Here is a 144179-nt window from a genome sequence, read left to right as displayed (position 1 = left end):
ACAGCCAGAGATAAGATGTCAGTGGGGAATTTCAGAGCTCTCTGTGAGAGGAGCTGGTTTTAAGAAAACAACCTACTGAAGAAAGCTAGGAAGGATGCTTCAGAGGGCCTCAGCTTTGGGGCTGCCTGCCAGCACGCATCAGTAGTAAAAATGATTACTCAACTACCAAAAACAAATCCAGAAGGACTTAAAATCAGATTGAACTAGGACAATTTACAAGTGGAATCAACAGAACATGACAGGCTGGTTTGGTAAACACAGATACCAAGCGCAGAAAACTCCCTCAAAGGAACACGAGGAATTAATTTCTTTTTAGGAAAATAAAGGAGTAAATCTTCCATAACCAGTAAATTCAGAGCAGGGCTTGCCAAAGGAAACATGTAGATTTCATGTGTCTCAGAAGTTAAACATGAAATACATTTTTTGCGAGCCTCATTCTACTTGTCTTCTTAGTTAAGAGTAACTCATTTAGGAATCACTAGAAATATTGTGATAATCATTCATAAACTATATAAATATTGAATCATTATGTTTCACCATGAAATTAATAAAATGTTATATGTCAATGCTACCTCAATTTTTAAAAAAAGGAGAAGAATTATCAGGGAAAATTAGTAAAAGAGAACATATTTACTTTACCTACCTTACCAGAAGATAGTATAATAAGAATTTAAATGAGTAATGGAAATTTTAACAAATAACCTTTAAAAAAATGTGATGTATTTTATTACAGAACCTTCTTTATAATCTCTTTATGCATTTATACATAGATGATAGGTAGATGTAAATAGATGACATAGATATATCATTATACAAATAGTACAGAGTTGCATTATAATTGGTCACATAATCAGGGACTGACAACAATCTGAAAAATAGCAAATATTTCCCATTTTCCAATTGTAGCCTTGCAGACATTAGAAGCCTGGTTACTAGGTGCATGTGGACAGAAAGAACCTGGGGAAGAATTACTTCCTGTAGCCTTAGGATGTAAGCCAAAGGATAATGTTTATGCTAACAAGGGGGGTGGGAATTCTATGGGGACTATAACCAAGATGAAAATGCATACATTGTGCAACAATGAAAAATGATGTAAAAATATATACAATGAAATAAATAAATTAATTAAAAAAACACAGATGGGCAAAGCAAGGATGGAAAGGAGGGACTATTCATTTGTTTTTACGCAGCATTTCTTGTTGTTCTTTTGTGTCTCTGCTATTTTGTCAAGATTGTCTCATTAGAACATGGTATCTGCTTTGTCAGATGGGTAACTAATTACTGTGGAGTTGTAGATGTGTATGAGGGACATTTTATTTGACTACCTGGATGATATGCTGTAGGGTAAAGAAAATGTCAGGCTTTTCTGCCCTCCCGCCATCAGGATAGATGATGGATTCTTGTCCTGAATGCATGCCTGATGGTTAGCACCTGGTGTAGGGTGTGGGCATAGGTAGATGGGATTCACCTGGGCTAAGACTGTGCTTTTTAAGGGCGGCGTCACTGGGACGCCAGCAGAAGCTGAGAAAGAAGCTGAAGAGAAGCAAAGAAGCAGAAGCAGAGAATGCCAGAGAGCCCAGAGAGAGTGAGGATTGGCTTAGGGATGGGAGGACTGCCAGCCTCCCAGCACCCCTACCTGCCATATGCCTGGTGAACCCCAATAAAAACCTGAAAAAACCCACTAAGGACTATGACTCCTCCTTTACCCAGTCTGCATGGGATCAAAGAACCTGCACTTGTCCAGTCCTGCCCCTTACATATGCCTCCATGTATATTTATTAAAACAAGAAAGAAATAAAATTACCAATTATCCAATTATTTTGGATATTTAGGTTTCTTTCAGTTGAAATAGCTGCAGGCGATTTATCACTAATGCTTATATAGAAATATTTCCTGATGGCAAATTGACACTCTCTTCCCTCAGGTAGTACAATCTGTAACCTCCTTGGGTCCTTGTGGCACTCATGAGTACTTTCTGTAGTTTAATCTGTAACCTCCTTGAATATTTGTAGTGATCATAAGTACTCTCAAGGACTTTTACAATTGAGCGTCTCAGAGCTTAAACTTAATTAGCTTTGTGGCAAATCCCCCTTTGGACAAAGGCCAGCTAGAGAAGACTTTACAAGACATGGCAAGAAAGTTGGACCTCATCTTGCTAAAATGGGAAAAACATTGGAGGGTTTTAACCAGTGATAGAGCAAAAGTATGTAACATACATGTTTAATCTTGGATGGGGAATGGTAATAAAGGAAAAACTGGATGCAGTAAGACCAATGAGGAGGCTTTGTATTTGTCTGGTACAGAACTCTGAGGTGGTCCCAAGATTTCTAGCCCTTGAAATCCATACACTGTATAATTCTTCGCTTTTTATATGTGATGGGACATTACTCCTCTGATTAGATTACCGATAAATTCACTCAAAGATAACTGATTTAAATATTTAATTTGAGTTAGTTATAAGAGAGTATGTCCAGGAGGGCCTACACTAATCAGGTGAGCCCTTCCAAAGGTTCAGACCCTTTCTAAAGTCAGAGAGATTAGCAGTGTGAGAGAGCCTACTGAGAGGCCATCTTACTGAAAGCTGAGACTCATCTCTAATTGATAAGAGTGATCTCTAGTTAATGCCAGAAAGAAAATGGGGATAATCAGTCCTGCAACCTCAGGAATTTGCCAGCAAGTTGAATAAATGTAGAAGAGAATTTCCATTAAGCTTTCACTGAAAACCTAGTTCTGGTTGGTTGTTATTTCAATCTGAAGAGACCCTGAGCAAGTGTATCTAATCACATTATGTCTGAACTTCTGACCTATACAAATGGAGATAAGGAATTTTATTGCTTAAAAGTGCTAAATTTGTAGCAATTTGTATGCATCAATAGAAATACTAATAGACACAGACAAGGAGTAATGAATAATGATGACATTGAGTAGGATAGTACCAGCGGCAATAGGGAGGAAGCAAACACAAAACACAATCAACAGAATTTGCTAGTGGACTGGATGAGGATGGTGAGAAAAAAGAAATCAACCAGAATAACTTTTTAAAACTGCAACAGTGTGAAAGTCCTGCCTTTTACTGAGGTGGCAAAGATGGAGAAAAGACTATGTTTCAGGCAGGAAGGAGTCATATATTTCATTCATTTCAGCACAAGTCTTTAACTTTTTATTTTTAAATACTTATAAACTCACAGGAGGTTGCGAAAGTAATTCCACATGTGTCATTTTGGAAAGTTAAATTTGAGGTACTTATATGACTCCTAAGTGCAGATATCAAATAGTAACTAGAATAGATGGAAGCTTAGGGAGAGGTCAGTACCACAGATATAAATATGATATTAACATGGATGGTAATTAAAGCAGCGGGTGATTTCCTCCCCTCAAATTCTTGATGTTGATTGCTCCAGGACTGTCAGTGGTCTTTTCCCTTCTTTAGTTTTATTTTTTCCCTAAAACATCTCTTTCTGCTCAAAATATAAAAGGGAAAAAAAATCGAGTCAGAAGGAAGAGCCAGCAGAGGAATCTGAGAAGATTGTTCCCTGAAGTTGGCGGGAAACCAACAAAGGGAGGAAAACTTTGTTTTGAAACTTCCTGCAAATCCCTGTACTTGCTCAACTCTTGTATTCAAATGTACATATTTACTTGAGGACCACAACAGAGTGGAGGAAGGATTGGGACAAGTCTCCAGAGATTTATTTAAGTCTCTAAAATTTCTGTGAATGACAAATTGGGGTTAAAATACCATATTCTGATGATTTAAGTGTAAATGAGCAGAAACATACGGATCATATTTCCTTCAATTGCCTATGAGTTTAACAATTAAGCACAAAAGGGTGCTTGGGGCAAAAGGCTTCCTGGGGCTTTATTAAATCCAAAATATGGGAGCAGTGGTTCAAGAATCAGCAAGGGAAGCAAGTGGCCTGGGTTGCCTAAGAAACTGAATCTGGAATTTATTCTCTCCCTCGCTCCATCTTTCCAGGTTTCTTTCTCTGTCTCTCTCTCCATCACTGTTTTTGTCTGCCTCTCCTGGTCTTCCTCCCCCACCCATCTCTTCATTCAGGCTGCCATCTGGGTGCTCAGGCACATCTTGAAAGCACATTTCCCAGCTGGCTAAAAACAAGAGCCAACGTCCTCCTTGTTTGTAAAATTCCACCAATGATTTCCAATTTGAGGGGAGAAAAAAAAATCAGTAGCAGGTGTTGCGCTCTTCAGAGAGAGTGTTGTTTATTATGGCTATTCTTGAAAGAAATATTGGGACTCGTGCTGCAGTGGATAATATATTGCTTCAGATAATTTTGCATTATGGCCTTTTCTTTATTTCTTTCTTCAGCCTTCCTACTTTTACCTTGGCCCCCAATTTGCTCTTTGCTAGACAAGCTTGACAAGCTTGATACAAAGGAATTGGAAGCCATTTTCCATTGGTTGCTAAGCCTGGCTAAGGAGTGTGTGCACAACTTCTGATGACAGAGATTATATAATAGCCATGGAGTTGAGAGTTGGCATGGGCACGATGGTTGGCTTTGTTCCCAGGGTTTTTTTTTTTTTTTAGATTTATTGTATTTATTTATGCATACAAGAACTGGGGTACAGGCCAGAGGTGTAGGTGTGAGAGGATTCACCAGAGACACAGTGGGGAGCAGAACAGGCAGATCTATTGAAATAGACTGCTGAGGGGAATAGCAGGCGAGACAGAAGAGGTCTGCTGAGCCATGTGGGTTAGCTCCCTGACTGGGGATCCAACTCAGACTGTAATGGCTGGTGATGGTTTCATAGCATTGAGACTTTAACCCCTGCCCCACCAGGGAGGCCCATTCTCAGGGTTTTTGAAGAAGCAGTAGTTGGGATCTAGCCTGAGAGGGTAGACTGAACAGAAGCCAAAGCCAAAGCCAAAACCAAATTGCTTTATTTTTGATTACTGAATTCATTTGAAAGTAAAAGGATCAGAGAAATACTGCAAGCAATTAGGGAAAACCACACCGGCTGGGAAGTTTGAGTAGGTAAGGGGAAACCCAAGCATTGGTTTAATCTTGGGCTCATGAGAATAACATTACTAGGAGACTGAGTCCAGAGTGCTTGACCTGACCCAAGAGAAAAGTAAGTGTTTTTTGTTTTGTTTTGTTTTGTTTTGTGTTTTGGTTCTTTTTTAAGTATATGGTTTAATGAATTTCAGTCTTTGTATACAATTATACAGCTATCACTGTTATCAATACATAGTCTAGGATCATGTATCAAAAAATTTCCTCCTGTCCCATTCAACCAACACCAATCCTGATTCCCTGTGACAAAGAACCACCTTTATCAGAGGATTTTGCTTTTTTTAATATTTATATATAAATGGGTTTATAGAGTATATATTGCTGTTTTGTCTGAATCTCTTCACTCAGCGTAGTTATTTTGAGATTCTTCATATGGTAACAAACATTAAAAGATGTTTTGGTCAACAATAGACTACATATATGACATTGGTCCCAGTAGGTTAGACCATATAGCCTAGGGGTTTGGTGGGCTGTGCCATCTAGGTTTGCATAATTCTAGAAGGTTTGCACAACAAAATCATGTAACAATGCATTTCTCAGAATGTGTCCTGTTGTTTAAGAAATGTATGGCTGTGTTGTGTTCCTTTTTATTGATGTATTGTATTCCATGGAATGGATACATATCCTTTATCAGTTAGTGGATAATTGGGTTGTTTTTATTTTGGGCTATATAAATGCTACTACTATAAACATTCTTTTAAAAGTCTTCATGTGGGCATGTGATTTCAGTTCTTTTCAATAAATACCTAGGAAGAAAAATTGTTTACTTTATATATCTATATATGTATACATTATATATATATATCATCCTTTAATGGGTTTTTGGGTTGTTTTAGATATTGTAGACTGCTAGAGGATTGGATACAGTGATTCTGTTTATCTTTTTGAGAAACCACCAAACTGTTCCACAGTGACTAATATATAAAACATTATCACCAGCAACACATGAGGTTTCTCATTTTTCTACATCCTTACCAACACTATTTTCCATTCTTTTATAATAGCCATTCTGATGGGTTGAAATTATCAATATTTTCAATAGTTTAGAAATACCCTTTGTAAATAGTTAAACTCATAATAAAAATTATGGATGTCAACTTAATGCATAGCTCTCAAAATAATTTTGCAAATATACAAAACAAAATTTCAGGATATCAGATATATATATATAGTATATACATATACAACATCTTGTAACCCTGACCCCGTCTGCTTCTGGTGAAACTTTACTAGAATGAAGAACTCCATTGTGGGTTTATATGGGAGAAATGCTTGATAAAGAGAGCAAGCCGTGGGAGCTAGGCAGAATGTGGCCAAAGTAGAGTTTGCTGAGGCCTCTGCTTGATTGTTCACATGACCATCCTCCTCTTGGTGCCAAACTTAATGCCAACTCAGAACCTGTAGACAGAGCAGGCTGAAATGAATACTGAGTACCAAGCTCATAAATTGTCAATTGCTCTGTTATAGATGGGAAACCTGTTCTAGAGAGGATAATTTCCAACCCCGGTTGTCCACATGCATATTTTCTCCTCTCATGGATATTGGAGGACCTGGAACTACTTTGCTGCAAAGATGTTGGAGCCTCTCTTATTTTTTGGAACAATCTTAAGGGCTTGTGCAATATGATCTGTTTCTATGCAGTGTTCTATTTTATTATTTTTTAGGGGCTTCTCACACCTTATTGATTTTGCTTTAATCATCACCATCCGTGTTCCATGTGGGTGTTGGAGTCAGTCTCTGCGGTTGTCCATTTCTCAGCAGCCAGGCTTCTAGAAGTACAGCAGATACTTCTGAGGCCTCGGTGCTTGCTCTGCAGTGACTTGATGCAGTTTTGGCAGGGAGGTATAATTCTGCAGGATCCACTGGGTCTGGTCTGACTGCTTTTGTGCTGGCTCCTATTTAGTCTGTAAAAACAGATGAAATTTGTTGGTCCTTCTCACTCTATTTTACCTACTTAAATTGGCATTGTATGGCAGGTTTTCCCTTAAATCACATGAAACAGTCTTTTCCACCTGTGTGTCTGCAGCAACTGGTGGGATAGAAGGTGTGCCCAGAGGGTATTGAGATTGGGGGGCAAGAAGGTGGTCTGGTTGGGACGGGAAGTTGAGATGTTACTCCTTTGATAGATATAGTTTGCAAATATTTGATCCCAGCCTAGAGCTTTTTTATTCTCTTTTCAAGGAGCTTTCATAGAGACATTTTGAATCTGATGCTGTACAATTTATCATTTTTTCTTTTTATGGACCATGCTTTGATGGTCAAATATATCTTTACCTAACCTTTGATTCTGAATATTTTCTGCTATGCTTTTCCCATTAAAACTTGGCAGTTTTATATATCTGTATATGATCCATTTGGGGTTAATTTTTGGGTAAGGTGTGAGGTTTAGGATGAAGTTGTTTTTCAATCTGTGGGTGTCCAATGGTCCAAGCACCATCTGTGCCACTGTTGACAAGTGCATTTCCCTCCATTGCATTGCTGTGCATGTTTGTCAAAATCAGTGGGACCTATAAATGTAGGTCTATTTTTGGGTTCTCTCTTATGTTTTACTGATATGCATATATATATTCTTTTGCCAATATTACACTATCTTAATTATTGAACTATGGAATAAATTTTAATATCAGGAGTGTGATTTCTCATACTTCATTTTTCTCAAGATCGTTTTGGTTTCCTAAGGTCAGTGACTTTCCATACAAATTTTTATATAAACTTGTCTGTGTCTACAAAAAAATTGCTTGGTTTTTGATCAGAATGACATTAGACCCATGTATCAATTTGAGAAAACTGAGCTCTTTGCTATATTCCCATATACTTTATTCCAAGACACTGTATCTTCAAATTCACAAACTGTTGGAATCTCTAACTAGTTTATCCTTCCCTTTTTAACTTTCTGGGTTCTTTTTTGGTTGCCTTATGAATTAGTTTCCAAGGTTTATAATTGTACTTACCAGGATGAATGGAGAGAAATAAATCTATAGCCTCTTGTTTGGACTGGAAGTCCTTAATTTATGTTATAGATGGAATGCCAAAAAAATTGAATAATTTGTCTAACTTTCTTCAGGAGGTGAATTGCTGGTGGAAGCATATGCACTACCAAATTATTAGTTGACAATTGCTTTAAGAAAATGAGCTGAGGATCCAGTTGTTGGAAAATACAGCACTCTTCTGGAGTTTGCTTTTAAGCAGTCCTTGACCTACAACTAGAACTGGACTGACACATAGTAGGTCAATGAATACTTGTTTGTTGAATGAATGCAATAGTGGATAAAGATGAAAGACTCCCCCAACTTCATTTGATAATTCAGATGGTTAAGTAAGGACTCCATCTTGCATCAACTCTGGTCTTAGGCCAGTGACTGAAAGTTGCCCTACTGTGGGAAGATAGTCAAACTCCCCATTGCTTTCTACATCTACATAGCTTGTACCTATGAAGCATACGTGAGTTTATTAATGTTACAAAGACACACGTTTTATGCACCTTGGACACCTGACATCGGTAGTTTTACACAAGCTCTTGCTCTTTAGTTAAATATTAAGCCTCAGCAGGATATTAGAAGAAACTTGTCAGGGCTGGAGGTGTGAATCCTGCCTTCACCTGAATCCTGCCCACTATTTCCAGCACCAAGGCCTCCTGTGTGTAAGTGGCCCTTAATAACATTTAAGTGTGATTAATGGATCTGCCAATGTCATTCTTTGGACTCAAATTACCTTCTCATTTTGGGGGAAACATGTTCATTCCCACAGTCACACAGTTTGGAATAATTATGACATTTATTTTTGCTGGATTTGCCTAGTAATGAATTTTCCTGAACATGGAGGAAACTTCTATCAGTCTATAATTTACAAAGCAAGAAGAAAATCTGAATGTGTCTTGTCATTGAACAGCAAATGAAAACTGGTCAGATCCAGAAACACTCAGAGTTCACACAGAAGAGACAGAGGAACATCTGTGGTGGGTGGATTGTTCCAGCATAGGGGTTTGAGCCAAACTCTCAATTTAATTACCAGTAACTTCAGTATGCCCTGATTTTTCAGTTGTTCAGTCTCCCTTGGCCAGTGGAACACCTGACATTGTGGTAAAACAAAAAGGCCAAGATGGTGTATTATCTGAATCAGAGGACAGTGTACAAACATCCCCTCTCCAGAGAGCACTCTGGCGCAAGTCGAGGATGTCCAGTCAATCTCTAAGTTCTTAAGCTTCTCTCAGTAGCCCCAGGTAATGCCTCTTCCCAGAGAAGTTGCTGCTCGAGTTGTTCTTAGCCCCTTCCCAAGGCACCTCCTCTTCCCACCCCAACTGTACCTCCTCTGAGTAAGGATCAGACCAGCCCCAGACCTGTCCCAGGCCTTGCAGAGCATGCCCTCCTTCGCCCCGGGAGTCGCTTCTGCCCTGGGAGACAGCTGGGTTGTCCCCGGGCACGCACTCCCGGTCCCGGGTCCTGATTGTGGTTCCTGACAGCAGCCCCTAGCCGGAGGCTCCGTCTCGGCATTCCGCGGCTGATGAGCTCCAGCATGCGAAATCAGAGGGTGATGGCACAGGCCTCTGTCTGCAGACTTCAAACACTACGAGCAGATGAGGCCTGGTGTTGGTTAAGGGCTATTTGCAGTTGCGACTCTGTGTTTCAGCTGCACTTTTTTATGTTTCACATTAGCCACCCTGCCCCGCCTCCCTCACACAGGCTCTGGCAATGGATCGTGCAGGCAGAGGCTGTGTCGGGGCCTCGTGGGAGATGGAGGCTCGCTGCTGGTGCTTGGCACTTGTGGAGGGTTTCGTGTGCGAGGAGACTACGGCGACTCCTCCTTGGGGAGCTGTTTGGCCGTTTGTTTCTGCCAAGCACCCTCCATCCTGACCCCTTGTGACAGTAGCACATTTGGTGAATCCCCTGTATCTACCTGGGGAGTAGGTGTTATTTGCACAGAAATGGAGTTCATCCAGAAACCTCACCTGTGAACAGAGCTGGACCAGAAACATCCTTCTCAGGGGTCAGCCACCCTTCACATGAATGCCATTCCCAGGGCCCCACCTAGCTAGGAAAGATGGACTGTTGCAAGGAGGGCTCCCCCAAAAGGTAGACTGAGTCTGGAAGTCTCAGTGCCCAGAATCAGCCTCAGTGGTTGGAGGGAGTGTGACTGTTGAAAGCTATGGCCCTACACAGCTGTTCCCAGATCTCACTGTAGTATCTTCTAGAATTTGTGCTTTAAAGGACTTTACTAACCTGCAGTGTTCTCAAGAAGAGATATAATTTGGGGAAGTAATTCTGATTTGGGTTATCAAAGGGATGATGAGAAAGAGGTAACTATAGCAGAAATGTGGATCATTTTGCTGAAAAAAAAAAGCAATATTACTGAGTTTTTCCATCTTAAAATTTGTTTTAAAATTCAGGATCTCTAGAGTCAAATGGAAAATGTTGCATCAGTGACAACATAGAGTACTTCAAAGGCTTTTAGATGAGAGGCTGCGCTGAGCTACATCCACAAAAATACCAGTCACGGCCCCATAGGGGCAGAAGGGCAACATCAAGGGAGCCCCTTACTATGACCTCATGTGCAGAGGTGGGGTTCTTTGTGGTACTGGTAGGTACTGGAGGGAGGAAGAGCACCTCAGAGGAGAGGAGAAACTTCCTCAGCCAAGCATTCAGCATCCTTAGGATAAACTCACTAAAAGCTTATCTCCTAGAGGATGGTGTCTAGAAATCTGACTAAACAGTCACCATTGAGTAGCTTGTGTCTGTTCTGCTATAAAGGGCATCAGGTCTCAACCATCAAACCCATCTGCCTTTTCAGGGGATTGTGGGTTTGAAAGATGCGTGTGTATTAATGCAGATTTTCAGGACAGTGAATTCACCTTAGAGATGAGAAATCTTTAAAGGTTAAGCAATTTGCTTAAGGTGACTGGCTGGAGGGGCAGAGCCCAGATCACTGTCTAGTTTCCATTCTCTTTCTACCTACCTTTCAAAAAGTGCACACAAGTCACTCCCAGATGTGTGACTGAGCACATCTTTACCTTATTAAAGATATAAATACAAACTCTTGGTACTGAGCATGCAGGGGAAAGTTTAGAAATGCTGATATCTGCTTCCTGGGCATCTTACAACCCAAACCTGGCACTTCCCCTGCTGTGCAACTTAGATCTATGTCCAACTCCAAGGTCTCTGTAAGATGTAAGTATTTTTGAAGTCTCCTACTTTGTCACTGAAGTGCAGCTAAGTTTTCCATCTGACTCCATAAGATATCCTGATTTTTTTATATAATGGAAAAATTCCTTGAGAAATAGTGAGTTTTCTTTTTGGCAAAATCACCCACTGGGGATTTGATTTTAAGATAAGTAGCTATTTACATTTACATTAGAGAGGAGAGCGTTGTGATCCCTTGCTCTTGGAAGTAATAGAAATGACCCTTGGGAATCCTGTGTGTTGCTGGAAATGGCCAAGTTGGGAGGACAGGGTTGTTCATCCAAGTTGTCTTGGGGCAGCAAGTTCCACCTAGCTTCCTCCTCTGTACTGACAGCGGCAATTGGGATAACCATCCCTACAGAGCACAGATGTCAGTTCCTACTCTGTTCTTCCACCAACCTGCTATGGGGACAAGGATGCCCCCTGTGACTACCCAGACTCATGACTCCTGTAGCATGAACAGTAGAAGTCAAGGACCTCAACTTATCAGCAAAATGTGGTCCCACTCTCAGCTCTGTTGATTTCTAATCCAGTCCTGGCTGCACACAATTTTATAGCCCTTGAAGATTTAAGACAAAGTCCACAGATACACCAGCTAAATCTAAGAAATGTTCTGGCCTCCAAAGCCATTTCTAAGGATTAGCTGTTAAATTAAGACATGCTTCTTCATTAGAAACAAACACAGCAGTTGGAAGGAGTCCTTGATTTGAACACAGGTATGACATTCATTAGAGATTGTGGTCTTTCTTGTCTTTCTGCCTGTATTTAAATCTAAGCCAATCTGTTCCTCTTTACATTTCTAAATCAGAGGGTATATGATAGATTTCTCATAAGGCTCCATTTAACCAATGAATTGTTCTCTGGCTTATTGACATTGTAAAGTTTTTTTTTTTTTTTTTTTAACTTAACATGCACTTATTTGAAAAACAAATCTTGAAATTTTTGCCATTAGGCTCGCTGCCTATAAAACCGTCTGTTTGCAGAGTCCCTCTCAGGGGTACCTGCAGGTGCCAAAGTCTCGGCAGCTGCAGCAGTTACACTGATGAATTTAGGGAATGGAATGGACTTCAGACCAAGATGACCAATGAGATACACTTTACAACTCAAGCCAAAGCTTATGTTAAAAATTAAAAGGCCTTTATAGATGGCTTTTGTTTCCCCCTTGAGTCTTCTAAATCAGGAAGACAGCTTGCAGAAGCCCACGCAGTGGGTATTTCTTGCATGGTCTGGCTCCCTGGAAAACCAGAGAGCCAACACATTTGTCCCAGTTGGGTTGGGAAGGAGGAAGGGAGAATGGGAGAGGGTGGTTAGGAGCACTGCAATGAAGCTCAGACTCCTGCAAAAAAAAGGGAGATGGCTTTTCCAAGTGGATTATGGTAGCTGTTAATGTCACCTGCATTTCCAAGCTTTTCGTTGATATGTTCTGCTAAGATGCAGCTCTGACACATGAATCAGCTAATGAGGTTATCTAGACCTCCTGTTGTTCTAAGTAGACCAAATAAACACATTAGAAAATCAATTCCCTTGTGGTGTAGAGTCTAATTTAAAGTCTAAGTCTAAAAGGACAGAAGCTATCATGAAATAGAGGTGTACTCCCAGGGCTAGGGGGATCCCTTGCTCGTGGAAATTATGAGAAAGTTTCTCCACTGCACTGCTGGCACTAGTAGGCATCCATGCAATTCTTCTCTATTTTCTGGTTATGACTATGGTTAAAAGGAGAATGACATGCAAACTTAAAGCATTTTATTCTGATTAGGGGACTCAAATAAGGTCTCTTTCATTTCAAATATTTTGGTTCTCTTAGATAACCTTATTGAAAAATAAATAACCTTAATGAGAAGTAAATCCACACATTTATCATGAGGCCTGAAAAGCACAACTCATTCTTAATGTTCTAGCATTATCCTTCCAAAATTCTTCCCAGCATTTTATAAACCACTAGCCCTCAGTGCAGGATGTGCAGAGCTGAAGCTGCTACAGCATGCTGAGTACCTGGAACATTCTCCCCATAGCCACCTTACTGGGGAATGTCAACAAGGGAAGCATGTCCCTTTCAGAAGCACATCTGTTGAAAACCCTATACAAAGTCTTTGAAGATTTGCATACTTACTAGGAGCAGTAAAACAGAGAAAAGTAGAAATGTTAGAGAAGCTCTATGTGGCTAAACTCCCAGGAACAAGCAAGTCTGGACCTTGAGCATAAATTTGTTTTGAGAAAGACTTTGAAGTTTGTTTCAATCTGTGAAATTCTAGTAACGGTCTAAATTTGCTCCTTAACATCTGGTGGAGATAATTGCAACAACAAATGTTGTGGATATGTCTATTTGTTCATTTATTCATTCAGTGATTCAAGACAGTTTTATTGGAAGTCTCTTGTTTAAAAAGTGTTTTTAGCTCTTTGAGGAATAGACAGATAAGATTGTCTGTTTTGTCAAAGACATCATTTCATATTTGGAAGTTGGGGCTCCTTAAATACATCATGGTAATATAGAGTACACTGAAATAAACATTACAAGCTATATCAGATCTAGAGATGAAAAGATAGACGATGACATATTCTGGGGAACTAGTCTAATGGGTGACTTTATAAAAGTGTTTTTCAATGGCTGAAGAATTTGTTGTAGTTCTGTTGCCGAAATGGTCACAAGGTGTTGAAAGGGATTCCAGGCAAAGTCACAACCTGTATAAAAACAGCATCATGGAGAAAATGCAAGGCAGATTGGAGAACAGTGAGGAATTCAATTTTATTATATCACAGGATCATAGTAGCAGAGTAGTAAGTAATGAAATTGTACTGCTAATTTGGTGCCAATATTATAGAAGGTATTGGATGCCACACAAAACAGTTTAGGCTTATTCAGTTTCTCAGCCAAGTATAGGCAGAAACACTTTAAAGACTGTACAAGAACAGGTTGAAAATAGTGAATACCTATCTTAAAAATAACTTCTTAGTCCAAGGACAACTTCTACACTTTCATGTACCTGGTCAATCATTCAATTAGGTTGGTGCTTAGCTATGTTACCTGTTTCCAGAACATTCACGTATGCAGCATGGTGATCCTCTAGCTCTCCCTTCCTTCCACCCCTTCCCTTCATAATCCTCCACCCACCATCACAAGTCATGCTCTAGTCATCGCGCACCCTCTAGCGACTCTCTCATACTCTCATCTCCTGCAAAGCCATGGATGTGCACAAGAGTAACTTGTCCAAGGTTACAGAGCTACTAACAGGTAGAGCCAATAGATTAGAAAACAAGGATCCTTCCTTCAATTATCCAAGTAATTGATATACCCAGTTGTCCCATAATCTGTTTCCTAAATTCAATCCTTTATTATTTTACTCATTTATTTACTAATTTTAGCAAATATTTACTGAGCTCTTATTATGTTCCAGCATTTAGTTAAATGCTGAAATATAATAATGACCTACATAAGCTTAGTTTTGACTCATGTGAATATTACAGACCATTTTGCAAGACAGGAAAGTAAGAGTGCTTTCTATCAGTCTGAACTGCTGAGGACCCAGAGTCCTCTAGGGCAAGTATTTCAGTCCACTCTGATTTTCTTCTTTTCCTACTAAATACTCACATAGATTTAGCTCACTGAAATTTCCCAAGTTTTTGACTCCTTCCCATAAAATTGGATGATGATAGCCTTTCTGGAAATATCAATTAACCATCTAAAATATCAAAGTGATAGTAACAGAATAGAAGAAGCATTAAATGTGCTTATTTGGATATTTAAGACCGACAAAAGTAGATTTAAAGATGATGACTTGAGAAATAAGCTATGCATAGCTGAGTTCATTAGTCAGTGTAAAATTCTCCCTAGGGTGTTTTTGTAGACCTGACTAAGAGATAAGCCAGTTGAGTATAATACTTGAGGCAACATTAAAGACTTTAGAGAATCTAGAGTGTGTGTTCTGAAGTAGAATTGGACATCCTGAGGAAAAAAATCTAATAAATTTAATAAATAATGTATTTTTGAAAATAAGCCAAGCCCTAACTTTTATACTAACCAGTGTCAATGATTTTATTTGATTTATTAATCAATGAGGCAACTGATAAGTTGTTAAAAGTTCACACAAAGGAGAATCAAAAGATCAGATGCATAGCTAGGCAATCAAGGATGCTGAAATGAATTTGGATTATATATAAAATTGGCTGTGACATAGGACATGTGTCAAAATTGGCTATGACGTAGGACATATGACAATTTCACATCCACAGAACAAAACTCACTTGCATTTCTATGAATAATTTGCATTAATATCAATTTTCTAAAATGTACAGAGTTGAAAAATGCATCGAAGACAGTGAAAAGTACAGCCCTTATAGAGTTAGGTGCACTGCAAAAGCACACCAGATAATAACTAGTTTTCCATTGAAAAGGTGCTCAGGAATCTTTTTGGTTCATTTAAACATCTTTCACAAATTTTCTTAGCAAAGTCTTACTGCCTTCTCTGATTAGAGAAAAGCTCAGAGTTTCAGTTACATCTGGTGATGGCTCCTTGTTTGTGTTGGGTGACTCAAGTACAATCCAAAGAGGAGGAACTTCAGCCATGCCCCCAAGAAAAGGCATTTAAATTTGCAAATGAATGGTTATAAACTAGTGCAATTGTCTAGCCAGCAACTAAATGCAGTTGAGTTGAAAGTAATGTTCTTTGTTCGATTGATAGCTCCAGCCACAAGAAGCCAGAAATAGAACTCCTCTTAACACAGAATTAACAAGTAACTTTTAGAAATTGAAAAGAGTGCTTGAAACATTATTGTCCAGACAGTGAAAATGATAAGAATTAGAAGACATGGTTGGGGAAAGAAGAACAAATAAAGTAAGAAGCATTGTAGTCTCAAGTACGACACTGCACTGTGGTAGAAGTTTGGTGAGGGATAATTGTGCGCTACAATATTGAGAGCAATTTGTCCACATGTGGTGTGCGGGAACAGAATCAAGGAGACTGCATTGGTACAGAGGACTAATTGACTGTAGGCACATGTGACAAACAGATTTCTGAGTCTGACATATAATAAACTAAATATGTAGCTTATTATTACATAATTACATTATTATTATACAGCAGAACGAGCAAAATGCTACTATGGTTCACAAATAAGGCTATTATATGTAGGTAATGATAAACACCTACATCTCTATAGCACTTTTTACTTTCCCATGAATTTTTGCATTTATCACCCCTAGGTTTAGTGGAATACCTGCAGTCCATATCTGATAATTGGTAGAGTTGAGGTTGAAACGCAGGTCTGTGAGATTGTAAATCCACTATATGTCACTCACTCTAGACACACGTTGCCATTAAAAACTATTATGGCTAATTTGGACTTTTCAGGTTTAGAAGAAGTATCCGAGAGACTGTGAAAAGAAATGTCTACAGGAGTGAAGTCAAGAGCTGACTTTGTCAGACAATATTAGTTTGTATAAAGTGTACAATTTAAAATGAAGATTGCCTACAATCTTTTAATATTTAATCCTTCAATATTTAATATTTAATCTTTCAATAGTTAAGAATATTCAGGATGTTCTAAAATTGCACTGAAGTAGGCAAAGGAGGTTGAAATAAAGTTGGGATGGGATGGGATGATTTCGTGTAAAGTTTTATTATACAATTTTTGAAATAAATTGGGTATTCTTCTAGGTTAGTAGCCAGGAGGTGAGTTTTAAATAGATCCTAATGTGTATGCTATTTCATAAAATAAGAAAACAAAATACTCTTTATAATAGACTGTGCTTATATGAATCCTATGAAAGCATGTAATAAGCATTCTTGACTCTTTAGGCATCCATTTTTAGGAATTTATGATTCCTTAAGCAACACACGACTTTCAGTGGAATTGCAGTTAGACACAAAGGAGATTCTAATGATTCCCCCAGGGCTAGCTTTGAGCATTACATTGGCCTTCAATCATCATTCATTCTGAGCCAGCAGTATCTGAATTGGGGAGATATTGCCATTTTCCCACAAATTGCCTGAGATGAAAATCCAATACAATTAAAAAGGATAAAGTCCAGGAAAACCATGATGTCAAATATCCCAAGCTGTCAGAGATTCCTTCGATTTTCTCTAACTCCTTTTGTTTGATCCTTGTCCCAGCTAGTCTCTGGGCTTGTTCAAACCTCTCTCATCTCTTCACCTCTCTATCAACACTGACTTCCAGTCCAGCTCCTCTCCTCAGATCTTCTACATACCATTTTGGGGATGAGGGCTCCCAGATGTGCTCCACTGAAATTCCAGACCTCCAGCTAGCACTGCGGGGTGAGTTTTCTATAGAACCCCATCCCCCCATGGCACATTATTAAACAAAACACAACATCATCTGAGGAAAAACTTGCATCTGGATTAGTTTATTGAAGCCCATTGGTAATACCAAGGATGATGAGAACTTAATTGAGCAAGGGGATCACTGAAGCAACTAAAGAGGCTGCTCTATTGAGAATTCCTATTTCTACCTTTCCCAAAGGGGCGGGGTGGGATGGAGGATGGTTCCTGGCAATATTTGAATAGCTCTTTTTTGCTTACCTCTAGTCATCAAAGCTTTAGAAATATCAAAGTCAAAACTCAGAGTCTAACCTTGAAAAGGGGATATTATAAAAATATTATATTAAAAATAATATTTCCATGACCTGTTTTCATATTTTCATTAGAAGGAAATTAAAATATCACTTTGTCTTGGGCTTCCCGTTGTGGCACAGGCAGTTGAGTGCAGTGCTGTGAAACTGTCCACAGCCTCTGCAGCGCAGGTTCGACCCCGGCCGGCCGGCCAGGGTCCCACATGGCACAGCAGACCTCTCCTGTCATGCCCGCTGCTCCTCTCAGCAGTGTATTTCATCAGTCTGCCTGTTCTGTTCCCACTCTGTCTCTGGTGAATCCTCTCGCCCTCCCACACATCTGGTCTGTACCCCTTTTCTTGCATAAATAAGTAAAATCTTAAAAAAAAATTACTTTGTCCAATTTGACATAAGGCGTGTGGCCACCTGGTAACAACCGATCTAAGGACTCCAGCAAAAATATCTCCTTTACTGGCCCCAACATGAGGCAAACGCTCGCCTTCCAGGGTGGGCTTCGCTGGGGTGATTATGGCCCAGCCAGAATTAGCTGGGAACTTCATTTCTTTTGAGAATTTGGCTCTTCGTGGAGGCAGGGGGATTGGTCAGAAGATCTCACATTCTTCTTCCCCTCCCAGTGCCTCATTGCCTGCTCCTTTCAGGGTCACCGGTTCCTGCTTTTTCTCCAGCACTCCCTGCTTCCCCTAGTGACTGATTAAGGTTCTGGCATTTTGCCTTCTGAAATTTCTGAGAGCTTGTCATGGCTTGAAGCAGCAGTAACTATTTTATTTCATTTTCTAAATCATTTATGAGGACAATGGGATGGTTTTCATTTGACTCATGCACAACCTTATTATTTCCCATTAGATTTTTTTTTTCCACTGCCTTGTTTGGCAAAATCCCTGATTTGCCCTTGGCTAATTCAAAGAACTAGCAAAGGAGATGTTTTCAGGTGTCCTTAATCTCAAGGTTAATAACAAATTATGTAGTTATTAAATATACTTGTCTTACTGCCAAGGGAAAAATAAATAAAGATGTTTACTTCAATGAACATAGCTTTATATTCCTAGTCTTTTCTAAATCTTATGTGGATCTGTGCAGCATTAGCGAATTAAAGAAAATCTTCAACAGTGACTAAAAGCCTCCATCCCTAAAATTATTCTCATCCCACTGCTTAACCACTGCTCCTTTGGGCCAGGGCTCTGGGGAGAAGCACACCTAGCAGAGGATTTATAGATGGACAATAACTGAAAACCATTTGATAGAAGTAGTCAAGCTACCCTCGGGTAAAATAAATTATTTGGGGAAAAATGCTTATAATCCAGAGACTTATATTTATCAGTATTATTGGCCATTGGCTACAACTTTTTGCTTTCTGTGTTTCTTTTTACTGTACATCTTGCTCCAAGCTTCAGAGATCCATGTTCTTGGGCAGACCCTGCACATGGACTGATCCTGCCCACTCTCCAAGTCTCCCTATTGCTGTTTAGCTAACCCCCTTCTTGGTTTAGTTCCAAGATCTTTAGTTCCAAGTACCTATCTGTATGAGAGGTACTTCAAGATAGCCTGGAGGAAATTAATAACCAGGGAAAACTTTCTGCAGAGCTGTCCAGTTCCCTTTCTAGAGCTCCAGTTCTAGTAATGGCAGAGTCCTATGGTCTGGTGGGAGTATTGATTTACATAATCATCCTGGAAAACATGTTACCAATATGCATCTATAGTCCTATTGCTTTCATGTATTTTGAGCTGAAAATCCTAACTTTGGGAATTTATCCTAAGAAAACAATCTGAAATACAGCAAGAGTTCACAGCAGGCTTGCAAGAGACAAGGGGTCTCAATGTATATAAATTTAGGGGTTTCCTTGGTTGTTTTAATTGCCAAGAGAGGTGCCACTTGATAATGGAAAAGTCCAGACATTTGCTATTTGTATTTTCTTCTATATTTCACTGAGATTTCATTTTAAACATATCCTTTCCAAGACAATCTTTCATCCCCAGAGAGATGATGTGTATAGTTTCTAGAGTCAGAATGCCTGTTTTCAAAACTAGTCTCAACACTCAGCAATCTTGAGCACTTGGGTGAAGTTCCTTAACATTCATCATCTCAGTTTCCTCATCAAAAATTGGGATAATAATTGTCAAAAGAATTTTGTTATTATTGTCCGTAGAACAACTTTGAAACTTCCTGTTTTAAATATGAGAATTGGCATATTGGTAATCCACATAAAATGTTTAAGATGTTGTATAGAGAAAAAAAAACCTCATAAATTCAGTCTTTTATCATTAAAAGTTTATTGTTATGTTAGTTATAAAAATATGATATTATCCTATTCAGCATTAGTCTACTTGGTTATTTCTTTCTTTCACTCATTTACAATTTCCACAGAGTAGGATCTTATCTGTCTTATTAATAACTTGTTGAAACAGCTGGATAAACAGTGGGTGCTCCTAATTATTTAACAACAGAATAATCACAGGCATATCTGATAAGGCTCAATCTTCTTCCCATTGTTGTGACTCCATGGGGAATATGCTAGTGACAAGAATGTCTCTTAGCAGAAGGATATCTCCAAAAGGATATGCAATGACAAGGGTCTGGTGAGGATAGGTGGGAGGAAGGGCTGGCAATCATTAGTGTAGTGAGTATGGAACAGAATCTGGAGCTGCAGTGAAAAGCTAGAGCATCAGTGGGCCAAAAAGGCAAGAGCAGGTCATGTGGTTTTAATGCAGAAGATGGGGAACAGTCTGGGTGAGTTGTGGGAGCAGGATGACTGTATGAGAGGCAGACTCTGCAGCATCCACAGCAAGGTTATAGCCAGATCTGACGGCTCTATTGCAAGGGCTGAGTTCTTTCCTGGAAGTATGGCTAGGACTTTGGTTATAGAAATTGATTAAGGAGTAACTAAATTTGAAAGAGTAGGAAAAAAATAGCCCCAGAACAATAACCCCTAGATCCATAAATAGTACTATTTCCATTAAAATTTCCCTAATCACTCCAACTATATGCATGTATGTGTATGTATTATCTGTCTCTCTGTCTATCAATCTCTCTCTCTCTCATCTATAGCACTTAATTTTCACTGACTTGTGATTTGAATAATATTTATGATCAGTACTTTTATTTTTATTATTTTTATTATTTTTTAAGATTTATTTATTTATTTATACAAAGACTGGGTACAGTCAGAAGTGCAGAAGGGTGAGAGAATTCACCAGGACCAGAGCAGGGAACAGAACAGGCTGACCAACGTAGTACACTGCTGAGAGGAGCAGCGGGCGGCAGGAGAGGTCTGCACACCATGTGGACCCTCGCCCGGTGTGTGGGATCAAACTGGTGCTGCAGAGGCTGCAGGTAGCTTCGCAACCCAGGGCTCAACCCCTGGGCCACTGGGGAGGCCCCATGTTCAGTACTCTTATGAACTACTAGGTTGTAAACTAATTTTCTTCCAGAAGTATGATTTTTCCTAATTTTGCAAGATCAGTTCCATGAAAGAAAATGTAGACTGATTAAATCATGCTTCAAATGCCATTTATAAAATGCCTTTGAATAATTGCAAGATGATATATTCCTGACACCCTTTTAATTCCAAATTGTAACTTCCCTGAATGGTGCTCAATTTGAACTCTTTCAGTCACCACCAGTTCCACTGTTTTGTTTTGTTTTTTTGTTTTTTTTGTCCTGAATTCTTAAGCTATGTTTGTTATCTTGAGCTGAGGATTTTCTTATGTACATTGCTGTTGTCTAAAATAATAAATTCTTAGGAAACAAACATTTGTCCCTCAGGCCTTTGAGTTAGAACAGTCACACTAAGCCTTCATTTTGCAATATACTAGAGGTACTTTTAGTGATAGCCATTTCTCTGCAAACTTAGTAACAAAATTCTCAAAAAATAATTTTCCAGTTATTCTTAACTTATAAGTACTGTGTGTCAGAAATTACTCTCTGGTGCTGTTAGAACAATACAAACATTTGTCATAATTCCCCAAAGGTGAGAAATGGATTAATAAGAACATGACAGAGAGAAGTGTCATTTACCCACGTGTTTGAAAATGATTGAAGTAATGAACTTCAGCAATGGAATAGGTTAAATTTTTTCTTTGAGGAATACTACTGCTTCCTATGTCTGTCTGGAAGAAGTTGGTTAGACCAGAAGTTGGATTATGACTTCATTGTTGGTGACTCACATGGAAGGCACCCATTCTGTCCAAACCCCTTGTTCCAATAAGATTTCTACTTCCAAACACTTGGCAATGATGAGAGCCAAATGCAGGCACATAACAGTGTGCTGGGCAGCACAGTATTTCTGCTGCCTTTTTAACAAAAGTTGCTTTAGACAAATTTTGACTTTGATCAAGAATGGCACTGAGTTTTAGGGGAAAAAAATTGGAGTTGTGAAATCAAGAATTTTCAAGTGAATAAATCATGTGTTCCATGACAGCAGCAAAATACCATCATCTTATGGGATTCTAATGTAGAGTGATGTTTTTTCTCTCAGAGGCAGGATTAGGCATAGAATTACTAACCCCCAGCTTTGCCTAGTACACTGTTATTCCTTGTCCCATTCTGATTAAAAAGATAGTCAATTGGCCTTGGGGTCATGTAGAGGTCAATTCAACTATCAGATGTCTACTTTGATAACAGCAATCTCAAGGACACTGAGTCTTAGGGGATGTGTTGTAATCTACAGAGAACTTCCATGTACTTCATCTTGTGTGATCCTTATCCCTTGTGAAGGATGAGACTGATACTGTTAATATGTCCAGGTCTAGCTCAGTGTGTGCTGCCTACATCTCTAGTGGTTAATATGTATTTATAAAATTTAAGTGGTTGAATCCACATTTTTCATATTAGGAGGGACTGTTTAATGTTACATTTTCCCCAGAGCTGTTCAAACTGCTAGGACTTTAGTCCACAGCTTATGCACGATGTCCAGTGATCTTGCCATTTGCACCTGTCAAAGCTCTTCTCACCTGCCTCTTGCTCCCACTTGATCCTGATACTTCTGTAAAGAGTCAGTTTTAGGTGCACAGGCATGTAGAATGGAAGAATTCTGAAATAGGCTTTAATGTAATTAGCTACATACTAAAGAGACAAAGACGAGGGATTGGGAGGAAGCAGAAAGATGATAAAGGCTTTGGGTGTGGATCAGAATGGTATTTAAAATAAATATAATTAAAGCTATCCTGCAATCAGTAAACAGCAATATAATTAGAAATTTTTTTCCTATTTACTTCCTTTAACATGCAATGAGGGGAAATGAAAAAAAAAAGCCAAGGACTCAATCAAACAGATGGTTCTCGAGTTATGCTTTTCCCCTTGATGTTGTTTACAAGAAGAGACTTGTTTAACAAAACGTGACTCACAGATTCCGTGAGACCAGTGGTTTTCTGTGAAAAAGAGAGAGAAAAACAGCAGGAAGCGAACTCAGATCATACACTTTTATTATGTGCATTATTATGCCTCATTAATTAACCCAACCACTGTCCTGGTGACGTCCTGGGTTCACTTCACAGGAAAAAATTCATCTGGATTGCCAAGAGAAATAGACAATGACAGGAAGATCGAATTATGCCTACATTGCATTCTATTGGGGCACCAGGCCAGATCTATGTCAGATTCATAAGACTGGAATATCCCCACCAAAAACAGCCCTGAAGAACCGACGTCACAAGCCACTTGATGTCTACACAGAGGATGTATTGATCTTGCCTGAGCTTCCTTTCTCAGAATCGAATAATAGGCCAAGAGAGAGGGCTTTAGAGTGTCATACTCTGGATCCTTTGTTATGATCAGTAATGCACAATATGGCAGGGAAAACACTCCCACCCCATGAGCACCTGTCCTCCATCCTGGCTGACAGCTGTCACAGCCCTGATGAGATAGCTTGGACATTTACAGTGAGCAATGGAACTCCTAGTGCAGGTTTTCCACATGGAACTCTTGGTTCTGTCCATGATCTTGAGGGAAGATGCCCACACCAGATTTTCAGGACTCACCATCTGGGTGTTTCTGATGTCCCCAGCACCAGAGTCAGGGCACACTAGTGTGAATGAGAACAATTGTCGCAATGCTTTCAAGTTGAGTGACATTGAGAAGTGGTGCAGGGCTCAGAAAGGAAGTGCACCATGTACTTTATAATCACCAAAGAGTCAAAAGTTAAAGAGCTTAGGGTACACCTTGGGAAGAAAGTTGCTCCCTCACTCTCGTTCTAAGGCATTCCTCCTTGATCATCAGAAGTGTCCAAACCAATGCCCTTTTCCACATTACTTCCCTTTCAAGCAGAAAATCCCCAAATCAGAGTGTTTTCAGGTGTACATATTGATTAAACATTTTTGATATCTTTACTTTGGAAAGCAAAGGTTTTAATTCCCTCCTTGTGATCATTCATGCAATCATTCTTACACACTTGGTTCCCTCATTTGTGCTACTTGAGATTCCAAGAAATATCCCACAACACTAACCTGAATTTGGGCCCTGGTCTTTGATGACCTGGGAAAAGAATGTCATCAATTTCTTTTTTTTTTTTTTTTTTACTCTTTTCTGCTCTAATCTTTATTATTTATTTTATTCTGCTGTACTTGGGTTTGCTTTGCTCTTTTTTTCTGGTTCATTTTGAATTGAGAAACAAGGCCATTGATATGAGACACTTCTCCAGTAATAAAGATGGTAAGTGCTATGCACCCGGCCTCTAAGGACTGCTTTGTTGCCATCTCCTTACATTTTGATATGTTGTTCTTTCATTTTCCTTCAGTTCAACCTGTTTTCTATTTCTCTCCTTGATTTGACATATAGGTTATTTTGATTCTGCTTTGTAATTTCTAAATCTATGGAGATTTCTATGTAATTTCTAAATCTATCTACATTCTTTCTGTTATTTATTTATACTTTAATTCTACCATAGTGGAATTCCACCTTTGTATGATTTAGGTTGTTTAAATTTATTGAGACTTGTTTTATGGCACAAAATATGGTCTCTTCTAGTATATGTTCATTGTGCAATGAAAATTTTTATTCTGTCAGTGATGGGTAAAGTGTTCTATGAATATCAGTCAGGTCAACTTGATTAATGGTATAGTTTAAGTTTACTATATCCTTCCTAATTTTCTATTTGTGCCATAAATTTCTGAGAAAGGGCTCTTAGAATACCTTACTGTGATTGTGGATTGAGCTATTCATTCAATTTTACTGTCTATGGAATTTTGCTTCATGAATTTTGAGCACTGTGTACACACACATTTCAGGGTTGTTGTGTTTTCTTGATGAATTATTTGCATATTCATTACATGAAACTTCTCCCATTGAGCTGAAAACTATAGGACATCCAAATTCCCGCAGACTCTGAAATTAGTGATGCTAAGTAGAGCTTATTAATTCAATGATTTGAGAGAACCAATGATACACAAATATATATAATATGTGTTAATTCAGTGATATAAATGAATCAATGATGCATAAATGAAACACAAATATATAATATATTGTATATAATGATTTTGTGATATATAAATCAGACTATTAGTTATGTATTATATAGAATATAAAATATCTAAAAACCCAGCCCTAATGTGTCTAATGTACAGTTCTCTGGGTTTGTCTTTTGAGAATCTTTGATATCTTCTAAGATTTCTTGTTGAATAGAGTTGTGTCCTGCTGGGTGGCTGGATTAGGGAAAGTTATTTACAAGGCTGCTGTAAGGTACTAGGAGAAAGGGATGCTCCAATTTCACAGCATCCCTTGTTAAGCACACTTGTAAAAGCCATTATGGCGCATGTCACATGCTTGCGGGAAGAGTCAGTCAGAGAGATGATGAAGATGCTGTCTGGAGTGAGGGACCGCCAAAAAACATCTGTCACCAATATTTCTACTTCTCATGGCATCTGCAGCTTTCCTGCTCTCTGTGTATATTTTCTGCAGACTTAGCTTCACTTTTTTTCTTCACTGCCTTAAAATACAGACATTCTGCAATGGGATTAGGGCATGTCTAAGTGTGCTGCTGTATGATCTAAATCACTGACCCTGCCATATCAGTCCACATTCTAACAAAGGCAATGAAGCCACAGCTCTTCTTATAAGACTTCCCAAGCTCCACCCTCATCTTCATTTCTGGAATATTCTCCACCCTCCTGCTTCATTTATAATCTTATATAAAACTTCTTTCACAATTACATCTTTGGCACTTAAATTATTTGAAATCAATGAAAAACTAATAGATATGGAATCACATATAACTGATTTTCAGTAGACAAAAGATGCCTTTTATGTGATCAGCTTCATTTAAGAAACTATGGGTATATCATTCTGCTTTTTAAGACTCGAAGAATGACAACATAGACAAGAGAAAAAAAAGCAATTCAAAGGTCTTGCAAATGTTTTCTGTGAAAATAAAAATATGTTTCATTTGGAGTCAAACTTTACTTTTTCTCTTAAGGTAACCTTAAATTTCAATAAATCTCCTGTGCTGAACTCTCCAGTTATGAGTCCTACTTGAAAACTGTCATGAGGTGGGTTTCCTTGAGGCAGCACGCCAAAGGCAAGTGGATAGATCAAAATATTTGACCTCGATCCTTTTGCTTTGCATCTGAGGTTTGTCCCTCTGTGGTATTTGCATCTTAACACCTGGATGTGTTCTATTCACCCGTGAGTTTCTTAAAAAAGTCAGACAGATCATATGTGCAGAGTTGTGTTAATATCTGTCTCAGACCTAACTGTATGCAGTCCCTCCACTGTGATACAGCTCAGGCTGTGCCAGTCACAGCAACTTCCTTCTACCTAGGGAGTAGGAACCCTTCCAACCAAGACTAAGACAAGTAAGAAGATCTAGGGAATTTTAAATTCCTTGGAATGTTGACTCACATTTGATTTCTTCTCTGGATTCTAGGTCTCAAGAAGATCTAATTCATAAACTTTAATTTCTACCTGGATTTGAATATGGTTGATAAATGATAGTTGCACTTTAGTTCTTTTAGTTTTGAATGTTCATGGACATTAGGTTGAAGGAAATTTAATCACTGAACATTAATGTCTGACTAGGAAGGTTATAATGGGAGCATTTCATGTATAAATTGGAGTTTGGGGATTTCTAGCATTCTATTAAGCATTTTAATACTTGGATATGTTAATGGTTTCATTTGATTTCATTGCCAAGTCTCTGCTATGCTATGGCATATATACATAATGGGATACTGTTCAGCTATCAAAAAAGATAAATTCATGTCTTTTGAATAAATTATTTTTAAATCTCCCCAAAGAAAACTACTAGATAACTCTAGGTATCTAGTTTCAGGTTAAAGTTGAGGCTTCACAGTATATTGTCAATTACTATCTAGTCATATTTTATACTTGACACATGGATTGTGTGCAAATTTTCTTTAAAAGCAACATCGCTGGAGTCCCATATACCTCCTAGAATATACATGACTTAATTTCCTCGGAAAGGTGACCTGCTGATTTTGACTAATGGCCCAGCTAATGAACATAACAAGGGGACTATTAACCTAAACTTCTTCATTTCCCACTAGAGAAGAAAACTCTCCTTTTGCAGTTTGATGCTTTCCCTTAGGTCAGAAAGGTGGTTTAGTGGAATATAATTGTTCTTACGGGCAACTCTGCCTGGTCTCTGCTTCTCTATGGGCAGTAACAGTGCTGGCAGGCACCCAAAAATGTCATGTCACAATCATTTTTGTTTTATGTTACTTTGTCATCAGTGGTTAATATTTCCTGGTGAATCAGAAAAGGATCACATCTTGATGCACAGGCTTCCTTCTCCTATTGAGAGCCTTTGCAATTTGTCATGACTTGTGGGTCATTACAGTAGCATGTCTTTTAATCATCACTGGCCTGGGAACAGTTTAGATGGGCATTTCTAAGAAAAACCCACCACTCTTTCCTAAGTCAGGTTCCTTTCAGCAGAACTACATAATGTTAGGCTTTGTTCTGTTTCCTGCTTTGGGCCAATAATGGAGCTTTAGTGTCCCTTGCTTGTTTTTAAGAAGGATGACATATTTCCTGTGGTTATTTCTATAAGTAGACAGCTGTGGAAACATCAGAATAATGAACCAAACAACTTCTGAGCATCTAAGGCAGCTCTTAAATATCCACCATCCTTATGTTCTTTGCTCTGAGCAACTTCTGCTGACATAACCCAGGGAATCAAGTCACATTTCTCATTCAAAGTCTTTGCACCTTGCATCAACCATGACCTTTCTCCCTTCTCAGTCTATGTGGTAAGGGAGCTCTTTGATATAGTTTACATTGATGGTGATTATCTGGGTCCAGTAAACCATTCGAGGTGCAAAGATTTTATCACAATGTAATATACATCGATCAGATACATTTCAGACATACTATTATATTACTTAGTATAGTTGGGTAAAACTATAAATCATGTCTTCCAATTAATTTTCTGCCTTAATTCTCAGTGAAAGTAGCTCTTCTGCATATTTGGGAAGCAAAGACTATATGTTTAATATTTTATTTGTGCAAGTACAAAGGTATATATTTCTAATAACTTATTTTAGTTTTTAGAATAAATTGGGCCTGTCCAAATATATTACATTTCCTTTTGTTTGGTCTTTATATTGTAAAATAAAATATGGACACAGAAAACCTTACTGAGCAAACGATGTACTTGGTGAATCATAAGATAAATACCCTTGTTATCATTACCCAGGTCAAGAAATCCAAAGTGCTGCTTCTCATGTCCCCCAGTTCACACCTGCTCCCCCACACACATTTAACCATGAGCTGTACTTTTATTGCAAATGCTTTCTAGACCTTCTCCATGGTTTTACCTTCCATGTGAGCATCTTTAGAAACTATAGTTCGGGCTTGCCATTTAAAGAAAATTGACATGCCTTTTAGACTTTCAAGCCCCAGCCAGGTTTTCTCTTCATACTTCACTTTTATTTACAAATTATCTATGCTGGATACAACTTATTGATGTTGATTAAAGGGCATTTGCCCTGGGTATTTCTCCTGTGGTCTGAATTTTGCTGATTGCCAATGCAAGGCTCAGTTTAAAATATTCCTCTTTCCTTGGTATTTGCTACAAACAATATCTTTTCAGGTAAATCCTGATCAGATTCAGTTTCTATTCATTTGACAGGATAACAGGTGGTGGTAGGTCTTAAAATGGAGACATTTAATGTACTGTTGTCTCTCTCATAATTCTAGACACCATTATTCTCGTTGAGTAGATAGATCCCTTAATATTTGGGGCATTCTAAATTTACCATATATTACATGAGAAGCTCTTATGAGAGAAAATTTCCCTCTTTTATTATTTGATTACCTACTGGAATAATCTGTCCTGAAAAGACAGAGTAGATGCTGTTTCTGATCCTTTAATTACAAGTTTTCAGGCAATACATTGGTTCCCTATAATATTTTGAAATGAGATATGAGATATTAGTTTTATGTGTTTTTTATTTATATAAGAACCGGGGTACAGGCCAGATGTGTGGGAGGGTAAGAGGATTCACCAGAGACAGAGTGGGAACAGAAAAGGCAGACTGATGAAATACACTGCTGAGGGGAGCAGCGGGCAAGACAGGAGAGGTGTGCTTGCCATGTGGGTTGCTCCGAGGCCAGCAGGGATCGACAGGCACTGCAGAGGCTGTGGACAACTTCACAGCGCTGAGCTCAACCGCCTGCACCACCAAGGAGGCCCTAGTTTTATGTTTTAATATCTATATAAACTCATGGGTTTAAATCTCTGTAACAGGGTATAAGCCACTGTTATCATTATCTTTTTTTTATAATTTTTTTTATAGAGGCATTATTTATTTGTTTGTTTGTTTGTTTGTTTGTTTTGTTTATACATGCACTGGGTATAGTCATAAGTGCAGGAGGGTGAGAGAATTCACCAGAGCCAGAGCGGGGAGCAGAGCAGGCAGAAGGACCGAAGTACACTGCTGAGGGGAGCAGTGGGCGGCAGGAGAGGTCTGCGTGCCATGTGGGACCCTCCTCCGTGGCCGGGGAGCAGCCGGGGATGGAACCGGCGCCGCAGAGGCCAAGGGCAGCTTCGCAACCCAGCGCTCAACCGCTGCGCCACCAGGGAGGCCCTCATTATCTTTTTTTAAGATTTTTAAAATTTATTTATGCATACAAGATCTGGGGTACAGGCCAAGCGTGCAGGAGGTGAGAGGATTCACCAGAGACAGAGTGGGGAGCAGAACAGGTGGATTTATTGAGCGGAAGCAATGGGTGAGACAGGAGAAGTCTGCTGCGCCATACATGGATTAGCTCTCTGTCCGGGGATAGGACTCATGCCGCAGTGGCTGGTGGTAGCTTGAAAGTGCTGAGACTTTAACCCCTGCACCACCAGTTAGGCCCAGTTATCATTATCTTTTTTGAAGCACAAAGTGGTAGATCTTTGGACAGTGGGAACTTTTTCAGGTTGACTTCTTAATCCTTTTATAGTAGTCTAATCATCTAGCACAATAATTTTATAAATTTCCCATCTCCTAAAAACTATGGATTCTTATAGAAGGAAAATGTATTTGGGGATTACAATATGATAAATAATGTATTGCCACTTCTTTGGGCATTGCTTCTAAGCTTCTTTATTAACTGAGTCAGGAAATAAATTCACATGCACACACACCAGGAATTCATACTGAATAATACTTCTAACTCAAAAGCAGAACTATCTGGTTTTTTTTTTTTCACCTAATAGCTTCTATGTTATATCTGCAACTCCTTTCATCTTCTCTAAGGGTCACAACTTTCAAAAACAAAAAAACAGTTAGTAAATATTTTATCTTGCAGGTCACGTGGCTTCAATTCTGATGTTGTGACAAAAACAGCTATCGGCAATGTGTAAAGTGATAGGTGTGGCTCTAGTCCAATAAAATGCCATTTACAAAAATAGAAGTGGTAGGTATATGAGCCAGGGTTTGACAACTCCAATGTTGCCTCGGAAAACCTGGTTCCTAAAGATATAGGTGACATAGAGGATTGAATAACTGCTCAGTTATATATCAAATCACACAAATTCAACAGCCAGAATAATCATAGTAAGACTACTCCACCAAATACTTGCTAACAACAGTTAAAATTGGTGTTTTGGTATCACTATGCATTCTTACTCACCTTTTTAATAGTTGTACTCTATCTGCATTATCTTCTAAATATGGTCAGTGTGCTATACTCCTCTCTTTCTCTCAACCTTTATTTAGTCTCAGTACTACAAGTAACTGTACATTCTATTGCCTTGTCCAGCACTTCTGTGTCTCTAAGTCTTTCTATTGTCTGAGCTCATTGTTTAGTAAGTTCTTTAGGAAGGGTCTATAAGGAATAATATTTCCTGTGTTCACTGAGATTGACAGTAATTTCTCTGTGTCCCTTACACTTTTGATCACATTTCCTTCTTTTCAGTATTTTGAACATGTTACTCTACTTTCTTCTCTCATAAAGAAATGCTGTCAAATAATCTGTTGACAAACTACTTTGCTTCCCTTATAAAGTGTGTGTTCTATTTGCCTACGTGCCTATTTCAGATTAGGAAGGAAGCTTACACTGATATCACAATCAACATGAAGGAAGTTTATTAGAGAATGTTTCCCAGTTGGGGAAAGGGAAGAAAGCAAGATTGGGTAAAGGGAGAAGTTACACTATAGTGCAGTCACTAAAAAGTTTTACCCAGTCCTGTAGGAGATGTGAATTTGAGTTGTCTCAAGGTTAGAAGATGAAACTGTGCCTTTAATCCCTGAGCTGACCAGTGCTCTGAGATGTGGGTGCCACAGATGTTCATTAGGTGTGAACTTAGGCACGGTAGATTTCTCAGTCAAGTAAATTACTGAAGAACTAATTACAAATGACATCTGTCAAATAATGACTTCCTAGAAGCTAGTCATTTGTTAGATAAAAAAAAATTAAGGTCAGTAATTTTTCTAGAAAATTTCTTGATGTTGACCATTCTGGTTCAGCGCCTTCAGGGATGTAGCATGCTTTTCATAATGTCAAGCTAGTCTTTATTTCAGAACTTTTTCTTAAATTATAATTTTTAGCATTTGTTTTATTCTCTTACTTTGGTTTCTAGTATTACTAACTCCTCCTATTATACCTATATTGGATATTTTTTTGCCTTTCTTATTCTTTTTCACCATCTCCTCCTTAAGGCATTATCCAGTGAATTTATTAGCTCTTGTGTTTTATTTAATTCTCATTTCTGAAAATATTTTATCTTCTAATTTTAATGGTTTCCTGAGTTCAGTCATTAAATTTTTAGTTTTTCTAAATATAATTTGTGTTTTCTAAATTTTGATTTATGTTTATCTTTCTTCTACTTGAGATAGAAGTTTATAGCTTATTCTTTTTTAGTGCATATCTTTCTAGTAGATTTTCATTTTTACTTAGTATCTTTTTTTCTTGTAATAACTTTTTTTCTTGTAATAACTTTTTTCTTGTAATAACTTTCTTGTAATAAGCTCACATTTTTTCTGTGCTCATTTTTATGTGAAATTAGTTTTTCCTTTTTTAGATAGACATTTGGTTCAGGGAAGTTATTTTCGCTTCACAGCATTCTCTTCTCTACTGTTCTATAATGTTCAAAAATACATTTGCTTGCTCTCTGAGCTTTCCTGGCTCTTCAGTTTCCCCACTTTTATCTGGACCTTCAATTACTTTATCTCCTTATCAATTTTTATACCATCCCCAGAAGTTTCTTTATAATATGTGCATCGATCTGTAATGGACCTTTTGTAGGTCAGTTTTGAGAATTTATTGGGGATTTTCTATTCCAACTCCCTTGTTGTTACTTATACTCCCTATTCATTGTTACATTGAGAAAAATATTTAGCAGTTCCAGCTGCTAACTTAAAACCTGGCCCATGACACTTTCCACAGCTCTGTAGCAGCTGTTTCTAATTTCTTCTGTGCTCTGGTATTACAGGCTCCTCAAACACGAAAACCAAGCAGGTCTTATAGATGTCTACTGTATATACATCCTTTTGTTGTTTCAACATTGTGGGTATAGCTTATATGTAGTTTTGGTTTTAGATAGTGTTCATGTGATTTTGATCTTTCTGTTTATTCTGTATTTCTCTACATAAGGCTTTAGAAAAATTAGAAAACAATGCAGCTGATACCACAGCCTCCTTCCAGAATCATTTTAATTGGCTTATTAAAGTCATGGGTAAATCACATGCTTAATAAAATGTGAGTGAAGCAAAGATACAAGAAAAGGTTGATGGTAGGAAATACATTTTACATTTCACTAAAATAAAAGAACCAGATCTTCAATTTCTACCCAGAAGACACTTTTATAAGTGTCTCATTTCCTGGGTCAAGTTTGATCTCTGACAAATATCATAAGAACTGTTTTAGTCATGAATAAACTGCTGACTTTGCTATTGTACCCACCTGGATTCAACTTGCACTATACATGAACTATTTTTGTGAACTTGGGTAAAGTTAGTTAAATTATGTGAGACTCATCTAAAATCCAGATCAGATAATATTTATCCCATGAATCCAGTTTTTTCAGGATCATCTTCTTAGTCTCTCTTGTTCTTCTACTTCTCATTCCCACCTAACCACCAATATATACCACAAATTCCAATTGATATTATTCAATTAATAGTTCTGAATTTCATACGTGTTTCTCCATCTCCACCCATACAACTATAGCCACTTGAATGAAACCAGTACCTTCTATTGCTTAGACCAGTTCAATACATTCCTAAATTACCTCCAGTATCTTCAATGTTCTCCCTCACATCCACTCCTTAAATTCACGGTAAAAATAATATCAAAACATAATTTATCAACCTCCTGCTTAAGCAACACTGATTGTATGAAGTCTTTGATTAAAACTATTCCTAGTCTTGTTGCTTGTAAGAGTTAGCAAAGTTTGTTTTGAACTAAAAGGCCTGACCTCTGCCTACCACTCTATCTTTCTCACATTTACCATCTCTTCCTCTATTTCTCATCACAGAGACTACACAAGCTGTATCCCTTTTTTCTCAAATGCTATTCTCTCTCTTTATTACCAGATTAGCTCCTAAGGGTCTTTCATGTCTCAATGTGAGCACCATTTTCTCAAGAACATGTTCCCTGTTCTCCTGAGTAAAGCAGATCTCAAATAGTATCATGTGCATCTCCTTCAGAAAGTTTAGCACTTGTTTATGAAGTCTTTATTAATGCCTCTTTACTGCAATAGAGCTTAAACTACATGAAGGCATGGAGCATTTGTATTTATCCTTGCATCTCAGCACAGTACTTACACATACTATTCAGAAATTTTTTTATTTAATTAATAGAAGAGTAAGTAAATGTTTTTGAGATTGTTGTGAAGATAGAAATGTTTGAACAGGCCCGAACCATTTTGTTTTAGGCAGTAATTAGAATATGTAAAGTAAATCTCAGTAGTTACCAAATTGCTGGTGGTGATGGGATGAATTGCTTCCTTCCAACCTCACTAGAAGTTACAATGAAAGCAGATAAGAGATTACATTTACTACAAACAGGTGAACAAACAACAGTTCAGTCCACATGACAAAACCTCACAACCCACTGCTTCTTGGTGATCTGAGGAAACTGCTTAAAAGGAATCCTTAAGACAAAACCAACAGCATCCCTGACTTGAAATTCTTTAGCTATATATGATATTTAGGGAGAAATTTCTTTTAGGTTATAATGAAGGACTCGACAAGATTTCAGAATTCTCTGAATTGAATTATCTAAAGCCAGAGTGGTTCCTTAGAGCAAAACTATCAAAGTCAGAGCAGTTTTGACATCCCTGACATAATTCTTCGACTTGGATTATCACTTTTGTAAAAGCCTGGAATTCTAAGATAAAGAGTGTGATAAAGAATAAAGCAGTTCCTGTGTATGTGGGGCTCCTGTAGGAATGAGGCAAATAAGTAGAAAGGAACTTCCTTTATTTAAAAAAAAATTCAAAGTCATTGTTCCCCAGCCCTATATAGCGTCTGCAAACAATCCAGATAATTATGATTTATAATGAATATTCCCGGAGCACCTGAAGGCTGAGGTTTCTTGGGTCCACAATGAATGAGTCATTATAACTTGTTTGTGTAATTCTGAGAGGAAAACAACAAGATCCTATCTCTCTCACACCCTGATGATAAGGTGACACACAGTTAATCAAATAAAGGGCACTGAAATTACTCAAAGAGGTCAATTTTCAAAGGAATCATTGAGAAGTGTCCTCATGTTTCCAGAAAAACAAACTTCAGGAAAAGGATATAATAATCATTCAAATTAGATTAGTTGTCCAAAACTGGGAGAGTTTGCTTTCCTTGGGGACATCTGGTAAGTCTGGGGACATTTCTGGTTGTCAGCACTGGGTAAGGTCCTACTGGCATCTAGTTAGTTGGGGCTAGAAAGTCAGAGAAAGGATCCCCCTGGGGACAGGGCATCCCTACAACAAAGAGTCAATTATCCAGGACAAAATGTCAGTAGAGTGCAATGAGGACACTCTGGGCTAGACCTTGAGAAGGAACTCTTAGAGTTTGGAAGGACTTGAAGCTTCTAGGAAACACGGAATCATTCTGGGCTGCCAGAGGTAGTTTTATAGTCAAACTAACCCAAGTTCTTTCAGTTCCACTGCACTCATCTCAATCACATAATCTAGTTAGCTCTCATCTATGATACAAGGATAAGTATGAAAATAAATGAAAGGTGAATCCTAAAGTGCTTAAGACTTTAAAGTGAAGATGGACTGTGGCTTGTTGTTTTAAGACAGGTATTTTTGGTCTCATGCATTATCTGTAATCTTCCCTAATTTGTTGTTGTGCCTCTCCTCTACTGTCCTTCTCTTTCCTTACCTCCCTAATACTGTTCCCCATCTCATAGAAACAGTTCAGGAGGGAACCTTATATATATTCATGCAAAACTATATATATAGAGATAAATATGTATACATTATACATATTCATATATAGATTTTTTTGTTATTGTTTTATAAGAATGGTTTTATATTTTGTATAATTTGTTCCAACTTGCTTTTCTCTCTCAAAAATATTTCAAATATCTTCAAGGCAACTCTTACAGCTCTCTTTATTCTTTTAATGGAGTATAAACGCTATGGCATTCAGACATCCATTGGCTGAAGGACATTTTATTTTATTTTTCCATGATAAAGGATTCTAAAATAATATCTTTCTGCAAATATCAATATATCTGGTGTTTTTATTTTTATGGGATAGATTCTTAGAAGTGTGATTGCACATTTGAGAAGCTTGGCTATTCCAAGGAAATCCAAGGGTAAGACAAACCTCAGTTAAAACTAGAAATTTAGTCATGCTCAGCGAAATAAGCCAAAAAGAAAAAGAAAAATACCGGATGGTCTCACTCATAGCAGGAATCTAGAAAACTTAAATAAGGGACCAGGAAAATGAATATAAGAAAGTGAAAATCAAAATCAACAAAAAACTATGAACCAGAGACACTTTTTGGGGGGTGGGGGGCGGGAGGGGAAGGATTGGGGTCAGAATGGGGCGTTTGCAATTGTATGGGGGAATATAAAAATAAAATTTAATATTTAAAAAAAAAAAAAAAATAAAAAAAAAATTAAAAAAAAAAAACTAGAAATTTAAAATCTATACATGTTTTTGTAAATATCAAAACAAATTTTTAATTATAACTTAAAAATTTTAAGTTTTAAAGTAAAATTTTAAGTTAAATAAAAAAAGTTATGTGGAAATATATAAACATTGTCAACAAATGATTACTGTGGGAAAATATAGTGCAGGAGGTAGACAAAAGAATAATTATTATGCTATCCAAATTGCTTTTATAAATTGCCAAAAAAATTGGCATAAGAACTGTATAGGCAACACATTAAAAACCATATTTAAATGACCATTAAACACATACAAATACATTCAAATTCTACAGAAGTCAAGTAACTACAAATTAAAGTAGGAATGTGCTATTGCTTTGTATCCACCAGGTTGGCAACACTTAAAAAAGACCACAACACCTACTGCTGGCAGAGATGTAAGGAAAAGGATTTTTCCAGAAGTCTTAGTAACAATGCACAATTTTAAGTCAATTGGAAAGTACCTTGGCTTCATTGTTTTGGGCACAAAGGTAACTGTTACAGAAATTTAGTGAAGGGAAAAGGAGAACAGTGGTTTCTATTTCTCTCATCCTTCTTCCTAATTACTGTTGAACAACCTACACACCTGCCAGAATAATCCAAAGGTTTTAAGGTATGAGCAGAGCACCATAGAAACTAATAATAGGGCTTCCCAACAAAGACTGTCTCAGCATCGCTGAGATTTATGGCTTGAGTACACACCACGCCTCTTAAAAGCAGCAGAAGGTGAATTTCTATGTGTGAGTGGGTCTTGGCTTGGATCCATAGCATAGGCTCCCATCCTTAAAGCAGGTAGGCAGCCTCCCCTGGACAGAGACAAGGGTACAGTGGATACCATCATGCCCCAGGGCAGCAATTCTGCACATCCTTCCTTTGCCCTTGACCCTGTAGAGATACAAGCTCTGTCACTTCTGCTTGGGGTCATATTTAACTTGAAGATGTTGAAAGTAGGACTTTATGAGTCTTCAAATCACGGGAAGCATTTGGCTAAAGATCTGGGTTTTGAGGTCATTAGACTTAGAATGAGTTTGTTGACATATCATATTCAGCCAAGAATAAACCTTATCTTGTGCAGCCAAGTCATAAGACCCTTTGGTACACTCACTAATAATTGAGAGCCTGGTAATCAGTACCACATTTCACGAGTAGAGTCTCATACCAGAGATAGCTCTCCATCAGCTTGCACATGCTCCATTCTTATATATAATCTCTGTTGCAGGTACATACTGAGTTTGCCACGCTCTTGTAGATACCAGATGTGCTGCTGCAGATAATGTTCAGATGTTCCATGCCATTATATAGGGTGGTAATTGTTTTCCACCACAAAACATGAACTTCAAATGGAATTGGTATTTAATCAGGCAGATAGTTTCATTGCATTATAAGAATAAAGATTGTTAAAAATCCATTCTTTCAGGTGAAGAAGTACTTGGTAGAAGAGTTTCAATATTTAAGAACAAATATTACTTTCATGTTAAACAACAGAAAAAACAATTCTGACCTTAAATCAAACAAATAAAATCTGACTCCAGAAAAGGTCAGCTAGTCCCTACTGCAAAGCTGCCATTTTAAACTCACCGTGAGACCATGAGGCCCCTGTTAAAGACAGAGATTGAACACAGATGCATCACAAGTATGTGACAGAACTGTGAAATGCAAACCTGTTGATATTTTAAGGAGTTCTCTGGGAAATTAAAAATCTATAGCTAGACTTCTATCAAAATGAGAATAGATATCAATTAAAATGATACCAAAAAAAATCTTAAAATGCAAAACACATTGTACATTAAAAATAGCAAAAATGCATATTTGAGTCTAACCTCAGGGGTTTAAAAACACAATGAATATCTTCATGAACTAAGAAGAAGGTAGTCCAGGCTAAGATTTCCTTATGCTGCTCTGAAATAAGATAAAAATATCAATTATTTATTGATGTTAATAAGTTATCTCTATATATATTAAATTGTGAAAGCAAGCAGTAAAAAAGTCAGAATGTTTACCTCTAAAAAAATAAGAATAAAGAAAAACAAGCCTTTCCAAAATAAGTAAGAAAAGGATAAAAAAGAAACAGAAAAACTAGAACATTAGGGTGAGACAGAACTACATCTGTGTATATACAATTATCATAATAAATGCAAATTATGTTTTTCTATTCAAAGACAAAGATTGTAAAAGTCAGTTTAGCTTTTTGTTTCTGAAATTTTACCATTTGTGCCAACGTGAATGTACCTAGAGGGGATCATGCTTAGTGAAGGAAGTCAGGTGGAGAAAGACAAATACCATATCACTGCACTCATATGTGAAAGATAAAGAAGCAAAATGCAGAAACAAAAGAAAAGCAAACTCTTAGATTATAGGAACAAAATAATGGTGAGCTGAAGGGAAAAGGAAGGGTTGGGTAGCTGGGGGAAGCAAATTGGTTGTCTGGTGGATGGAAACTAGATTTTGGTGAAGATCACAGTGAAGTATCGCAGACATCAAATTATAAAAGCGGGTGCCAGAGACCTGTATAATGTTTTAAGTCAATGTTACCTGAATTAAAAAAAATAAAAATCAAAAAGGAATTACAATAAAATATGTATCTTTTTAATCCAGATACCTGATATTTACAATGGACACCACTAAAATAGAATACAGAAAGGATTCAAGTAAATTAATGGGAAAAAGATAAGTTTTTTCTAATTAGAAGAAATCTTATGTAAATTTATTATGTTAGAAAGATAAGTTTTTAATGAAAAAATATTATTAAACAGTTGTTTTAGCTTTTATTTTAGCTTTCACTCACCAGGGAAATAAAATAAATATAATCTGGCAATTTCCTAGTATGCAGGTGCAAAATATACAAATAAAAAGTGGCAGATATATAGAGATAAATTGCAAATTTTACCCTCATAGTAGTGTGAAGTAAGTTATTTTCCAGTTTTTGTATTATTTACAAAATTTTACATTTAATAAAATATCAAGTACATATAATAAATTCCAAAGAATGAGTGTCATACGCTTTCTCTTCACAATACAATTAAGATAGAAATAATAGTGAACAAATAGTAAACCATAGCTTTTCAACTTAAAAACATCTTAACCTTTAAAAATCCACAAAAATATAAAGCTGAAACAATTTGAACAATATAATAACACAGTATTAGGTTATAGCCCAAGTTTAAAATAAATAACCACAAGTTAATACTAATACAAATAAATTATTAAATACATAAACTGAGGAAAAGAGATAAATCTCTTATGTTGAAAAATACCAAATAATTTATGCAGATATGCCCCTACCCCCACTGTAAGATGGCACATAACCCTATAAATAACCCTGGTCAATGCTTTTAATAGCACAGTGTGGAATAGGGCAAAAGAGTAACTTCACATGTAGAAACCTGGCAAATGCTATTTTAAGCAAGTGATCAAGGTAAACACTCTAAATAAGTTATGTCACTAGCATGTACCTTTGATGTGATGTGTTGAATATGTTACTTTATCATCTGTCAAAAACTCAGAACCCCAGTTGAACCATGTGAAAACATCAGACAAATCCAAATTGACAAACATTCTACAAAACACTGGAATCATACTCTTTAAAATTGTCAAAGTGATCAAAACAAGGAAAGTCTGACAAATCATGAAAACATAGGAAGCCTAAGGAACTATAACAATTCAATATAATGTGAAATCATGGGGCAGGAAAATGTAGATTTAAAACTAAGGAAATATGAAAAAGTATGTTGGCAAATGACATCATATTGATAATGGTTCATAGGTTTTCATGATCTTTGCAACTTTTCTGTAAACTGAAAAACATTCTAAAATAAAATGTATATTTTTAAAACTCTATAAACTTGTAATAAAATAAAAATTGTATAAAATTCACAACATTCTTAGTGAAAATTAGGTAGCATTTGGAACAAAATGATTATGAAAATTCTACATTTCAAAATTTATGGAATTTAGCTAAAGCAGTAATTAAAGAAAAGTGTAAAGTCTTAAATATTTGTACTAGAATAGAAGGAAGTTCGGAACTTTACTAGCTGAGTATCTAACTTGAGAGGTTAGGCAAAGGTCAGCATAATAAACTGTGGTAAAGTAAAGAAGGAAATAACAAAGGTAAGAACAGTAATTATTGAAATAGAAAACAATGATATCAGAAAGGAAAAGCATAGACAAAAACTAATTCTTTGAAAAGACATAAGAATTCCCAAGATTGAGCTGGAAAAACAGGGAGAGACTTAAATAAACAATAATAGAAATAAAAAGAAGACATAGCTAATGACACAGCAAAGATTTTTTGAAAGGTAAAATATAATGAAAAGCTTATGCCAATATACTTAAAAATCTAAATAAAATGGATGGATTTCCTGAACAATATAAATTATAATAACTGAGTCAAGAAGACAGAAAGCAGAAGTGGTTTTATAAAATAAAGATTCAAATTTTTAAGCAACAGACAACTCCATACACCAAATCTTCTAAAGAATAGAGGAGGGAGCTACTTCTCCCAACTAATTTTAGAGGCTCATATAACCAGCATAAAAAAACAAATAAAAAATAGGGATGTCTTGACAAGGGAATCAGACAAGCCATCATTCTTAAACATTTATGCAAAATATCTATGAAAAATTAGCAAATTGAATTCTTTATTGTAGAAAACAATAATAGATGATTACTAAGTTGTGTATATTCCAGGAATACAAGATTGATTCAATTTTAGAAAAATCTATTAATGTAATTCACCACATGAGCAAATTAGACAGAAAACATCATATAATTGCTTCAATGTATAAGGAGCACGCAAGAATGCTTAACACCAATTTCTTTATATTAAAAAAAATTCCTTAGTAAACCAGGAGTAGAGTATTTCTGCAACCTAAAATAAAAAAGCTCTTAGAAAAATATTAAAGAAATCATTACCCAAAGAGTAAAACACATAAGGAATTTAGGAACTTGACATATCTTCCCACTATCACCAGTTCCATTCAACATGAGACTAGAGGCTCTGTCCAAATACAATGAGTCAAAAAAAAAAAGTCAAAAAAGCAAAAACAGTTACAACAGATGTAACTGTTGGAAGAAAAACTCTTACTACTTTCAGATGAGGTCATATTCTACATTGAAATCCCAGAAGAATCTGCAGACACTTAGTTTTAGACTTGGAAGAGAGTTTTGGAAATTTTCTATATAATACCAGCTACAATTAGAAAATAGAATGCTGAGATGGTATTTATAATATCAATTAGATATAAAACACCCATGAATAATGATAAAATATATGTAAGACCTTCATAAAATATATATTGAATGACTCTAAATGCCCGGTTGAATCAAGATATATTTTATATCCATGGTTAACAATAGTTAAATTCATAACTACATCAATTCTCCATAAACTTGACTGATCTAATGTTAGTCTTATTAAATCCCTGACAGAATTTTTCACAGAACTTGACAAACATCCTAAAATTTGAGAATGCAAAGAGCCAAGAATAATCAAGGCGGGGTGGGTGGTGGAGAGTCCAGTGAACTATGGGGGAGGGCTCCAGGTATTTGGGTGGTGGGAGCAATGTGGTAACAGATCTGAAATGGTGTGAACCTGTTCCCCTAAATCATATACAGTCTTGTAGATACTGTTAATTAAGAAAAGTCAAGAGGCAGAAGGCAGAGAAAGGTCATTTTCATTCAGATATCAAGGTATTTATATAAAGATTATAGAAGGATTTTGTGATGATACTGAACCACTTTGAAAGGGACACACACACACACACACGCTCAACAGATGTCCCAGATACAGACCCACATGTACTTGGAAACTTACCTAAGGCACATGTGATATTGCACCTAGATGAATAGTGATTGATGCTGTAAAGTTGGCTTTCAGTATGGAAAACATTAAAGTAATACCTGCTTCACATCATGCAAAAACTAAATTTCAGCCTCCCTGGTGGCGCAGGTGGTTGAGCGCAGCACTATGAAGCTGTCCGCAGCCTCTGCAGTGCCGGTTCAATCCCTGCTGGCCACGAAGCAACACACATGGTGCGGCAGACCTCTCCTGTCTCGCCTGCTGCTCACCTCAGCAGTGTATTTCAGTCAGTCTGCTTGTTCTGTTCCCGCTCTGTCTCTGGTGAATCCTCTCACCCTCCCGCACATCTGGCCTGTACCCTTGTTCTTGTATAAATAAATAAATCTTTAAAAAAAACCCTAAATTTCAATCATGAAGGATGTACATGTGAAAACTGAGATTTTAAACAAGATATAAACAATATATAAGAAACAAGATATAAGAAGGTCCTTATGATGTTGAATGGGAGTATCTTAAGACCAAACACACATACAAAACCATAAGGGAAAATGCTGCTATTTTGATAATAACACTGTGATAACATTTGAATATCTTGACATAAAAACATCTAGTATCAAAATATTTCATGAAAAATCTAAAGAAGCCAAACCAGAAAGAGAGAAAATATATATGTGACACATGTAGCCATGCCTGGGGATTGAGAAAGTGTAAATAATTTTTGAAAATCAATTATAAACACACACATCGGTGGGAAAATTGGCAAAAGTCACTAGTAGGCATTTCACAGATGAGGAAAGAGAAAGAGGCATCCATAGCATGTATGGCTGCAGCTTCTTGAGGGAAGAGAGGGTCTACACAATTTGGGTTTCCTTCCACTGCCTGGCGGAGTGTCAGACGCGGCCTCTGTGACTAGGTGTTAGGTGGGTGACTTAGGAAATGGATGACAAGTTCATAGGAAAGGACTTCAAGCAATAGCAAATTTTGGGGAAAACTGAACTCTAACACAGTTTTCAGAGTGAGGCAAAAGGGGTAAGATGGGCTTCCTCTCCCTTCTCATTGAAGCTGTTTTAGTTGATTCTACTCTGCAATGCATCTCTTCCGGCCCTGAGTGTTCTGCCTCAGGACACTCCCAACTTGTCATCCTACCTTTGGTCTACCTTTCAAAGTGCCCCCGAAGCCCCTCCAGAAGGTGGACTGGAAGACTTCTTATTTTCAGTTACATCACTCCCCTGCCAAAAACCTTTCATTGTCAGCACTTAGAATTATTCTGGAATGCCAGGGCACACCACAGGGACTGGGCAATAGAAGTCTGTGCTTCTCGCTTCCTGCGATAACTTCCTAGCAAGCTCCTTGGCCTCTTGGAGACTCAGTTTAGACATTTTGTTTTGTGGCCTAATGTTGACTCCACTTTCTTTCGGTGTCAGGACGCTGAGGGCACTAAGGTTTCTGACAGAGCCCAGGCTGCAGGCAGGTGGCTTGGGTGTTTTCAGTTAAGAACCTGGTCAGTGTGGTCATGTCATTTTTTTTTAAGGTTTATTTATTGGGCCTCTCCTGGTGGCACAGCAGTTGAGCGCTGGCCTGCGAAGCTGCCGGTGGCCTCTGCAGCGCCAGTTCGATCCCCAGCCACTGGGGAAGGTCCCACATGGCGCGACAGACCTCTCCTGCCGCCTGCTGCTCCTCTCAGCAGTGTACTTCAGTCCTTCTGCCTGTTCTGCTCCCCGCTCTGGCTCTGGTGAATTCTCTCACCCTCCCGCGCTTCCTACTGTACCCAGTGCTTGTACACTTTTTTTTTTTTTAAAAAGATTTATTTATTTATGCATACACGAGCTGGGGTGCCAGCCATAGGTGCAGGGGGCAGGAGAGGGAGTTGGTGAGAGGTTTCAGCAGAGATAGAGTGGGGAACAGAACAGGCAGTTCTACTGAAATACACTGCTGAGGGGTGCAGTGTGTGAGACAGGACAGGTCTGCTGTACCATGTGGGTCAGCTCCCTGGTCAGGGATAGAACTCATGATGCAGTGGCTGCCAATAGCTTCATAGTGCTGACACTTAACCCCTCGCGTTACCAAGGAGGCATGTGGTCATGTCATTGTAAAGCCATCATAAAGCGTCTTTCTCATCACTCTGGCTTGGCTGCAGTGCTTGCGTTAGGACTTGACATGGGACCAAGTTAGGGCTCCATGTCGACACTATTATTTAAGCTCTGGGAAACTAGCTTCTCCAGCTGGGTGTTTGATAATGTGCCTGTAAGGTGAAAGAGGCCTAACACCAGGAACCTGAGGAAGGACCAACCTAAAACAAACTGAGAAATAGATCCAGAGGATATGGTCTGGTTATCGAATTCAAGGTAGGTTTGAAGTCTAACTGCAGGTTTGTTCTCTCTCTGCTTAAGCCTTTTAAGATGGTTGTTCTGTCACTTACCACCTGAAGAGTCCTGAGTCATGGATCATAGTTGTTTCTTCAGCTGCAAATCATCTTCTAAATGTAACTAATACAAGATAGGTTTCTATGATCCTTACTGGTAACAAGATTTATCAAAACATTTTTTCGATTTACCCTGTCTTCATCCTTATTACTTCCCCCAGTGGTGTCCCAACAGGACCATTCTAGGTTTCTTTCCCAAGCATGTATCTCCACCTTGTCAGTATTTTCAAGGTCATGTTCATTTCTCCCTAAAATGCGTTCTCCCACTTCATGGCTGACCAAAAGCTGGTTACACTCTAAAGCCAAACACTCCCTGGTGTATGATAGTCAGAGTCCACTCTGAGAGCCGCTGAAAGTGTGGTTGTGTCATCATAAAGCCATAATGTCCTTCCTGTGAGTGGATGACCCATTTGCTAATCCCACTAGATGGGGCCATGCAAGGGTGCGGCCCCGTCTGATTGTTACACGCCTGTGGCTAAATCCTGGCTGACAGGCGGTGATCGCAAGGTGGATGAACATCAAATGGAGCAAAAGTTTACAGCTGGCCAATTGGAATCCACAAATAAATGAAAGAGTATGGAGAACTTCTTGACCCTGAATTTATCTCGTACAGACTTTACTGGAGTCCTTCCTGCTTGAGCAGACTTCTTATTTTCAGTTTTACAAAACAGCATGGTTCCTTTTCAATTCCTAGTAACTGGCCCAGATTTGACACCTTCAAATAAAAGCATTTTTTCCCCTCCATCATTGTATCTTGCCTGTTGAAACTCTTTTTATTCATTTGACTTTTTGACTACTGCTTTAACATGTGCTCTGGGATTTTATATATATATATATATATATATATATATATGTTAGAATAATATTTATTTATTTTTTATAAGGGCAACATCGGTTTACAACACTGTATATGATTCAGAAATATAGGAACCCTCTGGGATTTTTAAGAATGGTTTACAGAAGAAACAGAGATGCATTCTCTCCATTTCAGTCTAACCAAGGGTCCATCTAGGCATTTAGAAGCTTCCCTTCTGGTTTTCTAGTTCTTTTATTTCATCATCAACGTGGATGCTGTGCTTTGAGAGAAAGGTTTCAGTTGTAGAACTTGCTTCCTGTTAATTCTTTCATTCCAGGACATTTTGGAAACAGATGTAAATATTTAAATATTATAATAAAAGTAAAATAATTATATCCAGACAACTGAAGCCAAGTGAGAATAATTTTATAAAGTGAATTTCTATTCCCTTTACAGAGAATGGGCCTCTCTACTTGCCTTTCTGCTGCATCTATTAGGTTAATTAAATAATACTGGAGCAATCTTTTGCATGGTGACTTAATGTAAACATCTAGATCACTGAGCTCCATCTCCATTCTAATAACTCATTTCACACATCTGAGTAGCAATGATCTGTAAACATAGCATCGAAAGAATGCTATATGACAGACAAAACAGAAATGTGGTCTATGACACAAATACCAGCAGCCTAAAGTATCTGATACAATACAGAAGCATATTTAGAAAACAGATTGTAGAATTATTTTTACTGGAATAATAGCTTTTTGAGAGAGTGGACTGATTCTTGGTCATTTTAATTTTATCCTCTGCCTGATGTCCACAGTAAGTAGTAAATAAACATTGGTTAAGTTGATGAACAGAAGAAATGGCATTAAGGAATACAGACTTTGGCAATAAACTGAACTTTAACAAACACACCTCTAAATACTTGAGAAATAGGAAATAACAGACGAACTTTGGGGGAAGCAAAGGGATTTGTTCCTACAGCAAATAACTTAATGTATACAGTTGCTGGAGAAAGTAATTTTTTAAAGCCCTAGATAAATAAAAAATAATAAATAAATTCAAACAAAAATTAACCACAAAATAGGAAGTCTTCAAGTTTAGCACAGTGCTTGGAAATACACCACATTTAGCACTTTCCCTCCCCAGAACCCTCCACGATGGCTGTCGGACAGCACGGTTTCTTCTCATAAAGTATCATCTGTAGTAGGTGAAGACATCTCAGAGATTTTCGTATTTGGGCAAGCAAGCATAAAAAGGGGAATTTCTAAACTCTCTTTTGGGAAACAAATATATAGATATAGGTATATAGGTATATAGGTATAGACTTAGACTTAGATATAGATATAGCTGTAGATATAGAAAGCTAGGGGGAGGGCAGGGAGATATAAAGAGACATCCATGAAGCTGTTCAGTCTGATGATGTGTCTTTGCAGACCACAAGATCAGCATTTTTCCTCAGGGTTGACTTGAAAACATCAATTGTGCATTCTAGACTTTGCTAGAGTTATAAATTAGGCAATTATTATAATGTCACTTCCAATTCTGGGAAGAAAGGAATCAAATCTCCTTCTTGCACTTCCTGGTACAGATATTTTCCAACTGTATCAGGGCCAGGGATTGAAATTGGAGCGCAAACTAAGGTAGAAACTGAGCCATCAAGTGAAACGATTGAGTACAGAAGCCAGCTCAGAATATAATGTGGCTATTTTTACCAAAAGAAATGTTCCTGAGAACATAAACCTGCTTGCATGTTAAAAGCCTTGAATTTTACAAACACCAGATGATGAGATTTTGGAAGAGGACAAATGATTTTCTTTTTCCCAAATCTGTTGGCCCTTTACTGACCCAGTTAGTTCTCGCAAACAACATTTGAAGATGAACACAGGTCCAATTGATTACTCCTACTGAGATGAGGAATTGCAAATTATTTAGTTTGGCTTTGAGATCTCACTCTACATTTGCACATTTATACCCACGTGAACCAACATTTAGAAAATTGCTTTGGTTTTAAAAATAATCTGGCAGTCAAATTTTATGGGGTTAACACGAGCAAGACTGCTTGTGTGAAGACAGACACCTGGTGGCCATTATGTAGAACTGCATCCCAGGAAAAAATCCTTTGCGGCTTCCCCCGCCCGGCTTTGCCCCTCCTGCTTTCTGGGTACTGACTGCTGTTGACGGTGGACATTCTGCAGCTGTATGAAAGTGAGTCTCAAGTTCAAGTCAAGAGATTTCCAGAACAGTTACATCAACTCCATGAAAGCTCCGGGTCACAAGGTCTCTAAATTATTTAGAAAGCCGACCGATCTAGCCTGCTAACCATTTTTGAAAGCTACTAAAATCTCTTCACCAAGAAACTGAACAGGAGTCTCAGTGTTTGGGAATAAGGTTTAATCTCCACCTAAAAACTTCTGGACTTCCTCTGTCAGGATAATGAGCTTCTGTTTTCTTTGGGGAAGAAAAAAGAAGTGTCGATTCTTTTAGTACAAAACTTTAAGTACAAAAACAAGCAGTCATTCTGAGCTTGTTGCTCTGGCCTTACCCCTGAACCAGCCCTGCCTCATGTCTAACTGCTTTTCCCCAAATTGATTTCTGCAAAACAAAAACATATAATTGAATAGAATAGAAAGTCAAATCCCTCCTTTTTGCTGTTCCCAGCTCCTGGGTTTTGTTCTTTTGAAATTTTCAGTCCAGAGAAGCTTCTGGAGCTGATAGAAAGTAGTTCCTGAACTATCTCAGGGCTGACTTGGTTTCCCATAGAGAATGAAATCAACCCTGGCCCCTCACTGGACAGCAGTAAATGGGAAGGAAGGACGTGCATCAGAAGGATGCTTTCTCCACCAGCTGGACTAAAGTATCTGATAAAGCGATTCACAATTAAGATAGAGATGCCCCTATTTCCCCTCAGGCCACCCCAGAAGTGGGCACCTCTGTCTGATATCCAATATAATGTTTAACTCCAGGCACTGCTGTACCAGAAATGGCAGATTTGCCCGGGACTGTGTGCCCAGCACTGCCCCGAGCCGTGTCTCTCCTTCTGTCCCTCTGCCAAGTGTTTCAAGCCAGTCCTGACACACACACATCATCCTATCCCTGACAGGTAGGGGGCCGAGGTCTCTGTGTTTGAGCCTAACCAAGGTCAGTCATCTTGCTTGGTGTGCATACATGCATTAGAATGTGGAAACAAAGGCCTTCTCTGATATTCAGAGTCTGGTTAGTATCATTACTTATCCTTCAAGGAAAAGTGGGAAAGGCATCAGAAATCCTCCTTTGTTACAAGAGAAAACATGTCCATGTAGGTTGATTAAAGCATCATGTCCCCTCCTCCCATCCTTAGTCACATTAGTGAGAACTTTCCACAAGGAGCAGGACCTGCCTGGAGAAGACAGTTCTCGTCACTGCTATAAGAACTACCTCAAACCAGGAGGTCTTTAAATTTCAGATATATAGCCCTCTCCCCGAAACCTATATGAGAAAATATGTCTTGGAATTCTTATTTTCTCAGATGGCACATTTGTAGTTCTGCCCATATATTGACTATAGGTAATACCTCAGTCTGCATCTGGAGTAGGGCGTCATAATTACCACATGAAGAATCTGTAATGGGTGGCCACATTAAAAGAAATAGATGAAAACTATAATTATTCTCACGATAGTTCAGATGTGGTGTGTAACCAAATCTGACATGCATGATTAAAAAAAACATGCTTATCAAATGATTTTGAATTTTAAATTGTGTAAGACAGCTCTTCACAGAGCGCAGTCCTACCCAGAGGCACCTCACTCTCTAGAATAAAATGGAACAAACTGCAAATAAAGGATTTGCTTATCAGGTAACTCTTTTCCTTTGGTCATCAAAAGTCAAGACTACCACATAGCACTATAAAATTTTTAGAACTGAATTTTTGGAGACAATTTTTATGATTCAGGTTTGGGTAAAGCATTAGGGAAAAAAAAAACAAAATTATGGCCCATAAAAGGAAAAATAGGTCTTGATCAGAATAAAATACTTTGCTCTGAAAAATCCCTATCAAAAAACCTGAAAAACTAAAGCCATAGACTGTGAGAAGATATTTCAAGTCACATATTCAATCAAGGACTTTGTTTCTTATATACAAAGAATTCTAATAACTCACTCACAAGGAATCAAATAACCCCATTGAAGTAGGGTAAGGGCTTGAATAAATACTTCTCGGAAGAAAATATGAAGATGGCAAATAAATATATGAAAAAAAAGATGTCCAATACCACAAGCCATTAGAAGAACATAAATTTAGCTATGAGAAGATAAAATGAGTAAAAACACTGACGATGCCAAGTGTTGGCAAGAATGGAGAAAATTAAACTCATGTACATTGCTGATGGGATTGGAAAATAGTAGAGCCATGTTAGGAGAAAGGTTGGCCGTTTCTTATAAGGTTAATTATACACTTAGCATATGACCCAGGAATCCTGCCCCAGGATATTTACACAAAGTCATTGAAAACTTAAGCTGTCATGAAAATTGGTACACAAATGTTTATAAGCAGCCTGATTTGTAATGAATCCTAACTGGGAACAGCTCAGATGTCCTTCAGGCAGAGAGAGGATAAACTAAATGTGGCACACCATTTGATGCATCACTACTCAGCAATGAAAAGAATGGACTGCTGGTGCAGATCACCTAGGATGAACCACAGACAAGGCCTGAGGAGAAGACAGAAGTCTGGACGACATGGGGGGAGCGAGAGGGAGGTTTTTTTGGTGGGTAATACGGCAGTTATGATGGTGGTGATGGTAATACACATCTAGAAATGTTATAATTCAGAGAACTCTACACCAAAGGAAGAAAGAGAATGTTAGCATAGGATCATTTCAAAATTATAGACCTGAAGGAAAACAGGTGTCTTCACCTGTGACTTCTGTGCCCTGTCTGTGTTTCCAGTCTCATCTTAACTTGTGGCATCCTCCCTCCTTCTACTAGCTCTGCCCGCATGGCTCCATGGCACAAAGGTGAGCCACAAGAGAACCTGAAACTTGGGGTTCGAAACCTGATCGGGGAAGCGGGGAAAGAGCAGTGAAGAGGTGTAAGGTATTTATGCTGCACAATTTCAAGGAGCTGGTTAAGAGCAAAGAGTATTTTACCTAATTTAACCTAGAAGAATATTTCTCCATGCAGACAGTTTTCTTACATACATAAATTTATTTTTTTTGGGGGGTAATTTTGAGGACTCCCTTGCTTTGGCCCCAACACCATTAGATGAGAAAATTCCATGAGTGAGTAGAAATGATATGTGCTAGATTGTAAGTGTATTGAAATGTGACCTCTGTCTAATTCCACTCATATGCTCCCATGGCCTGTATTCTGACATATAGTAGTCCCATCACTCAGGAATTAATAATTAAATAAATGTATGAAAGATGACATCATTAATCGATTTCTATCAACAGCAACCTTTACAATGTTCTTTTTTTACTCAGTGAGCTTATTCATCACTAGAGCTGCTCATCAGCCTTTGAAATTAAAGGGGCATTTTTGTTAACATCTGTGGAATTCCTCGTCATGCTGTTTGGGTGGCATTTCCAAGGGGACAATCCCTAAAAGTGAGTCAGAATGATTCGTCATGTCCTAGGGCATCGGTTTTTGAAACCAAAGGCCATTGCATAGTCTCTTAACATCTACAGGAAATAAATACCAGGATTGTGAATGCGGATCCTTCTAGAAGACCACTAATCCTGCTGTGATAAGTGACTGGGCAGTTTTTCAAGTGGGTGTTTGCAGTGCCATGGAAACAGACAAAGTTGGTGTTTTCCACTGTTCTAAATCCAGAGTCCTCGTCTAGATATAAATATGCCCCACGTTCTGAGTCGGGTTTCCTAAACTGAGCCCCGCCTTGGTATCCTCAGCTGTGAGATAAAGCTCACTCACCACCCTGCCGAGGTGAATGCATGATGATGAACATCCTCACTTCTAAGTAGTCATTGTTTTCATTCCCTTCTGGGCAAAATTGAAGTTCAAAGTCAGTTCCATCAGGGTTCAGCTCCTGCCATCAGTCAGCCCATTGCTGTTTAGAAGTGAGCTTCCTAAAGTAAGTGCTAAGTATTTTCAGCAAGGAGACCCAGCTGTGAAAATACTGTTAACATTTGTACAGTTGTTTTATATGTGGATTTATTTTACTTGCACTTATTTCTGTGCAATTCTTTGGAGAGACGTTCCTCTTCCCCTGCCTTCCTTCCCCATGGCTGACTCTTGCAGCCCCTTATGGGTCTTTTGAGAAATGACAGTCTCTCTCTAATTCTTAGGGGTCACAAATGTTCTGCATCACAGCACACCCTTGACTAATTAGCATTAATAAGCGATGTTGGGAGAAAGAGCCCAGGAGAAAAAGCAGTAGGCTTGTTTTTGCCAAATTGGAGTTGACCCAACTAGCAAAATTTTCCAGTGTACTTTCAGATTCTCCTGCCTGCGGTGTGTCCCGCTGCCCAAACAGACATTTCTGACACGGGGTTGTGGACGCTCCACCAGGTACAAGACCCTGCGTGCTTCTTGTTCCAGGAGGGATGGGGACTCTGTTATCTAATAAACTCTTAACTGTCCACTGTGTGCAGACACTATGAGGGACAGGGCCTTCCCCATCCTGTGATCTTAAGGTGTTTAAGCAGAGATACAGCAAACACATTGAATTCCTCATTAGTGACTGTGCATTCTGCTTGTGTGCAAGGCATTGGGTGAGGTTTGGGTGGTAAAGTGGTGCGGAAGGAACAGGACCTCAAACAAGCAGGGGAACAAAGTAGGGCAGGGCAGGTGGGCTGAACTGCACAAGAGTGTGGGGGGCAGAAAGCACAAGGCCAGTTGGAAAGCTCCAAGGAAAACATCACAAACCACAGAGAGAGTGGCAAGACTCCTGGCCTCCATTTCCTCAGATGCAAAGTAAAGATCACAGCTGCACCCTGCAGGGCCGGAGGAGGTGATCCAGGACTCTGCAGAGCCCACCTGGCATGGCAGACAGGCAGCCAACCTTTGTTTTTGGTGGTCGTCAGCTCATAGGGCGCCAGCAATCTGAGAAGGGAAAAGCTTGGGCAATAAGGCTGCAAAGGCGACGTGGAGCTGCAGATAAAGTGTCTTGAATGTTGACCTTTACCTGATGATGCTGAAGCCATTCTCAGGACAAGAAGAAATGGCTTAGGATCAGGGAGACTAGACTGGGCCTAACAGCCTGAAGTGGCAGCATTTGTTCTGCTAAGTGAACATGCTGGAATATTTTTATTCTCCTGGAAAAAAATTCAGATATATCAGGGAACTTTTGGCTTGGACATATGTGATTGCTATTTTCTATGCTTTGGCAATTCCCAAGTTTGATCAGATATTTATGCAAGTGCTATATGTTTGGTGAGAAAGTAGGAAAGTGATGTGGTCTCCCCCCCCAGTACCCACTCATGGGTATTAATGAAGGCACATCCTGGACCCCCAAATGCCAGCCTGTCGGCACCTTGGTCTTCTGCCTGCTCCCTGACTGCAAGAGACCAGCCGTTTTCAGGACCCTCCAGACCTGGTAGAAAGGGTTGAAGGCCATGGCTTTGGAAACAAGCTGCCTCCAAGTCTTTTTGGACATTTATTCAAACATTTAAGCACATTTGGAGGACAGCAATTTAAATATGTAAACAGAAGAAATTACTCATAAAGGCATAACTTTAAAAATGTGTCACTGTTAAAATACTTGTGTTTAAAGATTACTTCATGTCCTGAGTAAATGCTCATGAGTGAACTAAGCAAGATAAAAAATGTTGTGGTTTTGTGAAAAATTAAATTTACGTATGCATATACATAATTCATATGTAATTATAATTTACATATAGTTACACATAAATAATGTGTATTATTTATGTATATAAACAATGAAAGAACACACATAAGTTTTTAAATGGTTGTCTGCAAATGAAAAATTCGTTTGAACTGAGAGATTGCTGACAGCTGACAAGTAGGTGTGACGTGTAGCCATATTTAGTTCCCCCAGCATTCCCCTTCTTCTTGGTGCCTCTTTGTTCTGTTAGGACCCACCTCCTTGTGTGCTGGGTTGCTAGCCTGAGCACGGAGGTATTCCTGGGTGAAATTTGGTGAGTTAGAAACCATAATTTCTTTTTTTAAAAGATTTATTTATTTATGCATACAAGAGCTGGGATATAGGCCAGAGGTGAGGAGGTGAGAGGATTCACCAAAGTCAGAGTGGGGAGCAGAACAGGTGGATCTACAGAAATACACTGCTGAGGGGAGCAGCAGGAGAGACAGGAGAGGTCCGCTGTGCCATGTAGGTTAGCTCCCTGGCCGGGGATCAAACTCATGCTGCTCTGTGTCTTTAACCCCTGCACCACCAGGGAGGCCCAGAAAATTTTTCTTAAAGAAAAATTTTTAGATAAGTCAGTCCCTTTGCCTCTGTTACCAGTGGAATAGAAGAATGACATCACATTTCCTAAGGTCCCCTTAGGAAGCCCCAGCTGATAGGTGTGGGTATGACCAACCCCACCAAAGAGTTTGTGCCCCAATATCCTGGGCTTCCTGGCCTTAGCCACCTATGTGAGAACCAGGGTAAATGACTGACATGCATCCTGGTCAGTAATGCAATTATTATTCAATACATGCAATTTTGGAGTTTACAGAATCACTGAAGATATGAATTCAGGGCCCCCTGGGTGGTGCAGGTGTTGAGCACAGCACTGTGAAGCTGTCCACGGCCTCTGCAGCACAAGTTCAATTCCCAGCCAGCCAGCCAGGGAGATACCCACATGGCGCAGCAGACCTCTCCTATCTCGCCCACTGCTCCCCTCAGCAGTGTTTTCTGTCCGTCTACCTGTTCTGCTCCCCATTCTGTTTCTGGTGAATCCTCTCACTCTCCCATACCTCTGGCCTTACCCCAGTTCTTGTATAAATAAATAAATCTTAAAAAAGATAGGAATTCACATATCCAAGCAGCTGTGGTATGGCACATTGAATATCACTTATTGATATTTAATACAAACTCCTCATGTTACAAATGGGGAAAGTGATGACTGAAGAAGTGAAGGAGTCAAGTAAGAATTGGTTCATGAAAAACTGGATGGAATATCTGGGCTCATGCAGTGTTCCCTGGGGCCAGGCCCTGCCCACCTGTGCAGGGTCCTTCATGAAATGCCCCCTACACTGGAGGGCAGTGGCATTGCTGCTGCCAGAGTTGGCCCACTACCCATAGAGATATACAGAAGCTGTGGCATTAACTTTAGCCCTCACCTTGGAGTCAAGCTCAACAGCTTAGAGACCTTGACCAATATCTGTATTGATGAGTGATTATATGGACGTCCATGACTTTTGATGACTTGCTCAATGCTATTCAGCATCTAGATCTAAAACTTCAGCCTCCTTGTGCTATGTCCAGTGTTTTTTCATCCCGTCATGCTCCATTCTTGGGTAAACTTGCATATCCATGTGTGGGAAAGACATGTGATATTATTCCATAAATCCCACCAACACCAACAGTCAATTCTATAGGCAGAAGTCACAATATACACTAAGAACTCCCTGAGACAGGGTTCCTTTTTTAATGTTCCTTTTAATATTTTTTTATTTAATAATTTTTTCAATGAGAACATGTTCATTGCATTTGTAAGCAGTGGGATGGCAAGAACCCTGTCTTGTTCACTTTAATATTGCCAAAAATTAGCTCACTTGTGTCACATAAAAGGTACTCCAAACTATTAAAAGAATTAGCAAGTGAATGAGTAGTTAGCTTATAATCAGAAGGAAAAGATATACAATGAGCTAATAAAATAAAAAACTTATAATAAGTATTCAGTTAAACTTGGAGTCAAATTTTTCACTTGGGAATTTTATCCAACCAAACTCTAAATATTGTCATTTTCACCAAGTAATAAACACCACCTAATCCCCACTCTAGCAAGTGCTGGCAGTGTCTTTATCCCTATCCCTAAGGCAAGTCAGTCCATGGATCATGCTGTCTCTCCATGTGCGTTCTCTTCAACAACCTTGAATGTTATCATAGTAGGTGGCAAGGAATGACTGAAATGCTGAAATGTTGGTGTTCCCACCAGGAAAATAAATGCATGGCCTTAAGATATTTCTTGGAAAAAAGAAAAAGTCTTATTCTTTGGAATGAGTGTTCATCTATAGTTTTCAAACAGGAATCTCAGAAGTTTTTGATTACATAATTTCCTCCCTAGAAGACCCCAAGTTCATAAGAAAAATAAGGTTTACCACTGAGGTTGATGTGTCAATGAAGTCCGTCTTGAACTCTTGAGTATAATGGAAACCTCTCCTGAACACATAAAATTCTTGGCTTCCAAGAATAGTCTTGTAGAAGGATCACCACATTTGTTTCCAACTCATTAATTCTATTCAGAACTTGAAATCCCAAATCAGCTTTAAAATATTGGGTCCAAGGAAAATTGACATGGCTCACATTTTTTTTTAAATTAAAGACCAAGTTTTACTCCTTTTATAGTTGACACGAGCATTGTGGTGCTGTCTTATGAGCAGTGAAGAATTCCAGAGTACATCCATGGTTCACTTTATAAAAGCCTTCTAGCTGGTAGCACCAGATCTGGATGGAGGTGCAAAGACAGGAAACACCACACTGCCACCTGATTGAGCTGCCCACCACTTAGATGGGGGCTGGTAGGGGGCAGATGCAGGGGGTACTAAATATCAAAGCTGTGCAAAGTATTATGTTGGTAACATAAGACCCAAGAATAAAAGGCTAGGCTTGTGACTCTTGCTTATTCTCACCGTGAAAGGGAGAACTACAAAAGTTCTGGGGACAGCAAGAATCCTCCTCCTCCCCTTGAAAAATGTCCAAAGGACAAGCACTGACATAGATGGTGATCAATGAACATTAGCCAGTGGTGCCCATGCCTGGAACAACAAACACACACACAAAATCCTGAGAAACCAGAACTCGAGGATCGCTACAGTTTTCTCTGTCTATTCTTTCATTCACATAGTTTTTCAGGTTGATAGTCAAAATTTTTAATTCAAGTATCTCCTAGCCATTAGGGAAAAATAAATGGGGGGGGGGGGGAGAATCCAAATAAATTCACATAAGAAACAGGCATATTATCATACGCATTTCAGATGACAAAATGAATCTGAGATTTCAAGTTTTGGGTAGAGGGTCATATTTTACCCATTGGCATGTCCTCCTACCCCTCATAGACATAGAGGAGCTCAGGACTTAGAGGTCATGAAATTACTGATGTCAAAACAGGAGTTGGAAGAGGAAGGAAGCCTCATGCCTTAAGTTCCCAAGGTACAACAGAAGGTGCTAAAAATGCCAAAGCAAATATGGAAAAGAGTACCCATGGGGGCCTCCCTGGTGGCCTAAGGGCTAAGCCTCAGCTCTATCACAGCTACAGCCTGAGTTCAATCCCAGCCAGGGAGCTACCTGCATGGAACAGTAGACCTCTCCTGTCTCACCCGCTGCTCCCTTCAGCAGTGTAAGTAAATCCTCCTGTTCTGCTCCCCACTCTTCCTCTGGGGAGTCCTCTCACCTCCCACACCTCTGACCTGCACCCCAGTTCTTCTACTAAAAAAATATTTAAAAAAAAAGAATACCTGTAGGATGATTATGCTGATTCTCAATGTTATGTGGGTGGAGTCAATGGGAATGAACAGATATGAAGAGCCTTCTGACTGAATTACCCTGAAGAAGGCTGGGCCTGGTAGAAATCATATGGATCTGTGGGGTCAGGCAGATTGTTTGGTTTGCCTTTCACTGTGATAAATCGTTACCTCTTTCTGGCATTTAGTTTTCACTTTCATGAAGTAAAAGAGTTAAACTCAGTTGCTGCTAAAGTAAGTCTTGATGAGTCAAGTGTTCTAAGAAAGGGATTCTTCATTAAATTTCCCCCAGAATTTGATCCCAAGATTAGAATTTTCATCTACAGAATTTATTTGGAAGAACCTGGGAACTGTGGTCTGGAAATAGAGAAGTGAGATGAGGAAGTCAAGTAAGTCCAGAAAGTGTGAGTTTTCAAGAAATTTATCCCTGGTGTTAGGGCACAACCAAGGGATACCTAGCAACCCCCAAACTAGCACACTATAAAGGGATTCTGTCATCCTTCTGCACAAAGGCAAACTCTTAGTGTGAAAGATCTTTAATAGAATTGGAAAATCTATAATAGAATTGTTGTGCACAAAGAGAGAGAGGAAGAAAGGGTATTACTAATAAGAGTTACCCCAAACTACCCATTCCTCATAGGCAAATGTCCAACCAAATATGACCTATTGAGGTTTCAAAGCTTGTCACAAGTCTAAGGCACCTTGTAATAGAAAAACACAAGAAATGGATAGAAGGAGCCAGGCAAATCTGGTGGTATAAAAGCAAAAAATATATGAAAAGTACAAAGCAAGATAATGACTGTCATTGTCTCTGCCCAGAACAGCCTCCCCATCTGTCTCTCACTGACTTGCTTCTCCAAATTGTCTCTACGTGCCCATCTTTAACGCCTCTCCTCTAAGTGCCCCCAAGTCCTTGGATGCAAGCCAAAGCTGGGGAAGCAAATGGCCCTTTCAGAGTCCAGCTGCCTTCCTTGTTAAGAGCTTCCCTGGCCGCTTAGCTCCACCCCCTTTTCCCAGTTGCACGCTAGGACCTGTAGTCCAAAGCCAACTGCATGGAAGTCTGGGTGGGGAACATGCCGCCTGTTCCTTGTGCTGCAGTACTCCACTCTCTTTTGTGGAGCTGCCTCTGTAACACTGGGAGCAGTTTGGAGTGAATGCTACCCGGAAACGCAGAAGTAAAGAGAAAAAGTGGTTTTCAAACTGTTTGACCTCTATACACCTTTCCCATCATAGTAATTACTGAGACCCCAAGAAGCTATCATGTTTTATGAGTTACATCTAAAAATAGTTCTGTTAGAAATAAAAAAAAAGTTAGAAAAAATTTAAATATTTATTAAACTTAAAAATAAGAGTAGACACATTACATGTTAAATAAATTGCAAATATGATATGAAAAGCTTTGTATCCTCCCTACAAAAATAATGTGAGAGGGATAGCATTTATACTGCATGATTTTTATGAATTTCTTCAATACCTGGCTTAGTAAAAGAGAATAATTTGATTCTCACATATGCATCTGCATTCAATCTGTGGTTCTATGTTTTAAGTGAAGTAAAACTGGTTCTCACCAGTAATGTCTTTGAAAAAGGAAAGGGTATTGTAATTATTCATGTCGCTGTATGTATCCTCAGATACTTATGTATTTCCTTCTTTGATATTACACTAAAACTTGACAGTTGACACACCTTAAAAGTTAGTTTCTGTGGGAAATTTCAAATTAGATCCGTGAACTTTTCCTACTCTATTTTATTAAAATTCTTTTTTTTTTATTCTGCACTTTGAGCAAATCTTTTGCCCCTGTTTGATTTTGTTCATGAGGTCATATGGAGATTAATGATTCATTCAGGCAGATATCCCAAATGCTGACATAATTCACTGCACAACCAAAAATTCACATTCATTATTATCACTTCTTGTCTCATCAGAGCAGCAATTAAACATTGGGAATTCATCAAAATCACAGTGGTAGATGTAAGTGTTCAAAAATTCTAATTTTCGCTTGAAAGCTCAAATTTTATTATTAACATCAAATACTGTCAGTGGACCCTTTAAAGTGACAGCATCGGGGCCTCCCCGGTGGGGCAGCAGGTTGAGCGCTGCGCTGTGAAGCGGTCTGCAGCCTCTGCAGTGCCAGTTCGATTCCTGGCCAGCCAGGGAGAAACCCACATAGTGCGGCAGACCTCTCCTGCCTTGCCCGCTGCTCCCCTCAGCAGTGTCTTCGGTCCATCTACTTGTTCTACATCCCGCTCTGTCTCTGGGAAATTCTCTCACCCTCCCGTGCTCTGGTCTGTACCCCAGCTCTTGAATAAATAAAAACAAATCTCTAAAAAAATATAAAATAAAGTGACAGCATCATTTCATTCATTTTTTGAAAAAACATTAGCCACATATCCAAGTCTGAAGCGCAGTCTCTTCTTTCACTCAAATAATTGAAAACATTCTTTTCGTTGAAAAACGCATCATACTTGAGTCAAGAGCAGAAGTGCTTTTATGTACTTTCCATTTTATCACATATAATATTAAAATGATTTTCACTCAAGGGTAAGTAGTTCATAAACTGTAATAGCTTTTTATTGCTTCTCCCAGGACATTCTTAAGTAGAACTAACTTTTCCTCCATCAGCACGAGTTGGTAAAGGATATGATGATGATGAGTATAACTAGTGTAACTAGCACAGCAGGTGCCACACATCTGATTGATGCTAAGGCCCATTTCTCATCTTTGGTTTGTACTGTCAACCCACATGTTGACACAGCAAAAAAAGCAAGCAACACTTTAACATGGTTATGCCAGTCTTTTTAAGATCCCCAGCTATCCAGAGACCGTATTTTGAGCATGCATGAGACTCCTTCCAGTGGAAAGACGAGCAGTTGGGAATTCATCAGATGAGGCAGGATGAGACTGCTCTAGAGAGGGACATGGCTTCCACAGCACTACTTCTCACGACATGCACACTGATAGAGCAGACTCAACAGAAGAAGCTTCAGGAGGAGACATAGCGGAAGTTGAAAGACAAGAGGAATAACCTTAAATAAAAGAGACAAGGGAAAATAGGTGAGTGCCAAGAGAGTCTGTTAAAGCCACAGAAATGGGTAGGGCAGGTGAGGGGTACCATAGTCCCTGCTCTACTTCCCTTCTTGGGGAGAGCAGATCCCCTCTCATTTATTTTCTAGATTGAGTTTCCAAGCAATAGATGGTTAGAAGAAAGCACTTCACTACTAAATAAAAACAAGGAGTTACAAATATTGATTGAGATGATCTCTGGACGCCCTTCAGAGGCTAGTGTCTTCTGACTGTAGTGTTAATTACCAAGAGAGTCCTAATGTGGCATCCTTATTGTATATACAAAAGAAGGCAAGATGGAGAAAGGAACCTTGTTAGTTATATGGTAGCCTATTTCAGGCTTATGTTGAGATTCTATAGCAGGTGCTGAAATACTCCTTTACAGATTTCTTTCTCTTCTTCCTCTCTATCCTCCCTTGATTCTCATTCACTTTGCAGCTCAGCAGTGGAGTCATTTGAGCATAAAATCACTGGGAATAGTCTAAAGCCATCACCTGGTATACCTCTTGACCCTCCAGACAGGAGATCTTTGGCTGGCATCTTGGATGGAGAAGCCTGAAAGGTGACAAACTTGATTGTTTTTGGTGGTCTTTCCATAGAAATCATATCTCTAAGAAGAGTCTCAGTCTCCCAGAGACCGAAGGGTTATACTTCAGGGTAAATATGAATTGGGAGTCCTCCTACTCTTTGGTGAATTTCAGCCCAGATCACATGGGAATTCCCCAAGCCCTCAATCTATAAGGTTTGTTTAAAGTGTACCAGAACTAATAGTGCCATCAGGTACCCTGAGCCAGGTGCCAATTCTCTGGGAAGGAAAACACCTTTTCCCAGGGCTCAAAGTTTGGAGAAAAAGAGAAATCATTGACTTAAGGGGTTCCTACATCCATTGCTTTCCTTTGCAAACCTGCTCAAAGTAACCTGCTCAAGTAACCTAACTTAAACTGGCTAAACATTAAGAGCCATTTATTGACTCTTACAAATGGTGCAAAAAATGTTTCAGGTGAAATTTGACCTAGTGTTTTGTTTCTGTCATGAAGGACACAGTGATGTTGCTGTTTCTTCATGTTTCTATGGAGTCAGCAGCATCCTAAGGTTACAAAGGAAGGTTAATTCTCTTTGTGCAGACAAGATGACTGCTCAGCAAGCTGGGCTCTTTACATCCTTGTTCATATTCCAGAGAAGAAAAAACATCTCTTTTCTCAACTATCAGACCAAAGCCCTTGGCTTCATTTAGGTCATGAACTAACCTAAGTCTCATGCCCAATCTTGCACTAATTACTCAGACCAGCCAGAGCATATGGCTCTGGAAATAGGGTCAATTCCATACCAACTACATGGCCAGTGTATACTGGAGAGAACAGACAAGGGAGTCCAGTAAGCACATTAATCTATTTGTTCCACAAGCTCAAGGACCAAAGTAAGTTCCCATCTCAAAAACACGGCTCCTCCAGAGAAGAAGCCCCCTTGGTACATTCACCTCCTCCTCAGATTATACAATTAAGGAAATTAGGTTTTTTAGACAACTCTCCAACCCACTGAATTACTCCAAAATCTGTTCTGCCAAAAAATCCAAGACAATAGGAGCTCCCTGGTGGTGCAAGGGGTTAAGCACCACACTATGAAGCAATCTGAGGCCTCTGCAGCATGAGTTTAATCCCTGGCCAGGGAGCTACCCACATGGCGCAGCAGACCTCTCCTATCTCACCCGCTACTCCTCTCAGCAGTGTATTTCAGTCAATCTGCCTGTTCTGCTCCCCACTCTGTCTCTGGTGGGTCCTCTCACCCCCCGCATCTCTGGCCTATACCCCATCTCTTGTATGCATAAATAAATAAACCTTTAAAAAAAATCCAAGACAATAGCTAACAGCAGGAGGAGCCAGATAACCCAGTTTGGTTTGCAGACATTTAGGGACTGGCACCTTGTTTTTGGCAGAATAAATAAAGCCAATGTGTTGACAAAGGTTAAGAGCGACATAGTCAGAATCCCACTACTACTCCTCCCACATGTTTATGAATGATCTCTTTTAAAGTCAATGCTAATATACAGCAACAAATAAGTGATCTAAATGATACACATACTTCTGTTCTTTGTCACCTTGGTTATATAGCTACTACTCAGGGATGAAGAGGACTTTTGATTTGACTGAAATATTCTCACATTTCTGGCAGATAGGGGATGAAAAGATTGATTATAATCACAGAAAATGATGTCAAAGTTGCACTTCTTGAACATCTGAAATTGAATGTCAGACCCACTGGGTGGTCCTCTCCCCTGCCTTTTATTAATTGCAGTGAAAAATATAACATGATATCTGCCTTCTTAGAATTTTATAGGATAGTAAATAAAATGCTTTAATATATGCACATTATTGTACAGTAGATGTGTAGAACTTACTTATCTTTGCATGACTGAAATTCTACATCCTTGAATAGTAACTTCTCATTTCTCCCTCTCTCCAGCCCTTGACAACCTCCCTTCTTTTCTGCTTTGATTAGTTTGACACTCTTACGTGCCACCTAAGGAGAATCATGCAGTGTTTGTCCTTCTGTGATTGACACTCAGTATAATGCCCTCAGTGTTCACCCATGCTATAGCTTCTGACAGGATTGCTTCTTTTTATGCTTAAATAGTATTCCATAATAAATATATACCACATTGTCATATCCATTCATCTTCTAATGGTCAGTTAGGTTGTTTCCACCTCTTGGCTGCACTGATGCAATGAACAGGGGTGCAAATATCTCTTAGAAATCCTGATTTTAATGTTTTTGGATGATTATACAGAAGTGAGAATCAGGTGGTAGTTCTTTTTCATTTTTGAGTAAACTCCACATCAGTGCTGATCAGGTGGTAGTTCTTTTTCATTTTTGAGGAAACTCCACATTGTCTTCCATAGTAACTGCACCATTTTACATTCCACAAACAGTGCATAAATGTTTCAATTTCTCCATATCCTCATCAACACTTGTTATTTTATTTTTTATATTTGTCTGTTAGTTTATAATGGTAACCCTAACAGGGAGTGATATGATATCTTATTTGTATTTGATTTGCATTTCCCTGATCATTTATAATGCTGAACTTCTTTTTCATATACTGGTTGCCCAATTGTATGCTTTGGGGAAAAAGTCTCTTCAAGCCCTTTGTGCTTTTTTAAAATTGAGTTATTTGTGTTTTTTGCTATTCAGTTATAGAAGCTCCTTATATATTTTGGATATTAAGCCTTATCATATACATGATTTGTAAATATTTCTCCCCATTCCATCAGTTGCCTTTTCACTCTCTTAATTGTTTCCTTTGGGCCTCCCCTCGTGGCTCAGGAGGTTAAGCACCCCACTCTGAAGCTGTCCGCAGCCTCTGCAGCATGGCTTCGATCCCAGTCAGCCAGCGAGGGTCCCACATGGCACAGCAGACCTCTCCTGTCATGTCCACTGCTTCCCTCAGCAGTGTATTTCATCAGTCTGCCTGCTCTGCTCCCCGCTCTGTCTCTGGTGAATCCTTTCACCCTCCCATGCATCTGGCCTGGACCCCGGTTCTTGTATAAAATAAATAAATAAATCTTAAAAAAAAAAGGAAACAGAGGTTTCAAAATATGTCATTAAAAAAAAATTGTTTCCTTTGTTGTTCAGAAGGCTTTCAGTTTGATGTAGTCCTACTTGTCTATTTGCCTTTTTAGCTGTTTTTTGATATTATCCCAAAAAGCATTGCCAAAACCAATGTTATGATGCTTTTCCACTATGTTTACTTTAGGAGATTTTTAGGTCTTATGTTTATGTCTCTAACTGATTTTAACTCACTTATTGTATATGGTATAAAATAGGATTCTGATTTCATTCTTTGCCATGTGGATACCCAGTTTTCCCAAAAGAATTTGCTCAAATTCTTTACCACTGTGCGTTCTTGGCCCTCTTGTCAAGATCAGCTGACCATATAGGTGTGGGCTTATTGCTGAACTCTTTTTTCTCTTCCATTGGGCTACATGTCTATGACAATAGCTTTAAGTCAGTATCATACAAATTTAATTATTGTAGTTTTGTAATATATTAGAAATGTATCAGATATTGTAAGATCTCAAGATTTCTTTTTTTCCCCTCATGATTGTTTTGACTCTTTGGTGTCTTTTATGGTTCCATATGAATTTTAGAATTGTTTTTTTTTTTTCTGTTTATAAAAAAGACGCCATTGGGATTTTGGTAAGAGTTACATTGAATGTGAATGTGTAATCAATTCTAGGTAGTATAGGCATTTTAACAATATTAAATCTTCCAATCAATGAAGACAGGATCACTTTCTTTTGCTTGAGTATTCTTGACTTTCTTTCAGCATTATTTTGTGGTTTTAAATGTATAAGTCTTTTGCCTTCTTGATTAAGTTTTTTCCCAACTATTTTAATCTTTTTTGCACTATTTTAAATGGGATTGTTTTCAGATGATTTGTCCTGTTTTCATAGAATGTGTTCCTCAGTGCCAGAAAGGCCAGAACTCCAGTGTCCTTCTTGGAACTCTGCTTGAAGTGACTTGAAGATTCAATCCTCTCCCAATGGGAACACTGACTAATCTTGACTTTTGTGTTCCTCGGATGCTCTCCCTAGTTAGAAAGTTCTCCCAGATGCCTGAGCTCATTATTATTATTATTTTTTGTGGGACCCTTCCCTGCGGCCAGGAACGAACCAGCGCTGCAGAGGCTGCAGGCAGCCTCGCAGCCCAAATCTCAACCGCTGCCTCACCAGGGGAGGCCCTGAGCTCATTATTATGAAAGGAAAACCAATCACTGTTGTCTATGTCAAGGGGACAGGATTTCAGGGTCTTAAAAGGTGACTCCTACATGTTTTCAAGACTTAATCATTGCTTTATTCTCTTATATTGTAGAAACTTTATTCTGGGATTCCATAGGATGTGTTTTCTTCTAAATTGTGGCTTTAAAGCAAACAGACAAAACTGTCACAGTTTGGGCAGCTCCTGTGCTTTGTCCTTTGTGGTCCTTTGCATTCAAAGTGACACAATGGACCTCGCTCCTCCCCTGAAAGACTACACCGGAAGTTATTTTTTTCTGACTTGTCATAGGAGCTGACTCTTGGAAGGGGACCAGAAGCTGTCTAACTTGATCCTTCAGTCCTGCTGGCCTCTGGGCTACTCAGTATGGATGAGATTGCCTTTCCATAGGTAGACAGGCCAGGAAACTCTGCGTCATCAGAAGTAAAAGCTGAGGGGGCCTGTGGGATGTGGCAAGTGTCTGTGAACCTGTCAGCTGCCTGGAAAGAGTGATCAGAGCTCCAGGTAGTAACTCTGAGGGCTGGGAGTGTTGGCATGTTGGGGGCGGTCAGTACTCTGCCAGGGAAGGCTGTGCAGAAAGTCCTGGCAGTGCACAGGCTGCAGCACAGCCCTGGGCCTCAGGCTCGGACAGTACTGCTCCTTCTACTGCATAACCTAAGTGCTGGGCCAGCAAGACCCTGCCTGCACCAAACTTGATTATGTTTGCCTTTATTAATTAAAAGCACACATAATGGGGCCTCCCCTGGTGGCGCAGCGGTTGAGCACTGGGCTGGGAAGCTGCCCGCAGCCTCTGCAGTGCCGGTTCGATCCCCGGCTGCTCCCCAGCCACCAGAGGAGGGTCCCACATGGCGTGCAGACCTCTTCTGCCGCCCGCTGCTCCCCTCAGCAGTGTACTTCGGTCCTTCTGCCTGCTCTGCTCCCTGCTCTGGCTCTGGTGAATTCTCTCACCCTCCCATGCTTCTGACTGTAACCAGTGCATGTATAAATAAATAAATGAATAAATCTTAAAAAAAACAAAAATTTAAAAAAAAAAAAAGCACACATAATGACAAAAAAAAGACACTGACTTCTTTTCAAAAAATAACATCTAAACTTTACACAAATTTAAAAATATAATTAAATTAATAATAATTATAAGGATAATAATAAAGTAGTTGCAGACCCATTATTCAAAGTCCTGTCATTAAATGAGCACTTCTGATATGTTGGTATAACATCTGCATAGCCTTTCTTTTTCTTTTACATTGTGTATATATGTGGCATCATAAAATTGCTTTATAACCAATTGCAAATAAAAATTGCTTTCTTTTGTCATGTAATACTATCCCGTAAACATTTACCCATCATTAGTCTTCTATTATCAAGATATTAGCACATTGCATTTCATTACTCAATAAAATGAGTTTTGTTTCCTTCTCAAATGATTTGAGCTCTCTGAGCTTCTTTTTTCTCATGTATAATAAGCACACTCATTGCAGGTGTTCTGGAGATTGCTGAAAATCGACAACAGAGCACCTGCCAGAGCATCCCGTAAGGACAGGCAGCTTCTGGGTATTACATCGTTCACTTCTGCCACTATTAGAGATTACTTAAATATTCTCTAATATTGCATTTTCAAATTATTAGCTGTTTTATGAGTACAAGTCGATGCTTATTTTGTAAAGCTAAATAACTCCCTGTAAACTTATAAGACCAAAGACTGAATTAGAAAATTCCAGAGCACTTTTTCTGTGCTGGTCTGGTCGCTTCTGTGGGTGAGGCCCCATGTGAAGTGCTGGATTTGCATTTGCTGCAGAGACCACTGGCCACACAGGCCCATAGCAAGGGGTTTATGGAGAATATAAATGGATGCAGAAAAGTATTGGCTGGTGGAGTTATCTCTTCATTTTAAAAAGACAGTACAAGGGACCAACCAAAATTGCACATTCTCTGATGTCATGGGAGACTTGCCTCTGTGTTGAACTCGAAGAAATGTTGACAGAAAAAGGTGAAAATACTTCTTTGACTTGCTCACACTAGCGTAAGCATCTGAGCATTGTGCCACTCCATCAAACACAAACTCTGTTCCACGCACTCCATTTCTGCACAGATGTAAAATGAAGTGAGAGGGGAGAGGCCAGCATAGGTCCCTTGAGCCATGAAGGATTCCATAGCATAGTTATGAGACAGACCTCCGATAGTTTCCATGGGTGAACAGATATGAAGGTAATTAGATAGTTCTTTTCTTTAAACTTTACCATTTAGCAAACTGATAGGAGAATGGCAGGAATAACAAAAATGCTGTCACTGGGGCTCTATCGTTGTTGAGAACAGGAAGGAGTCCTGTACATCCACGAGGGGACAGGAGGTGTCACTGGAGTTGGTGCTCAGATGATGAATGGAATTTGAATTTGGGCTGATGAACACAGTGCACTTGTGATGAATGAGAATATGAAAAGTCACTCAAGGGTGTTATGTATGGAAAGAAGTAAAGAATTCATTTCAGCATGGCCAAAGTAGACGGTGTGGACAACAGATTATAAACTGCCCGTCACTGAACTCTCTCCAGGGAATAACTCCTGGGCAACAGTCTCGATGCAGTATCACCCTTGGACATACAGCAGCTCTGCAGTATCTCATGTCACGTTCATTCAAAGGTGGAGACCATGGAAACCCACTGAAGATATTAGGCATGAAAACCCTGCTCATTTGGAACTGTGCCCCCAGAAGATTAATTTAACATCTGTGTACAAGATGGGGTGTAATGGAAGAATAATGGAAAGGGGGATCCTCTCCCTTTTGCCATTGAGCCAATGGTTCACACGACAACTGATGGAAATCTGACTTATAAGACCATAATGCAGGAGAGAGGATGGAGGTACATGTGTTGCAGAGGTCAGATCTGCAGGACCAGTGAGGCAGTTGCATGTGCAAGGTCAAGAACAATGATGATGCTTCACGTGGCTGTGGGCATGAACGCACCATTGCTGGGAGGGACCTTGAGAAGACAGATGATGGATTTGGTTTGGAACAAACTAGTTTTGTAGAACAGCCAGTGGTAGATGTCCAACACATGATGGGAAATGGGAGGCTAGAACTCAGGAGACAGAAATTTGGGAGCAAAGATGAAATAAGAGCTAATAATAGGCCAATAGCTGGACACATTTCACAAAACTGGCCACTTTGTAAAGCTTCATCACAGAGACATAAGAGGACAACTAATGAACCTGCCAAATTCTGAAATTCCAGGGTTATTTAAAATGTATTATCATTTAGTTAAAAGCTCAAAATTATGCCTGGCAAAGTTTAATTAAGCAAGAGTAGCTGTTTAAGATATTCATTTTACTTTGGGGAGAAACTTATTTTAGAGCCGTGTGCCGTGTGTGTGTGTGTGTGTGTGTGTGTGTGTGTGTGTGTGTGTGTGGTTTTCCTTAACCACAAAATAGAGTAAAAGCAATTTTCATGATATGTCCTTCAAAATTGGAGAGCTGGTAGCATTTTTTTGAAATCCCGAAAGTAAATGACTTCCTTCCAAATTTAAAGCATAAATCATAATTGTACTTTCTTTCTGGGGCTTCTGCCTTTTGTCAAATTAACAGCTTTAGAAGGAAACACATATTTTCAGTTGACCTGCAGTTGGACCTAACATTTCTCCCCTAAATTGTTCTCAGACATTGTAGCTGTGGAAGAGAGAGGATACACTTTCAGAATCTGCTGTGTGTGGCCCGGATACCGTTCTCTGCCCCCAAGAAGCTAATCACTCTCCCTCTCAGGGGCAGCTTTGGGCTAATGAAGTCTTAGCTCCAGGTTTTCCCTCTTCCTAATGAGTGCTAATAAAATGCATTTAACTCCATTAATGCAACAAAAACTCAGCATTATTTCATTGTAACTACTTAATAAGAACCTTGTTTAATATCAAATTACAGCCTGCCCAGCCAAAGCTTTATAAGGGGGGAAGTGAGGCTGAGACAAGGGAATATCAAGTGCTATAATTTAGACATTCCTCCTTAATATGCCTGCAGTCTTATGTGATTGCTTAATTCGTTTAGCCCAGCTAGTCTGATCCTTCTGCCAACTGTTTTGTAAAATTTACTGCAATGCTAGGCAACCAATCCCACCACACAAGCCAGAAATATAGTATTGCTTTTCCTGGGACCAAGCTATTAACAGTTGTTTGGGGAGAGGCAACAGGCAATGGAGCGGATACTGTTACAGAGAGGAAGAAGTTTGGGATGGGCCTCATTGTTCAAATGAGTTACAGCAAATACAGTTTTTATTCATCCCTTTTCCCCCTTAATTGTCTATGATATTATTTCAGAAGTAACTCATCCTGATTTCAGATGTGTCTTCCATGGGAAGTGATGTCTACTCCTCACTGATAAGGCTGTGAACTTCTGGGTCCTGAGAGGCAGCCCTTCTCTTAAATAACTGTCCATTCCAAATGCCTTTGAAAGCTTTCCATTTAAATAAAAGCACCATTTTGTAATTGAGTGATCATTGCTTGACCTAATTTTATTTATTTTTAAAGTTTTAATGAAAAATAATTTTTTATTAAAATTTGGAGAGAACATTTTTGCTCTTTCATAGGTCCACATGCTCCATCACCTCCCACCAAACCACCCATGCCCATACCCCCTCTGTCTCCTTCCCCAGCAATGATGTAGTTGGAGACAACTCCAATGGCAAGGGAAACAAAAGCAAACATTTTATTTTTTTCTAAAGATTTATTTATTTATGCATACAAAAACTGGGGTACAGACCAGAGGTGTGGGGGTTGAGAGGGTTCACCAGAGACAGAGTGGAAAACAGAACAGGTAGATCTACTGGCATACACTGCTGAGGGGAGCAGCGGGCGAGGCAGAAACAGTCTGCTGCGCCATGTGGGTAGCTTCCTGGCCAGCTGGAATCAAACTCATGTTGCAGAGGCTGCGGATAACTTCACGGTGCTGTGCTTAACCCCTTGCACCACCAGGGAGGCCCAAACCAAACATTTTAAAATGGGATGCCAAATTATAAAATATTTACACCTCAAATAAAACCATCACAGAAACAAAAAGGTAACCTATAGAACTGGAAGAAATATTCACCCTTCACATATCTAACAAAGGGCTAATCTCTAAAATATGCAAAGTTCATATATAATCCAACAAAAAAGAAACAACCCAATCAAAATATGGACTTAATTTTAGTTTCATGTTATTGGATAGTCCATAAAGTGAAACAAATCTATGGTCTTATTATCTAAAATTATAGACAAGAACCTTCTTTTTCACTCTCCCCATCAGATTCAAGGACCTAGAAATCTTCCTGCTCCTCCTATCACGCAAGAGAGATCACATTTGGAGACATTTTCATCTATGTTGATTCTGAATGTATAGGCTGCTATTTATTTTGGTAGCCTGCTTGTTAAACCCATAAGAGCACTTCTCTTGGATTTTGAAGAAATTAACAGTTGTGACTTGTCCATGGATTTATGAGGGAAAAGGAGTTTGGGGTTGGCAGAAGGAAAGGACTTCCTGCTAACTTTTTATATTTATTCACAAAAAGTCATTGTTATCTCTAAGCATGAAAATAGTTTATAAATCCCTTAAGAAAATGCCAGCTTAAAAAGGAAAGATCTCAGTTATCACTGAGTCCTTACAACCAGTCATCAGATAAGAGAATTGATGAAAACAGCAGGAGACATTGAAGATTCACCTTGTAGAGATCATGGAAGAATTATAAAAGACTGGAAAGCTGCCATTGCTGAATTTCTAATAAATGGCTTGAGTCAAAATTTGGTTATAATATACTAAACTGTGTAAGTACTGAGCTTGCCCTCGACCCTTGTTCCTCCTTGATAGTGGTGGGGCAGAAGGGATGGGCAGATCCTGGGCCCATGCCCCAGAATAGAACAAAATGGGAAGCTACTGCCAGCTATTCTTGCATTCCATGTTATCCTCACACGTCAGTAGGATAAATGGGTGTTTCCATTTAAACAAGATGTATGCCTTTGTTAAAGAAATGAATCTGGAGAAGACAAACATGGCAAGTTTTGGTATCCTCTAGCAATAAATTGAGGTTTTTCTATCTGTCTAAACCCAAGTTTCTGATCAGACTATAAAATATATTTCAAAGAATGATGGATGACTCTTGATGAGCAAAAGAATTAAGCCAATAGTGAAAGAACGAATATGTAGGCTTTGTTTTATAATAGGGAATATTAATATGAAAACATGTGCTATATAGTCCCTTTTTTTGGAAACTCTGTGGTTGTTGAATGTGTATTTATTTATAAACAATGCTAAATTTCTTCACCTAATTTTCTTTCTAAGAGAGAGAAATATTTCTAAGTAGCTTTGTAGTTCAGACTGCATTTGTACAGAGGCTAAGGGAAAATGAGCCTTATGCAAGCTTCTAAGCAAGCAAATCAAATACTCAGTTTCAATGCAAGCAAATAATACCTAAAGGATACCCTTTATAGTCTTTTAAAAATAAAGACTGAGCTTTTGTCCAAACTAAGTCATTGCAGAGAGGGCTGCGATTAACTGGTTTATTAGCAGAGATTTCTCTCCCTGAGACATGCTCCTATTGGACGCCTGTAAAGGTGAGAAGAAGATTCAGTTACTTTCAGGGAAGAGCTAAAAAAAGGAGGAGGTTTATTACATCCCTAATGGGCCAAGGCCTCTAAAGTTATCTAAGCCTCTGCACTCCTGAAATAAAATATAGCTTACTAGAGCAGCCTCGCAGGGGATTTGATAGGCTGCTTGCTTTCATCTGCTTCAGACACGCTGGAAGTGCTGCTTTTAGAGACTGGCGACTCTGGTAAGAATGAAGAAACAGAGGTCACGAAATGTGCTTCAGTTCTAAACTTTTAAGGGACTAGAAGAGGAAGTTGCTGTGCCTCGAAAGTGAAGGGAATCCTGTAGACTTATTTTAATTCTTGTTTCTTTGAGCCCTCACTCATTGTCTTATATTTGTGCAAAGTCACCACCCCAATTCCTATAAAAAACCTGGGGGTCATCCTAGTCTCTTTCTTCTCATTCAACCCTCACTGCCAATCAGCCATTGGGTCTGGAATATTCTTCTTCCTCAATTTCCCTCAAATCCATCTTTCCCCACCCCTTTTAAAGAAAGCTTTACTATTGATGAAAATAAAAGAATGCAAATGCTGTCAGACCAAAAAAAAAAAAAGAAAGAAAGAAAGAAAACTTTACTGAGGTTACTTCTTAAACCATGAAATCTATCATTTTAAGTGTACAGTTTGATGAGTTTAGGAAAATTACACTTTTGTGTGATCATCAACACAATCCAGATTTAAAGCACTTCCCTAAATCCCAAAGGTTCCCTTGGGCTGGTTCCCCACTCTGAGTCTGGCAACCACAGGTCTTGGGTCTTGTAATTTTATATAAATGGAATCATGCAAAGTGTGGTCTTTGCATCTGTCATCTTTCACTGAGCATAAAGTTCAGGAGACGGGCCCCTGTTTAAGCCTCCTCCCTTTCTTCCTTTTCACCCTGGCATAATGTCCCACTGCATGGGTGCTGTGTCTTCATATTGTGTATCCACATTTCACTTGATAGATATTTTTGTACATATGATATTATTATGAATATTTATGTGCATGCCTTGTGAAATGGTTTTCCTTTCTCTTGGTAGAGAGCTACAAGTAGAATTACTGGGTATATGGTAAAGGTATGTTTAACCTTTTTTCTTTGAGGTAACATTGGTTTACAACCTTGTATGTGATTTAGGGGATTAGGTTCACACTCAAATGTATGTTTCCACATCACACCCACTTCAGAAGTACCAGTAACCCTCCACCACAGCCCATTGGATAAGTTCCCTCTTCCTCCCACCCCCAAGCTGCACCCTCTTCCTCTCCGGTAACCTTAGTTTTGTTATCAGAAACCAAGAATCCGTTTTTGTTTTGTTTCTTTATATTGCACACATGCACGCAATCATCTTTTTAATAAACCACTAAATCATTTTTAAAGTGGCTGGTCCTTTTCACATTCCCACCAGCAATGTTTGAGTTTCCAGTTTCTCCACATCCTGCCCAACAGTTGGTGTTGTCAAATTTTTAAATTTCAACCAATGGGGTGAGTCTGAAGTGTGGTACCTCGTTGTATTCTACTTATTTGTATTTCCCCAGAGAGAGGGGTGTTGAGCCACCCCTCTCCCTATTTTGATTTCCATTCTCTTAGTTCAGAATTTCAGGTCTCCCTCCCATGCCCCTCAGATTACTAAACTAATGGGTTATGTGGTCTACACAGTTTTTCTTATTGGAAACAACTCCTCTTTGCCCTTGAACATAATTCAAATGTTCAACTCCTACCCTGTCACCCACAATGTCCTGGGAACCTTGGAACCAGGTCTGGCTGAATGGAAAACAGTATTTCCAGAACAAAAAAGTGATTGGTGTTAAGATTGGGGTTACATTTCCTTTGATGGGAACCTTTCTTCAGAAACCTGGGAATTACAACTAGCCAGATAGTCTCACCTTATTAGTTCCAAGTACTCAAAACCAAGTTGCCTCAAGACCTTTGAGGTTGTATGTGGATGTACATGTGTGCACATAACATGTTCTAGAGACTCCTTGACCATGAAGCTGCACAAACATGTTCATTTCTACTCACCAATCTCAAAAATTGACTTCATTTTACTGTTTCGACCTCCTCAGATCTCCCCTCTAATATCTTGCCCCAATGTTAAGTAGAAGCTCAGCTTGGAGGGACAAGGGTGACTGGTTCCAACAAAATGCTCAGCTTTGCTTTTGACATTCTTCTAATTGTATTGGAAAAGTCAGACTGCTGAAACATGCAGGTCTTGAGTAAACAGGGTTTGAAATGGGTCTACACCTGTTTCCAGCCTTGTGACTGTAGACAAGCTTCGTGACTTCTCTACCCCTTAGTTTTGGCATCAGTAAAATGGAGTTAGTAATAATTATCCCTTCATGTATTTATTATGATAATTAAATATAGCATACCTTTTGCAAAGTGCTCATAACAGTTCCTAGCACATAATAACTGCTCAATAAGTGGCAACCACGTATTTATCTGCACAGGCACACATAGGAGGTGCTGTTAATGTCTACATGGTGACAGGTAGAAAGAACATGCTCAGAAACTTCTGTAAATTCCTTGTCCTACTGGGAATTGACTTTCAGTTTGTAATTCTGAAAGAAGAAAGCTATTGCTGAGAAATGCAACGGTTCAGATGATCAAATAGTTTCTGATGTTGATCATCATTCTCTAAAATTCCTTTTCAGCCCGCGCTGGGCCCCGGCGCCGCTCACGGGCTGGGCTGTCCGGCCGCCCCTCGCGGGCACTGGGGGCGGAGCGGACCCGCCCCGAGGCCGCCCTGCCCGGAGCTCAGGCGGGGTGCGCTTCAGTCGGGAAGCCGGGTAAGAGTTGGAATCTCTGAGAGAATACCCACTGGCTGCCTTTCCCAGCATTCAAGGCCGCACCATGCTCATCCTTCGAAGTGGTCTGACTAAGGCCCTGGCCGCGCGGACACACGCGCCTCAGGTATGCTCATCTTTTGCTACAGGCCCCAGGCAGTATGATGGAACATTCTATGAATTTCGTACCTATTGCCTTAAACCCTCAAAGATGAATGAATTCCTGAAAAATTTTACAGAACATATTCATCTTCGTACAGCTCACTCTGAATTGATTGGATACTGGAGTGTAGACTTTGGAGGCAGAATGAACAAAGTGTTCGGTATTTGGAAGTATGATAATTTTGCACATCGAACTGAAGTTCGCAAAGCCTTGGCCAAGGATAAGAAATGGCAGGAACAATTTCTCATTCCAAATTTGCCTTTGATGGATAAACAAGAGAGTGAGATTACTTATCTGGTACCATGGTGCAAACTGCAAAAACCTCCAAAAGAAGGAGTCTATGAATTGGTTATTTTTCAGATGAAACCAGGTGGGCCAGCTCTGTGGGGTGAAGCATTTCAAAAGGCAGTTAATGCTCATGTAAGTCTAGGCTATTCAAAACTAGTTGGAGTTTTCCACACAGACTATGGAGCACTCAATCGAGTTCATGTGCTTTGGTGGAACGAGACTGCAGATAGTCGTGCAGCTGGCAGACACCGGGCACACGAGGATCCCAGAGTGGTGGCCGCCGTTCGGGAAAGTGTCAATTACCTAGTGTCTCAGCAGAATATGCTTCTGATTCCTACATCATTTTCACCATTGAAATAGTTTTCCACTGAAATCTGAAGCATTTCATTAACTGCCATAAGATGTGCCTGCTAATGGTGTTAAAAATCTCCCAAGAGAGTCTCTCTTTTATGTGAAGGAGGTGATAAGTTAATTTGCAGCATCTTGGAATTTTTAAAGCCACTTCTGTCCTTTGCCACTACCACCTCAGGAAATTGTTCTGTTCATTTTCCTCAGGGCATTAAGTATCTATTATACATTAGGAATAGTTGCCACAATTTCATTATTATGATTTTACATTTGTTTCAGAATAGCTCTTATTCTCTGTTTTGACAATATAGCATTTTTCTTTGCTTTGTAGCATTTTCTTATATTCAAATGAAAATTTTACAGTTCTGTGCCTGACAGTTTTTTAAAATTATTTATGTATAAAACCTGTCTTTTCATCATGTCTCTTTAATTAAGACTTAAAAATATTTTGTCCTGTAAGGTTGTTTTTGGATATTACATTGAATTCATAAAAATACTAGATCAAATATCTAATATGGGACAGTACCATCATCAGTATTATCTGTATTAGTTATGTTTTTCAAAATTAGATTATTAGTCACTCTAAGTTGGAAAATAATATAACTAGATCTCAGTGTTTAAAAAAAACTTCTGGAGACTCATTTTATATGCAGACATGGTTGATTTGTGGTTAATTCTGTTCATTTTGGATTACTAACAAAGATACTTTGGACACCTAATTGTTTAAAGAGATCTTTGTGGTTATGGGAATGCTTGTCCTAATAAAAGCCCACAATGTCCAAAAAAAAAAAAAAAAAAAAAAATAAAATTCCTTTTCACCCTCTTCTTTCCTAACTTTCTTTCTCCCTTCATTCTCTCACACACATGCGCACGCGCACACACACACACACACACTACTCTGGACAAGGGGTTAAGGTGCAATATTTAATAACCTTCTTACTTTTCAAGGCCTTTGACTCTAGTAGGGACATTTTATATATATATATATATATATATATATATATACACATACATAACTGAAGCAAAACATTGGATTACAAATGCTAAAATAGTGCCACACACAAAATATTCTAGAAATTCAGAGAAAAAGAATCCATTTTGGTGCGATGATAACAGGCTTAATAGAGGTAAAAATTTGAGTAGAACATTGAAAAAAAAAAGGGTGGGAGGATGTGCAAATTGAAACAATATCAGAGGTCAGGGAAATTATCAGAAATGTTGAATGGACCCATTTTTCTGAGGGAAGAGGAGTGTAGGTCGGGAGAATAGTAGATAAGTAGAAAGAATTTCCTATCATGCTAGACTTGAATATTATGATATTTATCTTCTATATCAAGCTGGAGATACTGACAAACTACTAGCAAAATATGTGCTTTATAGCCATTTTTCTAGAAGCATGTATAATTCCACAAGATTTTGTCTCTGGTTCATTTTGTGGCCCTAATTACCTGATCATCTAATTATGAAAGCATTTAATTACCCTATAATTGGTGTCTTTATATGGCCCGTTGTAAGAAGGTAAAATCTGCAGGTTGGATTTCAACATGCAAACTTCCACCTGAGTGGAGAGCTCTCACTTAGGACTCAAGCCAATCACACATAATTACAATGATTTATTGGGGGAAAAATCCACAATTCAATAATATAAACATACAATTCAGTTGGCAATGAAAGAAGGAGGTTATGAACCACTAGGTGAGGTTCCAGAGACCAGCAAGCAGGGAGGGCATGTGTGTGGGTCTGGAGTTTCCCTTGCTGAGTCAGCTCATGGGGAGAGGGGGCTGCTTTTCTGGGCAAAGCCTCTGGGCACTGTTGCCAAAATATGGACAAAGCTTTGGAGATGCCATGAGCATGAAGTCCAAAGTGTCTCCTGTTGGTTTAATTTTGCTCTTATATTTACACTGCATTCAGAGGTGAGTAGCAAAACCACCTATTTAATTTTTGGTCTTAGTATCTTAGCATGACTAGGTTTTTATCTACCCTTGATTCATGTGTCTGTTTACCAGTATCCTCATAAACAGTTGGCCACTGTCACATCAGATAGTTAAGTCATTTTAAACTGTGAAGTCACTCCATTTCTATTACATCCATCTCTTAATAAGTCATGATTAATATAAAGCAAGTGCATGTAATAGATGGAACTAACCTATTATCACATCTTCTGTCACCATGATCAACTGGTAAGTTTCTCAACTAATATCATAATCAAAGAGAAGCTACCAATCCCCTTGTAAGACTAAGAGTTGTTTGAGAAGATATCCTCTCTCCAATCTTTGTAAATGGATGCATCATTGTCAACGTTAATTAAATGATTTCTAAGGAATTTAAGACTTGAGGGGGGAAAAAGCAAGTTGTATCCCTATTTAGAGGCAGACCCCTTGACAAGTTCAAGGGCTTTTCTCCAGCAATTTTGCCCTCTATCTCCTCCAGTTGTGCTGGATCAACCCCATGGGCATTCAAAGAAGTTGTTAATTCCCCATCTTAAAGTTGTTCCTTCTTGATTCATCCAGCTCCCCTAGTGCAGAAAAAAACATTCTAAGAATTGCTGTCTACACTGACTGCCCTGATGTCTTTTGCTTAGTAATTAAGTATTCATCCCACCTTTCACAAAAAGTGTCTTGTTAAGGTCACCAATAAATTCCTTATTTCCACATTCAGCAGTCAGTCATCCTGGTCTTGTCTAATCTGACCTTTTGGCACCATTTGAGTTATTTGATTACTTCCACCTTTTAAAAGACACACTTTACGCTTTCTTCCTATCTGCTTCTAAACATTTCTCAGTCTTCTTGGCTAATTTATCATCTTTCCCTTTGCCTTTTCATGGTGCAGTATTTTGAGGTCAATTATGGGATCATTTCTCTTTTTTATTAATCTTCTTTCACTCCTTTGGTGATTTCATTCAGTCTTAAGGTATAAATACTATCTGCATATTGATTACTCTTAAATTTATATCACAAATCCAGATTTTCACTCCTTCACTCCAGGTTGCAATATTCAAGGATCTATACACCATCTCCACTGGGTTACCCAATTGACATCTCAAACTGAAGGTGTCTGTACTGAATTCCAGATCTTTTCTCTATTCTTGCCCTTCCTGCAGCCTTCCTCACTCAGTATCTCTGGAGAAAAGTCATGGCATTATCCTTCACGTGTTTCTTTCTTTCTTTTTTTCTTTTTTTTTTTTTGCCCTGCTCCTATTTGTCAAAAGTTACTGATGATCATACATTCAGAATAAAACAAAATCCCACCATTTCTTACAACCTCCTCTCTGACTAGCTAGTTCTGAATTGTCACACCTCTCCTGGATGATTGCAATAGCCTCCCTCGCTGATTCTATTCTCATCCACCAGCAACCCAATCTCTCTAAACTAATCAACATCTCTCACAAGACAAGATAGATCATATTACTCTTCTACTTAACACATTCCATTGGCTTCCAGTTTCATTCAGAGTAAAAATTAAATCCTTGAGTTAGACTAAAATTGCCCCATGGGCTCTAGCGATTGCTACCTTTTTGATGTCATATTTACCATGCTTCTGACTCCCACATTCCATCCCAGCAATGTGGGCCTCTTCCCTATTTATGAACCCTCAGCCCTTCCCACTGACTCTAGATAACCACACTACTAACTCTCATATCCTTCAAGTGTTTGCTCAAATATCATCCTACTAAGCAGGCTCACCTTGAGTCTCCTCTTTTTTTTTTAAGATATTTTTTAAATTTATTTATACAAGAACTGGGGCACAGGACAGAAGCATGAGGGGGTGATGAGAAAATTCATCAGAGACAGAGCAGGGAGCAGAACAGGCAGATTGAGTGAAATACATGACTGAGGGGAGCAGTGGGCGAGGCAGGAGAGGTCTGCCACACCATGTGGGTATCTCCCTGGCCAGTTGGGAGTCAAACCCACACTGCAGAGGCTATGGACAACTTCACAGCACAGCACTCAATCTGCTGCACTACCGGGGAGACCCCCTGAGTCTCCTCTTTAAAATTCAACCTGTGTGCCAGCACTCCTTATCCTATTGTAATTCTTTATTTTATTATCAAATTTGTCTTTACATTTTAACATATTGTACAGCTTGCTTACTTTTTTCCATTTAATGGTTACTGTCCATCCTTTCTGAGAAGACTATCAACTGTGCGGGGCAATAATTTTTTCAGAGGTGGAGGCGTAGAAGTCTTTGCTATTTCTGTTATATTTCAGGAATCTGCTACAGGGTAGGTACTCAACATGTTGATTGAAAGCATTTATCAACCAGATCTTGAACTAGCTCACTTTTTTTTTAAGCTATGTCATTATTTCCTTAGCAGACTGCACCAAGAATGGCTGACATTATGTTTCTTTGTAGTATAAGTTGAAGTGGCCAACTGTCGAGAGATTTTGTGTGCTTTCTGACAAATCCACTGTCTTTATCCCTGTGCTCTTGTCTTCTCTTCAACTGTGGAAGAGCCGCCTCAGGTGGCAGTGACAAGTGCCCGGGAGTTCAACAGATAGTGTAGGAGTGATCTTTTCATTGATTAATAAATGGATGGAGAAGATTGATAAAATCATAAAAAAATGGTAAAGTGAGAACATGCCCTTTCTCCAATCCCTTCTTCAAATCCAATATGTGCAATTCAAACTGAGCATCTATGGCCCTTAATAAAATAATATCTTAATTTTCTTGGTAAGGATGAAATTGAAGCAACTCTCCTACCTGTACAAAAATAGCAAGAATGTGGACTGACAAATACCTGTTTCCCAAATACTTTTCTCTGCTAGAACTGGAGCATACCTTTCAAATCAATGGGAACATACTTCCCTATTATGCAAGAAAATTAATGACCTGACTTCTTGCTGTCCCTTCTCCTGCAGGGCAGTGGGGAAGTCATTTTTCCCTGATTGATTAGGACAGAGACATTTTAAGGGCACCTCACTGCTGATCCTGAAGCATAATCATTCAACCTTTTATCTGGGAAAAGAAATCTAATCATTTTAGATGATGGCAAAAAAAAAAAAAAAAAAACAACAAATAGGACATGACCTAGTACCATCAAACCTCACACTGAGGAGGTACATTTGGTACATTTCTTTACTTCTAGTATAATAAGTAACCTCATTTTCAGTAATACAACAAACAGAGGTTTTACTGAGGCACATGAATAGGCCTGCAGATGAGGGAGGCGGGAACTTCTCTGTGTTACACGCAGCTGGCGGGAAGGGGCCTAGCAGATGGGACCATCTGACAAAGGTGAAGCCCCATATTCCCACTCATTCATCAGCTGTTTTCTGTTTTAAATTCTACATACAAGAGAGATTGTCAAGTATTTGTCTTTCTGTGTCTGAATAATAGCTTCCTGTCCTGCATGTTCATTTACATTATCACAAATGTTGGGATTATCTTTTTTTTAAAGATTTATTTATTTATGCATACAAGAACTGGGGTGTAGGAAAGAGGTGCAGGGGTGAGAGGATTCACCAGAGACAGAGCAGGAAACAGAACAGGCAAGCTGACTGAAATACACTGAGGGGAGCAGTGGGCGAGGCAGGAAGAGGTCTGCTGTGCCATGTGGGTAGCTCCTTGGTCTGCCAGGGGATCAAACTCACACTGCAGAGGCTGTGGATAGCTTCACAGTGCTGTGCTTAACTCATTGCACCACGTAGAAGGCCCTGGAATTTTCTTCTTTTGAAGGCTAATTAACGTGCAATTGTACCTCCATGTATATTTTCTTCATACCTTTTCAAAAGAAGCCTGAAATAACATGATTTTTTTGTCTTTCCAAGCATAGTCTTTCAGTCATAGTGTTAGGCAAAATTGAGGAGGCAAATTTGTAAAGGCTGGTCCCTCAAGACAACAGCCATGAAGGTCCTCATGTAAAAAAGGGAGTATAACTTTTAGTCAGGCCATGAGCACATGAGAGGCAATGACATTCATCTGCTGGAGAATGGGAAGGGGAATTTCCTAAAGTTACTTTTCAAAGAGCTCTCCTTTCTTGACATCATATCTCTAAGTCAGGCAACTCACTTTTGTTGCCTTCAAAACTGCTCTATGCAGGTGTAAATCTAAGGAGACTTTATTCCTAACCGAAACACTCCCCCCATCACACTAAACACACTCCTGAAAATCTCTGTGGAGCTCCCTTCCTGCCTCTCTCTTGGCTTCATCTTCCCAAACGATGCAGCCCAAAGTCCACTGCTCAAGACTTGAGGAATTAGCACCAGATCTTATAGACTTTTTTCGATTTGTTGAAGATCATCAAACTTTAAGCAGTTTGTCATACTAGCGTTACGTAGTAGTTACAAAGATGAGCTTTCCTCACTCTTGGACTTGGGCTGGAGTGTGGATTCCTCCATTTTTGATCTTTGTGACCCATCAAAGGAAATAACTTCCCTAAATTACTTTCAACATCTGTAAAAGTGGGGTTAGAACAATAGTACCTTGGGTGGGATGGATGAACATTAAATAAGACCCACTGTATAAAGTCAATCAACAGAAAAGATAATTTCAGAGAGTAGTGAATGCTATAAAAAAAAATAAAACCCAGTAGTCATGTAGAAGGAATATTACTTTGATTGGTCATGAACAATCTATGGAAGAGACTTTTGGACTGAACCACTTTTTTGCATAATTTTAGGTGCAGGTTGCTAAAGAGTATAGCCCTAAAAAAAAAAAAAGATGTATATTATACTCTGGAGATTTTCTATGAAAAGAGGGGGAAGAAGTTAGAAGCTGCAGAACAAACAAAGTCAAAAGAAGAGTCTAAGCGAACAAGGGAAAAGTTGATGTCAACACTAAGGGGTCAGACCAGGTCCTCATGCTGAACTCACAAGGGGGCATAAGTGTGGTGGGGTTTCACAGAATGATATCAGAGCATTAGCCTTCCTTACTGCCCTTTCCTCATGTTCTACTCCTGAGAACACCATTTTGCATACAGTTAATGTTCAGGAATTATTTGCTGAATGGCTATAGCTCAGTACCCCAATTACTATGACTGCACTAATGTTTTTAGAGAGGAAAAAAAATTATTGGTACTTCCAAGTGTTAGGGTTAAATTAACAATTTTTCTAGCAGTCATGTGACTTTGAGTTAATCACTTAACTTCTTGGGATCTCAATTTTTCCATCTGGGAAATGCAAATGAGAAACAGCGCCTGAGTGGATAGCCATTGGGACCAGAAGAGAGACTTGCGAAAACCCTTAGTAAAGGCAAACCTTGCTGGGGGTACCATATTCAGAAGGGGAAAGATGAAAAGTACTGAATAAGGAGGAAGTACAAGGAAAGCTCCCTGCACTGGGCCACCATTTTCAGCATTGCTTCAGTTATGGAACAGGTGCAGGCATGGTGGGAGGGGTGGGAGAGAGAACAAACACATTAGCAATGCCATGGTGGTTTCCTGTCTTCACCTGTGTGGTAATAAATCAATGCAAAGTTTGTCATTTTAATTAGTCTTCTTTTAGTCAAGGAAGTCAAGGCTGGGAGGTGCTGATAGGAAGCTGAAAAATTACCTGAGGAAAAGTGTCCAGGATGAGTCTTCAAGCCTGGACTTCACAATCTTGAGGGTCGCTGGGAACAGAGGGGGTATGAAGAGACCTCCATCTCAAAAAAGGAGGACTGTGTTAGGTGTAAGATTCAGGAAGGAGGTGAGGAGAAGATGAGATGGTTTGTTTCCCGCCAGCCCTCATTCAGCCCTAAATGAGATGTGTCTATCTGGTCAAGGGATTATGATAAGTGAAATAAGTCAGAAGGCGAGAACAAACACCAGATGATTTCACTCAGGTGAAATACAAAGAAACAAAAAGGAACAGACAAAACTAAATCAAAACAACTGTAGAAATCTGACTGCAGAACTGAGGCTACCAGCGTGGGGAGGGTGGAAGTGGCAAGGACATGGAGGTATAAAGGAAGGAGCAGGTCCAGTGGACTGTGGTGGAGGAAGACTGTGAATGCCTTGGTGGTGGGTGTGTTGTGGAAACATATATCGGAAGGGGTGATCCTACAGTGTTGGATCCTGCAGTGTTGTAAACCAATGTTTCCTCAGTAAAAAATCAATGTTACTGACAAAATAGAAGATACAAAAGTAATATAGGGCCTCCCTGGTGGCACAGCAGATTGAGCACAGCGCTGTGAAGCTGTCTGCAGCCTCTGCAGCATGGGTTTGATTCCTGGCTGGCCAGGGAGTTACCCAGATGGAGCAGCAGACCTCTCCTGTCTCACCCGCTGCTCCCCTCAGCAGTGTTTTCGGTCGTCTGCCTGTTCTGCTCCCCACTCTGTCTCTGGTGGATTCTTTCACCCTCCTGCATCTCTGGCCTGTACCCCAGTTCTTGTATAAATAAATAAATCTTTTTAAAAAAGTAATATAATGAGGATGCAAAAATAAAATATACAAAAACCTGGGGGCCTCTGCCTTCAAACTTGAGATAAAGAAAAACTAAGCAAAAGTAGTCAAAGATATGTTTTAAAGTTTGGCGAAGAGAATGCTGGCAGCTGGATTCCCTGACTTGAATCTCGCTCACTGTCACAAGGATGCCCGTTTCCGGGAGGTCTTGGGGAAGGTGGAAGGTCTTTGCAAAGAGTGGGTTGCATAAGCAGGCTTGCTGGCTGTTGAGGGCGCTCTTTGTTATCAAATGCTGACTGATAAGGGGAAAAATGATTCTGACTTTCCAAAGTCCTGGCTGACCTTTTTGAACTGGCTCTTTCTTCCTTCAGCAGTGTCCGGAATGACCATTCACTTTTTCCTTATAATCAGATCTCATACAACAGGACAATGTCCAGGTATCTCCTGGAATATCTTAGTTCTTCTATAATGGGAATCCCTCAACCTCCCTGTTCCCTGTATACAATGAAAACAAAATGCTTCACAGAACTTTAGAGGAAATGATATATTCCAAACTACAGTGCAGAATAGACCGATAGAAATTTGCTATTATTACTATTCTCATTATATCTGTGCTAATAAAGGGCTATTTCTTTGTGTTTTGTGAAATTTCCAAATTTGAAAATTCAGCAACTCTAATTTGTTCTCCTGCTCTTCGGGAAGCAATTGCCCATGCTTTCCTTAAAATGTCAGTCTGTCTTCCAAAAAAAATCTGAGACACATTTGAACAACTCAGTTATTTTAGACTTTGTCAAGTTGAGGAGATATCTTTAACCTCTACCCTTCGGTACTAGTTCTGCCTTCTAGAACCTCTGTCCTTTTCACAAAATGGTGGCTTTTACATATTTTGATAGATCTCCTCCTCCTAAGATGAGGAGCTTGAGTGTGCTTAAACATTCCTCCAGTGACATGGTCTTAGATTTCCTCATCATCCTAACTGGACAGGTCTAAATATTTCTTTTATTATTATTATTGAGGTATAATTAATATAATGTTATCTTAGTTTCAGGGGGACAACCTAAGGATTCAATAACATGCTTGATGAGAAATAATCCCCACAGTAGGGTTAGTTAGCATCCATCCCCATATATAGTTACGCTTTTTTTTTCTGTAGTGATGAGCACTTTTACCTGTTTCTTTAGTGTGCTCCTTGGGCTGAATAGCAGGACCTGGTGTGATCAAGTGTCCCAATACCACCTGATGTTCACACCACCAGGCTTGCTTACTTTCTCCAAGCCCTTATCTTGCTTTTTAGCTCAAATGCAATGCCTTTTTTGCTTTTTTTTTTTTTTTAAGCCACCTGTATTCATTCTAAAATTTCTTTTTTTAAGTCTTCTCTGGATGTTTTCATCCAGGTCCATTCATTGCTGTCATTCCTGTCTTCAGACACTTGGGACAGTGAGGGTTATGGAGGACAAGGGTTGGATGGTGAGCAGGAAAAGCGGGTGCATTTGACCTCAAGGCAAGAAGACAGGGGAGCTGATGATGGCCTTCTAGAAATGGAGCTAAATTTGTTCTATATCCCCAAAGAGAAAAACTAAGACAAGTTAAGGCCACTGCCTGAGGGAAGTTTCAGGGCTCAGGCACCTAGGCAACCTTTGTGACCTTGGTGACTTGGTCACATGCTAAGGATTTGGAATAGAAGACATTGGGTTCAAGTCCTGACTGCAGCTTCCAGGCCCAATAATTTCAGTCAATTTTCTGCTCTCTTCAGAGCCTCAGCCTTTCTATCTAAAAATGAAATGGATATTACCAACCTTTTTAGTTACTCTTCAGTACCCTAAGGGCACAAACAGCAGGAGACATTCAACTGGCCAGGACTCTTTCCTCCAGTCTTGTCTCTACGAGAGCTTAGTGTTTCTGCCTTTTAGTTTACAAGAAAGGTGTTGTGTGATAGATTAAATTCTTCAGAAATATGCTTTCCTTCCCCATCACCCCTGGGGAAGAGCGTCATCCTCTGCTCCTTCCCTGGCAAACATGGTCACGTGAGCTGTTCTGGTCAAGGGGGATGCACAGACACGAAGCAGCAGAACTGCAAGGTCTGTGCTTGAGCTCACATTTGGGAACCTGTGCCATTGCCAAGAGAAGAAGAGCCCAGGCAGATAGTTCATTCCAGAGGTGAAGTTTCCTGGGAACAGCTCTGAAGCACCTCAGCATAGATACCCTCAGGCCCTCACCCCCACTGAGCCCAGGTGCTGCAGATTCAAGAGTGACCTTATTGAGACCACAAGTCCGCCCGCCAACCAGCACTCCTGGAGCTAAGCACATGCAGTGTTGTTTGTTCTCGAGGTGCTCGTGACTGTTTTACATGTAGTAGCATCATGGCTGGAGGTAGCTGAAATCGCCAGGAGACTAAGAAATTGACAGCTGACAGAATGTCATCTTCCCTTTCCTCTGAATGATGTGGCGTGGGTGGGGGGCAATATTTTCATTTGTTCAATAATGATTTAAGAGGGCATTATCTACCAGGTGTCTGAGGAGAGTTTTCTGTTTTCCAGGGACTCTCAGCAGCAGACGCCCATTGAGGCAGTGTAGCGCCACACAGGAGGCGACCCCTTTGTCTGACAGCTGTCCTGTACTTGACCGGGTTTATACCTCCTTCTGGCTCATCTCTGGACACCTCTCTAAATTCTGTACTCTGGACATCACTTCATTCCCCTGGCTCCCAGGGGTGGCCCACCTGAGCATCCTGGACAACCCCTGCCATAGTAGGTGAGGAGGTAGAGTTTTATTAGGTGCAAAATTCTTCCCCTTCTGAGAAAATGCCCCAAACTCTTCTTCCTTTCTTTTTGCATACTTGTTAGGCAGTTTTCCCAGAGGAATCTGCATGCTGGGGCCTTTGGCATGTGGAGGCCAGGCGGCTTGCTTACATTGAGCTAGTGAGGCTCACTTTCCCTTAGCCTCAGGAGGGGGCTGCCAGCGGTTTTACACGAGACCATCTCTCCTGTCTCTCAAGTCTGGGGCTGCAACTGCACAGAAGAGGGTGCTCTTGTGTAAACTTGAGGCCGCAGGCTTCCTGGGACGAGGTGAGTTTCCTTGTTCCTCACTGAACAGATGATTCATTGCTTATGATTGGGCGAATGCAGTCTGCATTAGTGCATGCATACTCTGCAACAGATTTTTAAAATGCACATCGTAAAATGTCAGGAAACTCATTTGCGCTGAGGACTTACAGCCAGCACCTCTGCTGTTCTGAGAGGACGCAGCCCACTTTCATCTGCATCTTCCCCTTTGACCCCGTCTGCCAGGCCATCTAAATGAAAATTATCAAGAATAAGGGCAAAAATAGTGTGCTCCTTTCATTAAAAAAATAAAAATCTTTCACCATTTGAGAAATAACTACTTATCCATTAATTATTTGGTTACACATACATTTGTTGAGGTCCAGTTATTCAGCTTTTTAATGCTTTTAGGGAAGAAAATTCAAGCTGCTTCCCAACCAATGAGACTGATGCAATCTGGTCTCTGCTGCTGTCTCTGATATAATCTCATGCTAACTGCCTGCTTTTTGACTCATTTCAGCCTCAGGCACTTGCTGTCATATTCCATTTTATTGGAATTATCTTTTTCTGGATCTTATTATGTCAGTGTTTTCCTCATTTTTCAGAGCTCAGCACAACTGTCATATTCTCAGAGAGACTTTCTCTAAGTCCATACAAAAGTCAAGGTTTTCCAGAGAAACAGAACCAGTATGATAACAGACAGATGATTTATAGATAGATAGAAAGATAGATAGATAGATAGATAGATAGATAGATAGATAGATAGAGACGGAGATGTATTTACAGCTAATAAATGTGCTCACAGAGATGAAACACTGATCTTTAGATGAAGTCATAATATTTCTGCTCTTAGGAACATGGAGCAGAATGTTCTATTCATTAGATCCCATTTGGCATACATTATTATAAACCATTATTAATATCCCATAGATATAAATGTATTGTAAAGAATCAGCTTATGCTATTACGGAGGCTGAAAAGACCCAAAATCTGCAACCACAAAAATAGTCAATTTATAGAAATCTCAGTGCCCAAGGACACAGAAGTGGATTAAGAAGATGTGGTGTCTGTGCACAAAATGGAATACATTCAGCTATAAAAAATGAAATCTTGCCAGTTGCAAAACCATAGATGGAACTGGAGGGGATTATGCTAAGTGAAATAGGTTAGAAGGAGAAAGATAAATACCAGATGATTTCACACTTATGTGAACTATAAAGAAAGAAAACAGGGCCTCCCTGGTGGTACAAAGGGTTAAGTCTCAGCACTGTGAAGCAATCCACAGCCACTGCAGCACAAGTTTGATCCCAAGCCAGGGAGGTGACCCACATGGCACAGCAGACCTCTCCAGTCTCGCCTGCTGCTCCCCTCAGCAGTGTACTTCAGTCAGTCTGCCTGTTCTGCTCCCCACTCTGGTAAATCCTCTCACCACCACCACTGCCCCCACACCTCTGGCCTGTACCCCAATTCTTGGATTCATAAATAAAATAAATCTTTAAAAAAAAGAAACAAAGGAACAGACAAAACTTAACTAAAACAAACTCTAAGGAGTGAATAGGAGTAGAGAGTGTCTCACTGGACTGTGGTAGAGGATGATGGTGCTTTGGCAGTGGTTGTGTATGGTAACACACATCTTAAGAGCTCCTAAATCATATACAGTATTGTAAACTTGACGTGAACTCAATTAAACCCAAGTATCGTCAGGAGCTTCAGATGACTGGCAAATTCTGGGAATTGAGGCCCAACCCGCTTTCCCCTAATTCTCACTGTATCTGTATCTACACCTTCATCATATGCAACAGGATCCAATCCACTTTTTACCTGAGAGTCATCCATGTCACTGAATAATGTTTTCTCACAACGGACAAATCCAGAGGAAATCTGAAAAAAATTTCTACTCATCGAGACAAGTGTGTGACCTGCTAGGTGCTCAGGCTGTGGCCCTGGCTGGAAAGCCTGGAAACCAGCACAGGACTAAATGAAGGATCAAGAGAGGAGCAGGAGTGAAAGCTTTGGGAATCTGGATTTTGATTGCCATGTGTTAGCTGGGTGACCTTGAACAAGTTAACTAACTGCTCTGTCCTCAGTTTCCTAATTTGTAAATTGAAATCAAAATACCAACTGCTAGTGTTGCTGAAAGAATTCAGCCAGACTAAGTGTGTGACTTGTGGTAGGTGAGTGACAGGTTGTAGCTATTCTTGCTCTGGTAGAGATGGCGAAGGGTAAGATTTCATCAGCTCTTGCTCTTATTAAAATGCTACCAGGTATCTGGTCTCTGGCAACTCAAGCAAAAGGACAGCACTTCCTTGAGTAGGTATAGGAAAGAGAAATAATAATTTTCACTGATTCCTCATCACCTCTCCCTCCCAGTCCTGCAACCCCAGTACTTTAGCCATTTTTTATAAACCTCCTTCTTGGTGTCAGCTTCCTTGGGAGATTCTTCATGGACCCCTTGGGCTGGCCAGTTTTCTTCTTAATTCCAAAATGATAAGCATATTCCTATCATTACCTTTCTGGATTAGCTGTAACTGATTTTTGTAGGAGAAACTTTTGGGAGGGATTGTGATTTAGTCATCTTTATATTTCTATTTTTGACAGTGTCTAGGATATTGTAATCACCCAACAATGTTTAATTTAATGAGTCAAAGAAAGAGACAGAGAGGGCCTCCCCGGTGGCACAGCGGATTGAGCACGCTGAGAAGCTGTCCGCAGCCTCTGCAGCACTGGTCTGACTCCCAGCCGTCCAGGGAGATTCCCACATGGCATGGCAAACCTCTCCTGTCGCGCCCACTACTCCCCTCAGCAGTGTACTTTGGTCCTTCTGACTGTTCTGCTCCCTGCTCTGTCTCTGATGAATCCTCTCATCCCATACCCCGCCCCTGGCCCTCCCCTCTGCCTTCCAGGCCTCTGGCCTATACCCCAGTGCTTGTTAAATAAACAAATCTTAAAAAAAAAAGAGAGAGAGAGAGAGACAAAGAGACAAAGAGAGGGGGATGGGGGCGGAGGGAGAAAAGGCTGAAGAGAGAAAGAGAGCAAGAAATCCCCAATTGTTTCTATTCAACAGGTTTATTCTTTTCTGGAACAAAATAATTTCTACCCCTGATGCCTGTGCACTAGCCCATTGTCTTAAGGTTGATTTTATCTATTAAAGGTTGAAGTCTGTTGATTTGAGAACTAATCTACTGTATCTGCATTTAAAAACTCCATCTCAGAGATATTTTCTGGCTTTGGACACTGGCTATCCAACCCCTGTCCCTGTTCTTACAGCCTGATTGATTTTCAGCATATCCATGTAATTTCTGAATGCAATGCCCGGATAAACCCATTCGCACACTTGACATAAAAACATTGTATTTGCTCCTACAACTGGCTCAGTGAACAAGGACAAGAAATTGAGTTATTTACTCGATGACTAAGGCCTTGATTACTAAATTGGAATTTGCCTCTGTACCCTGAGGTAGTAGAACAAAGAAATCTAATAGATTAAATGAGACTGCTGTGTGTCTCTCGTTGCCTCTGCCCGAGCACCGTGCACAGGATAATCATGTCCGAAGAGGAAATCTGGCCATGAAATAAAAATACAGACATCATTCATAGAAATCTAGTAAGCGGCCAGGTGCTGGGCTCACCAACACTTTGGGTCTTAGCACATGTATTTTTTCCAATCTAGAAATTTTCGATCACAAACGTTCACACTCCCTTGGGTTTATTCGGTTCTGTAATTATTGTGCAAAAAAATCTATCATCTGACATCACTGCAGGGTGTGTTTTTCCTGTGTGAACACCAGGTAGTTGGGGGTTCATGAAATGCTGTAACACGTTGGAAGGTAAAGCAGCACGCCCACCGCTAGAACGCCGTCAGGAACTACACAGCTCTGGGACGTGGCCAACGGGCAGTGGCATGCCAAGTCCTGCCACTTCCATCCTTGGAGAGCCTGAAGCATGGGGGCAAGGGGAAAATCCATTTTCCCTCCCCCTCATCTGTCTTATGTGTACTCTTGTCTCTGCTAGGACATGCCAGGCAACACAAAGGCATTAGCATGTGTGCAATGGTGTTTGACCACCATTTATTAACTATCAATAATCAGGTGGCTAAGCCTCCATTTGTGTGGTTATTTTGCAGGATTCTGGAAAGCCCAAATAACGTGACCCATATTTTCAAAAGATTTATTTATGCCTACAAGAGCCTGGGTACGGGCCAGAGGTGCAGGGCGTGAGAGGATTCACCAGAGACAGAGTGGGTTACAGAACAGGTGGATTGACTGAAATCACTGCTGAGGGGAGCAGTGGGTGAGACAGGAGAGGTCTGCTGTGCCATGTGGGTAGCTCCCTAGCTGGGGATCAAACTTGTGCTGCAATGTCTGCAGATAGATTCATAGTGCTGGGACTTAATCCCTTGTGCCACCAGGGAGGCCCCACATGGCGCATTTTACCAGTATCTTCTGTCTCATTCGCCAATCTTAGGCTGCTTCAGGGAACATTGCCTGACTCTGTGTTCCTTCAGTTTTGACACAATGGAGCTTATTCTCAATCTTCCTCTAGTTCTCTAATCTGTACACTTTATTTTAGAAAAATAAGAATTGATGAACCACACTGACAAAACACAAAGCAGTGTGTGTGGTGTTTTGCCTTCTTGCGTGGCCCTGTTTTCTGAGAACTTCTTTCTGTACAAGATCTCTTGCTGAGCCTCCAAGTGGACATTCATTTCTTCTGGAAAGGAGGGTAATAGCAAGTAGACTCCTTTATTAGTTGATTTTCTTTAAAAGAATGAGTTTTCATGGAACATCTTCTATGCATCAGCAGACAAAGTACATAGATTCTGATTTTCTAAACTGTAAACAAACAGAGCCTCTTGGGCTGCGCCCTCTCCTGAGCTCGTTCTGGCTGCCGCTTCTGTGTCACTCAGGGGCCCAGCACAGTGAGGGCTCGGCCTAGCTCAGGCTCACGACCACACCAGCAGGCCCCTGAGGGCAAGGGAACCAGGCATTATTTGGGGTTAATAGCATGTCCTTTTGCTGTTCTGAAGTTGCTGCTGTCCCTCTGTTCGTGGTCCCAGGTGCACAGCACAGGCCCTTCAGAGCCCAACAAATGACCAGCCTCAATTTCTGTTGCCTTTTTTTGAAGCTTGGAAAACCTTTTCTTTCTCTTTTTTTTCCAGTTGAGGTAACATTTTTTCACAATGTTATGTGTTTCAGAAGTGTAGGATCTCCCCCCTTCAGATGCTGTTACCACACCACAACTACCACTTGGAGACCTGTAGTTTCTCTACCACAGACCACTGTGTCCCCCACTTTCCCCTTACCCTCCCAGCTTACCCTCTACAGTCAGAATCCACGGTCTGTTGCTGGTCTGGCTTTATCTGACCCTTTGTTTCATTTCTCTGTACTCCCCATATGAGTCACTGTCACCCCACCTCCCCTGCAGACCCCCTGGTAGCCTCGTCACATCTGTGCTTGAGAAACAACGATGTATTTCTCATTTTCTTTCAGTCAGGCTTGGGAAGATCTCATTTCATTCTCTGTCTAATTTCTACCCTAAAAGCAAAGCAAACTGAAAATACAGACCACAAACCCGCCAGTAAGAGACAGCCCAGGACTCAGCCTTTTCCTCTACTCAATCCAGTTGATTAAAAAACTGTTTTTAGGCTTTCTCTTAATTCTTTTCATGCTACAAAAGTCATTTATGCTATGTTGACTGTTGCAGCAAATTAACAATATAATCATAGCGTAGCCTTCTGTGTTAACTTTCCTGAATCTCATGCCAATGTGCACATATACCCACAGTCTGAGATAAAACATTTCCTTTAAAAAAATATTTGGGGGCTTCTCCTGGTAGTGCAGGCAGTTGAGCGCAGTGCTGTGAAGCTGTTGCAGCCTCTGCAGCACTGGTTCGATCCGGCTGGCTGGCGAGGGTCCCACATGGCAAAGCAGACCTCTCCTGTCTCGCCTGCTGCTCCCCTCAGCAGTGTATTTCGTCAGTCTGCGTGTTCTGTTCTCTGCTCTGTCTCTGGTGAATCCTTTCACCCTCCCGTGCATCTGGCCTGTACCCTGGTTCTTGTAAAAATAAATAAGTAAATCTTTGAAAAAAAATTGGGGCCACAGATTTCTTTCCAAAAGAAACAGTGAGGTGCTAAATATTTCTTATTTAATTTAAATTAGAGAAGTTATAGAAATAAAAAAGTATCAAATACCTACTATGTGCTCCAAAACACCTTAACTCAGAATTTATTTAATTCTTCAAACCACCCTGGAGAGTAGATATTAGTGGGCATCGTCATTTTCAGATGAAGATACAGAAGCTAAGGGAATGGTAAGAGATTTGGCTAGATCCCCATGGCTAGATTCCCATGGCTAGTCAAGGGTAAGGCTGGGATTTGACATCTGCCCATTCTAACTTAAGTCCTTTTCCATGTTCATTTTGTCAAAGATGGAAAAAAAAGAAGGGAAATAAACCTAGTTGCTGTGGGAAATAAAAGAATGAATAAATGCTCCATTGGATTTTATGCTTTTGCAGTGATTGATAAGTAGGGGCAGTTCTTTATTGAGGGGGATGGAAACCACAAGCATTTAGTGGATAAAACGTGGGCAGTTTCAGCACCATCATCCCACACGATAAATAACTGCTCAATCAAAACTGTACCCCTTTGAGAAATATACTATAGGCTTATAATTTCAAGAAAAATATCCAAATGCAAACAATTTATTATACTACAAAACAAAATAAAATAAATGCTAAATAAAAATACTGTCTATTTTTAATATATTGTGGGAACCTAAAGGAAGCAGAGACTTAACCATCTTCACATATGGCTTCCAAGGTGACTCTGGTGCTTGGTTGACATCCAACCAGGACAAAAGGAGAGAATAAGAGAGCATGCTGGGGAATTGTGTGAACCCCCTAGAAGGACCTACAGAGCCATTGCTCACGCACCATTGGCCAGAACACAGTCAAACAGCCACAATTGACTGAGCCAGGCTGGGGAATAGATTTCATCTCTGTGCTCAGTAGGACAAGGGTTTGATGAAGATCAAGCTCAACTCTCACAGAGGGATCAGAATCATTAACAAGAAAGAGTGGTATCTTCTCTTCCAAGTCTCCTTCAAATCTTAGACTCTTGTACTATACAAATGGCATCCCTATCCATGCACCTTCCCAATCCAGAAACCTGAAAACTGCTCCTTTGAATGCTGCATCCTAGCACGTCCAAACATTTGCTATCAGCCATTTTACCGGAGACTGTGCAGCCAATGGGAACATAATGGTAAAAGAAATACCATCTTTGGGCCTCCCCTGGTGGCGCAGGTGGTTGAGCGCAGCAGCGTTGTGAAGCTGTCCACAGCCTCTGCAGCGTGGTTCGATTCCAGCCGGCCGGCGAGGGTCCGGCATGTTGCGGCAAACCTCTCCTGTCACGCCCACTGCTCCCCTCAGCAGTGTGTTTCGTCAGTCTGCCTGTTCTGCTCCCCACTCTGTCTCTGGTGAATACTCTCACCCTCCCATGCATTTGCCTTGTACACCTGTTCTTGTATAAATAAATAAATAAATCTTAAAAAAAGAAGAAGTACCATCTCTGCTATGAAGAAGCTCATGGTCTAGTGTGTGAAGAAAGATTTATTATCAGTTGGTGATAAAAGAGCCAGTAAATGGATGACAGAGAAACATTGTCAAGGTGATCTTTTCAAAATATAAATCAGTTTATGTCTCTCCTACCTGAAACTCACCAAGAATTTTCCCAGTGTTCTGTTACAATTTGAAATGCAGGGTGTCTCTGACTGGAATCTTAGATGTTCTGTAGTTGGTCCTCTGGGGTCCCCTCATTCGATAGACAGGAGTCTTTTATGGGATCTTCACATTGTAGAAAATGGATAATAATACAAATGATTTTTGTCTTACAGAAATGCAAATGTTTTCCTGATAGAAATACAACTCTTTCCTATGCTATGAAAAAGATTATTCTAAACAATGTATAGTATTACCCCTCAGTTCTTAACAACATTGTTTCTATTAGAAAACTTATTTCAACATTCCTGATTTTGTGTGTGTGTGTGTGTGTGTGTCTTCAGATTCTGTTTGAATTGGTTCAACATCTTACCAAGTTCTTCATTAATTAATAAGCAAAATAGATATGATGTGTGATATGTGTTTATGTTATACTCATAGGAGAGTCATAATCTCAACTTTTAAAGACCATACCTGAGCAACATTTAGGATATAAGTCCCTACATTTCCTAGGACTTATCCACCTTCTACACCATGCCCTGAGCTCCTTCTCAGGACTCCCATGGCTGGCCCTTTTATCATTCATCTCATTTCATTCATTTCTAGCCTCCCCTAGCAGCTGAGCCTCACCATTCATCGGGGCTGGAAATATGGAACCTCCCCTTTTTAGATTTCGCTGTTTCACCTGGACCTTCTGTGTTGCCCTGTGGCTGCCTTCCTTTATATTATCAGAGCTGTTTGTTAACATCTTGGTAACAGCTCTGATCTGTGGCAGGGAAATATATCTGTTTATTAGTTTGCATTTTCCAACGTACTGTGTGGGGTCTCTGGGACAGGAGTGTGTCCTATTTATCATTAATTCCTCAGCACTTGGCAAAGTCCTTGCTGTGAAAGGATTTGATCTAATAATGGAACCAGAGGCTATGGAATAAAGAATCTCATGCATACACCCACAGAAGAACAAAACTGAAAAAAGGAAAGACTGCTTTCTGGTAAATACAAGATCTACAGAGGAATACAGAAGACTTGGCCTCCTGACCAATGAACAACTACCAAGGAGCTCCCCATCCAGTGAACTCACTGCTGGGACTCTGGCTGGTCTTGCCCCTCTATGAGCCTCTTGCCCATGGGCACAGCCAACCCCAAACCCACATGGACCTTCCTGTATAACTTACAACAGCATGCATTTCCTGAATTACAATTCCTTTCTGCTCTTCCCAATAAACTCAAGTGCTGGTCATTCAAGCCTGCCTCAGTTTACCTCTTGATCTCAGTTTAAACTTGCCAAAGGTAAGTGTTTGTAAAGTTTTCAATACATTTTTGAAAAATGATAGAACAGATGTCACTGCCACTGAATTTTGTAAAACAGCTACAAAGTAAACAAAATACAATAAGGTAAAGAACATTGCTCCAACAGTGACCAGATTGGAAGAACTAAAGAATAAGGGGAGATTTGTAGGAATGACATGTGTTTGGTGAGAAGGAGCCTGGGATCCTGGGGTGGAGAGTGGGGTAAACAGCCTGATGGACTAGGTGACAAGAGTTGAGAATGAAGGCAAGGAATTTCCAGTCGTAGCCCATAAACATAGCAAATAGTTTGATTTTTCTCTCTTGAGTGTAGTGCAGTCCCTCCATGGAGGAGTAGATAAAACGACTGCTTTGTAATTTCAACAGCTAGTGCTCTGTGCACTCCAAGTCAATAGGAACCAATGAAGGGACACTGGCAGTAAATGTTGGCAAGAACAATCTCCATTCCTCCTCGTTCACCTGCTCTGCTCAAACTTTCAAGGAGAACTATCCATATGTAGTGGAGCAGGGTGGGGCAGGCCTGGGGGCACAGGGATGACAGCTCCTCGTTAAAGGAACTCCTGAGAGTAAAAATGGCAAACTCATTGAGGAATAAAAAAATCAATGAATTGAGGGCCTCCCTGGTGGTGCAGCGGTTGAGCACTGGGTTGCGAGGCTGCCCGCAGCCTCTGCAGCGCCAGCTCGATCCCCGGCCACCAGTGAGGGTCCCACAAAAAAAAAAAAAAAATCAATGAATTGAAAGATTACATCTGCATTTTCCACCAATATGCACTTGAATTGGTCTACAAGATAAGCATAAGAAATAACCTTTTACCTACTGCTGGCCCTATTAGACTAGACCAGTGTTTCTCTCCTCTTAATTGCATCCCTGAATGCAGGTTCTAGGGTGCTTTTCCTCATTCAGTGCCTGACTGGAATTCTGGGGTAACACACACTAAGACTCAGGTAAATTTTAAGGGTTTTAAGTGGTTGGAGAAGAACTCCTTTCTTAAATTTGCTTTAGAGCTCTGGTATTTAAAGATAATACTCTTGGGAATGGTACAAAACTCCTGGCTCAGTGTTGTCACTTTGTTTGTGAGACTTGCACAAGATGAGCTTGTTGTGGCGAGCTTTCTAAAATCCCCTGCACACTTCCCTGAATAGGTGAAGAAAGCATATTCAGTTTTATCATGATGGTGTAGTCTTCTTGTAGCGACCACTGGTGATTTAGCTGCAGATGAAAATGTGTATAATGTGGAAAACAATGTTAATTAGTGCCCACATCAGAAACATACTCTAGAGCTTGTCTTCTTGAAGAGGAGAAATAAAAGCTTCCATTCTTTCTCTTTAACCTCCACCTCTCTGTTGAGCTTTAGGACTTGTTCTGAACTGTGCATTAGAGATCCCTGTACGATGTCCAGCTGACCCCTCAAAGTTCAGGTACACAAATTCCATGAATGCTCTCCCATTCCATAATCCTTCTCTAAGTCTGTGAAAGGCATCATGGTCTCCTCATATGCCTTTCATTCCTACCTCAGCCTTGTCCTCCTTGACAGCTCACTTAGAATCTGAGAAGTCTACAGTGAAATATTTCTAACTTTCATCCCTTCAACTCAAGTCCTCATTATTGCTTATCTGAACCTGACTAACGGCCTCCTGATCTCTTGGCAGCCCATATCTCCTCCCTCCAGTTTAACTAACTCATTTATTGTTGGCAGATAAATTGTCCTAGAGTCCCGTTGCCATCACTTGCCTGCTTAGATGATAGTAAAGACTCCCCAGGCCTCTTGGCCACAGAATAAACAATGGACTCTTCCACCTGGTCAGGGGGCCCTAATGGTCTGGTCTTGCACCAGGACCTCTGCCCTCAGTCCCTTCATTCCTGCGGTGCATTTGTGCAGGGAGCCTTCTCTACCTTTGCTTTCTTTTACCTGGAATGCTGTTCCCCAGTTGTAAACATGTATCCCTTTCTCATCTTTCCAAGCCATCAAATGTGACCCCCAAAATGAATCCTGTCTCAAACCCCTCAAGTTGGATGAAAACACTTTTCCTTTGAAACTCCCTTAGGACTTTTTCTTGTTGCATTTATTGCTGTCTTTTAAAAATTGTTATATTCATTCATTCATTTAACAAAGTGGCAAATACTGTGATGGTAAAAAGTGACCTATGAATAATAACTCTTGAATGAAAATAAACTTGTCTTTTTTGGTCCATTTTTTACTTCTCATAGTGATGGAGATGTCATAAGCTGTCTGTGGTATAATGTGGCTGCTTCCCTGCAAAATCAATTAGTGGATTAAGGTTGAAGTTGAGCACTTAAACACACTTTTTTTTTAACTTTAAAGAGAAGCTTTATCCCATCATTGCTATTGTTCTTTGAGCTAATCATGGAGAAAAGCAGATCTTTTGAAAGGCACTGACAAGTCACTCTTTCTCAGCCACCTTCTTATCAGCTTGTACCCACTCTTTCTTCTTGCAGGTTCTACCTGTTGATGGAGTGTGAAAGACAAGTAGTGCTTGCCTCTCCAGGAATTCATGCTGGTGTCATTTGGACCGGCAGCACTTCAAAGCCTACACATGCTTCATCGTCACCAGACACTTCTGAAAACCTAACAGGGAGCTAGCTTTCCCTAAACCTTTGTAGCTTAACTTTGATCCTTACAGCAGGCATCAGGTGACACTTCTAATCTTACTGTAACAGGAAAGATGTAATCGTATTTGAGATCTTCTTCGAAGATGGGGAAATTGCCTCTTCTGCTGGCTAATGATGTAGTTTCTTCATGGTTTTCCATGCTGGCTCCTGCAGACGGTAGTCTTCATTTAAGTTTGAATTCTACTCTAATTGGCACCCAACTGAGAAGCATCTTACAAATATTACCCCAGGTCACACAAATGTTATAAAAATCTTCAACACGTAGCCTAAATTTAGAAATGACCTCCATGAAAGTCCCTTTTTTTTTTTTTTTACAGTGTCATGATTTCTTATATGCTTTTATTTGCTTTGAAGTATTTTACCTGTTAGTCACTTGGAACTAATAAAACCTGCCTTTGAAGTGTCACATAATTCATCCAATTGTAAATATTTACCTTTTTGTTCAGCTGGAGTAGACAGTATGCCTTACAGGGTTCACAGATAATACCAGGCATTAATCAACTCTGTGCAATATCAGACAAAGCCACAGCAAGGAGAGGAGAGACACGTGAAGAACTTCTGAACTCAAACTCACATGGGAGTCAAGATTGGCACAGCAAAGTCTAGCATACTAACCCCCCACATGGCTCCCACATGCATAGACAATAACAGCTTGTTGATTTTAAGTCATTGAGTCTGTGGGTGTTACAGAGCATTATTTTGCCAACATGCTGATATAGGTAGGTCTGATGAGGAGAAACATTTTAGAAAGTAAAAAACTTCATACTAGAAAACCTATTGATGTTTTGCTTATGGCCATGTTCTAGGAGAAAATAAAGGCAGCGTGCAGTGAGCTATCTGTTGGTGATGGTCTTAGATGTATAAATCATCCTGATCTCTAAATTGCCTTTTACTTACTCATGAAATATCTCCCTTTCATCCCAAGGTGGCTGGGAGAATAACATAGAAACAACTTATTTTAAGAGATTCGGTATAATTTATATACATAATTACTATTATTAAACATCATTGTCAATTCATCATCATCATCATTATCTACTGTGTCAATATGGTGAAGGGGAGAAAGACTGGAACTATGATAATCAACTTGATAGTAGAATAACAGCTCAATTAACTCTCACTCGTAATAACACGATAAATTCATTGAGTTATTTGGATTCATATTCTCTCTCTAAATTTCTTATTTGATGCTTTTGCACTGTGATTTAATATCTTCATTTCAAGTTCAGCTAAAGCTACATGTGGGGAGTTGTAGATAATCTGATAAAGGGATGAGTTCACTAAAAAGAGATAAGCATAATTCCATCCTTATCTGCAAAGTACCATCCCAGTTTCTATATTCAGCAATGTGATAATATTTCAAGGACTAACATTTCTTTCTGAAACAGATGTTTACATTTCAGGCAGTCTTCTTGAAATCATTATTAGACTTGGAAAAAGAATACCTCAGTTGTCTTTGTGGCTTTGAAGTCCACACTTTTTTATATGTGATCTTCCAGAAGATTCTCCGGTTCTGACTAAGGGGGCACCTGGTCAAACTACTTTAGGGGCAGCTGGCTGGAGCTGAGGGATTTTAGGACATAGTTCTGGAGAAGAGTTTGCTAAGTATATCCTATGGTGTCAGGGATGCATTTTGCTCATGTATTTGCCTAACAACATCTTAAGCACTGATTTATAGAAGTGGTTATGTTAGACCCTGAGGTAACTCTTAATGTGGCTCATGTGCAACAGCTCTGTGTCTCTCCGGTGTGAAATTTGGTCATCTCCTTCTCTAGAGAGGAATATTTAGTCATAAAGGTCTTGATTTGTATTTTCCTCTTTGAGCATCCCACCACTTGCACTTTGTAGTCTGTGGGTGACATTAAAGAATTAATGCATATTTTTCAGCACCTGTCAAGATTTGGGAGCAACTCAGGCAGTGAAGAGGGTAGGACTCGATTAATGGGGCAGAAACAGGCCTGCATCTGGAACACCATTCACAGGTTGCTCTTTATCCTCTCACCCTTTCCTTGCCAGTCCCAGCTTGTGGATATGAGTGGCAACTGAAATAAATCATAAAACAAGCCTGAAAAATCTATAGTGGCTGAAAGAGGCAGCAAAACATTGAGATGAATGAATCAGGAACTTTCTGAGCAGGGGAGAGACAGCAGCTAATATTTATGGAACCATTAAATTCCTGTGTGCTCTGGGCCTATGAATCTGGAGAGGTGACTCCCAGCCATCTACCTGGCCTCTCCTCTGGCATTCATCCAAGTCATGGCCTCTCCCCAACATGGATGTGAGACAGAGCCAGAGAGTCTGTCCTGAACAAACCCACCTAACTCTCCTGGCTTCCTCAGTAAAGGATTTACTTCTTCCAAGTGATGGTACATTTGCTCTTTTTTTTTTCTTATTAAATAAAATTTGTATTTACTCCCTACCTAAGAAGCTCCTACAAGCTTTAAGATCTCAGCAGTTGGAGGACCCTGGTGTAGTCTTACAGAAGTAGCTTTAACCTACTAGTACTAAATTCAACAGGAGCAATTGTGGAAAAACAAAGCAAGGTCTACTTTTCATATGCAGAAGAATAGGGTCTGAACCCAGGTTTGTCACACAACACCATTGTGGCCTAGTTTTGAATCTCTCTTCATTTTCCTCATCTACAACATGGGACCATGAAAGCATATTACTGTGATTCATTCCACACAGTCTGGGTTCTTCTTCGGTGCCACACTCAGTGTGGCAAAAATGGTGGACAAGCTCTCCCTTTTCCTGCTCCGAAGGAACTTAGTGGTTTTGAAGGGAAGAGAGATATTGCAGTGTATTATAAGTGTGGTGAGGGTTATCATGGAAAAGTACAGCACACAGCAGAAAACAATAAGTTAGGAAGCCCTAACTTATTGGGACAGCAAGTCCTAACTTAGTGGAAGAATTGGAGGAGTCTCCTACGGAAATGCTGAGGCATGCTGGGATTTTTGTGAGAGTCCAGGTTTGTATGTAAACTCAGAGAGGAAAATGATGTACGTTACCCACAACTGGTGTTGGGAAGAAATTAAAAGAAGCATTGCATTGGACACTGTCTCTGGACATTGTCAAGGACCATTGAGAATTCTGCAGTCATAAAAGACATGAGACCCCATTTATTTAAATATGCATGTTTCTTTTCAACTAATAGTGCTAAGTGCCAAGTGCCGGTGAGTTCCATTTCTAAGGCAGAAGGGTGACAGAATCCTAAATCCAAATCACAATGGGAATAGAACCCTGGTCCTTGACTGGCTTTCACATACTGAACTGTGGGGGAGGGTGCCATCCAGTGAATGAGCCAGGCTATTAGCTGCCGTAGCTGTGAGTGACACCTGCCCTTCTGTCATTGGCAGAAATTGGTAGACAATTTTCTTTTTTGTCAAGTTCCAGATAGTAAACATTTCAGGCTTTGCAATGGTCATTATAACATAGTGTTTGACTCCTTTTTGACTCCTTTTTACAACTCTTTAAAAATATAAAAAGCTCTCTTAGCCCAGCAGCACAGAAAGTGGCTGGATTTGATTCATGGGCTGTGGTTTGCCATCCCCCACTCTAGAGTAAAGGTGGGTGGAAACCAATAGCTCAGCCTGATGAGCTGTCTCTTTCCTGCCTCTCTTTAGCATGGATAACTGTCAAATAGATGCTCTATGCCTAGAAGATTCACTTCTTTTGTAGTTTACATAGGATAATAAGGGTCTTTTGAAGACGCTTGCATTTACACTACTTGCAAGCTAATAAATTAGCCCACCCCAGTTTCATGAATTGACGGTGGGGTTCATGAGATGTGTGGGTCAGAGACAAGAGACAATTTATTGTTCGCCACAACAGCAGTAGCCAGAATATCAGCATTTTTGTGCTGGGTTCTCAAGCACCAGTTTCCATAGACAAGATGAGGTCTGAATGTGTAGTGGTAAGGTGCTCTGAGTTTATGAAATGAATTTTTTTAAAGATTTATTTATTTATGCATAAAAGAGCTGGGGTACAGGCCAGAGGTTCGGGGTTGAGAGGATTCATTAGAGACAGTGTAGGGAGCAGAACAGGTGGATCTACTGAAACACACTGCTGAGGGGAGCAGCGGGCAAGACAGGAGAAGTCTGCTGTGCCATGTGGGTCCCTTCCCTGGCCAGGGATCAAACTGATGCTGCAGTGGCTGCAGATAGGTTCATAATGCTGTGACTTAACCCCCTGAGTCATCAGAGAGGTCTGAAACTGATTCTTTTATAATGGGCAGCAGGTATCCTTCTGCTTGTTTGCAGAGGGAGACATTAACTGCTTGTGTCACACTGTGAGGAAGTCTGGTTTGTACAAAAGGAAGATCTAATCTCTATCTTCTAAGATAGTTTATAAACATTCTTGAAGAGGTAGCCCAGAAACAAAAAGCGTAGATAGTGCCTCACTCACATTACTTGTAGACATACAAGAGAAACATGAAGAATCGTCCTTCAGCAGACAGTTGGCATCTACCCATCCTAATGTGAGAGTTCATCAGTATTGAAATGTCTTTTTGTTAAAATGAATTCTTTTTTTTTTAAAGATTTATTTATTTATTTATTTGTTGTTTGTTTGTTTATACAAGCACTGGGTACAGTCAGAAGTTCGGGAGGGTGGGAGAATTCACCAGAGCCAGAGCAGGGAACAGAAGAACAGGCAGACCGATGAAGCACACTGCTGAGGGAAGCAGCGGGAGTGGCAGGAGAGGTCTGCGCGCCATGTGGGACCTCGCCGATGGCCGGGGATCGAACCGGTGCTGCAGAGGCTTCGCAGCCCAGTGCTTAACCACTGCGCCACTGGGTTGAAATGAATTCTATTGGGCTTACAACATTGGTTTATAACATGATATAAACATGTCCACTTATGCCTAGCCACCCCCTGTGATGTCTTCCCATGAATTAAGAAACTCATCCAAGGCTGTCCCATTGCTTTCTTGTTTGGATCTTGCCAATTTATCATTTGGGGCACAATGGAAGGAAAAACAGACTGCCTGTTGAAGGAAGTGATCTTTTAATTTCTCTTATTTAGAGAGTACTTCTGATTCCAAGTATTCCCCAAATGATTCAACTTTTGTTATTCTCTTTCTTTGCTCTTAGAGCCAGAACCCTATGTCAAAGTCTTTTGTTATCATAGAATTATATATTCTTAAAGTTGGATCTTAGATCTGTCTTTAGATGAGAAATAAATGAGTGCAGGACACTAAGAAAAGATTGCTTTCACAGAAGACATGGCTTATTTGATGTTTCATTTCTCTTTTTCTCATGGGAAGAGATCACAGGGGCAGTAAAGCATAAATAGGAGTTGCTAGTTGCTGATCGGTGCCTGGGTCAAGAACAGAAACAGCGAGAAATGCATACAAGGGATCAAACTGTGTGGTGATGGAGGGAAACTAGTTTGGTGATGATCATGATGCAGTGGATATAGGTGTCAAGTTATAATGCTGTATACCTGAAACTCATATCCTGTTATAAACCAATGTTGTCACCTCAGTAGAATTCTTTTTTAACAAAACGACAGAAGCAGCCATATCAGTAGTGAGCAGAACAAACACAGTTAATGAGTAGCAGTAGCCTAGAATGTATCACTGGGGAAGTCCATGTTAAAGATTCTCTAGTAAAGAGGAGGCTACTTTTCTTCTTTCTTTTAAGGATTTCTTAAGTGCATTTTTAAGACGTTGCCTAGAATAGACGGCTGTACACAATAAATGGAGTCCTGAAAATTCGTGCATCCATTGAAGTGTTGATACTCAAATATGGATTTTTCCATGGTCACATTTTCATCTTCATTGTTGAGTAAGCAATTGAGAGGTTTCAAGACTATAGCCCACATTTATGAATGGTCTGTAAACAAATGATACTCAAGTGTCAAGTGGAAGATTCATATTTGGAATACTGAAATCATTATTAATGAACAAAATAAAATGTACTTCCTCAATTTCCATGTACTTTTTTTATTTTCTTAAACTTAAAAAATATAGTGAATATAAAAGAAAATGATACATAGGAATTTCTTCATAAGAAAATGTGGTTTATCCCTCTCTCCCCCCCATATCATGGAGAAATTTGTGTAACTGGAATGATCCTAGGTAAGAGGCTGTGCTTTGTGGTTTTTTAACATGCAGATTCTTGAACCTGAACTCACCTGGAACATTCAGCTTTGAAAGTAAATGAGCTTTTCTGTTCCTCATGAATTTATTAGAAAGATAGTTTGAAGTAATGATCATGAAGAGCTTCAAACACTGCTAGATGCATAAAAAGCATTGAAAGTTTTACCATAATTAATTACATGCCTCAAGAATCACAACACGATGAGAATGTTAGCAGTGGGGCATATGGTGGCTGCAGATCAGACGTCCCCTAAACTTCAATGTGTAGATACTCTGATGAAATCTCCCAGGAAGATGTCCTACCCCCTTCTGACAAGCAGCTAGATGAGGGAAGACTGTCCCACTTGTCCTGGTATTGGACAGGTTGAATCTGACAAAAAACTTGAAATCCTCATCTTGCTGGTTTGAGAGTCAGTGGGTATTTGGAGGGCTAATTCTCAGTGGAAAAGCTGGAATACTTTTTTTTTTTTTTTTCATGTAACCACTGCTTTTCAGTTAACTATTCCACTTGGCATTTTAGTCTTTTGCCCTGTATGCTTTGAATGTCTTGGTCCTTCAAAAAAATAAATAAATAGATGAAATATATTTATTTCACAAATAAATAAATAGATGAAACTCACAAATAAATAGATGAAACTAACAGCCTTGGAGAGTGTCCTACTGCTGGATTGGTTTTCTCAAGGGGATAGTTTCAGTTTTGCAAGGAAAACAGTATGGACTCAGGACTTGGCCAAAGGGTAACTTCCTCTTTTATTTTGGCTTATTTCTACTTTTATGTTGACCAATAAACTTACCTTAAGTTGAAAATATTCTAGATCTGTCCCATCAGGTAGCTGTCAGTCATGGGATTACTGATCATGGCACATGCAATGAAGGCATCCAAGAGAATGAATTTCTAATTGCATCTAATTAGTTAAATTGCATTTAACTAATTGCAATTAATTAATTGCATTCTAATTAACGGAAATGTAAATAGTGATGTGTGGAAAGTGGCTTTCCAGTGGACATAGCTCCTACTGTCATTTTAGATATAGCATTTGACAATTTCTATCCATCTGAGAAGAATATTCTATAAAATGCTGAGCTAACTGAAGCTTGATTCTAACTTGTTAAGCCCAGCTCTATGTGTCAACCCCCCTTTCCTTGATGGAGTCTTGATGAGGCAGTAGCACCCTGAGCAAGGTCAAGAGAACCCGTGATCCATGTCAGTAAAGGAAGGTAGAGACAGCAATGTTGAAGAATATGCATTTTTTTCCTTCTTCTCTCTTTTTTCAGTGGATGTCTTAGAAAGGTCCTTAGAAATCAACATCCAAAGGTTTTCAAACCTTGTTGCTGTTGTTGTTGCTTCAGCTGCAGAACATTTTTGTCACAAGACTTTCATGGGCCTCCAATATATTGAACAGATAAAGCCAGAGAAGCAAGATTAAGAGTCACACTTTGTCTCATATCTCTCTCAGGACTCCACAGGACAGTTTGAAAATTATGACACAAACAGCCCGCTGTCACTCTATATATATTGAGAGCAAACAGAAGCCCAGACAAAGGCAAAGCTAACTCTAAGGCATTTGATATAAATAAATGGGACCTTTCACTGTCTCCCAGTTCAAGGTTCTCCATGATGCTGCTTCTGCATGATGATTTTCTGACTTACATAGTCTGTTAAATGTTTCTTAAAATAGTTGCTTGCACACCATCTCATAGCAGATCACCAGGTCGTGTCTGGACTTGTTCTCTCGTCTTCCAGGCCATTTTTTTGCTGCCTGACATGGGCTTCAAGTCCCTTCAAAGCAAGAACTGCTCCATCCATTCCTGTTATCACCATAGTACACTTAGCAGAAGGTAAATAAGCCTGCAATTAATACCCATCTAAATGATGGTTCTTGGTGCAAGTCACTTTATTGAAAGTGCACTAAATCCTCAGTCGTGTCCTGGGGCCTTGGGCAAATACAAAATGTATAGAATAGTTTCTCCCTTTAGTGGGAGAGACAGGAGAGCACAGAGGGATGAGTACAAAAGTGCCTTTCTATGCGAGCTTATAGATGCCCTGCATCAGAGCTACTTGAAGAACTTAGTTAGAATTCAGTTTCCTGAACCTCATATACAGATTCAGATGAGGGAAGACCCTGGAATCACATTTATTGTAAATTCCTCAATTGGCTTTGCGCACTTTTAATTTTGAAAACTGGAGCATATAAGTTAGCTATCATTTATAATATTCTTGAATATCTAGTTTGATGACATATTAGAAAACACTGATGATCTAAAGAGATGGCTCGGGCTGCATGATGCTGGGTAAGGGGCATAGGAGGTGGACTAGAACACACCTCTCCCCCTGCCCCCACCTCTGCCGAAGCTGTCACTCTAACCGTAGCACACTGCTGCCCCTGCCCCCAAGACGGAGTGCCCTCTGCCCTAGTGGATGGGTGGAGAGGAGCTTGCTTCCTCCTGATCAATTGGCACTCCAGATAAACTGGTCTTCAGTTCAGGAAGATGGGGTTACAGGGTAAGGCTGCACTTTGGGACAATCCATGGGAAGGAAAGCAAAGGATATGATCAATGTGGGGGAGGATTTGTTAGTAGATAGAATGATCATCTCTCCCTCCCCCACTTACCTGAAATCTCACTGCTGTTTGATGCAGTCTTCAGAATCTTTTTTTTTAAGATTTATTTATTTATGCATATAAGAACTGGGGGTACAAGCCAGAGGTGTGGGGGTTGAGAGGATTCACCAGAGACAAAGTGAGGTACAGAACAGGCAGATCGACTGAAATACACTGCTGAGGGGGGCAGAAGGCGAGTCAGGAGAGGTCTGCTGCACCGTGTGGGTAATTCCCTGGGCGGGGATCGAACTCATGCTCAGAGGCTCTGTATAGCTTCATAGTGCTGTGCTTATCCCATTGCGCCACCAGGGAGGCCCAGTCTTTGGAATTTTTCTTGACTTCCTCCCTGCAATTAATTACCAACTTCCATGAGCTTGAGCCCTTTAACCAACCTGTGCAAATTTCTTTAGCTTTCTTTGCAACATTTTCCCTTAAGTTCTAAGATACTCCAACTCTCTAAGACTAGAGCTGCTTAAGGCTTTGTCCCTCCCTTGCCTTCTAACCTTCAAAAGCCCCATTCCTTCTGCCACGAACACCACTCCTTTTGCTCATCCCCTTTACTTGAATAAAATGTATTTATTTGCTCTTAATGTAAAGAGAACTTCATTCAGGGGTCACTTCTGGATAGCAGAGAGTAGCTCAGGATCCCCCCTTCCTGTGCCCTGTTGTCTATACCCAAGCTAACTTCCTCTACTATAGTATTCAATATTTACCATTACTTAACAATCCATCTCCTCTTCTAGACTTCTATTAGCCCTTGATTTTCTAGTTTTTAGTAAGCAGAATTTGCTAAAATTGAATGCCAAATAAAAATGAAGAGATCTAGAATTTCCCATGAGCCCAATGGCCACATATCTAAGTCAAGTTTGGGAGGTGGCAAATAATCTATACAATATTTGGGTTTTACAGACACAATACTCGAAATTGAACTACAGGAAAGAATTAAAGGAAACTGGAAGGTGCTCTTAAGGGTCTAGTGTGAGGAGGGAAAGGATAATTGAAGCAGAACTTAGACCTTGCTGCTCTCTTGTCATGACCTCCTGTTTCTATCTGGGAGAGCTGACCTGGCTCTAAGCTGTTTCTTACCAGATTAATGAAGTCTCAGGCTAGAGTGATGAAGGAAAAGGAAATGCAAAGGAGCCAGCGTGACTGCTGCCCTGGGTGCCTGCTCCATCACACACCTTCCTCACAGAGGCCTACTTATTCCAGCCAATAACACTTGCAAAGAGTTAGAGCTGTGTGATCAATTACTTACCTAACAAATTTCTCCAATTGGGCATACCAAAGCCCCTGTATCCAAAAGCAAACACATCATTTACCTTACATCTCTGCTTCTTCTTGTCTTTTTCTCATGATCTCCCAATGTAAATTTTAGAGCTCTCTTATTCACAAAGGCATGTGTTTATTTTTTTAAAGATTTATTTATTCATACAAGAACTGGGGTACAGGCCAGATTCACGGGAGTGTGAGAGGATTCACCAGAGACAGAGCGGGGAACAGAACAGGCAGATTGAAGAAATACACTGCTGAGGGGAGCAGCGGGCAAGACAGCAGAGGTCTGCTTCACCATGTGGGACTCTCCCCAGTTGGCCAGGACTGAACCTGCACTGCGGAGGCTGCGGATAGCTTCACAGCGTGGCACTCAACCACCTGCTCCACCAGGGGAGGCCCCTGTGTTTATTTAATGTTTACTACCTGCTAGACATTTTTCCAAGAGTTTTTGCACAGCTTGATCTTAAAATAATAGGTATTATTCTGACCCCATTTTACAGATGGACAACTAATGCACAAAGAGGTAAAATAACTTGACCCAAGTTTCCGTTGCAAAAGCCAGGATTTGGACTAAGAGTTTTGCTCCAGACTCTAGACACATAAGCACTGTGTTATGTGCCTCTAGAAGCACCAGGTTTTTAAATACCACTTCCTTCATTGATTTCTTGGGACCTGGGCTCCTAAGTTAATAATCTTTGAAATTCCAACATCTACCTCTGTGCCTGGCACACAGCAGTGTTTGCTGAATAAAGAAAGGAATGAAGATATAGAGGTTGGAAAAGAAAATGGGAAAAAACCACAAGTCCCATAAAATACATTCTACAAACTTCTACTTCTGCCCATCACTACTCTACTCAGGGATTTGTAGAATTTCAGAATTTCAGGAAGAAGTCTATGAAATACCTACCTGTGTGACAAAAGAGTGGCAGGTGGAAGAATAAAAGGAAGGTGGGTGGGGGAAGCATCTCCCTCTTTCGTAAAGCAGAAATTTCTACTTCATAATTTTATTTGTCACAATAAAACAGAGTCTGGGATTTTTACTGTAGTTTAAAAATATAGTTGCTTATTAATTTCAAAAAGAATAAAACATAGTCATATAACTTGATTTTCCAGCAAAAAACTATATAACTAATCCTTACTGAGCTATTATCAAGTTCCAGTCCCTGTGCTGGGCAGTTTCTAACCTGTGTATACAATTATCCATTCTTGACAAGAGGGGAAACTGAGGCAAAGAAAATAGTTTAGGCACTTGCCTGGGGTCGCAGAATGAACACCTGGAATGACAGATATGAATACTTAGGTACAGGTGTACCTAAGGGGCTGCTGCTCTTAACCCCCAAGCTGTACAGTAGCTCCCAGGAAAATGGGGTAAAAACAAACAAACAAAACCCTACACACTGATGAGCTGGAGAGGTGGTAGACTATCAATGATAATATTTTCCATTTTGTGAGGCCCGGGGAGGAGGAGTAGAGTTTCCCGCCCATGTTGAGTTCTTCATCAGCATGCAACATGGAAGGCACGGCAAGGGAAAAGAGCCATGAAAAAGTAACAGCAACGCTTAAAGTCAAGCCTGCTCAATCAGCTGCCATGGTCATTCATTTCAATAAATATCCAATTAAATGCCTTGACAGGCAGCTCATGAATCTTGGAGAGAAATGGATCACTTCAAAGAAGCTGGAACCCTTTGGAGTCTTGCTGAGTAATGTAATCTCTTGATGTGCTCATGCTTCATATTCATTTTAATTTGCTAAATATACCCCAGATAATTTGGGAAAAATCTCTGAAACTTGGGATATAGGTGGTCTTCCCTTTTAAGAAGTAGAAAAGTGTAAAAGCAGTTGATTAAAATGCACATTCATTATGAATATACTGGCAGAAAATTGCTTCTTTCCCCTGATGCCAAGCATCTGAAAACTCGTGTCTTGATCAGGGGCTGCCTGTAATTGAAGCTGATGGTCAGTGATGGCTATTTGTAGTGGAACTGGCCAACCTGCAGAGTCTGAAGGAAAGCCCACCTGCTTTTGTCCAACTATGATATTTAATCCACTGCTCATGAGCAAACACGCCTCTGGACATTTTACTAAATACATTGACTTTTGTGTTTAGTTCAATTGAGGCCAAGTAAAATGGCAGCACTTCATTATCATTTCAATAGCCATTTTTGTAGATTTCTGTGGCTCCATAGGAAGATTGCTTCTAAAGCAACTGAGGAATACCCCTTTTGACTCTGTTCCCCACTTCCAGTCCCTGTTTTCTAAAAGTGCACTTGAAGTCCAAGAGAACTTCAGGGGGCTCATGGTCACATTTTTAAAGATATAAACACCAAAATGCAAGAAAAACCCATGAAATGCAATCCTCTCCAGGTTTTGTACATAACCTGCCCTTTTACCCATATATTAGTGTATATTTGGCACTTAATTCACTTAAGCTCTACAGAGCCACTGTTGCCAACCAGCATGTTTGTGACCACTGGGTTATAACTGTTTCTATGTTGTCATTTTTATTCTTTTAAGTGCCATTTACTTTTTAAAGTCAGAAAACAGAATTAACTACCTACAGTGAAGAAACACATTTGCTCTTCTCTTTCTGTCTTTTACTTCCTTGGACACCTGGAGAGGAATTGAGATTAAGTGTTTGGGGGGGGTGGGTGGAAAAAAACAGCTTTGAGGAAGGTTTACCTGATGCATGTGTTTTGTTGATATTTCATAATCACTCCTTGTCAGCTGTCCCATGAGATTTAGGGAACTAAATCTTGGAAACTACATTTACCAGACTCCTTTTGGGATGAGAGATTTTAGATCTATACAATTCATTACAATGTAATACAAAAAAGGAGGGGGCAAGTTGTTTTAGGGTAATGTGTATGTGGGGGGCGGGTATTCCAATTATGGGCATGAATAACAGGCTTCCCAGGGTTCAGTGGGAGTTAGTCAAATGGAGGAAAGAAGTTTTAATAGCGTGGGGCAAGATGCTCTTGCAAAAGCAGCAGGCTGTGCTTAGACAGGGGGAATGGGATTGGGAGTAGTATGAAAAGCAAGAGTGACATGCCTTCTGGAAACTTCCACGTGCTGTGGTGAATGAGAAGATGGTGAGCCAGAAGACATGAAGACAAATTTTCAAACAACACACAACTGAGCATGAACCATGGCAACTGGAGCTCTCCTTGTATGAAGACTCACAGGCTAGCCTTCCCAGAAGAAAATCTATACAAGGGTAAATAGATAACCAAATGACTGCATAGGCTTGGATTTAAGGACTGATGATGTGTATTAAATATAGAGTCCTTGGAGAACGATGGTGAGGTTAGTATTAAAGTGGAAAGTCTGTAATATGTAATAATCTGACGATGTAGCTACAGCACAGCTATTTAAAAACTGGAGTAGGAGAAGATAGTATATAAAATTCTTAAAAATTGTTCACTCATCATAAATAATGTTATTAGTATTCTGAGATTATTACACCGAATATGAAAAAAGCTAACAAGTAATCTTGGGTTATTTTGATTCTACAGTTCCCTGTGTCATCTAGAACCAGGAATTTTGGTATGGAACAAAGAAGATAAAGATGAAGTATCGAAGAGTTAAATAAAAACCCTGTTATCCTGAATTGAACTGGAAATATGACTATGACTCACAGGATAATAGGTCGTTAGCTGGGTGAGGGAGGGGAAAACAGAGAGGGAGAGAGAAAGAGAGCAAGAGAGAAAGAGAGAAAATCACTTCGCTAACAACGTCTAGACCAGTCAGTAATAAGGAGCATCCCTAATATCCAGATTATGCTTTTGAGGTACAAATTATTCTTGGAGAAATAACACATTCCACATCTGAGACAGTAAAAGACAAGAGCCTGAAACATCTCATATCAAGAAGTAAAATATCCATCAGAGACGATTAGAGTCATGTGAAAAGCACTCACAATCTGACTTGGAAACACTCCCATTGGCCAAAAATAGGATTATTTGCGCTTCAATAAATAAAAGCCTAATGTTTTAGGACTCAAAAATATTTTTAAAATATTTACATTGATAAGGATGTTTAAAATGATGTAAAAAACCCAATCTTTTTGAAAACTGCATAAATGAAAGCAAACAAGTATTGCGGGGAAGCATATTTTTATAAAAGTATTCTATCTAACAAATGAAATACACTGTTGGTGGGAATATAAATTGGCCCAGCCCCTGTGAAAAAATAGTATAGAGATTTATATTTATATGCACACACACATACACACACACACATGTGCACAAACACACACGGAAAAAAAGATGAAATCTTGCTATTTGGGATAAGGTGGGTTGGAATAATAGGGAATTATGCTAAATGAAGTAAGTCAGGATAAAAACAAATACAGGATGATTCCCTCATAAGTGTAATACAGAGGAACAAAACAAAGAACTGACAAAACTAAACAACAAATCCTAGAAATCTGACTAGAATTCCAGCTGCCAAAAGAGAAGGGTGGGCAGTGGCGCAGCTGAAGGGAGCGCTGGGGGATACTGATGCTTTCGTGGCCTGTGTGATGTGGTGACACACTGCTGAAAAAGTGTGAACCTATACACCTAAATCATATAAAGTATTATAAACCTATGCTACCCTAAAAAAATTAACACAATGGACCTCCCTGGTGGCACAGGTGGTTGATTGCCGCACTGTGAAGCTGTCCGCAGCCTCTGCAGCACTGGTTCGATCCCGGCCAGCCGGCGAGCATCCCACATGGTTAAGCAGACCTCTCCCGTCTCGCCCGCTGCTCCCCTCAGCAGTGTATTTCTTCAGTCTGTCTGTTCTGTTCCCCGCTCTGTCTCTAGTGAATCCTCTCACCCTCCCGTCCATCTGGCCTGCACCCTGGTTCTTGTATAAAAATAAATAAATCTTAAAAAAATAAAAAAAATTAATACAATGAAAAATAAAATTTACTTGAAATTTTAAAACACAAATGCAAAACAAATTAGGATATCACCACTTTTAACCACCAGCGAATGGATGTATGGCAGATAACATCCAAACCAAAAATACAATTCTGACATACTGTGCCCCTGGTGAAAGATTCCAATATTATCTCTCTATAATATTGCCAAAGACATTGACCTTGAAACTGATTAAAGCCTCTGGATCCAGCTGCTAATTTTCAGGAAATGCAAAGAACATGTTGAATTGCAAAATCCAGGCAATGGGCAACTTGAAAGTTCAAACAACCTGTTTTATAAAGAAATGGAAACCTGAATTAAAAGGAAATGGAAGAGTCGCAGGAGAAACTTTAGAATGAAAGAGATTTAGGGGCCTCCCTGGTGGTGCAGTGGTTGAGCTCTGGGTTGTGAAGCTGCCCGCAGCCTCTACAGCACCGGTTCAATTGGGTCCCACATGGTGCACAGACCTCTCTTGGTGCCCGCTGCTCCCCTCAATGGTGTACTTCGTCAGTCTGCCTGTTCTGTTCCCCACTCTGGCTCTGGTGAATTCTCTCACCCACCTGCGCTTCTGACTATACCCTTGTGCTTGTATAAATAAGTAAACAAATAAAAAACCTTAAAAAAAAGAGATTTAGTACACTAATGTTTATAGCAGCATTATTCATGATTGTCAAAAGGTGAAAGCAACTTAAGAGTCCATCAGTGGCTGAAAGGATAAATAAAAAGTGACATATCCATGTAATGGAATAGTATTCAGCCTTGAAAAGAGAAAATTCTGACACATGCTATAAATGCACATATCTCAACAATGACCTGTAGTAAAATAATCATCATAAAAAGCTAAAAACTATGATTTCACTATATGAGGTACCTAGAATATTCATATTCTTAGAAGCAAAATGTCGAATGATGGCTGGCAGGAGGTGGGAAGAGGGCTAGTGGGGAGTTCTTTTGAATGGATACAGTTTCAGTTTCATAAGATGAAGAGATGTACTATGTAGCTATACCTAATACCACTGAAATTTACATGTAAAGTATTTAAAATGGTAAAATTATATGTTATGTGTATTTAACTGAGAAAAAAGTTAGTTTTAAAGTGGGAAACTCTAAGCTATAAAGTTTATCTAGGTGATAAAATCCTAAAACCAAGGAAACAATTAGTAGTAGACTATTGAAAAGAAGGATGTTGGTGATGTAAGGAAGATGCAGGAGGTGGGCTGTCATTGAGATGGAGTATATGAAGAGGCCTTTGAGGACTGGCAAAGTTCCACTATTGATCTCAGTCAAGTTACAGGGTCATAATATTAAAATAATTCAGTGTGCTAGATATTTGCTTTGTGTAGTTTTCCATATCCATAATTTATTTTAAAATAAAAAAGGATAGAAAATACAATATGTAGCTATGTATGTTTGGATGCCCCAAATCTAATAAAGTATTTCCATTTATGTTAATTATATCCCAGTTATTGATGTTCACTGCCAAGATATTTATAGTATTTGTAAATCTCTCATTCAATCTTCCTTTCATTTATTCATTCAGCTTGTGAATTAATGAGCTTTTGTTCTAGAAATCAGAGAACAAGTACCGAAGATGTAGTGAGCCCTGAGTTGGCTATTTTCCATTCTTTGACGCCACCAGGATCCACTCTCCTCACCTCTGCACCTTACTCTGTGTTGATGGGGTGATCCCTATGGACTAATTCTTCCTGGTTCTAGTCCTAGATTTGCCTTCTGGGTTTGATCACTGGGAGACACGAGAGGCTCGTAGGCAGGGAGGAGTGACCAGGTAAGTCTGGCCTCACTTTTACTTCTCTTCTACAATTCTGCTGCGGCTTTGTCCCTCTGTGTTGGGTTTCAAAAATGTTTGGGTCACAAAAGGCAAGGTAACTTAGACATCCTCACAGATTGGAAGAGACAAGACAACTAAGGCAACATGATAGCCTGGATGGAAACCTGGAACAAAAGTATAGATGTTTATGGAGAAACCAGTGGAATTTAAATTGTATTTTAATAGAAAATGGCACGGCACTGTGATCATTTCTGAGTTTTGATAAGTATGGATTGTTTACATAAGATTCTAACATTAGGGGGAGCTGAATGAAAGGTATAGGGGCACCCTGATATTTTACAACTCTTTTGGGAAGTTAAAATTATTCCAAAATAAAGCATTTGGAAAATTATGGTTGGTGAACTGGGTATGAATTCAGAATTAAGATGCCAAGGGACGGATGGAGAAAAACACTCGTGGATGAGAGGATGATGATGGGGTGAGATTGGAATCACACAGCTTTAGTAGTAGAAATTGTAATAATTATAATGACAATAATTTCATTCAGTTCTTAATAAGGACCATAATAACTTAATAACTGTCCCCATTACATGAATATAGAACTCTGCCTATGTCACTCATTTAGGGTATAGATCTGGGATTTAAACTCAAGTTTTTCTGACTCCCAAACCAATATTCTAAACACTATATTCATTTCAGTCTCAGTCCAAGCAAAATCCAAAGACTGAAAACCAGAAAGCATTTGCGCATTTTATCAGTTTGCTTTGCTATATACACATCAGTAGGTCAGCTGAGGCTGCACAGCACAGTCTTGTGGGGGTTTAAACAGCATCCAGAAGGTAAACCCTACCTCAGCTGTGTTTCTCTAGCTACTGCTGGAGTGTCACCAACTGAGACATCATTGCCAGGCCAAGCTCACGGAGGGCAGACACTACCTGATTAATTTCTACAAGCCGTGGGAATGCTTTCAAATCACTCTTCATTGTCCAGTCAGTTAAGAGTTGACCCTTATTAGGAAGTTTACTTGGTTGCACATGGGGCTTGAAGGGAAATAATGCACCAAGTACAAAAAACGATTGCCCTGCAGTGCTCTCTTTTGTATTCTGGGGGAATGCGGAGCGGCTTTGTTCCATCAGTCTATGAATTTCCAAGAACATCTCTTCCATTTGGCTTGTGAGATTAGGGATTTAGCAAAGATAAGACAAAACAGCACTTGGATAGGCCACTGATGAGTTGCTTAAACAAAGTTTATGGATTCTTTGCTATCAGAAATCTCATTTGCATAAAATGAAGAATAATTACATTGCATCTTAATTGTGATCTCTCCTAATTTAATTGAATTTCGACACATAGGTCAGTGGCTAGAGTGCAAAGGCAATTTCATCTGAAAAGCGTTTTCATTAATGTTCCTCCTTATTCACAGGCAGGGGGATGGAATCCAATATGAATGAACTATTAAATGAACAAGCTTTAGGTTTGGTAGAAGTAGTTGACCTGGATCTATCAAGCTGGGGAGGGTTTCTAGGGTAGATGGGTATATTGATTTGTCATTGCCAGTTTGAAAGTGTGGCCAGTGGGAGGAGGCGGGCTATTGTATAGGCAGCAAACACCTTTAGTCACTCTAGATACTTCCTTGCCTGGTTGAAGAGAGGTGATTTGACATAAAGTTCCAAGCACAAAAAATCATTCATGTGGTCATATACCTAGGGTGTGACTAACTGGCCTTCAAAAACAGAAATGGGTGAGACCTATGCTCTGCTGTGACATGAGTGTCTCCTTGGGGGCCCTGGTGGGTGCGAGAGACCCCCTGAGCACTGTCTCTTACTTTGGGTGTTCTCCCACCATGCTGTCTCCCCTGGCCCTCCTGGAGTCGAGTTTCCTGCAGCCCTTTCTGACCAGTTGTGCTCGGTGCCCTGTGGGTTCTCGGTCATGTCCGTGACGGGAGTGCAGGTCAGTGGCTCCGGGAAGGTGACAGTTACATAACATCATGCCAAGCAGCTGCCCGAGTGGAAACAAGGGCCCCAGCACTGTTGAGAGAAGAGAACATGCTGGGGGCAGCAAGCTCTGGGGTGCAAATATGCATATGCTCTCTGGCCTGGCAGCAATCTTTTCCAGTGAAGTGACTTTTCACATAGTGCAGGAAGCCTGCGAAAGCCTCCCTCCTCTGCCGGACTGGGGGTGTCTTACAACACAAAGGGCTTCAGCTGTGTCTGGGCTGTGAGGGGCTGGGACTTGGCTTATTCATCTGGTTACTTATTCTTTATTCTCATTTCAAGTGGTAAGCACTTTATCCCTTTTCTCAGTGGAACAAGAACAGACTGATTGGCCCTCTGGGAAGGCCAATCAGTTCGGGAAAGAAAGGGCATCCAGGAGCAGAATGCCCCTGCCATCACAACCATCCAGGCGAAGAAAGCACAGATGCTCTGTGACCTGAAAACCTCGGGCCTGGGTGCCCCTCGGCCAGGCCCATCCAAACACCTTCCTGGGAGGAAGCCAGGAAGACACCCACACAAGAATAGGACTGGACAGGGGTCTTAAACGGAAAGAAGATGGGGCAGAGGAGTTAATAAACACAGCAGGAGGGAAGAAAGCAGACAGAAAGGTGCACGAGATTATGCAGGCAGTGGAGGGAAGGTTTGCTTGATTCTATCAAGATATAATTCTACCAGGACAGTACCAAGGTCAGAAAGAAGCAGGTCTCAGCTCCATCATGTCAGATGAATATTGATGCATTTGTTTATTTGTCAATCTGTGAGTCATTTCACATAGTGACTAAAAGCTCAGACCCCTGTGTCAGACAGGCAACTGACAAGTCCCTTCTCAAGGAATATGGACTTGAGTCCCACACGTTGATTTATTACCCTCTCTAAGGCCTCAGGTTGGCTATTATAAAATGAACCAAGAATAGTAGCTCCTTCACAGAGTTCTTATGAGTACTCAGTGAGCTCAGGTGTGAGAGTGCTTAGCAAAACATCTCACACATCATTGCTTTTCAAGTTTCAGCTGTTATTATTTCATGAGTACCACATGGGCATAGCACCAGCAGCTTTGAAAGAGACACAGAGGATAGAAACTGTCCACAAGGAGATGAGAGTGTGCTTGAGGCTATAAATTCACCTGCAGGAGGCAATGCTGAACAGTCCAAGACAGAATCAAATGAGCAGAATGCACTGACATTCTATGTGGCTGCCCCAAGCCCATAGTCATGAAAAGTCAAGATGTTGGTCAGTCATCAGCTCCGCAGTTTCTATAAGTAGAAGCTAGAGAGGGACTTGGATGATGAGTGTTTCCTAGACCAGTGCTTCTCCTCCTGGGATCTATACCCCTGATCTCCTAATAAGAGCTCATAATAATAGCTCATAGTTCAGCCCTGGGCTAGGGCTACCTTGCAATGACTCTCCCATACCCAGGTATAGATGATGAACATGTCCCAGGTCCTCAGACCACTCAGGGAGTAGCTCGGATTAGACCATTGTTGGAGCATGTTGCAAGCAGCTAAATACCAGTTGCTCGTTTGGCATGTATAAAGGATGAAACACAGAGGAAGATGAAACAGGGAAGAAGGGGAACCAAGAGAAATAGGCCACAACTCCCCACCCACAAGTTTTCCTTTCCCTTCCTCACTCTCAGGGATCAAGAAGCATCACCAATGCCAGCACTAACATGACCTTCCTGAGACAGCTAGGGAAAAATACTCACTGAGCATATGTGGGATGATCCAATAGCAGGTCTTGAATAAGTACTAGGCAGAATGGATAAGAGTCTACTCTCCATGTGGGAAAACTAGTTAGGAAGGCCCCGGCATGAACGCTGGATTGGAGCTGGAGGCCTGACCGCCAGTAGTTTGTCAATAATTTTTCTTCCTACTATGGATTCTCTATTGGGTGATTCAAGTAGCTGCTATCAAGGCTCACCAGTGGGCTCTTAAACTATGCATGCATTTCATCCCATGAGGATAGGGAAGCAGTACTTTAACTAGAGAAATCAATGTGAACTCATGTGAGCAAAGATAAGGAGATCATGAAAGCAACCGAATTTATTAAAAAGAAAAAAAGAGTACAACAAATGCACAGGCATCGAGTCAGAAAAACTAAAGCTTAGGAAGGAGCTCAGAGTGGGAAAGCACTCTTTATGGCATATTGGGAGCATGAATAAAAATGAGAAAACTGTACTTTCTTTTCTTGAAAAAGATGGAACAGCAGTAATATAGTCATTTACTCAGTCAATCAAAATGTACTGACTATCCCACTACATGCAGAATCAGCTGAGCGGAGAAATAAATATGATAGTTTCTATTTTCCATTAACCTACAGAGGGTCATAGATCCTCTAGAGAATCTGATTGAACTGTAGACTAAAGATGACAAAGGGTTGAGAAGGTCGAAATTGGGGTAAAGAAGACATGGTAAATGGAGAAAGGATGAAGGAAACAGAGGGAAGTAGCACATAGTCAATATTTACCAAAAAAAAAAATCATATAAATTCATGGACCCCTTGGGGAAGTCCTAGGTACTTGAGCTCATTAGATTATGAATTCTACATCTTGAACTCTTAATTTGTACCTGTCTTCTCTCATAAGAGGATGATTTTCCAAACAGGAACAAATAGAACAAATGTTCAGTAGAATAAGTAAAAAAGTTGTAAGAGGGGCCTCTCTGGTGGCACAGGGGTTAAAGACACAGCGCTATCGAGCTATCACCAGCCACTGCAGCATGAGTTCAATCCCCAGCCAGGGAGCAAACCATATGATGAGGCAGACATCTCCTGCCTCACCAGCTGCTCTGCTCAGCAGTGTATTTCAGTCAGTCTGCCTGTTCTGCTCCCTGCTCTGTCTCTGGTGAATCCTTTCCCCCCCACCAGCTCTGGCCTACACCCCAGTTCTTATATGCATAAATAAATACATCTTTTTTAAAAAGTTGTAAGAAAATATAAGTTGCTTTGCTCTTGGTGTGTTTATGTCTGTTGGTCATAACAAGTTTTATCTTAGGATACTCAGGGGTTATATTTAACACTGTTAACTCAAACTTTTTTCTTTAAAAAAAAAACATGGACAACAGGGCCTCCCTGGTGGCTCAAGGAGTTAAGCACCGCACTATGAAGCTATCCGCAGCCTCTGCAGCACGAGTTCAATCCCCGACCAGCCAGGGAGCAACCCACATGGCGCAGCAGACCTCTCTTGACTTGCCTGCTACTCCCCTCAGCAGTGTATTTCAGTTAATCTGTTCTGTTCCCCACTCTGTCTCTGGTGAATCATCTCATCCCCCGCATCTCTGGCCTGTACCCCAGCTCTTGTATGCATAAATAAATAAATCTTAAAAAAACAACAACAACACTGGGGCCTCCCTGGTGGTGCAGCAGGTTGAGTGCAGCGCTGTGAAGCTGGCCACAGCCTCTGCAGTGCCGGTTCAATTCCTGCTGGCCACGAAGCAACCCACATGGTGCAGCAGACCTCTCCTGTCTCGCCCGCTGCTCACCTCAGCAGTGCTTTCAGTCTGTCTGCCTGTTCTGCTCCCTGCTCTGTCTCTGGTGAATCCTCTCACCCTCCTGTGACTCTGGACTGTACCCCAGCTCTTGTATAAATAAAAAAATAAATCTTAAAAAAATTAAAAAAAAAACAAAACCCACGGACAACAGAACAAATGTTGGTAAATGAGAAAGAGAAAAGAGAAAAAAAAAATAGTATCTACAAAGATATTCATTTGACAATCCAGTTAGTAATCCTAAGTAGGATTCTAGAACAGATTACGTGTACTTAGAAATCGAGTTTGTAGGTGGTCAATGAGGGTTCAGTAAAAGCTGAGCAGAGCAAACTAGCCATATATCCTTTGTGATGGGTTTTCACTAGGCTGGCAGGTTAGGGGAACAGAGCAAACATGTATTCTATAATTTGGCAAAGAAAGCAGATTCTCTCACAAGACCTTCTGTACTGGACAGAACAGCACGGGCTACATGACAGCACTGCTGGGACAACATGCACAGGCTTGGTGACTGAACCCAGAGAGCCTTGACACCAGGCTGATGTCTGCCATAGAGTTTCTCAGAACTCCATCTGGCCAGTGTCCAGGTCGACATTCTATAACTGACCCAACGATTTCCTCGAGTGCAAGTGGGCACAATTGGGGGACTGCACCAGGCAGACAGTAGAGCTAATATTGTAATGAAAGAGTCAAGACCTAAAACTGATGGATTTAAGATGGGGGCCTTTTATATTTGTTAAATTTAGGTTTAACAGAGCTGGGACCTCAGGACGTAATAATATTATTTCATCCCACATGGCTTAGGTGACATTTTCAACATTATTATGAGTACTCCCGGGTATTGTGTTTTCAATAGTGTATCGTACCTGTCTGTACCTGGGCTGATGAGGAGGACAGAATGGCAAAGGACCTCAAAATAATTCAACATATGGAATGATTGAAGGAACTGGGAAGTGTTCAACGTGGAGAAGTAATTTAGAATGTTCATGCTGTTTAAATTATTCAGGAGGATTATATAAAAGGAGAATGACACATGTTCTCTGTGGCTCTGGAGAAAATAACAAGGACGATTGAATATACATAAGATGAAAATGTTGACTTAGCTTAAACAAGAACTTTTTACCACTGATTGCTAAAAAAAAAAAAAAATGAAAGGAAGTATAGTAAATTCCCTATTATTAGGGGTATTCAGTAGATATTCAAGTGTGCAACTCAAAGACCCCTGGTAATGACTCAAAGCCCTGCCTAAGAACTTAGCTGGGCTAAATGTACTCTAGAATATACTAAAAACACTCTACAGTATACTAAAGTGGAAAGAATTATGATCAGAGGCAGGGGTTGGGAACCTCAAATTCCTTCACATAAAATTATCTCTTGGTACTTTCTAATAGAAAAATCTGGTGCTATCATGCAGTTGAACGTTTAAGTTCATTTTTACCATCCCAAACCACTCAGGAATAAGTGAGTTTCTGCGACAGAAATGATTTTGAGCAACTTCAAAATCTCAGTGGTTTGAAATAACAATGGTTTGTTTCTCGCTCAAGCCATTTGTCCCTATCAGGTCCATGTAGAACTTTAAGAATCTGAAGCGTAGTGTTTGGATTTGTGTAGCCAGCAGAGAGAGAATTCAATAAATTATGCATTGGCTCTTACAGACTCTGCTCGTCTACAACTAGTCACAAGCTTTACTCACCCACATCAGAGAAGGAATGTATGGTCTCCATGTGCTCTGAGGAGAAGAAAGCCATCATCCTGGGCAGGGACTACTGACTGCTGAAATTAAAATGAATTCACACCTTTGCAGGACGAAGAAGTCTAAAGAAATAATACTGATTTGACTTGGCCCTTTGTATGATTTCTCTATATTCTACTTATAAATGATAGCATCCTGTATTTGTCTTTCTCCTTTTGATTTATTTTGCTTAACATAATCCCCTCAGTTCCATCCATGTTACCACAAATGGCAAGAGCTTATCTTTTTTTGATAGGTGAGTAATGTTCCATTGTATATATAAGCCACTTTGTCCTGATCCACTCATCTGTGTTCGGGAACTTAGGTTGTCTAACACTAGAAAGCTGATTCTAGAACTGAGGCTACCAGAGGGCAAGGGGAGTGGGAGGGATAAGAGTTAGGTGGGAAGGGAGTAAGGGCTTGTCTATGCCAGAGCATTATGGGTGTCTGGGTGGTAGCTACGGTAATGGTAACAACAGCTGAGGGGGAGATTCTATACTTATGCTAAACAAACAGTGATATAAACCAGTGTGTGTGTGTGTGTGTGTGTGTGTGTGTGTGTGTGTGTGTGTGTAAAGAAATAGCATTGATTTCATTTCTGGAGTCAGGTTCTGTACCTGTCATAAACTTTCTTGGTGACCCTGAGTAGGTCACTTTACCGACTAATACCGCAGTTTCTGTAAAGAGAAAAATCTCTCATGCAATGAGTCAATAAATATAAATGCAATTCACAGCATTTCAACCCCCACAAAAATAGAGTGGATAATGAACAAATATGCCCAACAGATAAGAGAAGCAATCATACAGTAAGTCCCCTACAGACTGAATGCATTTTGGTAGCTCCTTTAAATGACAGAACCAGTGCACTTTTGTGCAGTTAAAGATTTTGAACTGCTTCCCACTTTCCAGAGAGGAGGTAAACCAGTTATCCTGCCACAGGTCACAGAGGCGGACTGAGCACAGGCACTAACTCTGAAGAGGAGGTCTCTGAAGACACACAAGTCGCTGTGAGGATCCAGAATAAACAGTCCTGGACTCAGGAGTCCCTGGCTCCCACCACACTGATTCACTTCCACTTCGTCCCTTCTTTGGCCTTGACTTCCCTCCACCCCTCCCTTCTGCTGTCACTCCACAAAGCCTTGGTGTGGAGATTGGAGAATGTGGGGCTCTTGGGCAGGAGATGAAAAGACCTTCTGCCAATGGCCTTCTCAAAAATAGTTCCAGTTCACGGGAGACCTAGCCTGCCCCACGGGGAGGTCACAGGAGGGAGGCCAAGCACATGATGGAGACGCATTGGTCCAAAGAGATCCCAGATGTTCCAGGAGCTCATGCTGCCCACAGATGGCCAGGAGTAACCGCGGTGGCCAGGAATGTGGGACCCGCTCCAGGGGCTTCCAGCCTGGGAATTTCCCTATTCAGAGACCTGACTGTGACTAGGAAGGGGAATTGGAGAAGTTTGGAGGCACTGGTCCCAGCCTGGATAGGATGCAGGGTGCACACAGATCGGGGCGAGGGCTGCTTTCCTATCCAGGAATGGCACTCTGGCAGCGAGTGAGGACGGGCACTCCTAGGGCAGAACTGGAGTCCAGGTGAGGATGGGGATGGCCTGTGCATGCTGACACCTCACATACACTTAGCCGCCATTTTCCAAGCCCACTGAAGAGGATTTACCACAGATTCAATAGAGATCATCAAAATGCAGACAGGGATAGTACCTGCCTTTAGGAATTTAGAGGTGTTTGGGATGACAACCTAGAAAAAAAAGACAAGACAGCATAGAATACAAAAAATGGTCAGATTCTTATGAGACAGAGTTCCAAAGTGGATTTGAATTATTGAGGAAGTTTTTAAGAGTACTTTGTGGTGTGATTCATGCCTACAATCTATCTTTTCCACACAAGTCCAGACTATTCCAACTTCTTTCAACCAAATATAAAAAGCTTCTTCTTACCTACCTGGCTAATTTTCTCCTCTAGGCAAACAATGTAAGAGAAGCTGCCTTGCAGAGGGAGATACTAACTAGTTGTCTATAAGATTAAGGTAGATGCACCTATTCAAGCATTTGAAATGAAGTGGGGGCCTCCCTGGTGGCGCAGTGGTTCAGCGCTGGGTTGCGAAGCTGCCTGTGGCCTCTTGCAGCGCCGGTTCGATCCCCGGCTGCTCCCCGGCCACTGGAGGAGGGTCCCACATGGCGCGTAGACCTCTCCTGCCGCCCGCTGCTCCCCTCAGCAGTGTAATTTGTCAGTCTGCCTGCTCTGCTCTCCACTCTGCTCTCCGCTCTGCTCTGGCTCTGGTGAATTCTCTCACCCTCCCGCGCTTCTGACTGTACCCAGTGATTGTATAAATAAATAAATAAATAAATAAATAAATAAATAAATAAATAAATCTTTAAAAAAAAAAAAAATATGAAATGAAGTGGATCTTCTGTCCTTTGTCATTTCCAACTGAAAACCGAATATCCATCTGCCATTCGCTCTAACTGCTACTTGGTTCCATTTATTTGCCTGTGAAAATAATGATGTTAATCTTAAGATCATGTCCATGCTGACTTGGATGGTCCGAATATGGAGAAGACTTGGTCTGTGACCAACCTAGAGAAGAACCCACCGGTGGAGTCAATGCCAAGATGAGGCACCTGCATCCTCTCTAAGTTGGGGACCCCTGTGCTGCCTCCAGGGGCAGAGCTAAGATAAGGGGGACACGGCTAAATGCCTTTTGGTTGAGTATCTTTCCTTGAAGTTTTTGCACCCAGTACTCTAGCTTACTTACTTATTACCACCTAGATAGGAAATGTGACTTCTTGTTCAGTTGTTCTGCTTTTAGAACTCACAGCCCCCCACACCTCCCTATCATCCCTGCGGGAAACATGAATTTCTATTCTTGTGTCATGAAAATGACACACAGGAGGCAAGTCTGTTTTTTCTTTCACAGGAACCATCATAATGACAGGCAAGAATCCGTGATGTTTGCACAAGTTTGGCACATGCTAGGCAAGGAGGGAATGGCAGGCAAAACTTGCCTCAGAAAATTGAGAGCCTCAGATTTCACTCTGGAAAGCACATTGTCCTACATTTTTTCTTTAGATCTCTAAGGACAAAGACTGTTTAACTTAAATTTCTCATTTTGATCAAACTGATGAGCTGATTTCTCAAAGAACTCACTACAACTGTGGGCATGGGCACAGGTAATAGTGTGTTGATTTACTGTCATTTCCACTCACTAAGTATTAATGGGGTGAGCATTTTATCACAGGCCACCAGGGCACTGGCCCTGCCACCCTTTCTTCCTGGATCCTATTTTTAGAACATACATGTTACACGTGGCACAAGCACCTGTCATCAGCATCTCAGCAGCCAACGGCTCTTTGCTGCTACTGTACATGTGCAGTGAGGGCTGAGGCCAGGCCTGGGGCTGGGGTGGCATGAAGGTGACCTTGCCCATGGCAATGGAACAGGGAAACATTCTTAGAAATGACCCTTCAAGCTAGTCTTTTACCTAAAATCCTTTGACTCAGTCAAATACTAACTTCCAGAGACTGTAGTGGTTGCTTGGCAGGATGGAAAATGGGTTTGAGGTTCATTTGTGGGAAAACATATACATAAATACAAATACATAGTCATATCCATATGTCATATTACATCAAATAGAAAGATTTCAAATTATATACCAATTTAACAATTGCAACCTATGCTTAGAGATGCATGTGATTTGGGCAGAGAGGAAATAGAAGATAATATTTTAACTCTTCCTCCATGAACTTGAGCATTGTTTGAATTTATGAAATGAGCAGAATTTTTATTTTTTTATTTATTTTATTATATATATATTTTAAGATTTATTTATTTATTTATTTATTTATTTATTTATTTATTTATTTATTTATACAAGCACTGGATACAGTCAGAAGCGCGGGAGGGTGAGAGAATTCACCAGAGCCAGAGCGGGGAACAGAGCAGGCAGAAGGACCCAAGTACACTGCTGACGGGAGCAGCAGGCGGCAGGAGAGGTCTGCGCGCCATGTGGGACCCTCCTCCGGTGGCCGGGGAGCAGCCGAGGATCGAACTGGCGCTGCAGAGGCTGCGGGCAGCTTTGCAACCCAGCGCTCAACCGCTGTGCCACCGGGGAGGCCCGAGAATTTTTAAATAATTAAAAATAATAACATTAGATTTACTGTACTTGACAAGAGGTTCACTGCAGTAAATTTAGAAAATATAAAACAAAGAAAAAGATCACTATCACCAGTAACCCAACCTCTCAGAGAAAACCAGAGTCAACATCACAGTGGATTTCCTTTTTAAAATTTTGCAGAACAACAGAATTATAACATCACAGGGAAGAGGGAGCTGGGGAGGCCTTTCTAGAAGAGCAGTGAAGGTGAAGAAATGCCTAACCTGCATCAGAAACTGCTACTTTATTTCAGGCCTGGTATCTTGGTGAGCTGCTTTGGACCTGGTATTGGGTTTATTCCTGAAGCCCCCCAGACTCACAGCCTCTATGGAGCTTATTTGCCTCCTCGGTAAAACGGAAATTTTCTTATTGCTGCATTGTGCCCTCCAGGCATAAACAAAGCACACCCTGAAAGTTCTTTTCAAATCAGTTCTGACCTGGAATATTGAGTAATAATGTCATGCAGGTTTGTGGACCCGCTTACCAAAGCCCACAACCCAAAGCAGCATGGTGGAAATGCCGTTCTGGGTATCTATAGTAGCATGGTTCGTTGCCGTTTCTTCTATGATCACGTTATCATTTTTAGACACGATGTGGGCTTTTAAAGTAGATTCTGTGTGTTTTTTTAGGGACCCAGATACCATTTATTACTCTTGGAGCAGGTATTTTATTCACCTGGAACGAGGAGACTGTTGATCACCCCACCTGCAGTTCTGGGTGGTCCTTCCGCAGCATTATCAGGGAGAAGGAAGAGGGCAATCTGGAAGCACCGCTCATTGTTGGGGGAGCCCTCAAGCTCCCCAACAGCCCTCTAGCTCAGATACCACACAGATCAATCTGATAAGAACAGCACTGGTTGCAACAAATGTGAACGCAAAATTGTAGCAGCGGTCAGTGAGGGGCATGTGTATTCCTAACATACATGATTGCATTTAATTCTCACATTGGCTCTATCACATCTTTGCAACTATTTCCCCATTTTATAAAGGAGGGACCAAGGCTCTGAGAGGTTAAGTGATTCACTCAGGGTCATGCAGAATCCCCTGAGGCAGAGCCAGAGCTTCAACTCTTGATCATATGATTAAATAAATAAATATTTTAGCGCATCCATGGTTCTCATCCACTGCTAACATTTAGGCAGAAGGCGGAGTCTCGGTTACCCTTTGTGATCTGCCATCACCAAGAAGTTGCGGACTATTTTGGAGATCATCTGCCCGCTTAGTAGTTTTTTCTACAGGGTACAAAGATGGGAGCAGAAATGCTGGCTGAGTGACGTTGAACAGGCAGTAACTCATCCCTCTACAAATTTCCACCCCAGAGAGGCCATCATGTGCTGCCTGGCGCTGGGGAGATTTGTCCCTCCTCCAGGGAGCAGTGAGGCTGTCAGTAGGGAAGTTCATTTAAGGTTCTCTGAACAGATACTCTGCCTTTTGAGTTTGGGGGGGGGGGTGTTTATAACCATCCTATTCTCTTCCATTGCCCACTCCTCTGCTGTATCCCCGGTTCTGAATCATCTCTCAATTAGAATCAAACACCCATAGCCTGCTCTGCTTCAGAAATGTGTCCTTTGATTTTAGCCTCACACATTTTTTTCCTGTTTGGCTATATTGCTTATAATGTTTATGCAGCTGCTGTGAGACTAAATATGCAATCAGTGTGATGCGATCATGTCCCTTCCTTATCAGGGAAAGAGAAAATGCCAACTTGAATTTCATACAATTTTCAAGAGCTCTGTGATTCAAAATGATAAGTTCTCTTAATTGATGTGATCTTAATTGGAATCACAAGGGACATTGGAATATGCTGGAATGTACACAGAGTTCAGTTGTCTGTGATTTTAATAGCACTGTGTGACTGAGATTAGACTATTATCTCCCTTTGGTTCCCCACATGGTGGAGAGTTTGTATTTCTGAAGTTTGCTGCAAGCAAAATGTCATATTACAGTATTTTATCACTGGTCTTTTCTTTGATGCTGTGAGAAATGAGATTTGGATATTATGGATTATAGTCTGAGAATGAGCTATGACAAGTAAATATATATAATGCATACATATATTATTTATATTTAACATATGATATTTTATACTTATATGCATATATTGAAATAAATGTCTGCTCCATTTCCAGCAATTATAAGCATGGTGATAGTCATTTCATTATCATCAACTATCGATATTTACATATTCACTTTATTGCAACTTTTATTCATTCAGCAAATATTTATTGAGCCTGAGCAATCTCTTTGGCTTTGCTGGTAAACATAGGAGTTGAACAAATGAATAAGACTAAATCCTGCTCTCAAGATCTCCCCATAGTTGGTAGAGATAAGCAAGTAAGTCACTGTGGCAGCTCAGGAGTAGAGATATGCATAGATTGAGGGAGCAACAGGAAGATAAAGCAAACTGGGAATGGCCAATAGACTTTATATATTGGGCTGGATTTTATCTTAACTTAGAGAAAGAGGGGCCCAAAGGTCCAAGAAATTGGAGGAATTTTACTTTCCTTTTGATTTATTTTGCTTATGTTAATCAAAGTGTGCAAACATCAAATATGCCATCTATTTTTCACCAGATGTATTCTTCCTTTCATTTTATATTAGAAGAGTGTTTTTCTCTTTTTTAACTAAGAGAGAATCAGGCAATTTGGGTTAATGAAAAGTAGCATTACTCTAGGTTGCCAGCTACCAAATGCATATTTCTATTGGAAGCACATTTTATAGAGCATCAAATTATATGAACTAGAACTAGAATGAGACTTTGTTCATAGTAGTGCATTCATTCAATCCATCAAAAATGTGTTAAATATAAATCTTACATAACTTAGGCCCCAAGTTAAAATCCAAAGCAGGAAGAGGTGATAAATCAGTTTACACACATTGATTTATTTATCATTCAAAGAGATGTTTTTGCTGCCTTTCAGGACTATTTATCCACAAATAATAGCAGAGCCTGAGATGTCTAATGACCAAGCCCATATGGTACTTTTCCAGGTGGGTGGGAGGAAGCAAATGTGACCCCTGGTGCTTGTTACCTTCCTTTGGGGTAGCCATTGATCTGAGCCACACCCTAAAAAGAAGGAAAATTTCAAACACTGACAGAATTAGAGCAGCTGGGAGAGAAAACAGCATTTGATGGGAAGAATATTATACAAAAGTGATAAAAAAAAGTTAGCATGATCAGCTCTGTTCATAGTCCATCACTTTCTATGAGATTTTGAAGAATTCCTTCATATTTCTAATTGGTAATTCCTTCATCTAAGATCTTGGAAAGCGAGATGAATGACCCATTAACTCTAAAATCTGAATTCTAATAGCAACATCTGAGATGACTCTTATTTACTTAGTTTGAATAGGTCAATAGAGAAGGCTAAGAAAAGAGAATTTTATGAAAAGGGTTTTTGGTAGAGAATCAGAGACCACATTTCTAGCTCCAAATCTCCTATTAACTTACCTGTGTGACAGTGGTCCAGACACTTCCAGTGTCCATAGTGGCCTTAGCTATGAAGCAGTGTGAGATGCTTCGTAGACTGTAATTGCTATGGTACCTTCCATTGCTAAATTTCAATGGTTCCACATTTGGGTTTTCTGGGAGATTTTGTGGTTTTCCTGGTTTCTCTATAACACAATAAACTTACCTTTCACAGAAGAGAGAAGCAAAATTGCCATTTCCAGTTCATAATCCTGAGGAATTTTTTTCAAGACAGCATAAGTGGTGAAATTCTAATGCTGCTGAAGTTAACAAAGACTGTTTAATTCTCTTATTATAGACCTCGTGATAAAAACCTCTCATTCATAGGATCAAATAGGATGCCTTTTCTTCCATTTTCTTTCACTGTTTTCAAAACTAAAGGAATCTTCATCCCTTTGAAGACTAGTCATCTATAAAATGTGAGTCAGTGTATCTCACGCTTGCTCTTGGGGGTTTTCATGTTTGTGATTTAATGTGTGGAGACAGAAGATAGAGTAGATGTCTAGGGAGCTCTCTCCAAATTTCAGAAGACTTTGGTACATATCATAAGTGATGGGCATTGTATCTCAATAACCTAACTTAAATCTTACTAGTATTACTTAAGAGACAAGCACATATACAAGTAGGCTACAATAAAGAAATCATATTTTTTTTAAAGAGGGATTTTTTTTAAGATTTTTTATTTATTTATACAAGAGCTTGGGTACAGGCCAGAGGCATGGGAGGGTAAGAGGATTCACCAGAGACAGAGCAGGGAGCAGAACAGGCAGACAGACCAAAAGCACTGCTGAGGGGAGCAGCGGGCAAAACAGGAAAGGTCTGCCACACCATGTGGGTATCTCCCTGGCTGACTGAGAATCGAATGCATGCTGCAGAGGCTGTGGACAGCTTCACAGCGTTGCGCTCAACCGCTGCACCACCAGGGAGGCCCAAGAAATCATATTTTTATAGATGAAGAAAGTTACTCCTAGGTGTTATCTTCAGTGATACCCCTTATCTTTATTCGGGGAGTCCAGATACTATTCAGCCCCCACAGCTACCCCAAATACACACAATCTCCACCTGAATTCTTTGAATAGTGCACCAACAAAGGACACATTATTTGCAAAGCCACCTTTATTTCTCCAGGCTTCACTGTACATCCTTGGGCACCATAATCCCTGCAGCCAGCTTCTCCTGCACAGTTTCTAAAGATGTCCCTTCTATCACCCATTGTTTGTTAACTGGAAGGTCCATTTTACTATGGTCACTTTCATGGACCATGGCTGATGGCAATCTGACTTCTCAGGACACTCAATATTCAACCTTCCACCCAGAAATGGAAGTTCATTAAAACTATTTCTAAAAATTTTACAGGGCAAACCCTGATATAAAATGGGGTTGCCTGACTGTGGGTTCTCACCTGCATGCTTAAAGGTGACTTATTAATGCTAAACTGCAGACATACACAAAAGGTTGATAAAAAGCTTTATTTACAAGGGAAGAGGAAATGGGAAATGAATAACTCAGGGAGAAAAAGAGGGAGATAAGTTCATAAATGCGTCCTACCCACTCCTGGAATCCCACCGAGCTGGCGAAAACCTAGCACAACTCATGGCCAAGAGGGCGTCCCCCTGGCCACATGACCAGTTAAATACCCAAACTGAGAGCCTAGTTGCTTAACTCCGCCCTCAGGTCCTCGCAACCTTTCCTTTGGTGATCATGGGATTTGTAGTTCCCAGTGTTGTGGGGGTGGAGTTCACAGAGCCTGTATGGAGTTTGTTCAAGATATCCTTCACCCCTATCAAAAAGAAGTCGATATATACTAATAGAGCATTCTCTCTATTGCAATAAGACTTTCCTGACAGTCTTTATGAACATGTCTACCTCTTCTTAACCAAGGACTTATCTATGAACATCCTGGCTTTAGAACCTTCTTTGGAAAATCATAAAACTCCCATGTCTTCCCCTGAAATAAATGTATAATTGCCCCCTGCACTCATGGAGCAAGCAATTAAAATGTCAGGTCTACTGTCTTTTTTTTATCACCATTATCACTTTACGCATCAGTTTTCTGTGAACCTGCTGAGGACAGAGGTCATTTCTTGTCTTTGAAGCCCTAGCACCAAACATTGTGCCTTATAGCAAGAAGTTTCTCCATAAAGGTGGAGGAAGGAAGGAAGAAAAAGAAGGAGAGCAGGGAGAGGTAGCCATGTGCAAGAAACAATACATTTCTTTTCATTAGAAGCCATCAGATTTCTGAACATAGCTGCCAGGCATAGCCTCCCATTCATAGTCATGAAGCCGTCAATGCCATGGTATTAAAGGGTGGGTTAGACATGCGTTAATTTATGCACATCTGTGGGAAAACAACAGTTAATACCAACAGAATGCCTGCATTTAAGGTAAATTAAGCTATTTAATATAGTTTACGATCTCAGTGCAATATAACTCAATAATTACCTCTTTTGGTCATTTATATATACGAATCCGTGTGTGTGTATTTGCCTTGGTCTGTGCTGGTTATAACCTCTAGTCCCGGGTTCCCATATATTCTAAATCTCTCAAAACTACAGGGCAACTTATTAATGATGACATATTAATGGAGGACTGGAGTAGGAAAAAAAAACTGAAAAAGGAAGCGCCACAAGACCAGAAACCTGGCTCACACAAGGAGGTGGAGGTAGAAGAGATTAGCATAACCATTGACACAGTTATGGAAACTAAGATATTTAGGCGCAGAAGCACTGTTACAGAAACTAAGATCCTTAGGCACCATGCCTAGATTACAAAGCATAACATCCAAGCAGGTATCAGAACATGCATCCAAAGGTAAAGATATGGAGATGGAGCCCATTGTAGAATCTCCAGTCTCTTTCAAATTCTGTATAGTTATCCAAAATTAGCAACCAACTGATGACTCACAGAGATGAGCCCCTCCCTACCACAAGAAGACCATAAACCTAACCCTGCCTCCACAGAGGGGCAGCTCTTCCTGTCTGCTGTGTCTATGCAAGTGTACTTTACTTTTCTGTCCCTTTTCCTAATAAACCTGCCCTTTAAATGTAACTACTGTCTCTCTCTCCTGGAGAAACTTACCAGGAAACTGGCAGTGTGCCACTGAAAGGGAAGCTCCGGTGAAAGCTTTCCCAGAGTGAACCCGAGGACCCACACTAACTCAAAACCACATCGCATATTATCTGCATGAATAGCTGAATAAAATTCAATGATTTTTCTAGGAAATGTGACAGTGTGTGGCAAGTATTGATAGTGAGTTTAGATTGGCATTTCTTTTAATTCACCCTTAAGTAAATAACCTGATTCTTCAAACATTAGAATTTTAGTTACTCCAGGGGCCTCCCTGGTGGCACAGTCGGTTGGGCACAGCTGTGAAGCTGTCCGAGGCCTCTGCAGTGCCGGTTCGATCCCCGCCGGCCTCGGAGCAACCCACATGGCAAGCGGACCTCTCCTGTCTAGCCCACTGCTCCCCTCAGCAGTGTATTTCAGTCAGTCTGCCTGTTCTGTTCCCCACTCTGTCTCCGGTGGGTCCTCTCACCCTCCAGCACATCTGGCCTGTGCCCCAGTTCTTGTATAAATTAAAAAAAAAAAAATTTTGTTACTCCAGGTATAAGATTGTACCACAAACTATTTTGGGAATTGACATAAAAGAGATTTACCCACAAGACATTTTGTATTTCCAGTACAAAGAGATCAAATTATCACATCAGTTGTTCCAGGGGACATTAGTGGCCAGGAACAGAGGAAACTTTTCTGTCCGACCTTGTGATTCCTAGTCCCTGGCACTCACACCATCTTGGCTGTAAACCCTCTGCATGTGTGGGGAGCCAGGTGCTGCTCAGCTCTTTCTACAGTAGTGTTCTGTTTGGTCCATGCCAAAATGTAAGTCATTATCGCCATTAAACTCTTATTAAATAACTCCTTATGCCTGATGCCAGAAAGTGGGTTTTATAGTTAGAGTCTTGATCTGCTGTGACTTTATGGGCCCTCATGGTCAGGGTAGTTGAGCACTGAATTGGAATTTGCTTGTTACCAACAAAGGGGCATTATAAGCAAAAACAAGAGGAGTACAACTTGTCACATTGCCTACAGGGAACATTTTGGGGAAATATGGAGCAAACTATCCATCCCCAGTGTGGATCTGAAATTAGTATTTGGGAGTATGGGAGCTGCCTTGAGTCTTCTACTGGGAAACTTGATCCATGGAGAGAAACTGTGATGGGCCCAGGTCCAACTATTAAGGGTGCTATTTCCAAGTGCTTCCAACGACTCAGCAAGATTGACTTCACTGTGCCTGGGACAGGACCAAGCTCAGGGCTATGTGAGGCCACACTAGGCGGGTGTCCCTAAATGGCCTTTTCTCTGTGAGCAAATCCACATCTCCTGCAAGCTCACACTTTTCTATATTGTGCAACTCTTCAATAGACCAGGCTTGTGGATGGGTGACAAATGGCTGGAACATTGGGGAATAAAGGAAAGCCAGCACATGCAGGGTTATTTTGGATCCTCCTTACCCTTGACTAGTTTGTCCACATTCATTCATGTGATGCAACAAGTATTTATGAGCAACTACTATGTGCCAGCCACTGTTCTAAATGCTGGGAACACAGGGAAACACAGTCTTGAGACTTATTTTCTGGTGGAGAAGGTGTGCACATGTGAACCCAAGGGTGAGAGTCCTTACCTCTACCAACATACTCTCTGAGCTGGCCTGGCTTTCTGCAGCTGACCCTGGATCTCCCTTCTGGTTGGGCATTTTCTTGGCTAGCAGGATGTAAGACTTAAGCAATGATGCTTAAGTCAAAGTCTTCATCCTGAAGAGCAAAATCTTATTTCTGGCAGCCCTTTATGATGGACACTGTGGAGAGAAAATTTAAGTCTTTAAGTCTTCATAGTTAGATTTTTTGGTTATTAGAATCCTGGCTCTGCCACTTACTAGTTACATGTTAGAAAGTAAATAGTTCTGTTCCCCCAAATGAATATTTTGAAATCTATCCTCCAATGTGATGGTATTTGCAAGTGGAGACTTGGGAAGTGAGATTTTTGTTATGACAACCTGAACAGACCAAGATGTAAACTACTTAAACTAGCTGCATCTTATCTTCCTTATTTATAAAATGTAAAATAGGGCCTCCCTGGTGGCACAAGGGGTTAAGCACCACACTACGAAGCAATCTGCAGCCACTGAAGCATGAGTTCGATCCCCAGCCAGCCAGGGAGCTACCCACATGGCAAAGCAGATCTCTCCTGACTCGCCTGCTGCTCCCCTCAGCAGTGTATTTCAGTCAGTCTGCCTGTTCTGTTCCCCACTCTGTCTCTGGTAAATCCTGTCAACCTCCCCACCCCACATCTCTGGCCTGTACCCCAGCTCTTGTATGCATAAATAAATAAATCTTTCAAAAAATGTAGATGAGGTAATGCTAAGAAAAATGATGAGGTAATGCTCATAAAATGCCTGATGTACTATACCTGTTCCCCTTTTCTTTTCAATATTAACTTATTATAAATACACCTGCAGGAAACGTGCAAGCTGTCTCACTGCGCACTTGCTCTCAGCTTTATTCGGACTTCCTCAAGGCAGACGCTCTGTTTCCCCATCATTCTGTCCCCTACAGTGATTTTTCCAATGGCTCCACACACAGTAGGGAGTAGGAAGTGCTCGTGGGTTGCTGCTGAGAAAATGAATTGGATGTCATTTATCCTGCCCAGGATTGCTGAGAAAAGTACACCATGTTAAAGTCACCTCACCTTCCATCTGTCTTACTTTTGTCCACAGTCCCTGAATTTTCCCCATTAGTTAGAGTGCAGACCTCAGGCACTTGTGGTTCCTCCTTTTCATTTGTTCCATGTGCCTGATTAAAAGCCAGTGATCAAGTCTCGGGAACTCTCCCTTTGTCAGACCTTTTCAGATCACTCTGTGTCTTTGTTCTCCCACTTTGTTCCCTGCTTTGAATCTTATTGCTTTGTACCCTTTCTTAAATGAACATTTGTCTCTGATTCTGATTGTGGATGCTGGATATTTGGTTTCCATCCATCGCCTAGAAGCAACCAGGAGTCATTTTATCATCACCTAACAAATATGTGTTAATGGAGGGTTCCCACTGCCAATGAATTCCGGGGAAGGGAAAAAGAATGACTGGGAATATACTATCTGGGAATTATTCTGAAACCTTTCCCTCTTTCTTCATAAACTAGGAAAGCAGTTTCAACCTCTGGTTTACTGTCTAAAGTGAGCGGATAGCTACCATCTTCAGGAAACACCTGCCCAGGAGTAAATGCTAATACTGTGTACAGCAAAAATAAACATGTTTTTGTAATTAAAACTTGCATGTTGATAATGAATTGCTCAGGAGTCAAGAAAACTCCCTTTGACTCCCCTCTCTCAAAAAGTTCTGAAGCACTAGTTTCAACTTTCCTCCAAAACTTGATGAAAATTATAAACACAAAGCCAACAAGTTTAATAAACCCCAAGCACAAACCTCAACAGCCCTGAAATCGTGTTTCTAGAATCTCTTTAAAATCTATGATATGCTCCTGAAATTAATAAAGTCTAAGTAAGGAGACACCCTGTATTTGTTAGTAATGGTCGACATGTTTAAGGTACAAAGTTTTATTTTGTTATTTTATCATAAATTGTGATCCAATAAAAATGCCCATGAAATTTTGTCATAGAGGTGGATAAATTGGTATTGTAGTACAGATGGAAAAATAAACACACAAGATATCTCAGAAAACACTGAAAACATAGAGATAAGCCTATTTCACCAGATATTAGTTGACAGATATAGGAAAGGATCAAAGTTCTGAAGTTGACCCAAGCATATATGGAAATCTGACACATTATTGCGGTGGCATTTTCATCTCTTTTTAATAAAAGGTGGAAAAAGATAAAATTAAATATAAGCCATATCATATACCAACATAAAGTCCAAGTGGATCAGAGATGTAATTGAAAAAAGTGAAAATATGTGAGGATTAGAATAAAGCATGGTTAAATTTCTCCTTAATCTGTCTTCAGAAAAGGAAAATATTGATTAAGGTGATAAATTTTTCTACCATGTAAACTTTAAAAAGAACTGTGGATATAATTCCTCGAGCAATACTGAAAAGAGAAAAGACTAGCTGTGAGAAAATACACACAACATGCATTTTGGAAAGAAGGCTGATATCTTAAATATACAAATGATTTTTTAATTGAGGAAGAAAAGGTCATAAATTTACAAGAAAAAAATGGGCAATGACCCAGAGTAACACTTTACCAAGATATAAAAATGGCCCTTAAACCTATGAAACAACCCCCACCCCATCCATTCCTGGTGGGAATACACAATGACGTAATACTTATGGAAAGTAATTTGGCAATATCTAACAAAACTAGACGTGCATTTTTTTGACCCAGTTATCTCACAACAAGAATTCAACCCAAAGATAACATATATAAATTTGAAAATGCATTTACACAATGTAATTCATGGCTGTATTATTTGTAATGGCAAGATTTTGGAAGCAGCCCAAATGTCCAAGTTGGGAGATTGGTTGAATAAACTACAGTATATAAAATACTATGTGGTGCTAGGCCATAGACACCATGAAGAAGATCCCATTGAACTAGTATGGAGTGATTTTAGTGGATATTTTTAAGTGAAGGAAGAAAAAATGCAAAATATTACATATGGTATGTGATATTTTGGTGAGAAAGAAGGAGAAACAAGGAGAAAAGGGCATGTATCTGCTTATGTTAACACAAAGACTCATGTGAAAGAAAAATCAGAAGATAATGCAATTTATTAGTTACAAAAGGTTGGTATGGCATGTGGTGCATTGGACATAGGAGAGGACATTCCCGTGAGTCTAGCTTTCTGAGTACTGTCAAAAGGAAAGCACCCTCATGATCTGCATATTGAAAAAAATAAATTAAATCAACATGCATAAGAAGGGGGGAGAAACACTAAAACTGAATGCAAACTGGAAAAGAAAATAATGAATCCAGTGTGTTTGAAATGAGGAATATAACCTTATAAAAGGTTAATTCTACAAAAGAGAAACTAATCCACTTATTCATGAGGAAACATTAGAGGAATCCCAAATAAGGAATGTGCTAGTAAAAAGATTAAAAAGTACTGCATCCTTCAAAAAAATATCAAAAAGACAAGCAAAGGCTGTAGAAATGTTCCAGATAGAAGTTGGTTAAACACACAGGACAAGCACAGGCAGCATCTGACCCTACACTGGGCCCAGCCTGGAGGAGCCAACAGGATTACTCAAGGGCTGATGGGTCTGTTGATGACGCTGAAATACAAGTGGCAGAGCACATAAAAGTTTTCACTAAAATTACATTTACTGAGGGCCTCCCTGGTGGTGCAGGGGTTAAAGACAGCACTATCAAACTACCCTATTGCCCCCCACTGCAGCGGGAGTTCAATCCCCGCAGGGCAGGGAGAAACCCACAGGGCGCAGCAGATCTCTCCTGTCTCGCCCAAGGCTCCCCTCAGCAGTGTATTTCAATCGATCTACCTGTTCTGTTCCCCACTCTGTCTCTGGCGAATCCTCTCACCCCCCCCACCTCTGCCTGTACCCCAGTTCTTGTATGCATAAATAAATAACTCTTTTAAAAATTACATTTACTGAAGTTGACAACTATACCATTAACACAGAAGCCAATTACATTATCCTTGGAAAAAACACATTTAAATACCTATGAGAAAAAGGTCTATGAATATGCAATCACTTTCAAATGGTTCAGAAAAATACTTGTGTGTGTGTGTGTGTGTTGTGTTAGAGGGGGAGAGAAATACAATAGGGTAAAATGTCAAAGGTGGGGTTTGGGGAAGGAAGGGTATTGTTTTTATTTAATATTATTTTTGCTTTTGTCATTTTTTGGCTCGTTTCCAATGCTTCCAAATTAAAAAACTCTATATATAATCTTGACTCCCACAAAATAAATGTTGGCACAAGCTTAACAAAATGAACTTAATACAATAAAATTTAACTAGTGAAATGCCAGCGCAGACACAGCCCGGCTGGAAGACAGGAAGGAAGTGCCTTTCCTGGTGCGCAGGTGGTGGGTCTGTGTGGTTTCAGGGGCTGTGGCTGAGGCGGCGTCTGCAGATGGGCAGGATGGAGAACAAAGGGCAGAGCATGGAGCAGGCTCGGCATTTCCTGTCCACACTCGTCACGCAGAAGCCCACCTGTCGTCGATCCATTGCTGAGGTGTTCTTCCCCTGCCCTCCCATTCCGACAAGCTCTGAAGCTCAGTGGAGGGGCTGTGTCTGAGGGCCCCAGGGTGTCTCCAGAGGGGATAGTTCAGCTATGGCAGATTTCTCTGGAATTAGCAAAGCTGCTTCTGGCCCTGCATCTTTTTCTTTTCCTAGTAAACTCCATGGGTTGGGGTTGGGGGGGGGGGGGCTCCCTGGTGGCGCAGGTGTTAAAGACAGTGCATCAAGCTATTGCCAGCCACTGCAGCACAAGTTCCATCCCCAGCCAGGGAGGTGACCCACATGGCACCTCAGACCTCTCCTGTCTTGCCCGCTTCTCCCCTCAGCAGTGTATTTCAGTCGATCTATCTATCCTGCTCCCCACTTTGTCTCTGGTGAATCCTCTCACCGGCCCCCACGCTGATGGCCTATACCCCAGTTTTTGTATGCACAAATAAATAAAACTTTAAAAAACAAATAAACTCCAGAGGGGAAAGATATGGCAAGAAAAACCAACCATAAGAAATTCTGAGGTCAAGGTGGCCTGGGACCTGTGACACTTAGCAGTGTCTTCCTGTGGCCACCAAGACCCCCTCTTCATGGGGGAAGACCCTTCCTTGACACATCAGGAATGTTTTCTCAGGAGACTAACAGAGACTTAATAATGGGGAGGAAGACAGACTGTCAGCTCTGAGTTTTAAGAGGCTCCACCATTTGGAAGCTTAAGGAAGGACACCTGCTTAATTTCCTCACAGTTAAAACAAGATAGATACTCTGCACTGTGAAATTTGAATGGGGTAACACTATAGATTACTTGTCCCAAGAAGATGGTAAATGTCATGTGTTTAATTATTATTTCAATTCTTGACAAAGCCCTTGGCATGTTGGGATTGCAGGCCCCTTTCCCATAGCTGCATCCAGACATGCACCTGTTGATTCTTCTATCTGATTCTTTGTGTCCCTCAAAAGCCCTGAAGCTGGTGAGGCCATATCTCTGGCCAACCATCACTGGCCTGAGCACACCTGCATCTGTGCACACCTCACAGATGCTGTAAACACCTCCCCGTGCAAGAGGAGGGCCTGTCCCACATGAACCCAGACTGCCGTGCTCTCTCGCCAGTGACCACAGGACGGAGCAATGGATATAAGAAGCCTAGGAGACCATTCAGAGGCCTTAACCCATTCTGACATCCTGAAATCTTTGTTACATTAAGTGCTTCATTGAGAAGCTTGGTATCTGATGGATACAGGAATATTTTGGGAGAAACCCAAAATCTGCCATTTCAAACTGCTTGGGTTCCCATAGTAGCTCTGTCCTACCATCTGCAGAAACCCTAAAACTCCTTCCATAGGTCCATCAACATAAGAGAGAGGACCTACATCACAAACTTAATAGAATTATATACCTTAAGAGCTTAGAACAAACATCTTATCTATTACTATTATTAATATCATCATCACTATGATTATCTCCCTGTGCATTCACAAAATTAATCAGCCACATTTATGCTAAGTGCTAAGCATTATGCTATGCAGTGGGTATGTTTTGATGAATGAAAGAATTTATAAGCTGTTAGGAGAATGCAGCAGTTAAAAAAACATATTTTAAAAAGTAATGAATAGTCACATATTCCATAAAGGGAAAAGAAAATGCAATGGGAGAGAACTCAGGGGTGGTAGCCAGTATGTGTTTAGGTAGAGAGGCTTGGGTTGGTCATCAGGAAAGTTGTCCTTGAGAAGGAGGCATTTGACTTGAGGCCCGAATGAGGAGTAGTCAGTTAGTGAAGAGGAAGAGGAGGGTCTCTCCAGACTGGGGTGGCCCAAGGAAAGGCCTAAGGGGGCAGTGACTGTCCAGTGGGACCTGACTAAGTGGGTAAGTGTGATTGTGGCCTGAGATGAAAACTGAAGTCAGATCCCACAGGACCTGCCAGGGCCTGATAGGAGTTCAAGTTTGATTTCATGAGCCCTGTGAAGCCACTGAAAGATTTTAGGCAAGACAATAATATGATCCAATTGCCTCTTTTAGATGGTCTCACTGGCAGCCATATAAAAATGGATTGGCCATAAATCAGAGACATTTTGTGAGGGAGGGGGAGGAAAAGGGATTAAAACAGTGGAGAGAAGCGCACAAGGGACTATGGTGATGGTTCATGGGTGAACTGGTGGTGGGACATTTATAGGGAATACACCTAAAAGGAGAAAGCATACAAGCAAACACTGTACAAAAATGAACAATGATGTAATATATATATATATATATATATATATATATATATATATACACTAATAAAAAAAAATGGATTGACCCAAGAGCAAGACATAATTGAGGCAGACTAGAGTCTCTCATGGGGGATTTGGCTGCTACACAGACCACCCAGGCAGTGGTCTGTTTGGGTCACACATGCAAAATGCATCCCTGTATTTCAGGGTGTCAGTCCAAACCTCACATACTCTATGTACTTGGATCACTGATGTCCCATTGGGGCTGGGAGGAATTCAGTATTTTGGCTTCTGCAAGACAGTCTTGCAGCTTGTAACATGTGGCTTTGATCTATTTGAATGGGAACTTTAATGATGTCTGTTTAGCTGACATCATTATTACAGTCTTTCTGGAGCTCAAGAGCTAAGTCACATCCTTTCATTTTTTTTGGGGGGGGGAATATCTTAATTCTACAATGAGCTTAATATTTCACTATTAATAAGATTTTGTTTTCTATTCTATAGGTGCACACTTGAGGAAATAATTTCAAATTTCAATATCCTTTTCTATCTTGTTATTATATACTCAATTGAACTGCTGTGGCTTTGTTTAGTTGCTTTTGAGTAAATAGGTTTCAATGCCTGGACCCAAGTGGTTTAATTAATTTGTTTGACTGGGATTTTTTCCCCAATTTTTGTTCCAGCCTGTCAGGTTTTACAAAATAGTGTTGATGTATTGAATATCTGTATAGGATATTCTGTCTGCAGTGACTGAGGGACTCAGAGGTATCAGCTATGCCATCTGCCCACGTCAGTTCTCACCTCCCATGACTGTGGACAGTATCTGAGTATATTGGTGACAAAACATTGTTTCCTTTTAGTTAAGACGATCAAGTTGTGCTGGTTGGGCTCTCTGAGATCAGGAGTCTAGATAGAGTTAGGATCGCAACAGCTTTCCTGGGGAGAAAGATCTGTGACAGGAACGGTGAAACAGGGTGGGACTGAGGAGTCACAAACTGACTCAGTCCTGACCAAGCCACTGCTGGCCCAATGTAGAGCTCCATTGACTGTGCAGACATACCAATGACTGTCCATAATGGGCTCCAATACTGGGCAGAAATGCCAGACCCTTGTACCAGCATCTTGCTCAGTCATTAGCTTACAGTCTTCCCAAGAAGTGGAACCACAGCTGAAAAGCTGCAGAGAGCTAGGAGAGCTCACAGCTGGAGCTGAACAGCTTACCTCAGTCCTGGCAGCAGGCAGTAGCTCCTTCTTTGAAGGGGAGACAGAGGACACATCTATTTGTCTCCCACATGCAAAACACATCTCTCTGTATGTCAGGGAGACATGCTGTGCAGTCTACTTTCCTATTCATGTGAAAGAACAACTTCTTTCTTCTCAAAGATAAACTTAGAAAAGACAAGCTAGTGGAAAAAGCTACAGCCTGTATGGTTGTCCTGGGCCTGAGTGTCACAACTGGTTCTCCTTGAATCCCTCCCCAGCCACACCTTGCAATGCGCCCTCACACCTGGCGACCACTTGGGCTGGTCTCCGTGGCAGGTCTGGCGGCGGAACCAACCCTTATCCTAATGGGGCTGAGCAATTCCTCGGGCAGGGTCATACACTGCTTCATCCTCAGGTGGTCAAGAGAGAAACAAGAACACCCCACTGGGTCCCCTGAGTTCCATATGGGTTCCCCTGCCCAGAAGTAACAGCAGCCCTATAGCCCCTGTTAATCAAAGGTCACTGATATGATCCTTTTCTTGTGTGCCAGTCCCTGGGCACAAGGAGTCCAACATGCCCAGCTAGTAGCTGTAGCTGGCAGCTCAATGAGATCCTTATGTGTACTTGGGAAATCCCCTGTGGAGATGAGAACCTGTAACCCTGCAGTCAAATAGACAGCATCAGAGAATCAGGAAGCAACATATGGGAGTGAGAGGCAACAGATTCCCTCCACATTCGAGTGTTTCACGGTTCTCCAAACCACCAGCTCTTTCTTGCGGACACGGTGCTGTGTGACCGTGTCTGATTCAGTGTAGACATGGCATCCTGAGCATGGTGTTCAATTTTCACAGGTCATGACTGCAGCACCTCAGCTGCGCTTCTAGAGGAAAGACCTTTAGCAGGTCCTTCCAGTGCTCGGGACCGTGTACTATGTGATTCTTCCAACGGGAAGCATTTTTAGCTCCCCTCTACACCTCCATCATTGTAAAGTGGGGTCTCTGAGCAGATATGGTGTTGTCTGGGATTCTGTCCCTATGAATGAAACATCTGTGAGTTCCAAAAGACTGGTGTTAGCTGTGACCCCACAAGCCAAAAAGGTATGTCTGTACCTTCAATAGTGTTTTATTCCTGTGAGGGCCAATATAATAAATTTAGCACCAAGTGGTCCCCTGAAGGTTCAGTGAGATATTGTGGGCTCTGAATTATGCTCTGTTCCTAAAAAGATTAGACATCCAGAAGGTTGCAGTAGTAACACTGACCTCAGTGAATGGGAGACAGGATTGTTGATGTGGGTGTAGCTTTCATCTCTGTTTCCACAGTCACTTCTGCCCACCGTGCCAGCGCTGGATGAGGGTTGGGGAGACATAGTGGGTGTGGGCAACATGGGGGATATTGACAACGTCTGGCAAGCACTTGTTGGCCAAATCATTTTTGTTAATTGGTTGCTAATGGCCTCACTCATGGTGGATGTTTTCTGATGAGTTTTGATATGTTAAAAAACAAAATCTTCAAACTTTGTGCCCACTCTAACATAGTCATCCATATATGTACTCTGGATATCTTTTTGTCTCCAACCTACCAGTCATTTGCTTTCCAGGCTCCAGACCAGCTGGCCAGGCCATGTGTCACTGTCCGTGGAGTAATTTTCCCTCCCTGTTCTTTCACGGTCTTGTCAGAGCAAGGCAATAATGTAGGGACATTCATTTTTGGCTTATGGGCACACACCAAATCTGTCCATTCAAAAACTAAGCTCTGATATTTTTCCTTGCTCCCTGGCCCCACGCCATGTGGGATGAGAAAGAGGGATGAAGGCCATCGTGGAGGGTAGCTGGGAATTGGGGCTCCTTGCTCATGCAGCCTGATGGTGCCTCCTGTTTTCACTTATGCTGAGTCCTGGATGCACAATTTCCAACTTATGTTGGAGTGCTATGGTCATCGCCCTAGTGAATCCAGTAGAATCTGGTGATTCAAGACTGATGGTCACTTGTCTAGCAGTTAAGTATTCATCTCTACCAGAACTCAATAGTACAATATAGCTGTTTTCAAATGGATATAACGCTCTGCTGCAGATGGTGTGGCTCCCAGACTTCAGAGCTCTGCACTGCTGTACT

The 144179-nt window shown here is 40.3% G+C and overlaps 1 protein-coding gene and 1 long non-coding RNA gene across 11 annotated transcripts; both read left to right on the top strand.

The window, feature by feature from the left end:
* The first annotated feature begins 44238 nt into the window (after nt 1-44238).
* LOC119234266 (uncharacterized) lies at nt 44239-114576 on the top strand. 10 transcript variants are annotated; one of them, XR_008549981.1, is made up of 5 exons: nt 44239-44470; nt 59727-59987; nt 60435-60558; nt 85787-86000; nt 86093-86168. It is a non-coding gene; the product is annotated as an uncharacterized LOC119234266 (long non-coding RNA). The 10 variants fall into 10 exon arrangements; XR_005122571.2 differs by lacking the exons at nt 85787-86000; nt 86093-86168 and adding exons at nt 65061-65273; nt 68420-68595; XR_008549980.1 differs by lacking the exons at nt 85787-86000; nt 86093-86168 and adding exons at nt 65061-65273; nt 66248-66274.
* On the top strand, nt 74087-75462 carry LOC119234265 (protein NipSnap homolog 3A-like). Its single transcript, XM_037497098.2, has one exon. The coding sequence runs from the start codon at nt 74198-74200 to the stop codon at nt 74939-74941; it is 744 nt and encodes a 247-aa protein (XP_037352995.1). The 5' UTR covers nt 74087-74197; the 3' UTR covers nt 74942-75462.
* Nucleotides 114577-144179: the final 29603 nt, after the last annotated feature.

The sequence above is a fragment of the Talpa occidentalis genome, unplaced genomic scaffold (assembly GCF_014898055.3).
Source record: "Talpa occidentalis isolate TD23 unplaced genomic scaffold, MPIMG_talOcc4v2.1 talOcc4.8, whole genome shotgun sequence".
In the NCBI taxonomy this organism is placed as follows: domain Eukaryota; kingdom Metazoa; phylum Chordata; class Mammalia; order Eulipotyphla; family Talpidae; genus Talpa; species Talpa occidentalis.
This window is presented reverse-complemented; position numbering and strand designations above follow the sequence as displayed.

What these genes read in the sequence shown, in the direction of transcription:
- LOC119234265 (XM_037497098.2), top strand. Translation starts at nt 74,198, where the DNA reads ATGCTCATCCTTCGAAGTGGTCTGACTAAGGCCCTGGCCGCGCGGACA.